The sequence below is a fragment of the Myxocyprinus asiaticus genome, chromosome 10 (assembly GCF_019703515.2).
Source record: "Myxocyprinus asiaticus isolate MX2 ecotype Aquarium Trade chromosome 10, UBuf_Myxa_2, whole genome shotgun sequence".
NCBI lineage: Eukaryota > Metazoa > Chordata > Actinopteri > Cypriniformes > Catostomidae > Myxocyprinus > Myxocyprinus asiaticus.
This window is the reverse complement of record NC_059353.1, coordinates 45,228,928-45,373,106: the sequence shown is the minus strand read 5'-3', so window position 1 is coordinate 45,373,106 and position 144,179 is coordinate 45,228,928. Positions and strand designations below refer to the sequence as shown.

General features: G+C 39.3%; 2 protein-coding genes across 3 annotated transcripts; one reads left to right on the top strand and one right to left on the bottom strand.

Moving 5' to 3' along the window:
• Positions 1–68,062: 68,062 nt before the first annotated feature.
• LOC127447383 (insulin-like growth factor-binding protein 5) lies at positions 68,063–93,070 on the top strand. Of its 2 annotated transcripts, none has more exons than XM_051709229.1 (5): positions 68,063–68,766; positions 81,609–81,733; positions 81,829–81,948; positions 83,915–84,045; positions 90,887–93,070. In XM_051709229.1, exons 1-5 carry the CDS (start codon positions 68,439–68,441, stop codon positions 90,897–90,899), a joined length of 717 nt encoding a protein of 238 aa, XP_051565189.1. In that variant the 5' UTR covers positions 68,063–68,438; the 3' UTR covers positions 90,900–93,070. The 2 variants fall into 2 exon arrangements, with proteins under 2 accessions (XP_051565189.1, XP_051565188.1); XM_051709228.1 differs by having other exon boundaries at positions 68,067–68,766; positions 81,522–81,733.
• Positions 93,071–98,485: 5,415 nt separating this feature from the next.
• On the bottom strand, positions 98,486–143,844 carry LOC127447382 (insulin-like growth factor-binding protein 2-B). Its single transcript, XM_051709227.1, has 4 exons — positions 143,131–143,844; positions 115,135–115,292; positions 106,623–106,763; positions 98,486–103,753 (listed from the first exon to the last, which is right to left on the bottom strand). The coding sequence occupies exons 1-4, from the start codon at positions 143,477–143,479 to the stop codon at positions 103,595–103,597; spliced, it is 807 nt and encodes a 268-aa protein (XP_051565187.1). The 5' UTR covers positions 143,480–143,844; the 3' UTR covers positions 98,486–103,594.
• Between the last annotated feature and the right edge of the window lie 335 nt (positions 143,845–144,179).

Sequence of the window (144,179 nt, the reverse complement as noted above, 5' to 3'; positions counted from 1 at the left end):
GCTGCAGGTTGGGCTACACCCAATACCTTTGCGAGGTTTTATAACCTACGCATAAACCCAGTTTCGACCCGAGTGTTACGTGGTAACAGCAGGTAGACCGGGTGGCCGGTTGGGTGTACCGCTTGCATTGCGCCTTTCCCCTTTTTTCAAAGGTGATAATGTGTGCTTTTTTGTCCACAACAGTTCCCCGTACCGGTGAACTCCGGACGCCTCTTTAACTCTTTAGCACTGTTCAGTGACATACAGTAACGCCACCAGGCCCAGTACTCGTGGTATTCCCTTTTTCAGGTGAGCCCGTGTGCTCAGGCTCAGTGCTCCATGCATGGTGATTCCCCCTTGGTAATCCCATATGATGAGTTTCCACTGTTCAGTTTCCCCTCGTCAGAGATTTCTCTATCTCCGCCACTGTGCTGCGTAACCTCTCTGTAGATAGGGTCCTCCTGTGGTATCATTCCATATGTGTACTTCCCCGTTGGTAAGCCCATGTGAGGTATGCTCCACATGTTAACCTCCCTCCGGCAGGATGTGGTCTCCATAGTGCTCTCCTTCCTGGAGAGGGAAGAGCACTCCCCAGCGCTATTCTAGAAAGTGCTTGGCGGGTGATTGCTTAACAGCAAATTAAGAAAGGCACCTCCGGTAGCCTACTTGGGTAAGTGCCTCCTCCCCCCTTAACGGGACTAGGGAGACACCTTACCTAACTCGCTGGGAGGTCACAATGTGGTTGAGCGCCCACTGCTAGGCATGCAGTAGCTTGCCTGTGTCCACTCTTCCATGCTTCGTGACATGGTTCAGCACCTGCGGCATTTCCTATAGGAACCCCTAGTGTCACTACATCAACACAATGTCGAGTGAGTGACAGTCAGGGAACGTCTTGGTTACTGATGTAACCTCTGTTCCCTGATGGAGGGAACAAGACGTTGTGTCCCTCCTGTCACAGCGCTGTACCGGCCGCTGACATGGCTGAGACTGTCTATCGGCTCCTCAGCATAAATCTGAATGAGTGATGCACGGCATCTCCTTTTATACCCATATGTCTGGGGCGGAGAGTGGCATGCAAATTCCACTCGCCAATTTTCATTGGCCTTTTCTATTTTAAGCAAAGGTGATTGGGGCTCTCAAGATCGAACCCCTAGTGTCACTACATCGACACAACATCTCATTCCCTCCATCAGGGAACAGAGGTTACATCAGTAACCAAGATGTTTGTCATTGTTGAATGTTAAATAAGTCCTAGTAGGAATGCATATATCCTCATAGAAACTGATATATAATGTAACAGTATCTGTGAGCTTGTCCAGGTCTGTGGCTGCAGCCTCAAAAACACTCCAATCAGTGCAGTCAAAGCAGGCTTGTAGTTCCAGCTTTGCTTCATTGGTCCATCTCTTTACAGTCCTTACTACAGGCTTGGCTGATTTAAATTTCTGTCTGTAGGTTGGAAGAAGATGAACTAGACAGTGATCAGAGAGTCCCAAATCTGCTCTAGGGACAGAGCGATATGCATCCTTTATTGTTGTGTAGCAGTGATCCAGTATGTTCCTGTCTCTGGTTGGGCATGTAATGTGCTGTTTGTATTCGGGCAGTTCACGTGTGAACTTTGCTTTGTCTGGATGTTGTTGTTCCGTGTCTGTGATCTGATCAACTAGCTGTTGCAGCGCGGCACTCACGCACGCGTTTGGCGCGATATACACACTCATCAGAATAAACGAGGAAAACTCCCGCGGCAAGTAGAAAGGTTTACAGTTAATAAAGAGTGCTTCCAAATTAGGACAGCACATCTTCTTTAATGTTGTTACATCTGTACACCAACTTTCATTTATGTAAAAGCATGTTCCACTGCCTCTCGTTTTCCCCGTCAAATCCGCGATGCGATCCACTCTGAACAGCTGAAAGCACGGCGGATGTAATGCGCTGTCCGGAATGGCTTCACTCAGCCAGGTTTCTGAGAAGCACAAGGCAGCAGAGTTTGTACAGGTGAGGAGATGTAGTTCGTCCGTTTTGTTAGGAAGAGAGCGGAGATTCGCTAGATGAATGCTCGGCAGGGTTGTTCGAAAGCCACGCCGACAGAGCTTGACCAGCGTGCCTGCTCATCTCCCTCGCCTGCGTCTCTTGAACAGCAAAGCTGCACCTCTGACTAAAATGTCCAGCAAAGCATCTGAATATTCAAAAACTGGGAAAAGATTGTCTGGTATATGCTGCTGAATGTTCAGCAGTTCGTCCCTGGTAAAACTGACTGGAAAAATATTACTAAACACAGGACAAACAAACAAAAACAACAAAAGAATATCATCAACAAGGTGTTTTCGGGGAGTATAGGGGATTGTTGCAGTGTTTTGTATTATTCCAGATTGTTCTGCACCAAGAGGGGACTGTTGCATTGTTTCATATTATTCCAGGTTGCTCTGCATCAGGTAAAGTTTCAATGCGTAAATTGTAAGTCAATTCTTTTTTCCCCTTCTGCTCTAGTGTACTAAGTGGCTGCCGTGCCTTGTTAAAACTGTGTATGTTTACTGTTTCAGTACTGTTACGAATATTGCCTATATGCTTACATCAAATATAGCCTATTGAAACAGTACTTGCTAGGAGAAGAAATTAGTAAGCAATTTCGGGTTTGGGTTTAAAATCTGACAGTATCATCCTGGCCAGGTAGGGTTGGGCCACACGGTCTTGGGTACGGGTCGGGTTCGGGTTTCATTTTGAGGCCTGTGCAGACCTCTAAACTCTATACCCTCTGGAGACTGTTGTGCATGAAAATCCCAGGAGATCAGCAGTTACAGAAATACTCAAACCAGCCCGCCTGGCACCAACAATCATGCCACTAATTTTATACATTACACTGCTGCCACATGATTGGCTAATTAGATAATCGCATGAATAAGTAGATGTACAGGTGTACCTAGTAAATGGCTGGTGAGTGTGTATATATATATATATACAGTAGATATACAACACACTGGCAGCCAAAAGTTTGGAATAATGTACAGATTTTGCTCTTATGGAAAGAAATTTGTAACATTGCTTAGCAATGACAGGCAGATGAAGACGATGATGAAGTGAGAACCCAAGTGCAATTTATTTACAACGTGAAATATATTCCAGAATGTGAAATCCAAACGTGAAACCAAAAACATAAACATGAACTTGACTTGACTTACAATACCAAACAATACCTGACAAAAGACAATGGCAAACATGAGGCTTAAATACAAGGACATGGACAAACACATGACAATGACAAACAATAACAAGACTAAACTAATAACAAGATAACAAGACTACTAAAACATGAACCAATGAAAAGACAAGACTAATAAACAAGATATTCAAACAATGAACCAATGAAAACCAGACAAATTAAAAGGGTCCCTGGCTGCCTTCGGCAACCATGACGTGGCACCCTGGCTTGGCGACCATGACGTGGCACCCAGGCTCGGCGACCATGACGTGGCACCCTGGCTCGGTGACCATGACGTGGCACCCCGGCTCGGCAACCATGACGTGGCACCCTGGCTCAGCGACCATGACGTGGGACCCTTGGCAATTTCAAGCACTGTATAGTCTTCATTCCTCAAAACAATGATTGACTGACGAGTTTCTAGAGAAAATGTTTCTTTTTTGCCATTTTTGACCTAATATTGACCTTAAGACATGCCAGTCTATTGCATACTGTGGCAACTCAAAAACAAACACAAAGACAATGTTAAGCTTCATTTAACGAACCAAATAGCTTTCAACTGTATTTGATATAATGGCAAGTGATTTTCTAGTACCAAATTAGCAAATTAGCATGATTACTCAAAGATAAGATGTTGGAGTGATGGCTGCTGGAAACGGGGCTTGTCTAGGTTTGATCAAAAATGACTTTTTTCAGATAGTCAAGTCATTTTTATTTGTATAGCGCTTTTCACAACACACATTGTTTCAAAACAGCTTTACAGGAAATCATACATTAACAAAATAAAATAAAATAAAAAATGAAACTGTAATATCTATAATGTCTTACAGTGATCATTGTGTAGTTTGATTAAATATGACTGTAAAATGTGTATAGAAATTAAATAATTAAATAATAATTGTTTTTAGAACCCCTGTGAACAAGCTGAAGGTGACTGTGGCAAGGAAAACAAAACTCCATATGATGTTGGTTAATGGAGAAAAATAACCTTGGGAGAAACCAGGCTCACTGTGGGGGCCAGGTCCCCTCTGGCTAAACAACATGAATATAATGCCAATATTAGTTATTTGTGTGCAGTGCAAGTCATGGTTTTAAATTAGTAAATTCAGTATGCGTTAAGGTCCAGTTTTTACAAATAGTGATGGTGCTGGTTTTTACATCATTAATGTCCTGACTATAATTTGTGATCAGTTGAATGCCACTTTGGTGAATTAAAGTACCAATTTCCTTCGAAACAACAAAATCTGTAAATTCTAGAGACTGTTGTGCATGAAAATCCCAGGAGATCAGCAGTTACAGAAATATTCAAACCAGCCCATCTGGCATCAACAATCATGCCATGGTCCAAATCACTGAGATAATTTTTTTTTCACCACTCTGATTTCCTAATTTGAATATTAACTGAAGCTCCTGACCCATATCTGCATGATTTTATGCACTGCACTGCTGACACACGATTGGCTGATTACATAATCGCATGGATGATTGTTGGTGCCAGATGGGCTGGTTTGAGTATTTTTGTAACAGCTGATCTCCTGGTATTTTAACACACAACAGTCTCTAGTATGTACTCAGAATGGAGCCAAAAACAAAAAACATCCAGTGAGCGGCAGTTCTGCAGATGGAAATGCCTTGTTGATGAGAGAGGTCAACAGAGAATGGCCAGACTGGTTTGAACTGACAAAGTCTATGGTAACTCAGATAACCACTCTGTACAATTGTAGTGAGAAGAATAGCATCTCAGAATGCTATTTTGAGATGTGAGTTGGTGCTATTTTGGCAGCACGAGTGGGGACCTACACAATATTAGGCAGGTGGTTTTCATGTTGTGGTGTATATATGAATATATATATATATATATACCTGTATATATATAAACTTTTAGTTCTGTCTTTCTTCTGCTCTACCTTCTGTACTACTCCAGCTATGAATAGAACTTAGCAGTGCAATATTGCAGATATTATTGGCTTTTGTATGACGAATTGCTTATAAGTCGCTTTGGACAAAAGCAACTTACATGACTAATGTAAATGTAAATATTTCATAATACTTTTTGTTTTACATAAAATGTTTAAAAAAAAATACAACTTTTAGGAGTAGGCTACACTAGCTTATAAATGGCTTTAAATCTAGTAAACATGGACTAATAGCCACAAAATGGAAATTTTGTTTTTATGGGGTCTTGAAGGCATCTGAGGGCTGCATAAATACTGTTCCCTTATTAGGAGGATTCACCCGATGAGAAGCATAAGACATGCCACTGTTACAAACAATGTTAGATGTTTATTGAAAAGATCACCCAGAATCATCAACCACCAGTTCCTTTCCTCACGCCAAAACATGAATGGTCAGATACAGCACTGAGGTGGCCAAACAAACTTCCCCCTTTGCTCATAGTCATGATGGCCGAGATCTTTAAGAGCTGTCAGAAACTGAATCTGCTTTTTATCTCTTTCCAATACTCAGAGCCAAGCTTTGCCTTATCTCTATGGGCAACACGTACTTGATATTGTATTGGCCTCTGTGTTTATTTCCATGGACACTTTCTGTATTCATAAGGAAGAAGCTATGCAAATCATGGCATGGAAAACCTCTGTTATAGAGAGTCTGCACAAATAATTACCTTTTATTTAGGCACAGTTCATTTCATTCAAGTTCTGCTCACAAATTTACCTAAGCTACTTTGAAACAATGCATTTTAAAGGAACAGTTCACCAAAAAAGAACAGAAAAGTCAGAAAATTCTGTCATACACACCCTCATGTTGTTCCAAACATGTATGACTTTCTCATGCGGAACACAAATGGAGATGTGTTAATGAATACTTTGTTCCATCTTTTCAGTACAATGGCAGTTAATTGTGACTCACTTTAAAGTTTAAAAAAGGATGCAGAAGAGTAATTAAAATTGTAGTCAATGTGACTTGCGCATCATATTCCAAGTCTTTTGAAAGCATGCTATAGGTTTAGTTAAGTAACAACTTAAAATGTGTCATTTTTTGGGTGGTCCCCCCTTTTTGTGCATCTAGTTAAAATGTATAACTCGTTTTGCGACATAATTGTACCCTAAGGGCCTGTTGTGTACCTTTTAAGGTATATTTATATGTTTTGTTCCTCCAGGAACAAAAAAACATTCCTTTTTGTCTCCTTAACTAGGCGCCACACTAGCAGACTTGGAATAACTCGATTTGAATGGGGGGAGTCACACTTAGCGACTGTCCTCAATCGGTGGGCCTGTCACACTAAACAGCTGCCTTAAACTGCCCCAGTCAGCAGCCATAAACGCACTCATGAGAGGGCGGAGTTCACGTGGTCTTGTGTGACATATACGCGTTGGCATGTTATGGATGTAATCTCACGTTTTTCTCTTTTGGTTGAGACATCCAGGATGAGCACACAAATGCCACATTGTGAGTAAATAAGCAGATACAAATACAGATCTAAACCAAAACCAACGAAGCTTCTGTACAGCGTTCCTCCTACTCAGTTGTAAACCGCGCTGTTCTTCCGGGTGTGTCGCACATACTGCTGCTGACCAGAAGTGACTTAATATTTAAGTACTTAAATATTTATCTTTTTCGCAGCAAAGCGATAGTTTCGCTTTAGAAGACATTGTTTAACCAGTGGAGTCATATGGATGATGTTTATGCTGACTGTCAGTTCTTTTTGTAGCTTCAAAGGTTGGATCACCATCCACTTGCATTTTAAGGACCTACTGAGCTAAGATATTTTTCTATTTTTCTTCAAATGTGTTCAGAAGAAGAAATAAATTCATACACTGCTGGGATGGCATGAGGGTGAGTAATTGATGAGAGAATTTTCATTTGTAGGTGAACTAACCCTTTAAGCAGTTCCTTTTTGTCTGAGAGTGCTCAAGAGAAGTTCACTCACAGTGGCACCCGTGTTCACGATAGAACTTGCATTGGTTTTATCAATTAAACAATGCAAGGTCTTGCATGAAAATGCGAGCCACTGGAACAGCTGGAGGTTGAGTAAATTATTATTTTTGGGTGAACGATTCCTTTAAGCTCAGATAGGTGAAAGTATTTTAACATGGAAGTAGATTACAGCAGTACAGCAGCTTTTATCTAAATATTTTGATACCCAAAAGAAGGCCAATTATGTAGTGCAAAGACTGCTGTGAACTATTTATTTACATAACCTTCCAAACAAACTGACACAGTGACTACAATGAATCGGGCTTCACAACACAACATATAACACAGCATAGTAAAGTGCATTTGATTATTACCTCAATTCACTTGGTTGTAAAACTGCATGTGAAATAGAGCACAACAGTCTGGTTCCAGAAGTAAAAATCACATAATTTTTTTCCATAGACAAATTGATTTTAAATGATAAATTACAAACCTTTAAAGACAGACCTACCCTGAGCTCCGAGGTTGTTCATCTGTGGTATATGCTTCTGCTGAAGCCATCAGTCTGCATTATTTCAACATCATCGTTTAAAAATCGTGTTTGATAGTGGAATTCATGGTAAACAATTACAGTGCATCCAGAAAGTATTCACAGCGCTTCACTTTTTCTACATTTTGTTATGTTACAGCCTTATTCCAAAATTGATTAAATTCATTATTTTCCTCAAAATTCTACAAACAATACCCCATAATTACAATGTGAAAGAAGTTTGTTTGAAATCTTTGCAAATTTATTAAAAATAAAAAACTGGAAAAAAAATCACATGTACATAAGTATTCAAAGCCTTTGCCATGACACTCAAAATTGAGCTCAGGTGCATCCTGTTTCCACTGATCATCCTTGAGATGTTTCTACAACTTGATTGGAGTCCACCTGTGGTAAATGGAAGAAGTTTGGAACCACCAGGACTCCTAGAGCTGGCCGCCCGGCCAAACTGAGCGATCGGGGGAAAAGGGCCTTAGTCAGGGAGGTGACCAAGAACCCGATGGTCACTCTGACAGAGCTCCAGCATTTCTAGAGGAGAACCTTCCAGAAGAACAACCATCTCTGCAGCACTCCACCAATCAGGCCTGTATGGTAGAGTGGCCAGACGGAAGCCACTCCTCAGTAAAAGGCACATGACAGCCCACCTGAAGTTTGCCAAAAGGCACCTGAAGGACTCTCAGACCATGAGAAACAAAGACTGAACTCTTTGGCCTTAATGGCAAGCGTCATGTCTGGAGGAAACCAGGCACCGCTCATCACCTGGCCAAAACCATCCCTACAGTGAAGCATGGTGGTGGCAGCATCATGCTGTGGGGATGTTTTTCAGCGGCAGGAACTGGGAGACTAGTCAGGATTGAGGGAAAGATGAATGCAGCAATGTATAGAGACATCCTTGATGAAAACCTGCTCCAGAGCGCTCTGGACCTCAGACTGGGGCGAAGGTTCATCTTCCAACAGGATAACGACCCTAAGCACACAGCCAAGATAACAAAGGAGTGGCTACAGTACAACTCTGTGAATGTCCTTGAGTGGCCCAGCCAGAGCCCAGACTTGAACCCGATTGAACATCTCTGGAGAGATCTGAAAATGGCTGTGCACCGACGCTCCCCATCCAACCTGATGGAGCTTGAGAGGTTCTGCAAAGAAGAATGGGAGAAACTGCCCAAAAGTAAGTGTGCCAAGCTTGTAGCATCATACTCAAAAAGACTTGAGGCTGTAATTGGTGCCAAAGGTGCTTCAACAAAGTATTGAGCAAAGGCTGTAAAATACTTATGTACATGTGATTTTTTTTTTTTACTTTGGTTTTTTATTTTTAATAAATTTGCAAAGACTTCAAACAAACTTCTTTCATGTTGTCATTATGGGGTATTGTTTGTAGAATTTTGAGGAAAATAATGAATTTAATCCATTTTGGAATAAGGCTCTAACATAACAAAATGTGGAAAAAAGTGAAGCGCTGTGAATACTTTCCGGATGCACTGTACATTAGCCATGATCCAGCAGAGAAAGCTTCACCAGTCAGAGAACTGCGGTCAACCAAGCCCACGAAATGTGCATCGGAGCAAACTCCCATGATGCACTTTGAATGACATATCAAAGTCTCTTCACCATTAAACTACTTATCTATTTGTACATATTGGAATATTTTGCAATAAAATATATATATAATAAAATATATTGTTTCTATACTTAAAATCAACTACCTGAAATCAATAGTTTTATATATTCCCGTCATTTTTTTATTCAATGACATAATTCGCAATGCTTCATGAGATTGCAGTACGTGCTCTCATGAAAGATGGTAAGTATACAGACTTGTACTATCGTCTTTTTGTCCCATTTACAAATACGTTTTTGCCTCAAAAAAAGTTTGTGATGATGAGCTGTTTGGTTTGTTTCATGGCTTACAACTCTTTTATGAAAAGTCTATGGGAAAAATGAATGGGAAAAATACTTCCGGAACCCATATGGCTGAAGTGGGTGGGCTCTGTTCCGCTCTAGCAGTAATGTAGTGTTTAGGCAAACTACACCACTACTCTAAAAAAGTAGCTTGTCACTGGAAAAGCTACATTATACATATACAGTGTGTATATATATATATATATATATATATATATATATATATATATATATATATATATATATATATATATATATTAGAGCCCGACCAATATGGGATTTTTGAGACCGATACCAATTTTAGAGGGGGAAAATTCACCGATTACCGTTATGGTGGCCGATATAGTTAATTTTTGTGCTGGAATGAAAACAGACCTTTTCTATGTGGATTGTTCACCGATTTTGCACCGATATGACTATGCAAATGTACTCAGAATGCTGTTTTCTTAAATATTTTTATCAAAGAATATTTGGCATTATTATTATATATTGTCAACAAATTCTAGAAATGAACACCGAGAAAATAAAGAATAAATAAAAATACAATAAATAGCTTAATAAACATCAGTACTATATGTTTAGTATCAGTCAATTGCTGACCATTTAAATAAAGAATAAATAAAAATACAATAAATAGCTAAATAAATATCAGTGCTGTATGTTTAGTATCAGTCAAATGCTGACCATTAAAATAAAGAATAAATAAAAATAAAATAAATAGCTAAATAAACATCAGTACTGTTCAGTATCAGTCAAATGCTGACCATTAAAATAAAGAATAAATAAAAATAAAATAAATAGCTAAATAAACATCAGTACTGTTCAGTATCAGTCAAATGCTGACCATTAAAATAAAGAATAAATAAAAATAAAATAAATAGCTAAATAAACATCAGTACTGTTCAGTATCAGTCAAATGCTGACCATTAAAATAAAGAATAAATAAAAATAAAATAAATAGCTAAATAAACATCAGTACTGTTCAGTATCAGTCAAATGCTGACCATTAAAATAAAGAATAAATAAAAATAAAATAAATAGCTAAATAAATATCAGTACTGTTTAGTATCAGTCAAATGCTGACCATTAAAATAAAGAATAAATACAAATTAAATAAATAGCTAAATAAACATCAGTAGTACTGTTTAGTATCAGTCAAATGCTGACTATTTTAATACTGCCAGTCAATTAGGGGCAGGTTGTAACACAAGAAGCATTTACACCTGCCGAGTCAAGCGATGTTATACCGTATTCTGTTCAGGGGAAACTTTCAGCGGTGGAAAACCAGACTTTTAAATATTACATTTTATAAATGCAATGACTGGAATTGTTCGGTTGAAGGGGGTACCAAACTGTGAATCCTGAACTAAACAGTTTGGTGAATACATGTTTACACACTCAGCTGACAAGGCATGAATGTAGCTACGTGGTTAGCTAGTTAGCTATAAGCTCGTTGTCACGGAGAGCAAAAGATGGACATTGATTATTTACTTTCCAGCATTGCGTCTTACCAACTAACAACAGAGTGTGAAATCAACACTCAACAGACACAATACACAACCACACCGTTAACTACTGAGCTGCAAAAAGATGTTCTGATGTTTACCTCTCAATCTGCTATATTACTGACTGCACTGACAAACTATAGCTGGCTAACATAACAAACAGATGTGATAAATATGAGTGACATGGTTGTCAGGTACAGGGTTAACGTTTTATTAGTTATATTGAAAAGGGACAATTATGAGGTAATAGTTTATTAACTTTCCAGTATGTATTTCGCAACTTACCAAGAAGACACCGCTTAACTCCGCCCTGTCTGCAGAGCCACCATCAGCTCAGCTCTGTAAACAATGGAGTCGGAGCGCGGCTCTGCTGGACAAACTATGTTATGACACCAACTCTAAATCACCCCGAGCATTGTTTTCTGCATTATATATTCTGAAAAAAAGTTTTCATAACTGCCATATCGGTAAACATATATGCTGATACCAATATATCGGTGAAAGGCTAACACCGGCTGATAATATCTATAATATCGGGCTCTAATATATATATATATATATATATATATATATATATATATATATATATATATATATATATATACACACACACACACTACCGGTCAAAAGTTTTGAAACACTTGACTGAAATGTTTCTCATGATCTTAAAAATCTTTTGATCCGAAGGCGTATGTTTAAATGTTTGAAATTAGTTTTGTAGACAAAAATATAATTGTGCCACCATATTAATTTATTTCATTATAAAACTAAAATGTAATTAAAAAATACGTTTTTGAAATTGATGACTTGGACCAAATAATAAAGAAAAGGAGCCAATAATTGCCCAACATAGATGAGAATTCCTTCAATACTGTTTAAAAAGCATCCCAGGGTGATACCTCAAGAAGTTGGTTGAGAAAATGCCAAGAGTACATTTCTGCAAAATCTAGGCAAAGGATGACTACTTTGAAGATGCTAAAATATAACACAGATTTGATTTATTTTGGATTTTTTTAGTCACAACATAATTCCCATAGTTCCATTTATGTTATTCCATAGTTTTGATGACTTTACTATTATTTTAAAATGTGAAAAAAAAAAAAAAAAAAACAATTATAATAAAGAATGAGTAAGTGTTTCAAAACATGTGGACTATTTGCTGGTTTTTGAGGGATTTGGTGCAATTTTTTTAAGCTTGTTTTTATTTTTATTTTTTTCAGCAGTATACTGTTCAGAGTTGGAGTCTTGATCTTGTGGTCTTGTCTCAAGACATCTTGAGACCATATAAAGGCTTGTCTTGGTCTGGATCTGGGTCTCAGATTATGGTCTTTGTCAAGACCACAGTTAGCATGGCATCTTCACCATTACTGAGAATTTGCAAGTACTTCTACCTCTGTCATCATGCATGCTTCGACAAGCACTGTCTCACTCATCATATGGATGTAAGTGCAAGAACCACAGTCTAAAAACACAAAGCAATCATTAGTGATTTATGGTTGTAACTGCCGTGTAGAGGCCATGACTTTACTTATGGTAGCCGAGGGACCCAATAAGCTTGTTACGTTATGGGAGCTGTAAGCGGGAGTGACCAGTATTAGAAATAATTTAAGAGCATTTCTCTTGATATTGTAATCGCTATTAATAATATTGATTATTATAAATGTATTACATGCCATATTATTTATGTAGCTACACATCCCAAACAAGCTGAAAACTGTGTTCCTGAATTAGTTCATTGCTGTTCTATGCTTCAGTAAATAAAGACAGTGACTAAACGGTCAACTTCACATTGTTCCTCTTAGCAGCATGAAAAACAACTGTGATTCAAATTGTGATTATATTATTGTAACAAATCTCTTGCACTCTTAGAAGGATGAAGCGGAGGATGGGAACTTCAAACTCAAATGGTAGATTTATTTATACACTCAAACAAACAACTTGCAGTTCTTTAAACACACAAACAGCTCTAAAGCTCGGCTCTCTCTCCTCATCTCTAGCATGGTCCCTCTTTTTATCACTCTCCCCAGTGCTTACTGCAATCAGAAACAGTGTTAGATATTATAGCACTCAGGTGTGTACAGTGGCGTGCCATGCATTAAAAGTCTAGGCCTTCAGTGTGATTCGTGCAATTATGAAAACACAGTTTCACAATGAATAAGACACCCTATGCCTTTGGGCATCATACATTATGTTGCAGCTAACTAGTAATACCAACTGACATTTTAAAAACATGTCCATGCACGAAAGCCGGATCTTGAAACAACACTTAGCCTAATTTTAACTGCAGCTTTAATATCATGTAATGTGGAAACTAACTCATTTATCGATATTACTTAATATAGTGAATGTTTATCACTTACTTTGTATATCTCCTTTTGAGAATTTCTGCACAAGCCTACAAGTTGTAATTCTGATTTAAAGATGCATTCCATTGCAGGTTTCCTAGTAGGAAGCTGTAAAATCCAACTTTCCGAGTTGAATGGAACGCAGCACTACTTTTCAAAACTTGATCTGACACTGAATGCTCAAGCAGCCTAATTTACATTTAGAAAACTTCTGATGTTGCTATAACAATGTAAAAAGTACTTACCAATTTGCTTGAAGTGAAAATCAGTCCTCCTTTCCTGTTTAAAAAAATTAAGCAATCACACGGTCATGCAAAACATATCGTGTTTTTAAATCCATAAGGATCTCTTTCTCAATGGCACTACCAGCAGTGATGACAGCCAACTCCTCAGCAAGATCTTGCACACATTGCTTTCAAATTACATCACTTAAAGCGTGATTTCATCACTCAAAGCCAGCTAGAAGGCCTCGACCGGGACATATCCTAAAGATCACACCCACCAAGAACAAATAAATCAATCTGATTGGCTAATGAATCTGACAATCTGACTTTAGTTGCCCATTCATTTGCACTGTTGAGGGATTCTGAAGAAAATCTGAAGGCCTGACAGGGTGGAGCTCAAACTCACATGCTGCTTTGGGCATGCGATTTGTGAAACAGTTGTCACACTTTGCTTGTAAGCATCAAGGAATACATTCTGACTGGATAAACTTAGTTTTTCACTATTTGTTTGTAGATTAATTAAGAGTGGAAAACGATTGAGAATGGCTGGATGAAAAATATTTATTTATTTTATATTTTAGGCTAATTATTCGGCCGCCACCAGCCAGCCCCAGGAACTGTCTCACCTCCTTTTTGGTCTTGGATCTCGGGCAGGTTGTAATTACTGTGGTCTTATCAATTTGAGGACGAACCTGCCTGTGACCCAAGTGGAACTTCTTGGGGTTTGCCATGAGTCCTGCTCATCGCAGCGACCTCAGAACATCCCTCAGATGCTGCATGTGCCGCTGCCAATCGTTACTGTATATAATCGGCATAAGCAGATTGTGGTTTGAGGACTCGGTCCATAAGGCGTTGAAACATAGCCGGGTCCCTGAACAAACTGAACAGAAGTGTCACGAATTGGTGTAAGCCAAACGGTGTGGAGAAAACTGTTTTTTTAATGGGACATCGGCATTAAGGGGATCTGCCAGTAACCCTTTGTCAAATCCAGTGTCGAGTTAAAACATGCTGTGCCCAACCGATCAAGCAACTCATCAATACAAGGCATTGGATATGCATCAAATTAAGACACCGCATTAACTTTTCTATAATCTACACAGAATCGTACTGACCCGTCGCTCTTAGGGACTAGAATGACCGGGCTAGACCAATCACTGAGGGATTCTTCTATTACTCCCATATCAAGCATTGCGTCTAATTGTTCCCAAACCACTTTTTTCTTGTGTTTGGAAAGCCGGTAGGGACGAGTGGGTACCACTACCCCAGGTGTCATCTCGATATGGTGTTCTAAGAGATTTGTGCGCCCAGGCAGAGGCGAGAACATTTCTGCAAATTCTTTTGCAACTCGGCAGCCTAAGTGAATTGAGATGGCGAGAGGCGGTCTCCACAAGGGTCCGGGGTGACATGATTGGCTTTTAACTTCACCTCCGGCCCGAGCTCCTCCTTCTCCAGAACAATCATTGCCAGTGTCACAGGGACCACATCCGTCCATAATTTTAGGAGGTTGAGATGGTATATTTGATGTGCATCACCTCTATCTGTTCGCCTTACCTCATAATCGAGATCTCCTACACGTCGTGTGACCTCAAAGGGCCCTTGGCACTTGGTGAGCAACTTAGAGCTCGATGTTGGGAGTAATACAAGCTTATGTTGTAGTAATACAACCACTTTGTCTCCCGGTGCAAATTCACATAGCCGAGTGCCCCTGTCATACAGTCGGCTTTGAAATTCTTGAGCTTGGAACAAATTTTCCTGTGTTAGCTGACTCAAGCTGTGGAGGTTTGCTCTAAGATCAAGAACGTACTGAATTTCATTTTTACTGTTTGAAGGTCCCTCCTTGATGCCCATACAGCAGCTCGAATGGGGAAAACCCTGTGGAGGCTTGCAGAACCTCTCGAACTGCAAATAACGGGATTGAGCCACTTGTCCCAATTTCTAGTGCTCTCGTGAATGAATTTACGAATCATATTGTAATGGGTAAAGGATGAGCAAGGAGGAGGCGGGAACCGGCAGAACAGTCAACGTAAACTTTAATAACATAAATGAACTCAAATCAACTTAAACACAAAAACATAGACACACACACACAGCGGCTGCATGTGGCTCTCTGTCTCCCAGACTGGCACCTCTGGCTCGTCTTTATCCCCCTCTCGGCTGATTAGCCCGATTCTGCCCTCCTCGTCACACATATTTTTCAGGGTTTTATTAAATCGTTCCACCAACCCATCTGTCTGTGGGTGGTAAACACTGGTGCGAATCGATTTAATACCCAGCAATTCGAATAGTTTATGTAATGTCCATGACATGAACGTAGTGCCCTGATCAGTGAGGATTTCTTTAAGAATCCCAACTCGGGAAATTATTCTGAAAAGTGCCTCCGCAACACTATGTGCTGATATGTTGCACAGAGGCACTGCTTCCGGATATCGCGTTGCATAGTCCACCAGAATCAATACAAAGCGATGTCCGCATGCCGTCCGCTCCAATGGCCCGACGAGGTCCATGCCAATTCTTTTGAAGGGGACATCGATTAACGGAAGGGGACGTAATGGCGATCTTGGGGTCACCAAGATTAATTTGGTATTTAATGTTAACATGTGAAGCAGCCATCTGTGTTTTGAGAGTTCATTAATGATGCAAAAAATCTTGAAGGAATTTTTCATAATTTTAAACCAATCTTAATGCAATCATACTGTAAGTATCCACTAAGAATACATTAAGATCCTAATTGATAAACTGAAATTGTATTATTTCATTAAAAATTTATTAGCATTCCTTTAGGAGTTTCTTTCTTCTTTTTAAAAATTCTGCCTGTAATAAAGTCCCATATATGACACTTTTTAAATCTTACTTTTATTACGGTCGAAGAATAAATGGCTTTGTGACACCTGGGGCATTTGGGTTATGAAAGCATCTTGTAAAACTGGACTGTTTTCTCTATATAGCTGTCTGGAAAATGTCAGAGCCTGCAGTGGTCAAATTTGCATTTGAAAACTTTAAAGAAGATGCTTTAAATATAAATTCATCATCTTGGTTCATTAAAATTTTGCATGGTTCTTGAACCATCAGGTCTTGGTCTGGGTCTTGGGGATAGGGCTTGGTCTGGATCTGAGTCTTGGATGGTCTAGTCTTGACTACACCTCTGATACTGTCACACTACTGCAAAAATGTAAGTTAGTAATCTTGCTACTTTTAGTCAGTTATTCCCCAACACTACTCCTCACAATGCACAATCAATGCATTCAGCTCTGTTAATGAATTCCAACAGCCTCTTAAAATCTACAATACACAAACCAATCAGCAGTCTTTAGAAGCAGATGTCGCACAGGTTACCAGCTGCACGGGCCCTACCGTTTATTATAAGACTGAGCAAGTGTCTTGCAAGGTGTGGGGTCAGGAGTGGCAAATGGCATTAGGGGCCCCCGTCATGACCTTTTAAATAACTGAAAGGTTATGTGACTTAGGGGTTAATGGTCACATGTTGAGGTCAGGCGTAAGGCTTCACCACCACTGTCTGATGTCCAGAGTGCTGACATGTGGGTACACTGACAGCAATTTAATACAAAAAGACAAATGGCTGGTACATGGACCAAGTTAATAAGGAGAACTTGGGCAAGAGCCTGGAATGGCAAAGCACACTGGTAATATTAGAGAGGCTTTATGAAAGCCAGATCTTTGAGTAATGTTTGTGATAGACAAATTCCCTTCTCTGGTCCAAATGTATTTGTCAATTCAAAGTGCCCTGGGAGAGCTCAGGCAACTGCAACTAGGTTTTCTCTAAACAAAGTAGGAGAGACTGTTCAGAAAGAATATAGGTCAGCAGAAATATGTTGCTGGTTAGCTTTAGGGGTGTGCATAGTGAATTAGTTACAAAGCTCTAACAAATCCCTAACCCTTAATATTCAACTTGTCCTATACCGTTTGTGCTACCGACATGAATGATACCTCAAATCATGCAGCTTGTTGAGGTGAGGTGTGCTGTTACTTTTCTAAGCAATCAAACGATTTCAAACGAAAGATTTTTTTTTACCTGGTGGACAAAAAAAAAAAAAAAAACAGGCGGAAAAATAAAATACTGTAGACCAATATATAAGGATTGACTCGAGCCATATGTAAGAACCAAAATATTATTGTGTTTTATGGCTTTGTTCATAAAGCACACAGTTCATATGGTTTTCAAATCCGATATTTAGGACTGACTGTCATTTTGTAATGAGATCTGATTTGCTTAGGCAGTGTAGTCAGTTTCTAGTGTCTCTACATCACAAACAAATCACAAATCAAATCACTTTTATTGTCACACAGCCATATACACAAGTGCAATAGTGTGTGAAATTCTTGGGTGCAGTTCCAAGCAACATAGCAGTCGTGACAGTGATGAGACATATACCAATCTACAATAAACATCAAATATACACAACACAATTTAAAATCTAATATACACATAATTACACACAATACAATATACAAATAATAACATACAATGTACATTATACAATACACACAATATAGAATACACATTATACAAAAAAAAAAATAGTATAGAAAGTATATATAAAATGTACAGTAGGTTGTATTGTGCTGTATTGACATTCAGGCTGTCGGTTGATAGTCAGTTGCCAGTGTGTTGTTAAGAGAATATAATTTATGACAGTCCAGTGTGAGATAATAAGATTAATAAAGTGCAGTGCTGATGTATATTGATCGTGAGAGATCAAGAGTTCAAAAGTCTGATTGCTTGGGGGAAGAAGCTGTCATGAAGTCGGCTGGTGCGGGTCCTGATGCTGCGATACCGCCTGCCTGATGGTAGCAGTGAGAGCAGCCCATGGCTCAGGTGGCTGGAGTCTCTGATGATCCTCCAAGCTTTTTTCACACACCGCCTTGTGTATATGTCCTGGAGGGAGGGAAGCTCACCTCCGATGATGTGTCTGGCAGTTCGCACCACCCTTTGCAGTGCTTTGCGGTTGAGGGCGGTGCTATTGCCGTACCAGGCGGAGATGCAGCCAGTCAGGATGCTCTCTACAGTGCTGGTGTAGAACCGTGTGAGGATGTGGCGGTTCATTCCAAACTTCCTCAGCTGTCTCAGGAAGAAGAGGCGCTGATGAGCCTTCTTCACAATGGCCTCAGTGTGGACGGACCATGTGAGTTCCTCAGTGATGTGGACACCCAGGAACTTGAAGCTGCTGACTCTCTCCACTGGTGCTCCATTGATGGTGATGGGACTGTGTTCTCTTTCTCTTCTCCTGAAGTCCACCACAAGCTCCTTTGTCTTACTGACATTGAGGGAGAGATTGTGCTCCTGACACCATCGTGTCAGAGTGTTGACTATCGGTTGCTATAGTAATGATTCATGTATTTATGTCTAAAACCACTCACCCATTCACTCATTTACATTTCACCCCATACTGAATGTCACATAGTTCGCTACATGACCAAAGAGTGATTGAAATGAGCAGAAAATCTGACTAGAAATTCAAACTAACTGTTCATTCTAAAAGATATCTGATTTTAAAGGAAAAGGTCATCCAAAAATGATAATTCTCTTATCATTTACTCACTGTTTCAAACTTGTATTACTTTCTTTCTTCTGCAAAACACAAACACAAATTTTTTGAAGGAGCTATGATGTGTTTATTTCCATACTAGGGGTGGGCAATATGACCAAAATCCCATTTCATGATATGAGTAATTTTATATCAGGATAACGATATATGCAGTATATGCAGTGTGTGTGTGTGTGTGTGTGTGTGTGTGTGTGTGTGTATCATGATATAGTTATTTATTTATTTATTTTCTTCTAAAAATTAATACAAATTGGTTTAGGCCTATATATTAAATAACCATATTGTAATGCCTATTTTTGAAAAACCAGTGAATTAAATACTTTATAAATGAAAGCTACTTCCTCTTAAATAATTTTCTCTTTACTTGGAACTTTAAAAGCATAGTCAAAGTAAAAAATAAAATAAAAATAAAACTCAATTTGGTTTTAAATCAAGTTTACCATAATCATCTCTAGAGAATATATGCATATCTGAAGGCAAACATTGCCAGTTTGTTTCCAAATATCTGACATCATTCGAACAGAATTTTATAAAGGATGATGATATGTAGTGGGGCTGCACAATTAATCAAAAAACTAATCGCGATTACGATTACGGCTGACGCGATTATGTAATCGTGAAAATCGACGATTACAGTTCAATTTAAGTCTGCTCGTGTTGCTTCAGTGGTTTCTATTTACCATGTGTTTTTACAGCAGTTGAGTGTTCTAACCAATCACTAACATGTCCGTTGAGCAATGAAACGGCAATGGCCAATCAGGGCCACTTAAATTAATCCTCCATCCTATCAGTAATGACAACTGATCCTAATGCGCAAGTTTTAAACTGTCTGAATGCCCAGATGCTTACTTTATGTTCCACCTCTGTTCGTGGTGGCACACGAAAATTAATACTGAAGAAACATCACCTGACACTCGAAAAGAAGCTGTAGAACAAGAGCAAAAAGCACTTTGGAATTATTTTGGATTCATTGCATATTGCACCGCTCACTTTGAACGTAGATGTTAAATACACTGCAAATGAGTAACACGACAAAACTAAAATGCTCCCGTTCTAATGAAGGCATAAACGCGGTGTAAATAATTGATTTATTATGCTGATTAGACAGCTTTGTTTTTAATGAGAGCATTCACGATAGTGCAGAACTTTATGTGGAGCGTCACTGAGCTCGCGTCGAAATGCAGGTCTCAAACAGTGTAAACCTGCAGTGAGTGACAGCAGTCATTGTAATGGGAGAGTTTGTCGCGTTGCTCGATTTCTGTGTACAGTTTATTAAAAATGTAATAACAGTTTTGTTTTGTCATGTTAGTAAGTAGGCCAATGTGAATTTGATTTGTACAAAATAGCAATAAAGTAATTCAGCTTAAATGTTCTAAGTTTGTTTTGGACATAGCCAACATAAAGAATATGGCATGAATAGCATATTTCAGGAATCACCCTCATTGTTATCGCGTCTGCTGTAATAAGACCCATTTGCCATGCAGCTGGTATTAGTAGATTTAACATTTTCACAAATTGCACAAACTCCGATCGCAAATGACTGTTTTTAATTTACAAAGTGCAACCACTGAGGCCAAAAATGATCTGACAATGATCGTACATAAACAAAATCACCATTGAAGATCTAATGGGATGAATGGTCCCCTGTCTCGCCACCAAAGGGCTTACTGAATGCAGTAAGTAACTTGGTCAATTTAAATCGGCTGTTAATAAGTTTGAAAATGGAATATGTCATATTATTTACTGTATGTGGACTAATAATTTAAGAAGTAATTTAGCAATAATTTAATTTATTTTATACCATAGATATCCATTTAAAAAAAGCTTTATTTGGCCTAACATTAACAAATATTATCACAATATTTAATGCTTAAAAGATGCTTAAAAGAAACTGGAGCGCAGCTCATATCCACCATTGTAATCTGCTACTTTGCTTACTTTGTGACATCACGGTAATTTAATATTTTAATCGACATTAGTAATCACAATTACAGTATCAAGGGCAATAATCGACAATTATGATTTTTGCTATAATCATGCAGCCCTAATATGTAGTTTAAAAAACCTGCATGACACATAATTGCTGGCGCATGACACATTATTTTAGCTGTTTTCCTTTAGCTGTGTTGGTTAGAATGTCGGGCTGTCTAACCATTTGAGATGTCTGACTTCCTCCGTAGCACTTTAAGGTAAAAAAGATTAGAATTCAAATAAGTCACGTAAGTTTTGTGGTTTGTGCCGCGTTACAAGAGAAACCGGATTGAGTAGCGCAAGTGATCCCGCTCTGCGCTGTCTTGACTCTGGAGCACAAATGTAAAGCCCTGACTACTGATGGATACACACACGCCACACACATGGATATTTACATATTGTGATACAAAATAACAATATACATAGCGATATGCATGATACGCAAACCTTGCAAATAGCTGTTTGCCGATTGTTCTAAAGCCAAACCAATTTCATGCAATGAAGGACGCACTTTTTTCTCATTCATAGGGATTTGAGGAACCAGCAGCTGCTCCGCCTTCTCCATTCTCAGACAGAATGTGTACTGTGTATGGGTAACATGAACAGAATGATGTGCACATTCCTTGCCACGCAGTGGCGATTTTGCGTGACCACGATAGACATTATAATTCAAATGTCTACTGGTTTATCGTGTCTACCGGTATATCGCCCACCCCTAATCCATACAATGCATGTGGTCTAATACTAGGCAGCATAAAGGTAATCCATATGGCTCAAGTGGTTTAATCCATGTCTTCTGAAGCGATATGATTGGTTTTGGGTGAGAAACAGACCAAAATATAACTCCTTTTTCAATATAAATCTTGACATCTGTCTCCTTGGTGTGATCACAATTTGAAGCTTGATTTCCTTGTGACCTGTTCAGCCCACAGGAGACTGCAGATTTATTTTTAAAAATCTGAAAAAATCAAAGAAATCAGATTCTTGCTGCCTGCCTGAAAAACGTCATGAGGGAGCAGTCCTGTCAAGGAGTCCTCGCCGCTGCCATCTGCCAGGGGAGCAGCCGTGGCCATCTGCCAGGGGATGGAGGGGTCGCTGTCAGCCGGCGAGAGCCGGAGGAACCGCTGCCTTCCGCCGAAGAAGGGGAGGAGTGGTTCTGTCCGCCAATGGCTGGAGGACTCGCTGCCATCCGCTGGGGGGAGGAACGAGCTGTCATCTGCCAGAGGGCTGAGGAGCGGTTGAGGACCGGGTGACAGCGTGTCCAGGAACTGGCGAGCAAGTTTTTCTCTCTCTCTCTCTATGAAATGACAATTGTTTTCACTCTGTAATGTAAAATTTGCACATAAAGGGTGGGGATGTGCAAAACTACCAATTTAAACCACCAGTCGACCAGTCAGTATGTTGTCTGAGCTAGGTGACTAGTTAGTGCAAAGGAACCCATGTATAAGGCTGCATTATTTCCATTTGTATTCAACAAATAAATACACACAGGAGCAGATCTACCGGGGTGGCATGGGGTGGCAAATGCCACCCTAAGAAAAAGCACTGCCACCCCATCTGCCACCCCAGCATAAGTATCCAAATGTATTAAATATAAATGTAAGTATATTATCGTTGATTTTGACATTGTGTAAGGGTTTATACATGTCAAACTGCCTAAACTCTCACTAAATGCACAAATGACTACAGACCCATTGATTGATTACAGCAGCAACCAATCACAGCATCGACCAATTGCCTACCTACTATTGCAGCATGTGTACATTGTTTGGGCTCTCACGGGTTGATGAGTTTATTTCATCAACAACAATGACCACATGGACAAATATGTGGAAAAAAAGAGGTAAAAGATGAATTTTTCATTTGTTTCCAAGTATTCACTGAATGATTATTAGATACAATGAGACGAGTGAGATGTGTCCTCACAACTTTTTGAAACAGCTTTCGTCAGGTACAGTATGTGTATAATCCACATGAAACATCTTCAGTTCTTGAGTTGGAGTTTCTATTTCATCTGTGCATGTTTTGATTGATGATCTGGCACTGGAACGTGTTATTTTGAATGTTATGATAAGTGTTTGTTGCGGCTGTTATCAGTGTCGTTTAATGTCAGCAGTTTTGCCGCAGCTTGCGCTCTTTTCTGTGTCCCCCTTTGTAAAGGCCTTCTCGAATGTATTGTTTGTGTATGTAGTGTGTGTGTGTATGTTGTCTTTTTCTCTTTCTCTCCCTCTCTCTTAATCACACTCAAGTGTGTGGTAACCAGGTGAGCTGATTGTTGAAGGTGCACACCGGTGCGCAGTGTGTTTCCTCCCTAAATGGCTGGGTTGTTTGTTGGGAGATGGTTGTTTGTGAACTGTGTCATCTCGTTCATGGGTGCTCAGGCACATTCCGTGTTCCCACTGCTGGAGCGGAGAGTTTGTGGTTGTCGCACTCTGAACTTCGGAGTTCACTGTGTTTTCATATACAGAACTGTCAATAAATGCGTCTGTGTTTCACCTACTCTTGTCTCTACACATCTTTTATTGCATTTTATTTTTAAAGTGTAACATCCATCCACTGACATACAGACGCAGTCTTGTTTTATTAAAAAGTTATATTTGGCCAAATTAGAACACTGCACCTCTAAAAACTACAGGCAAAAAGTTACCACTAGATGTCACGAATTGCGTCAGGAATGAGGACCCAAAAGGCAGGAATGAGGCAAAAAAGAAAGACTTATTTAAGAGAAAATAACTAAAGAGAAAAAGTCATGTCGTCATGTTTATTTGTATAGCGCTTGTCACAACACACATTGTTTCAAAGCAGCTTTACAGGAAATCATGCATTAACAAAAACAATCTGTAATATCTACAATGTCTTACAGTGATCATTGTGTAGTTTAATTAAATATTATTGTAAAATGTGTACAGAAATTAAATAATTGTATTTAGAACCCCTGTGAGCAAGCTGAAGGCAAGGAACCAAAAACTCCATAAGATGTTGGTTAATGGAGAAAAATAACCTTGGGAGAAACCAGGCTCACTGTGGGGGCCAGTTCCCCTCTGGCTAAACAAATATAATGCCAATATTAGCTATTTGTGTGCAGTGCAAGTCATGGTTATACATTTGTAAATTAAGCATTAAGGTCCAGTTTAAAAAAAAATAATAATAATTTATGAACTTTAATGACTAATGTCTTTGAAGTCCATCCTGGATTAACTGCAGAAGTTTACATAGATGGATTGTCCTTTGTTAGTTGGCTGATGAAGGCTTTTGTTAGCAATTAAATAATAGTCTATGTATTCCATTTCAAGAGTGTAATCCATCAATAGACAAAAGTGATGCAGGCAGAGATCAATGAGGTGCGTCTCAGTTCAACCGGCAGGTCATTTCGGTGAGGTTCGGTGGAGTCCATCCTAAGTCCAAGGTTCAAGCAGTGGCATATGAAGTATTCAATGTCTTACAGTTGGAGTTGGCATCAGTTCGTCCTCTGAAGTAAAAAAAACTGAAGTAATGTCTGGCTAGCACCGGCTGTAGTTTGTCGTCATCTCTCAGAGACACATAGCAGTGGAGTCTGACACCAAGCAGGAACGGAGCTGGATCTGACCGGCTCTGGTAACCTCGGAATATGAATCCCAAGGTTGAGACATGGAAACAAATAGAATAATATTAACGTAGATGCCATTCAATTTTATGCAGGGCTATAGATCATGATGGATGTTTCTGGTTCCGGCAGACCTAACTAAAGCAGCCTAATTGTGAGTTGAAGGATATGGATAAGGTATGCTTGGCTAAATAGAGGAGTCTTTAATGTAGATTTAAACTGAGTGAGTGTGTCTGCATCCTGAGCAGTGTTAGGGAGACTATTCCATAGTTTAGGAGCCAAATATGAAAAGGATCTACCTCCTCTTGCGGATTTTGATATTCTTGGAATTTTTAACAAACCAGAATTTTGTGATCATAATGAATGAACTTAAAACTGAAAAACAAATTACAGAGCAAAAAACAATCTGACAATCTCACGAGGAAAAGGAGCACAATAAATACAGGTAGGGCACATGAGGACCAGGTGAAGGCAATTAACATAACAAGGACTAAACAAGGGAGAGTGATGAGGGTAACAAGGAGGCGGAGTCAGGGAAGCACATGGCAGACAAACACAAAGCCATGTGCTAACACACGAGACTAAAACAGACACGAGTGCACATGGTGTTTGGTCCTTCATCACTATGTGCACTCACACAACACACAAGACTGACAGAAGAGTGCATAGCTAGAGACTGAACCCGAAGCCATGCACTCACAATGGACAAGACATGGAGCATGAGCATCCAGATCCCGAACCAGACGAGTAATCGAACTAGGCTGAGTCAGGACCCAGACACCATGCTCCGAACATGAAAACACAAACACAGAACATGAGTTTTAGGATCCTGTCACCACTAAAAACATGACTGACAAAGTGACAGGATCCTGACACTAGATCAATCAGTCATGTTCTTAATCAAAGTGCTGATCTATGTATTCATCTACTGATTAACAAAATCCCAAGACTGATAGTTGCAGATGTAGAAATTAAATTACCATATTACGTTAAATATTTATTTGGTTGCTTGAATCAGTCATTAAGTATGACTGTTGAACAAAACAGTAATTTAAAAGAATCTTTTACTGTGCATAACATAATTAATATTCATGAGTTTTGCAGCACTGCCCCCACAGTAACATTTTCTGTACAGTGTATTTTTATTTAGACCAAATTTTGTGTTAATCTTCGCTTTCAAATTGATTATTCCAGCTGTTACAGAAGTGATAGGCCCACAGGACTTTATTAGCAGAACAACATGGGATATGCATGGATGTTCCATCCATGGGTACACTTAACAAAGGTGCTGATGCTTAGTCCAGATTGCTGGTTCTATGAAGCACAGGAACATTTAGAATTTGTTGATGTGTTTAATAGACAATGTCTTGGTGCTCTGGAGATAGTAATTTTGTTACTTATTTTTTATTGTGCAAAAACATTAATTTTGGCAAATCAGTAGCCATAGGCTATTACTACTATCATATTGATAATTTTGCAACATACATATGGAGGCTAAAGAGTAAACTTGTTCAAGTTCCATTTCTGGGGCCGTACTGAATTATGGCACACATGAAAATTCACCTGTAGTCCCACTGTCATTGAATGTTATTTGCATATGCATCCTGAGATAGTCTGAGATCCTATGCAGCGTTCTCATATACAACACTATTCTTACATACTGCTCCCAGATAACTGACAGAGAAAAAGTGAGAACTCACAATTTGCGCATGCAAATTAACTTCTGAACAGAAAAAGCAAATCAGACACGTGCATCGGCAGCATGTCTTTCGTCTGTTCTTCAAAATATAATCAGGGTGTGTTTCCTCAAGCACGTGTCTTTGTGTCTAGTGTCATTTCTTCATCCAACAGTTTGTTGAGCCTTTTTACAGCTAAACTATTTATTAAAGTAGTGTCAAACAGAATCTGTAAAATGACTCCTGACAAATACTCTCCAGAACACCTCTCAAATAAACTTTTGGATTATGCATAATATCAGGAACATTGATCACAGTAGAGGATTTTGACCTCCGACAGTGAACAAATGGCACTTTAATGGCTGTAGCAGCGGTGCATTAAAGAATTAAAGAGACAAAACTTCTCAGAGAAAAATTGTTATGTGGAACTCTGCACAATTATAGCTTTCTATTTTCTATTTCTATTTCTATTTCTATTTATCTATTAATCATAGTAGCATTAATATAAACATGTATATTTATTTTAATTTGTTTTATTAAATAAAAAAATCAGGGATTGTTTGGCTCAAGAATCGCGATTTGTAACAGAATCGATTTTGTTTCCCCAGCCCTACTAAATACCACCTAGAACACCTCAGCAACTACATAGAAACGCCCTCTCAACCACCCACAACACCTTAGTATCGTAACAGTGATTTTTGCCAACAACATGTTTATTGGATAATTCTGATAGCACATGAAGGCAGCATAAGTTTAGCATTTTAAATGTAACTGACACAGATGATGTCATTGTAATATTTGACTACTGAACTGTGATCAGACTTTTTACTTCTACATTTACTGTATTTATCTATCTACAAGAATATTAGTGTTATCTCTCTCTCTCTCTCTCTCTCTCTCTCTCTCTCTCTCTCTCTCTCTTCCTCCATTTCTCCCTCAGTATTTGGGTTGACAACTTCAAACTTTATCACTATTTTGCTGCCATGCAAGCACTGGTATTTCATTCAGAGAATAATGTAGATCTACTTAAGCAATTCCTCTACTTAAAGTCGGTGTGAATTAAAGGCTACTTGAATGCACTGCAGTGAGAAAATAAGTGAAAGAGACAGAAGGGAATAGGAAGATAAATTGCTCTTGATTTTGGCTCTGCCATGCGTTATGCTGATATCATTGTTGCATGCATACAATTATATGCAATGGACACATTTATTCTCAAGTTAGCTTTTTAAGAATGTAGTAATACTTGGACGGAAAACTTGCCACTGTAGTGATTTCACTGTGGACAAGATCCATTATCTTACTATATCTGATGCAAGATGATGTGTAACCACTAATTGGAATCTCCATGGCAACTCATCACAAGCTTAGTTCATGTCAGATCTGCAACATAAATCTTTCATAACAGCTCAGCTCTGAGAGGGACCAGATATGCAGTAAACAATCCAAGACAACCCGACCATACTGCACCAGTCCTGATTCAGTAGCATCAACACAAGAGCTGTGGCCACATGCACCATGTTTATTTGGTGGGATGTTTTGATTGCACCTAGTTGCAAATTGATCCATCATAGGCGATAGTGTTTGGGAATTGTAAAGTTTCTTGTACACTGTAAGATTTACAAGGCCTTGGCAATGCTTGCACAGTAGAGATGGATCTTTGTGTATTTTTGGTCAATGTCTGCCAGCTTTAAAGACATAGTTCACCCAAAAATGAACATTCTGTCTTTATTTATTCCCCCTCATGTTGTTCTAAACCTGTATGACTGTCTTTCCTCAGTGATTCAAAATTGTATCCTCAGTCTCCATTCACTTTTATTACATCTTATTTCCTTTTAATGGAAGTGAATGGTTACTCAGGCTAACATTCTGCTAACAATCTCTCTTTTTTCATTGTATGGAAAAAAGATTCAATGAAAGTTAATGGTGACTGAGGCCATCAGTCTCTAACAATCTGCCAAACATCTTTTGTCTTCAATGAAAGAAAGTCTTACTGGTTTGGAAAACCTAGTCTCACAGAACGAACGTTATTATAACAACATTTTTGCAAACTGACTTTTACGTGCCAAATTCTATGTTTAGTTGCAGTTTCCTGGTGAAATTAACACATGAAGTGCTACAACAACTGTGCCTTTTATTCACTTTCACACAAATCACGAGTACAACGGCTGATTATGACTTTATAAACACTCATTTTTCACACTATAACTCAGACATTGCTATCGTTATGATATCAAAACACGTTTACTATAATGCATCATTTGAAAAACGACACATATTATCTCTTGTATTACAGACTCACCTAAATTTACTCCAATGTGCTTAGCTACCATGGTAGTACACCTCAGAGGGTGTTCATTGTACTCGGAAGACTGCGGATTGAGATCAGCCAAACACGCAAGCTAACATATAAGACGAGGGTGTCATACAAGTGACATGAGATGATGTGGTTGCTTCAGAAAATGTGCCTTTGATTTCTCATTTAGTTTTTGGACACTATCGTAGGTACAGATGTTGGTTAAGGGTAAGAATGTCTGTTTTGTTCACCTCTCATTTGCATTTAGAACATTATTGGTTAGGTTTATATGCTACGATATGTTTTACTCATTAAAACCTCCATCTAACATTCACCTTAAAAATCTTGTCTGATTATGACACCATTTCACTCGCTTTAGGCGCCCCCCACTGGACATTTCACTGGGAAACTGCAGCAAAACTTGTAATAAAGCACATAATTTCATTTTGCAAAAATGTTGCCACAGTCATGTAATGTTTATGAGACCAGGCTGGGTTTGGAACAACATGAGGGTGAGTAAATTATGAATTAAAATTTTTGGGTGAGCTATCCCTTTAATAGAGGCATCTGTATTAAAGAGAGTATATAAGAGAGATCAGTGCTATTGATTTTGATAGTACTTGTGTTGAATCTAAAAAAAAAAAAAAAAAAAAAATGTTTATCGCCCATTCCTGAATAATACAGAGTTCTGCAAATATATGCGTGCAAACTAGTTACATCTTTATCCCAAGTGAGAGATTCATTTGAAACCATTCATCTTAAATTGACGTCCTACCCTTTTTTGTACATTCCAGAATTCTCATACATAATTTATGTCCCAAGGCAGTGTAACTAATATGAATATAATGTCGGGATGACTTAAGTAATTTAAGTGTTATTGCATGTAGCTAATCGTCAATTACTTGTTATATCATGTTTTTCTTCCATGGTAGAACTGACAGACAAATGTTGCTTCCCCAGTCACGAGAATGCAGATTGTTTCTCAGATTTTCCAGCAGAGCATGCCAATCCGATCTCATTTCTTGTGAGGTGATCTTTATTTCAAAGTCAGATTTTAGTAGGACAGCATAATGTGAAAGTCCAGTAAACTGTGATGGTGGATTATCCTTCATATGCAATAAATCATGCAGGATATGCTGCTGATAAGTGCTGTCTTGATTTCAGTAGCAGACCAAAAGCTTTCATAAACCTCAAACAATTTAATATTAAAGTGATAGTACACCCAAAAAATAAATAAAAAATGTCACCATTTACTCACCCTTATGTATTTCCAAACCCCATATGTCTTTCTTTCTTGCATGAAAAGCAGAATTTTAGGAACTGAGACACAGTCACCATTAACCCTTATGCCTTGTTCATTACTGAGTCACATTACAGTTGTTCCTGGTCAAAAGTGACCAGAAACATTAAGAGTGTAATTTTTTTTATTGCTATGACAGAAATGTAACAACTCTAGCTTCAATCATGTAAAAGGACTAGAGTCGTGCATTTTTAGTGAGTTTTGGGGTATTTAGACATTTTTTTTTTTTATGAATATTTTCTCAAATGCTGAACCAATCCTCATAAATCATATACCATTTGAAAGCCTAACGTCTCAAGAATCAAACTGTTGTGTCAATTTTTAGAAATATACAAATTTATGAAAACCAGATGAAATTCCAAGTATAAACACTAGGTGGCTGCAGAGAGCTACTTATTCATCCCCGGTTGAAGAGAAGATGTTCCCTATCTGTCACTCACTCGACGTTGGTGTCGATGTAGTGACACTAGGGGTCACTCTTGGGAGCCCGAGACACCTCTGGTCTTTGATAAAAGGCCAATGAAAATTGGCGAGTGGTATTTGCATGCCACTCCCCCGAACATACGGGTATAAAAGCAGCTGGTATGCAACCACTCATTCAGATTTTCTCTTCGGAGCCGAACGGTCATGCTCGCTGAGCTGAATACTACTGTTCATTCACCTGCTGGATCTGACGGCGCATTTCAACGGCTTCTCCCTCCTCTGCACTGGTGCACTGCAGAGAACGCCCCTGGGCGCTTCGGCAGAAAAACTAGAGAGTATATTTTCTGAAAGAGCATTTTTCCCCTCTAAAAGAGTATATATTTCTCTAAAAGAGACTGTGTGTGCGCTCTCTAAAAGAGCGCACACACAGAACGTCTTTTTTAAAGACGTGTCTTTTTAAAGATGCTTTTCCGATTGTGTGTTATTCCTGGTTGTGCTCGTTATCTCTCGCCTTCTAACGGTCACGATCACTGTCTTTCGTGTCTGGGCACTGCTCACGCGGAGACAGCGTTCGTGGATGGTCACGTTCTCATTGCGAGAATATGTCCATGGCAACGTTGCGGTCGCGGCTTGCCTTCGTAAGAAAGCGAGCCACCCCAGAGGCTCCCGCCTCGGTCCTTTTACCCACGGGTTTGAGGCCAGCGCGGCTAGCACTGGGGGCGATTTGGGGACCCCAATAGGACCGCCTCCGCCGGGTATCCCCCCACGGACCTCCCATTCCCCAGCACGCTCGTCTGCCCCGATCGGGCTTCCGGGTGAGTCTGCCGGTTCGTCTCACGACGAGTTCGACCTCTTATTCGGAGCCCGCAAAAGTGATGAGCTCTCGAGCGCAGCATCGGTGAGCGGGCTCGTCCAGTCGGAAGCCTCAGCTGGGCTCCTCCCTTCGGGGTCGATCGCCCAGTCACAGGCTGACGCGGAGATGACGACATGCTCTCCCGGACAGCCGCGAGCGTCGGTTAGAGTGGATTTCACCGCTCTTCCCTGAACCCTCGCGGCTTGGTGATTGGTTCCTCGGCTCGCGGCGCCGCTCAAAGCCACGCCCCGCCCCGTTCCTTTCTTCCCGGAAGTGCATGAAGAGCTGACAAGGTTGCGGGAGGCACCTTTTACTGCCCGGTCCCGATCTTTTCAGCTTCCCCGCTCTCACTACCCTCGATGGTGGGGCGGCCAAGGGTTATTCGGCAATCCCCCGGTGGATAAAGGCGCTCGCGGTGCACCTATGCCCGCAGAGCGCCGCCACCTGGCACGGGTGCCCAAAGCCCCCGTCCAAGGCCTGTAGGTTTACGTTGTCTCTGACGGTCAAAGCCTACGGCGCTGCTGGACAAGCCGCCTCCGCCCTGCAAGCCATGGCTCTCCTGCAAGTTCGCCAAGGCGCTAAAGGAACTGCACGAGGGTAGTTCCGCCCCGGGATTGATGCAGGAACTGCGTTCGGCGACTGACCTCGCTCTCCGCGCGGTCTCTCGGGCGGACGATGGCCACACTAGTGGTCCAGGAGCGCCACCTTTGGCTCAACCTGGTCGAGATGGGTGAGGCCGACAGGACTAAATTCCTTGCTGCCCCCATTTCCCAGGCAGGCCTATTCGGCGACACCGTCGAGGACTTTGCCCAGCAGTTCTCGATGGTAGAGCAGTAGATGGATGCTAGCCGGCTTATCCTGCCCCGGCGTGGCTCAAGATCCCGCACCCCATCTACTCATTGCCGAGGGTGTCCCCCTGCGGTGACTGCACCAGCTCCGCCGCAGCCCGCCCCTCCGGCCTGGCCCCAGCGTGGAGCCCACCGCAGGAAGCCGACGCCACCCGTCTCGCAGCCGGCACCGAAGAACCCACGGAGGTCATCGAAGCGCCCCTGAGACGGGCGACCCAGGGACAACGAAACCCGCTGCTCTGGAGCTGGTAAGCAGATCTTCATCTTTTTGTTACCTTTTGCATTTAATTGCGCTGCATGCCCAAGTGGCTGCAGTACTCAAGAGCTCCGCAAGAGTGGTTTCCTTGTTCCCTGGGTCACATATCCGGTGTGTACGGCTGGCATCACGACCACCGTCCACCACTCCATTTGGCAGGTTGGCGCTCCAGCGGCGGTCTCCCGCCCTGAGCGCCCAGCTGTGGCACAAATCCGCCCCCGATGTGACAGTCTCCACGGGTCATGAGGACAGGCCTCTTCCTCCCCCGTCCCAGGCTGTTCCGGGGGTGGTCACAAGGAGCCAGGTAAGTGCTTCGATGTCCCTAGACTCAGCACGGCCATGACGTGCTGTGGCACCTCGCGCTCCGCCCCGCCGCGAGGCCCCACCTGCCGGTACGTCCGACGACGTTGTCCCTTTGGTCCCCCTTGCACGGAACTCGGCTTGCGCTTTCCAGTCTGTCACGAGAGCTGGTCCGGACCGTCCGACTCGGCTGCGCGATTCACTTCGCCGGGCATCCGCCCAGGTCCAGCAGGGTGTCCACTTCACCTTGGTGAAAGTCGGAAACGCTGCTACCTTGCGTGGAGATCGCTACCCTCCTACGGAAGGACACGATAGAACCTGTCCCTCCAGCCGAGATGAAGAAGGGGTTTTACAGCCCCTACTTCATTGTACCGAAAAGAGGCGGTGGGTTGCGGCCAATCTTGGACCTGCGAGTACTGAACCGGGCCTTACACAGACTCCCGTTCAAGATGCTTTCCTTCCTGCAAGAGAGGTTGGAAGGGAGGCTGTCCCCTTCCACCTTGAAGGTGTACATTGCTGCCATAGCAGCACACCATGACGCAGTCGACGGTAAGTCCTTAGGGAAGCATGATCTGATCATCAGGTTCCTAAGAGGCGCCAGGAGGCTGAATCCCTCCAGGCCGCGCCTTGTTCCCTCATCGGACCTCTGTAGTTTTTCAGGGTCTACAGAGAGCCCCCTTTGAGTTTTGCAGTCAGCCGGGCTTAAGGCACTCTCCTTGAAGACTGCCCTCCTGACTGCGCTCACTTCCATCAAGAGGGTAGGTGACCTGCAAGCGTTCTCTGTCAGCGAAACGTGCCTGGAGTTCGGTCCGGGCTATTCTAACGTGATCCTGAGACCCCCGACCGGGCTATGTGCCCAAGGTTCCCACCACTCCTTTTAGGGACCAGGTGGTGAACCTGCAAGCGCTGCCCCAGGAGGAGGCAGTCCCAGCCCTGTCGTTGCTGTGTCTGGTGCGCGCTTTACGCATCTATTTGGATCGCACGCAGAGCTTTAGAATCTCTGAGCAGCTCTTTGTCTGCTTTGGTGCACAGTGGAAAGGAAGCGCTGTCTCCAAGCAGAGGATCGCCCACTGGCTCATTAACGCCATAACTATGGCATGTCTCGCCCAAAACATGTCGCCCCTGGTAGGGCTACGAGCCCATTCTACCCGTGGTGTAGCGGCTTCTTGGGCCCTGGCCAGAGGTGCCTCTCTAACAGACATTTGCAGAGCAGCGGGCTGGGCAACACCCAACACCTTTGCAAGGTTCTACAACCTCCGGGTGGAACCGGTTTCGTCCCAGGTAGTGGCACGCAACACAAGCAGATAAGCCCGGGATAGCCGGCCGGGTGTATCGCTTGCACATAGCGCCTTCCACCTCCTTTTGAGCTGAAGACGTGCGCTGTTAATTCCCAGTAGTGTTCACAGAAGTTGTTCCCTGGTTGACTTCCTCCGAGCCCTGTGGCAGTCGAGTTTTCGGAGAGACTCGCTGCCGGCCCAGTACACGCGCTAACTAAGAGCCCGGTTCTGGGGTAGGTGCTCCGCATGTGGCGGTTCCCTGTAAGGCTAACCCCATGCGATCTATATCTTCCGCTAGTTCGTTTCCCTACTGGCAAACTGCGTCTTCCTTGGGCAGAGCCCCTCAGTCTCCATGTTGTAGTAACTCCTCCCCCATTGGGCAGGATCTACCTTGAAGGCTCTCCACATGGTTGGAAAGACCATGTGATGTATTCTTCCACTTAAATATCCCCCCTCTCTTGGGGCGAGGTGTGGTCTCCGCGGTGTCCTCCCCTTGGGAGGGACACCCCCTGACTAGACCTGGCGGCCCAGTCAGATAATCCCCCTTCTTTTTTAGGGAGTGCAAAAAGAGAAGGGGAAAGAGGCCACGACTGCGTTAAGCCTGTCTCTATCTCTGGGTAGTCGACTTGTCCCCAAAAAGGGCCGTTCGACACTCATAACTGTGTTGGGGGAGGTTACATGTCGACCTGGTGCGCTGGCTATGAGGCACACAGCAAGTCTGCCCACCACACACCGCCAGTTCACTTAACACAGTTCAGCCTTGTGGCGTTTTGTATAGGGACCCCTAGTGTCACTACATCGACACCAACGTCGAGTGAGTGACAGATAGGGAACGTCATGGTTACTGGTGTAACCTCTGTTCCCTGATGGAGGGAATGAGACGTTGGTCCCTCCTGCCACAACGCTGAACTACCCGCTGAAATGGCCGGACCTTATATCGGCTCCTCAGCGTAAAACCTGAATGAGTGGTTGCATCCTTTTATACCCGTATGTTCGGGGGAGTGGCATGCAAATACCACTTGCCAATTTTCATTGGCCTTTTATCAAAGACCAGAGGTGTCTCGGGCTCCCAAGGGTGACCCCTAGTGTCACTACATCGACACCAACGTCTCGTTCCCTCCATCAGGGAACGTAGGTTACACCAGTAACCATGACGATTTCTAGATTTTGTCAAGTTCTGCATCTAGATATATATATATATATATATACGCATGCGTGCGAGCAGCCTGCTTCCAAAAATGACCTGAAATAAACAGTAACCTTATTTATCCCTGGTTGTAGCAAGATGAGTGTGTGTGTGGGTTTTGGGTGTTTACGAGGACATTTTTTTAAGTTACAAACTGGTAATTGCAAGGGTATTTTCCTATAAATGTGGTTTATGAGGATATTTCTAGTGTCCCTTAATTCAAATCACTTAAACATACTAAACTGTTTTCTTTTGAAAATGTAAAAATGCAGAAAGTTTTTTGTGAGGGTTCGGTTTAGGGATAGGGTATAGAATCTGTAGTTCGTACAGTATAAAAATAATTATGTCTATGGAGAGATCTCATAAGGATAGCCGCACCATGTGTGTGTATGTGTGTTCAGCATTGTAGATGTGTTATGGTCTCACCAATTAATTTTGGTGTGTGTGTGTTCTGCATTGTGGCTGACTGTTTTATTTTATTTGACAAATTTCAAAATAATTGTTTTGTTTTATAGTCTGACCAGTTAGGCTTTGTGTGTGTGTGTGTGTGTGTGTGTGTGTGTGTGTGTGTGTGTGTGTGTGTGTGTGTGTGAGAATGGGTGTTTTTTTTTTTTTTTTCAGCATCGTGGCTGTTTTTTAGATTTTATATAATTATGCATAAAAATAAATTTAAAAAATCAGATTTTTAGTGTTTCCCATTAATTTCCTATGGCAGTCACATTTAACCTGGAACAGTACAAGTGTGTTTTTTCTACCACTTATATCAAATAATCAAATCAACACAGTTTTTGTGTGTGTGTGTTCAGATATGAAATGGATGAAAAGTCACCAAGTCTCGTACCCGTCAGATAAAGGAAACCAGTTTTATTGAAGAAACAAAATCGATTTCGGTCAAAAATGACCGAACAGTGCATAAGGGTTAACTTTCATTGTATGGAAAAAAGATGCAATGAAAGTGAATACTGACTATCTCATTTTGTGTTCCACAGAAGAGTCATTTGGAACAACGAGAGGGTGTGTAAATGACAACTGTCATATTTAGGATAACTATCCCTTTAATGTACCAGATGTTTTGGCACCTATAAATTATAGGTATGTAACATAACAGACTATAAGCTTTCAAAACACTGAAACGGGCAATTATACAGTATTATATTATTTTACAAACTGATAAGATGTATACATTAAATGCACTAAGTTGCTTTGCATAAAAGCATCCGCCAAATGCATAAATGTACAATAAATGTAAATATCAAGTTCAATTAGTAAAGTTGCTTAGTGAAACAGTGGAGAGCACTGTTTGTGAGATTGTTTATTACAGAATCATTTGAACTAGGCATGAAAATAGGAGGCATTTTTTGCACAGATTATAGTGGAAGATTTTCTGAATGTATTGAAAACAGAAACTATACTCTTAGTGGTAACTGAGAGTTTAAACTAAACTAATCAAATTATCCCAAATCTATTTAGTAAAGGAACATGCAAGGGGCTGTGGTTGTTAAAAATAGATGCAAATAGACAAGAATGGAAACTAATAAATGGTGAGCCAGTTTATGCAAACGGTTGTACGGAAAACACACGCATGGAAATGTGTGTACGGAAAAGACTGATTACATTTCTACCCATCCAAAAGTAATTAAAACTAATTTCACAAACATAATTAAAACATCAAATCAGAATATACAGTTCTATCAGGAAGACTCACAGACTTGAGTAAAATTTAAGATGACATTTATTTGAAATGTAATGTCTCTCTTTGGCGTAAGCCCCGACTGGCGGTCCGAAGAAGTTGTACTCTGAACCGCCATATCCTGCCGGAGATAGGAGGCAGGGGGCGAGGAGCCTACCCCAAAAGAGAGAAAATAAAATACTACCCCCAAAAGAGAAGATCCAGTCAGGTACAAACCAGGTCTCCTGTTTGGCGTTCATTCTGGAGAAGAGAAAAAAGGAAATGTGAACACCTAGAATTGCCACACATGAAATACACAATATCCCTGGCATGGTTGTGCAATACCTTTGCAAAAGGATAAGCTGTGCTTGCATTGACTTATGGCTTTTATGATAGAGAGGGCTTTTTTTTTTAGTTTGATTTTGAGCCATTCGTCGAGGAGCCCATGGTTGTGCAGAATCTTTGCCAAAGATGAAAAATGTGATATGAGGCCCTACGGTAGGCCAGCGTTGTTGTGCAGTATCTTTGTTGAAAAAGATAAAAAAAACATTCGATAATGAACCATCCGACGAGGGTGGCATTGTTTGGAATATCTTTGATGAAAGATGAACGTAGCATAGAGCCATATGATAAATGACAACACTGCATGCAATACCCTTCTTTGAAAGATTCCATAAGGCTTTTAGCCCAGTTGGTACTCTGCCATGTCAAATGTCTCAGTAGGGGCTGAGGAGCCTGGAGGACCTGCTTTTGATCACGATGGCGGTGGGGTCGCAAAAAACAACGATATGTTTGCATTCCCAGGGGGGACCCCACAATATGTTGCCGATGGGGTGGATTTCGAAGATGCGGATGAAGTGGAGCTGGCGCAAGTGAAAAGTTAGTCTGGCCATTTCCCTGCGAATCATGTTCCTTTACAGTAGTCTCAAGACCTTCAGAGGGCGTGGGTCTGTGAAAAGGGACATGCCGTCTGAGGTTTCTGGGTTTTGTTATGGAAAACGGAAAATCAGTTCTGGTGATTAGCAACGGGGACCAAATATGAGGTCAGATCGGCAGCGGTCTCAATAGATACGTTGGCAGTGTGTTAAACGAAATGGCTAGCGTGAGGGGTGAGAGATGGAGCGGCCTTGATGAATGATGCACATGGCGAAATGAGGTGACCCAAAGGGACAGGAGATTGAATATAGAAACTGAAACTGCACGGGAGGGAAGAAATGTGAACTAATGATCTAATTAATAAGAGGTGGGGAAGCCTGCATCTGGGGTAAATAGAGCACGATGCCACAAATTGAGAAACGTAGAAGGGCTATGTTTTTCCACTGGAGAGGGTATGCCCAGTTTGTGAGAATTTTTTTTTAAACATCCAGGTGGGGCTGAGAGTGGCACGGGAATAGAGGAGCAGAGAATAGGAGCGAGTGCGTATGGGCAGGAGCTTAAAATATTAGAATGATCCGGCATGAGCCTTCAGACAGTGATTTAAATGTGTAGACTATTACTACAGTCATTTGTGAGCCAGACAGTGAAGTTCAATTTGCTACATGATGCCGAAATAAGCAATAGGGTGAATGGGTATGACTTTTGGAAGCGTCTTGATGTTTGCTTTGGAGAGGAGGGCGCCGTGCCCAGCCTTGAATGGGGTTGAAGTATGTAGATGCGAAAGATGTGATGATTGAAGCTCAAGCTCCTGATAAAGCCCGTAAAACCAGCAGCACGACGCATGGTACATGACATGCAAAGCTTCAGTCGACTGAATATTTGGTATCTGCTTCGCAAGAATGCTAATCCGGCATGGTTTTATCAAAGAGTGAACGAATCTTACTTATCTGCTGCTAAATGTAAGCTGCCCTGACCGCAAACATATTTACAGTGAACGGAGCGAAAAGCAAAAACTTTGGTAACTTTATAAATCAATAAAATGCATTTAGGCGAACATGTTTGTAGAAATAACGTAGAAAGCATTAAGAGGGAGCTTATGACTTACCAGCAGGAACAGAAAAATTAACAGTAGCAAGAAAGAAAATGAGCTTTTGAAATTTCGAACGCTGTGAAAAATAATGCGGCATAGGTTTTATCCAATGATCAAAACCAAACCTTACCTGCTACTAAATGTAACAGCCCCAACCACGAGTGCATTAAAAGTGAATGGAAAAAAACTGAAATGTAATGTAGTTAGGCTGACATAGTTGTTAGACTGGTGATGAGCTTTGAAATTTGGAACATTGATAAAGCCCCAATGCTTGAAAGTCCTGATTGATTGAAACATGGTCTGAACAGTGATAAAAGAATAAATGATTTACGGAGAGACATAATACAAATTTCTGCACTGTAATGATGCCTGAATGAGTAATAAAACATAAATATACTGTGAAATAGGGATCTCGCCCCTGTATGACTTGATCATTTAAGGCAGCAAAATGCATTACACTGGTAATGAAATTATCTCATGAAATAAGGAATGTAATGGCAGAACCTACCGCTAGGTGTAGGAGGCACGCAACAACAGTGTTGCTTCCTTATCTGAATGGAGTGATGAGACCCTGTACAATGAGCATGGTGCATCATGACATGCATGAAAAATAGATCTTGATTCCCCGATAGGGCTACAGTCAGGCATGCAACATGGTGAATGAATATGCATTGTGAACCTTAACCAAGTTACCTTCATGGCGATCACGCTGTGAACACGTGCCATTAACTATGAGAGCCGAATGCTCTATTGAAATCAAATATTGGCTCTTGATTTTGATATTGATGAAGATGAGGGTTATGATGAACAGACAACAAAGCCTAGACCCATAAACCACCCTCTGAATGCATTTGACGGATATGATTGAGAACTTAGCCTATTTCTGATGGGAATCAGCTGCTGGCTTGAGGCGATGATTTTGACGGACTTGGCGAGCAGCTCACTCCTTCCGCACCCAGTCGTGCATTCCGATTGTGGTAGATGCAGTGGCTCGACTGAGGGAGGTCTCCTACGTGACTGAGATATGGATGAAGATCTGGGTTTACTGATCGTTTACACCCGTAGGTTTGATGCAGGGCAGAAAGTTGAGAAAAAGCAGCGGCATTGTTGGGGAGGAAAGGCAGGCTTCCTGAGATGTTATGTGAACTGGTTCACCTGTGGCCTGGAGAGATCGGAGTTGACAGAGATGCCGTTAACAATGTCTGTTATCATTCCAAGAGGGCCACGATCCCACTGACAGTCTGGAAATTGCAGACGTGTGTTACGACAAGGAGCTGCTGATCCTGGATAAAAGGTAAGGAGCAGTGACTAATATATGTCCAGAGCTGGATGTTAGCTCGTCGGGGAGTGAATCTGGCTCGACATCAGATGTAGTGAGCTATAGAATGATGTTGCCATTTTGAAAAAAAAAACAAAATTGAATATATTATTAATTGAAAATATAAAGAGTAGCAGTTTGCACAGCTAAGTCGATGAGAAGATGCATTTCTCTTAAAATTTTTAACACATGTTTTGTAAGTTCTGTTCTCTGGTTTGTGGGCAGCTATGTTGTGTTTTCTGCTGTTAATATCGCTGGTGGTCCAGTTGAAGCAAAACAAAGTGGTTTCTCGCTTGAACACCCCCTATCGCGAGCGTGGGCTGCGTGAACTGCTGCTCTCGTGCACTTTCATGAATACACACAGGACATCAGCAGTCGATGAGCATTTTCACTAAATAATACATTACATTTCGGCTTATTTCTCACCAAACCCTATTGTGTAACTTCCGAACAAGACATGAGTCACATAAATAATTTCTGAATTATACTTTAACTGCCGTTGTACTGAGCATAAATTTTTTTTTTTTTTTTCTCAATTTCTCCCTTTGTGTTAAGAAAAAGAAAGAAAGTCATATGGGGTTATAACAACACAGGGGTGAGTAAACAATGCTTGAATTTTCATTTTTGGTGAACTATCTCTTTAACTTGTTGGTTCAGTTCAATTATTGTCAACTTCAGGTAAGTTCAATCAATAAGGAACTCTGTTCACCCCCATTTTACTTATGCATTTCAACATATGGTATTTCTGAGTGCACAGGATATTCAGTGAGAAACAATGTAAGCAGTACTCGATTTTATTTCAAATCAAATCAAATCACTTTTATTGTCACACAACCATATGCACAAGTGCAACAGTGGGTGAAAGTCTTGGGTGCAGTTCGGAGCAACATACTGTAGCAGTCATGACAGTGATGAGACATATACCAATCTAAAATAAAAATCAGACTCACACAACACAATTTTCAAAACTAATATACACATAATTACACAACACAATAATAATATACAATGTACAGTATACAATACACACAATATAGAATACACATACAATAAAAATTTTATATAAAGTATATATAAAATATACAGTAGGTTGTATTGTACTGTATTGACATTCAGGCTGTTGGTTGATAGTCAGTTGCCAGTGTGTTGTTAAGAGAGAATATAATTTATGACAGTCCGGTGTGAGATAATAAGATTAATAAAGTGCAGTGCTGATGTATATTGATCGTGAGAGATCAAGAGTTCAAAAGTCTGATTGCTTGGGGGAAGAAGCTATCATGAATTCGGCTGGTGCGGGTCCTGATGCTGCGATACCGCCTGCCTGATGGTAGCAGTGAGAGCAGCCCATGGCTCGGGTGGCTGTAGTCTCTGATGATCCTCCGAGCTTTTTTCACACACCGCCTGGTATATGTATGTCCTGGAGGGAGGGAAGCTAACCTCCGATGATGTGTCTGGCAGTTCGCACCACCCTTTGCAGGGCTTTGCGGTTTTGGGCGGTGCTATTGCCGTACCAGGCAGTGATGCAGCCAGTCAGGATGCTCTCTACAGTCCTGGTGTAGAACCGTGTGAGGATGTGGTGGTTCATTCCAAACTTCCTCAGCCGTCTCAGGAAGAAGAGGCACTGATGAGCCTTCTTCACATTAGCCTCAGTGTGGACGGACCGTGTGAGTTCCTCTGTGATGTGGACACTCAGGAACTTGAAGCTGCTGACTCTCTCCACCGGTGCTCCATTGATGGTGATGGGGCTGTGTTCTCTATCTCTTCTCCTGAAGGTGAATTGAATTATTTAATTATATATATTTATTTTAACTATGAAAAGTTGGCGTTAAATACCAGAATGGAACCAGGTTGCTTGAGGGGAGGGTTTGAAAAATAAGAGAGATTTGTGACGTCAACCAAACATAAATGTTGTTTAAGAGGTGGAGCAAGTTAGTACATTTTTATAAAAGATCATTTAAGACAAACAATGCAATGACTCACACATTAATAAAGTAAACAGGATCAATTTGATTTCAGGTTGACTTTAAGGTCTCTAAAAACTACATGTGATGTGTGTGTTATTAGTTCAAAATCTGGATGGTCGGGTTGATATATCGCTCAGGTTGCAAAACTAACAAACAACTTTGACAGAAGGGCTGAGACATCTTGTCTGTGAGCCTCTTTTGGAGCCAAAATCTCTCATTCACCAAGCTGAAATTGCACATAAATTACCTTGAAGTGCTTCATGTTCTTCTTGACTGTTTCTCCAGTTCCACCCTGGCTGGCAACTCTCACAGCATACTAAAATCGGAAAATAAAAATGAAAATGAGAGAAACAGTATCCTCTTCCAAATAAAATCCCTTGCCAAGTAAACTTTCTCCAAGGCTGAGCTAGAACCATTGTGAAAATATAGAGTTCGACACAAGTATCCTTAATGTTTATGTGTAGCATTTGTGCTGTCATCGTAAGGTTTGTCTTTAGAATTACATTGAAGTGTCGCGATAAGACAAGCCAGGAGAAGAAACAGGTTACTGCCAGGTTTATAGCTGACAATGTTTGGTCAAGAATTTGCCTTCCTTTGCAGAGAATGGAGCCTCTCGTTTGCAGGTTTGAAAATGAGGGCCTTCATAAATATCCTTCTCACCACAGTAAAATTTGCAACATAATTATATACTCCATGAAGCCTTAATGTAGGGTGGCCAGACATCCCGTTTCTCCCGGGACAATCCCGTATTTAAGCACTTTTATAGTGTCCCTACTTATTCTGAAAAAATCGTGTTTTGTCCCGTATTTCTCCTCTCCTAAAATTTCTCTATCGCATGTGCAGCTTTCTAAGTCATGTCAGTATTCTAATCAAAGGTAGCCAAGGAAACAGCTTGTAAAACCAATAAAATCACACTGTGTTATTTGAAGTACATGATTGGATTAAACTATCCAATCACAATACCCTTAATAGACAGTTGCTTATCATTCTGTTGTGAACGGCAATAGCTTTGCACATTCATGACCTGAGAAAAGTCTTGCAGGCCAGGCTGGAGGAATCATTCATACATTCTGACATTAAAAAACAGTTGGATGCCCTGGTTGAAGCTGGTGACATGCGAGCGGATGATTTATTTTGTGCAGTAAGAAACTTTTATTCAGCATTGGTGGATTACCTCCAAAATTGGAGCCACTCATTGGAGAACACAGAAAAACTTGAGAGGGCCCTACTGAGAGACATCCCAGAGTGGAAAGACATTCAGAACAGCCTCAAACACTTCTACCCCAGAATCCCTGCTCTCAGTTTGATTGACGAAATCACACTCTTTGATGAGTGGGCTTGCGTGAAAAACATTGTCACTCGTTGCATCACTGAGTGGAACATGAACAAGACGGCCATGTCTGAGAGATGGACAGATGTTTTTCGTGAACTGGAGAGCAAGACGGAGTCAGAGTCTTAGCCAAGTTCGTGGAGTTTGTTTTATGCCTGCCTGGGACATCTGCATCTGTGGAGCATGTGTTCTCATTAATGAACGCAGCATGGACATCGGATAAATTTCAAATCAGTGTAACAGTCATGAAGGCAATTCTTTTCGTACGTCTTAATTTTGGACTGGACTGCTCTGCATTTTAAGATAAACTCTTGAAAGACAAGCACACTCTGAGAAAAATTGCTGCCAGCGAAATGTATGGGCCTGCGGATGCACCTTCTACTTTGCATTGATCTGCGCCTAGTTAAGGATACGTCAATTTCATTTTTGCAGGGAGGGGGCAGTCCCCTATTCCACAAGCAGGAATCTGGTCACCCTACCTTCATGTCCTCTCTGGAACTATTTGAAAGTCTCTGCAAAACAGTAGTGCAATAAGATCAGAGACCAAATCACAATTCTTACCCACCAACTGGTTGTAAACTAGAAACCTACAACCAGTCAGTTCTGGGTCCACTCCTGAAATCCCAAATGGTCTACATGTTAATTTTGAATTAGGACAACCAATCGCTGTTGTACTGTAACTTGCATGTGTGCAGTGTTGGTTAGTAATGAACTACATGTAATTTGGATTAAATAATCAGGTTACAAAAATCAAGTTTTTGTAATAAGAGTGCATTACATTTTAAAACAAACATAATCAAATTACAGTTACATTTTAATAAGTTACATGATCACAATCTTGGCAAAATCTTGACATCTGTCGCACACTGATAAGCGAGAGAAACTTGTTCACAGTGGGACGCATGTTCATACGAGAACTTGTGTTTAGTCCTGTAAACAATGCAAGTTCTCATGAACACTTGTGCTACTGTAAACCAGCTTTTCTCTTATCAATTATCAATCATATCAAACTCACATTAAAAGGAAAGTAAGGTTTGGAATGACATTAGTGTGTGTAAATTATGACAGAATTTCCATTTTTGGGTAAAATATTTCATTAAAATATAAATGCAACAAACACACAGTTAACTTTTTTTACTTTTTTGCCCTCTGTTTACTTTATGGTTAACAAGTTTAATGGTTGTCAACTTTATTTGATAAGTTCAAGCGATAAGGCAATGTAATTTGGATTACATAATCAGATGAAAAATATCAAATTCTTGTAATTAGTGTGCATTACAGGTACAGGTACAGTCACATTTACCTTTGCGTGGCAAAATTCTGCAGGCCAAGAAGGCCTCCTTTTAATGCTGCACTTTATACTCTGAGACCGATATTAAAAAGAAACTTACCACTAAAATTATATCCTTGTCCATTGTGAATATTCAGTGTACCTCTGTACAAAGTACCGCCCACACAGGTGGTCACTGCCAAACCAAGGAACTTCCTATTGGTCAATGTCAATGTCAAAGTTCACCAAATCTGTGAGGGGAAATTCTTCACCACCGGAAGTCCATCGTGGTCACATTTACTTTCACACAGTGAAATTTTGCAGGCGAAATACTGTCATTTCAGTGGGAATCCGCACGATCATGAACTTTTCGCAGATTCCCATTGAAATTACTGTTTTTCACCCGCGGAATTTCACTGTGTGAAGGAAAATTTGACAACGCCTTAAAGCAAAGCCTAAAAGGTGTGATTTCCCTGCCTTCATGTGATTTCTGAAGAAAGCCGGTTATATCCACCGCTTAAGATTATAATTTACTTGTTAACTAGTTTACTAAAATTAAAACAAAGGAATGTTAATTGGTGCATAGTGCACTTAAAATTGCACCAATTAACATGCACCGTCAGGTCATGTGCATGTACTTGTAAATTAACACTTTATGTAATGCTCTTGTAAAACTGTATGACTTTCTTTCTACTGTGGAACACAAAAGGAGATGTTATGCACATTGTTAGCCCCAGTCACCATTCACTTTCATTATTTGTAAAAAAAAAAAATAATAATAATAATAATAATGCAATGAAAGTGAATGATGACTGAGGCTAACATTATGCATAACACCTCCTTTTGTGTTCCATGGCAGACAGAAAGTCATACAGGTTTGGAACAACATGAGAGTCAGTAATAGATGACTAAAACATTTTCATTTTGGTGTGAACTACTGTAGGGCTGGTCAATATGGCCAAAAATATTATCACGATATTGTTTTTTTCATATTATACAATATTAATTTAAACAATTTACAATTTACATTTCATACCATTAAAGGTGCAGTATGTAAGATTCAGAAACCCTTGTTATTAATGACACCTGTGGCTGTTAAGTGAACTGCAGCCTGTTGCTCGTGATCGCGCGCACACACTCTATAGGGACGCGAGCGAGCATGACTCCATAGGGAAGCGAGACTGAACATGATTCACCGGCATCATGATGACAGATGAGGTAGCATAATAAAAATTACACAGTTTTGATTGTTTTACTTCAAACTTTGAGACTGTATATTATATTTGACTCTCCAGTGCTGCAATAGGTCTAAAACAAAGTGCGGATATAGGTCTGACTATGCGAGACTGTAGTTTGAAGTTATCACTTTTCTTTGCATGGTACATTGACTGCATTTATACGATAGCCTATGTCGGCGTTAGCTAGCTAGCCAGCTTTATCAATAGCTGTTAGTTAAATTTGGTGGATGATGACTGTAGCTGTTTATAAAATAGACTGTACATTATAAATATGTTGACACAATTCAGTATTGATGTGATTCCATCACAACTGTCATTTTGATATATCGATGTGCTATTATTTTATAATAATAGAATGTATATATTTTCTGTATAACCAAGTTACATTACACTAATGAATGGAGCTTTTTGCATTATGCTGAACATTGTCTAGCATTCATTTAATGTGTTATTGTAGTTTACCTTGCTGAATAATTACAGATTAACATTAGGTCAGTTACTGTGAATCACCATACCTGATTTTTAGTATAAAGAGAAGATCGTTGAAATTATTTGAAAGTTACGAAGCAAGGTAGCTTGCAATTCGTCAGTGTTAGCAGGCAAGATCAAGTTAGCTAAAATGACACAGATCAATCCTTATGGCACTATATTTCACATGCTTTGCAGTTATGTAAGCTTACCTGTCCAATAAGAAGAACGCCAATTCAGGGTCGGTTTTGATCCCCAAAACCAAATGAAGGTCCCTCCAGTTATCAAAAGTCCTGCTGATGTTCACTCTAGTTTACGCTCGACCACGATCACGTTCCCACTTAGCCAGACGGGATTCAGAAATTATTATTTTTTTAATTTATTGTTTGGCTTACTCAGAGTTTGTGTAGGAGTCGGTGTTGTGCTGGATTCCATCTCTAAGATAACGTTACCTAGTATTGCAGACTGTCTGTTGACGCTGTTGAATAGCGGAAGAGAAGCACTGAGGCAAGGCTCTCGGGAGTGCGCATAAACGTCACATCCTTTGGATTTTCCTGGCAAAAGCGACCCGCTCCCTTTGCATGAAAATCAGTCTACAAGCTTTAATAGGCAACCTAGGAAGTCCGGGAAGGGCTCATTTTTTAAGTTGCGTAACAAGTTGTTCACACATTGGCAAAAAAAAAAAAGGTGAATATTACATGAAAAATGTTACATATTGCACCTTTAATGGAGGAGAAAATGCATTCTGCATGTTTGTTCGAACTCAAGAATGAATGTAAACATAACTTGTTTGTTTACAAGTAAACCGCAGAGGTAAGCTACTTCTAAAGTATACACAGTATAAGATTTAATCCTACATAAGGTTTGTTTTACCTCTTTCGATGAAATTCATCTTCAGCTGACGTTTGACTCCATTGAAAGTCTTTCTTGTGATGCTTAACACTCCAGTTCAGTAGGTGGCAGTAATGCACCATAAACTGGATTGCCAACTACCAATAAACATCACAGGAAGAAGAAACACTTTCTTGCCTGTGACAGTGATATGGATCATGATAAAACATTTAACTAAACAATACATAAATAAACAGCAATGGTGTTGATGTCGGAGTTGCTGTTGTGTTCAGTCGATAGTGTTGCAGCACCAGTGCTGTTTTGTTCGGTACACAATGTTATTATATTAGCCAGATAGCTAGCTAGCGGCCACTGAGCCTCATTACTGGTTTCCATGACAGCAGAGCTATGTAGACGCTAGCCTGCTAATACTTCCTAACAGGCTGATTTCATGACTGTGATTCAGTTAGATAGTTTTGTGTACAACTTTGCCAGACTGCTTGCGTTTTTAGCCAGACGTACCTGATTCGATCTGCTAGATGTAGAACATCTAGGCTAAATATAGAAAATTAATCAAAAAGTTTGCAATCGATATTGAAAATATTTTTTCAGATAAATATCAATATAATTTTATCACCCAACCCTAGGGCAAACTATCCCTTTATAATATGTTCCTCTTTGCCCCTTTTTGTGTAATTGTCAAAAAGATTATTCTTCTGAAAAACTTTAAACTAGCCACAAAATTGCTGCAAATTTGCCACTCGTTATTTTCTCATGAAAATGAGCTCGTGATTCACCGCAAATGTTTGCCAGAAGATTGCAGCTCTTCACCGGTAGTGGTGAACCTCCGGCAAACCTTTGGCAACAATGGATAATTTGCTGCAAGTTTCCCGCAAAGCTCATTTGCATGTGAAAATGATCTGTAGCCAGTTTGCGGCAAGTTTGCAGCAAATTTGCAGTGAACTCTAAATTTTTGTAAGGGCAGACACCAAATAATTTAGAGCTAGATCAAAGCAATCTAATAGATTAAGCTACTGATTACAATTTTAGTCATGCCATTTCTAATCATTACCAGATTACACTTCAGAAGTAATCTACCTAACACCGCTTGTGTGATACAAGTCCCAGTATTTCTAGGGTTCATGAAAGAGAAAGCAGAGCATATCACTGGAGAGGCTTCATTGTGGTCAAAGCACAACCACCTTTTTGAATGGGCGAACACAAGCTCAAACAATATATCCATTGTAGTGTGTACACAGTGCATATTTCTGGTGGGGTACTGTCAGAGAAGACAGATTGCTGGAAGACGTAAAAGCAATTGCGCTTAAATAGTGACGACATTATGATGGACAGCCGAGCATGTCTAACATTGGTTTGTGCGGGCCACAAGCCTAACAAGGAAAGAACTGAGGAGGACTGCAGGCCACAGTCATCTGGTTTGTTCTTTGTGAATAAAAAAGGAAGAATCAAGTTGGATAGAATTTGTGATAAAGTGTTTTCTGGTCTTTTATAAGAGATAGGACAGTCTTCGTTCAGGAATGTTTTTAGTCAGCCATGTTCTTTTTTTAAGGTCAGGAAATGTGGGTTAGCTGAGAACAAATTTTACATGATTTGTCTGGCAGAATTCTTTGTACCAGCAAAGAATGTGCTCATGACCAGGCCCACACAGAATCTGAGCACTTTGTTGCATTTTCTGTGCTGATTTTGAGGGAGAATTTGTGGAATTCTGGTAAAATAAATATGCTGAAGAGGTTAGGATAGGTTCTGTTCTTGGAGATCAACGAGAAGAGCACGGCGCTAGTATCATGGGTTTGATTCCCTGGGAAAACATGTACTGATAAAATGTATACTTTGAATGCAAAGTCCCTTAGATAAAAGTGTATGCCATATTTATAAATGTAATGTAAACTAAGCGTACTACATTCATATTTGTATTTGAAAGCATAATTTGCCAAAATATTTTTCTGCGCTACTAGCATCACCAAACAGGTTTTCTGAACAATCCCCCTGCCTGCCATTGGTCGGATAAACAGATAGCCCCACCCCAAACACACATAATCACACAGGAAATGGGCATGGATAATTTTTAAGTTCATGTACCCCAAAACCAACCCCATTCATCTGAATTACTGGCAAGCGACATCCCCCATCAGACATTTTTGCATCAATACATGCGTGAACGCATTTCCCTCTAGTGCTACTGAGACACGGGTTCTAGTCCAATGGAAACAAGGAAGTTTCCCACCCCCCAAAGCACAAGTGAAGCAAAGGGTTGAATTGTATCATCATGTCACTAACACTAGCGAAATGTGATGTAACTGAAAAGACATGCACTTTCAGCGCATTTGGTTTAGGGTGTATGGTTAATAAAATATGCATTCCTGTTGACTATATTACATCATTTAAAACTAAAAATACATCTCGCTTTTGGCACCACTCTGTAAATATTTCACCCGGAAACTGGAGCACACACCCGCTCAAACATTCACCAACACTTCTAGCTTCGGCCACTGGGGGCAGTGATTTAAATTTCAGTAAGCACAGACCAATTTCAGCAGCAAAACTTTCAATTTACTGTCGCCTGAATTCACATGCCAATGTTGCTGCGTTTTGACATTTAATGGGTGCAGATTCCATCAAGAATGTGAATGGACCCTCTTAAATAGTGCAAATTCAGGCCAGATTTCCCTATAGACTTTAGCAATGTAAATGAAAGATGAACAATATATTACTGATTTTGCATTCAATTAAAGACCTCTTTCTTATGGCACCTTGAGTTCTTCTGTTTATTCTGATATTGTAAAATGTGGGTGAAGAAAGAGAGAGAGAGAGAGAGAGAGAGAGAGTGAGAGAGGGGGGGGGGGGTGACTGAACATGAGGGAAAGTTTTAGAAAGGAATTAGCTGTGTGAGTTTAAGGCATCAAACAGCCTCATTGTCTCCCTGATGCCTGTTTTCATTCAACAGGCAAGCCAGTTAATCCCAGGAATTAGGCCTAGATGAAGTACGAAAAGATGGACCACTGGGACAAGCACCCCTGGTCAATCTTGAAACATCTGGACACAAACACAAGTCTACAAACAAATTTTGCTGTAGAAACAAAAATATTCACTAATATTGGCAAAGATTTTGCTGGCAATATGAATTTAAGCAACAATGTGAACACCACAATGATTATAATGTGCTTTGATTTGCTCATTAAGTTTCTAAAGACCTTTAATCAGATGAATTTCAAACCTGGTCTAATAAAATCATGTTGCTATATCAACATTTGTGCAAAATTATTTTTACGTGGCTCGTTGTACATCTCAAACCAGCCGTCTGGCACCAACAATCATGCCACAGTCGAAATCACTGAGATCACATTTTCCCCCATTCTGATGGTTGATGTGAACATTAACTGAAGCTCTGGACCAGTATTTGCATGATTTTATGCATTGCACTGCTGCCACAAGATTGGCTGATTAGATAATCGCATGAATAAGTGTACAGGTGTTCCTAATAAAGTGCTCAGTGAGTATATATATATATATATATATATATATATATATATATATATATATATATATATATATATATATATATATATATATCACACACATACACATACACATACACACACACACACGCATACATAACCGGTCAAAAGTTTTGAAACACTCATTCTTTATTATAATTTTTTTTTTCTCACATTTTAGAATAATAGATTATGGGAACTATGGGAATTATGTTGTGACTTAAGAAAATCCAAAATAAATCAAAACTGTGTTATATTTTAGCATCTTCACAGTAGTCACCCTTTGCCTAGAATTTGCAGAAATGTACTCGACATTTTCTCAACCAACTTCTTGAGGTATCACCCTGGGATGCTTTTTAAACAGTATTGAAGGAGTTCCCATCTATGTTGGGCACTTATTGGCTGATTTTCTTTATTATTTGGTCCAAGTCATCAATTTCAAAAACTTTTTTTTTTTAATTAAATTTTAGTATTATAATGAAATAAATTTATATGGTGGCACAATTATATTTTTGTCTACAAAACTAATTTCAAACATTTAAGCATACGCCTTCAGATCAAAAGATTTTTAAGATCATGAGAAACATTTCAGTCAAGTGTTTCAAAACTTTTGACTGGTAGTGTATACAGCTCTGGAAACAATTAAGAGACCACTGCAAAATTATCAGTTTCTCTGGATTTATATTTGTTGGTATGTGTTTGAGTAAAATGAAAATTTTTGTTTTATTCTATAAACTACTGAAAACATTTCTCCCAAATTCCAAATAAAAATACTGTGATTTGGAGCATTTATTTGCAGAAAATGACAACTGGTCAAAACAACAAAAAAGATGCAGTGTTTTCAGACCTTGAATAATGCAAAGAAAACAAGTTCATATTCATTTTTAAACAATGCAATACTAATGTTTTAACTCGGGAAGAGTTCTGAAATCAATATTTGGTGGAATAACCCTGATTTTCAAATCACAGCTTTCATGCGCCTTGGCATGCTCTCTACCAGTCTTTCACATTGCTGTTGGGTGACTTTATGCTACTCCTGGTACAAAAATTCAAGCAGCTCGGCATTGTTTGATGGATTGTGGCCAGTTCATTACAGATCCTCCTGGTTGTCTAATGGTTAGATGGAGACCTGGAGAGGCCTACAAGCCAGTGTCTTGCACCTAATGTTAAATTTGGTGGAGGATCGGTGATGATCTGGGGGTGCTTCAGCAAGGCTGGAATCGGGCAGATTCGTCTTGGTGAAGGACACATGAATCAAGCCATGTACAAGGTTATCCTGGAGGAAAACTTGCTTTCTTCTGCTCTGACCAGCAGGACAATGCTCCATGCCACACAGACAGGTCAATCAAGGTGTGGATGGAGGACCACCGGATCAAGACCCTGTCATGGCCAGCCCAATCTCCAGACCTGAACCCCATTGAAACCCTCTGGAATGTGATCAAGAGGAAGATGGATGGCCATCAAACAAAGTCGAGCAGCTTGAATTGTTGCACCAGGAGTGGCATAAAGTCACCCAACAGCAATGTGAAAGACCGGTAGAGAGCATGCCAAGACATATGAAAGCTGTGATTGAAAATCAGGGTTATTCCACCAAATATTCATTTCTGAACTCTTTCTAAGTTAAAATATTAGTATTGTGTTGTTTAAAAATAAATATGAACTTGTTTTCTTTGCATTATCCGAGGTCTGAAAACACTGCATCTTTTTTATTATTTTGACCAGTTGTCATTTTCTGCAAATAAATGCTCTAAATGATAATATTTTTATTTGGAATTTGTGAGAAATGTTGTCAGTACTTTATAGAATAAAACAAAAATGTTTTTTTACTCAAACACATCCTTGTATATAGTAAATCCAGAGAAAGTGATAATTTTGCAGTGGTCTCTTAATTTTTTCCAGAGCTGTATATATATAATATTGTCAGAGAATTTCTGAACTTCTATTTAAATGGCAGAGAAACGATACTGGAGTAAGATGACTGCTATTTCTCAAGGTCTGAGGTTTTCCCTGTTGTAAATTCCAGATTACTGGAATCAAATGGATTCATAAGTCTATCATCATAAAACTCATGTACCTCTTTTTTGTCTAGCCTCATTCTGTCTGAACCAAGAGTATTTCTGTTTAGTATTATACAGTTTGTTGGCTTTTTAAACACACACACACACACATACACACTTTTATACAATCTCACACCCACATATTACTTGTTAACTTTTGATGTTGTGCATTCAAATAATTTGTTTGTGTAAACAGTAGGACAACCACAAAGCCTTGTAGGAGTTGAATGAGAGACAAATTAAACATTACAAGAGGAAATACATATTATTTTACCAAATTAAGGCGTTTTGCATTGTGACACAGACATGGAATTTCTACAGTTATGTTCACGGACCACATCCCACTTATAATATTTGTACATAAACATTTAGATTTACATTTCTGTTCCAGGAACATCATAACTTTTTCCATCTTTTTTCATCCTGTGGGTGGTATTTTCAAGCCTGGTAAATAAATACACAAGGACCAACCAGCGCAATTAAAATGTGAAAAGTGCAGTATGAATTAAATGCATACCTTTGCTATTACAGACTAAACATTGTCAATAAAGGAATTATTTATTAAAGGTGAAAGAAACTATGTCACAAACCCTCAGAAAAAGCTTAGCCATGCACGTCATAAAGTCAGTAAACAAAAAAAGGCATCCATTTCCTACATTTCCACTGTGGCTATATAATCTATAGTCTCTATAAGAGCTTTTTTTTTTTTTTTTTTTTTTTTTTTTACCTCTAGACACAGAAGACTAAGGCTAGAAACGTATGCAAATGCTTGGCCAATACATTGCGCTCTTGCTTCGCTATGATGGTAACAAACCTCAGTACACACTATGGGGCGACAGAGTTACCTTCAAATGTTACTGCCATTTTAAAATGATGTGTTGTTATTCAGGTAGCTAGCTATAAATGCATCGACTTGGCTCAGCAGGAGACAGTAGTTGACCTGAAAGAGAAAATGTAGAGGAAGTTTACATTAATGCCTGCTATAGAATGCAACATGCTATGAATTGCAGTGTGATACATTTCAGAATGGAACAATGCTCGAAATGGAGCTTGCTGAATAGAAACGCACGCACTACACACTTTATGTGAAAAGTACGTTTTGGGCCTAAACGCGAATAATCTCACAACCAGAAGGTTCCAAATAATCAAAACTTATGTGTTGAAGATGAATTACAGAGCCTTTTACTATTAATCAAATCAATCTTGGTCCATTACACCATTATTAATATAATCAATAAACCCCCAAAAATTGAATCTCAACATGGTAACTATGCTGATTAGTAGTGGTAACACTTTTATTTAATATGTAATCAGGGGCAGACTGGCCATAGGGAGAAAGGGGACACCCCCAACCCTCCACTCAACAACTTTTGGGCCAGTTTCTATGTAAAATCCAGGGCCGATTTCTCTTCTCAGTCCACCCCTGTATTTAATTTTGGACAGTTTATTTCCTTGTTAGCGAGCGGATAACATTTCCAGTTTCCAGTAACTTCAGCACTGCGCATCCATTAGGTTTGTTTTATATCCAAGGTAAAGACACTGTGAGCAAGCCGGGGCAATATGATATCTCATACGACTGGAAAACAGTCCAGGTACAGGCCCAGAATAGAAAATCAGAGATGACACAGAAGGGTGGGGGTAGAGAAATTTAGGAGCTAATATAAAAACAGGCATAATTCAATGAACAGTTAAACGTCTTTGCAGGCTTTTTGGATACCTTAAGTGACCAATGCCAAGAAGACAGGCACAATCAATTAAAATTTACTTTACAGGAACAGAAATGTTTTAATATCATACAGTGGGGTCCAAAAGTCTGAGACCTCAGTGAAAAATCCCATTTAAACCTGAAAATAAACCTTACAAATTTTAAGCAAACAAAAGTTATTATGCAAAGTAAAGAATAAATTTTTAACATTATGGAGTACTACTAGGTCATGAAGCAAACTTGTGACTTTGACCTTGTTAAGTCCTTTGTTCTAGTAGCGGCTCATGAATACAGAGAAAGGTGGGGCAGATTTTGCAATTTATAAGTTATAGTGCGCTATAGGTTATGTATAACCACTGTTTTTTTACATTATTGAACTAATTCAACTCATTATACATAACATAATGAATAATATAAATATCTACATGCCATTTACACGGTACTAAAAAATGAAATGCTTAATAATAATAATAAATATAGCTGCAAGCAGCAATAACGGGGCCAAGCACCAAAATGGCAAGCATTGCACAGCATTAACCACAACCCAAATATAACATATAGCGCAAAAACAATCAACATTACACTAGCTTTGAACCTATGACTTTCTGTTCAACAGGTCACTGCACAGTCCACTGGACCACAGAGCCACAACATTGACAGTCACCAAAGGGACATGCCAAGCATAGAGCAATCACAGTCAATCATCATAGTCACCATACTCAACTTCATATTCATGTAAATTTACAACAAAATGAAAGTCAAAATTTGATTGGAGAAAAACACAGCAACAATTTAGTAAGCACAATGCAAGGATGTCCGTAACAACAGAAATTTTAACTGCATGATTTGTTGAGGTGGGGATTCGCACCCATAGAAACTATAAACCAGTGCGTTAACACACTGAGCCTCTTAGTTGACATGTCAGACTGAAGGCAAAGAGACATAGCAAGGTTAGAATCAGCATACAAGTGTGGATTATCTTTTGAACTGTAGGTGGCGCTGTATAAAAACTGCTCAGGTATCCACAGGACATGATGATTATGATGCATAAAAATGTCCTTTTAAATCTGACAATGCTTTTAAAAGATATATCATTTTTTTAATAAAATTCAATATAGCAGAGGGACATTATGGCTGACATGAGAAAAATCTGTATCGTTGAAATCCACGTGACTTAAGGAATCCGCAGTCACCAACCCCATGATTTTAGGAAATATGCTTCAAAAGTTACGGGCAAAAATATATTTTTTTACATATTTTGCCCCATAGGTGGCGCTGTATCCAACTTTGCATGTACCCTCAGATCATGGTCCTGATGAAGCATACCAAGTTTCGTTTCGATAGGACAACCCGTTTCCGAGATACAGCTTCACATCCAGTTTCATATCAACCTTGTTAAACTTTGTGCTGCCATAACAAGTTTTAAAGAAAATTGTAATTATAATTTTTGTTTGGCTTCGTCTGGAGATTATTTTGAGCCATTGTTTAGACAAATCTGACAATGTTTAAAGGACATGAATCTTTTAAACTGTAAACATCATTATCCAAGCTGGCAGCTACTGTAATGGGCGGAGTTATAATGTATGGGGGTTCATTTGAATCATTAAGAGGAAAAAGGTTCAAAAGGTACACGCAAAAGAAAATTGCATTTTTGGACTGGTGGTGGTGCTATGGTGTTTGTCCTAGAGGTCTCAAATTTGCTATGGGGACTATTCATGACCACCTCTATCAGTGTGACAAATGTCATAATTTTCCTATGAACGGTTCTATGGGCTACAAATCCCATTGAGAGGAAGAAGCAGAATAATAATACTAATGGATACAATAGGGGCTGGGCACCTTTGGTGCTTGGCCCCTAATAATACTAACAGATACAATAGGGGCTATGCACCTTTGGTGCTTGGCCCCTGAATATAGTTACAAGCAGCAATTACAGGGCCAATTCATAAGCACAATGCAAAGGACTCCAGCACAACAGTCACAAAGTTTATACAAGCTAAAGTGGGTATCAAACTAGGGTTCACCCAGTCTTTTGAATTGAAGCCCAGAGCACTAACCATGGCGCCACCCAATCGTCAAGTCTGACTGACATCAAAGAGACATTCTAGGTTGAGAGTATACAACTATTTCTGAGAAAATAGTTACAGCTAGTTATTTTTTTTTTTTTTTAATTGAAGCAGGAATTACGCAATAAAGCACAGTCTACATTGTAGTAAGCACAATATGAAGACTCAGAGATCAACAGAAGTACAAATTTTAAAACAGCTCTTTCATGGACTCAAACTCACAACCTTTTGACCTACATTCCAATGCTATAACCACTGGGCCATTCAGTTGACACAGCTCAAAAGTGACAAAGAGATATTCCAAGCTGATCAAAGCAGGTTATATATATATATATATATATATATATATATATATAGACACACACAACCATTCAAAAGTTTAGGGTCACTCACTCATTCTTTTCTTTTTTTTTTTTTTTTCACATTTTAGAATAATAGTAAAGTCATCAAAACTATGGAATAACATAAATGGAACTATAGGAATGATGTTGTGACTAAAAAAAAATCAAAAATAAATCAAAACTATGTTATATTTTAGCATCTTCAAAGTGGCCACACTTTGCCTAAATTTTGCAGAAATGTACTCTTGACATTTTCTCAACCAGCTTCTTGAAGTATCACCCTGGAATGCTTTTTAAATAGTATTGAAGGAGTTCCCATCTATATGCTGGGCACTTAGTGGCTGCTTTTCTTAATTATTCGGTCCAAGTCATCCATTTCAAAAACTTTTTATTTTTATTTTTATACAATTTTAGTTTTGTAATTAAATAAATTAATATGTTGGCACAATTATATTTTTGTATACAAAACAATTTCAAACATTTAAGCATACACGTTCAGATCAAGAGGTTTTTAAGATCATGAGAAACATTTCAGGCAAGTGACCCCAAACTTTTGAAGGGTAGTGTGTATATATATATATATATATATATATATATATATATATATATATATATATATATATATTAAAAATTCTCTCTGCTATTTCCAGAAGACATAGAATAAGTTAGCCTAATTCATTACATTACAAATTTTGTTTAAATTGACTAAGCATTTTGTCCACTATGTGGCGCTGTCTCCAAACTTCTTAGGTACCCTCAGGGCATGATGTCCAAGACCCCAATTTTCATTCAAATCAGACAAAATGTTTAAAATATACATTCGTTTTTTATAAAATTCAAAATCCGTGGCCCATGCATTTTAAGCATTTAGGCCTTCAGTGCGATTCATGCCATTAAGAAAACACAGTTTCACAATTAATAAAACACTGTATGCCTTTCGTACATTACGTGGCAGTCAACTAATAATACTAACTGACATTTTAAAAACAGAACCAAGGAGGTCTTATACCAAGAAAAATCTCTCTAATAATATTTGCGATTTAAATTTTGCTTGCAATAAATTTTGTTTCGTCAGGGTACACGGATACTTTTCAAAACTTGATCCGACACTGAATGCTCAAGCAGCCTAATTTACACTTAGCAAACTCCTGATGTTGCTATAATAATGTAAAAAGCACTTACCAATTTGCTTGAAGTGAAAATCAGTCCTCCCTTCCTGTTTACTTAATCAATCACACGATCATGCAGAACATCTCAGGTTTTTAAATCCATAAGGATCTCTTTCTCATCGGCAATAACAGCAGTGATGACAGCTGTCTCGTCAGCATCTCGTGCTCTTTGCTTTCAAATTATGATTGCGTCACTAAAGGTCAGCTAGAAGGCCTGGACTAGGACATATCCTGATGAATCTGACAATCTGACTTTAGATGCCTATTCACTGCATAATTGAGGGATTCTGTGGAAATTCTGAAGGCCTGACGGGGTGGAGATCAGACTCATGCGCTGCTTCGGCTAAGGAGCATGGCTTCGGGCATGCGATTTGTGAAACAGTTGTCACACTTTGCTTGTAAGCATCGAGGAATAAATTCTGATTGGATAAACGTTTTGTTTTTACTATTCATTTGTGGATGAATTAGGAGTAGAAAGCGATTGGAAATACATAGGCAAAAAGGTGAATGAGAATGAAAAGATGAAATATTATTTATTTATTAGGCATGTTACGCCAGCAGAGAAGGCTTTGTTGGCCCTGAGAAATCGCCACTGCCTACGCTACTGTCCTCTTGCAAAATACGAAAAAGTAAATATGGGAAATATAAAGTTTTATTCAGTGCACACAGTGTCAAGGCTTTTTGACATACAATTTTCTATCACCTACCCTTGTCTTTGATTTCCAAACTATTCTTATGTTTTTCTTGTCAAGACCAAGAATTTGCAATAGAAACAACACACTGTTACACACCCATCGGCAATCTGTCACACTGCTGGCATGCACTAATACTAAAGTGAGCTTTGGTATGGCACTACGTTTATGGGCAGATTGATTTCTGCCCCAATACGTCTCAATGAGGGCTCATTGCAGTACCATATTTGACCACAGATTTCCGTTGGAAAAATGAGAGGTGCTGTGGAGTTTGGGATGGCAGCAGATTCTCTGCCCCACATGCTAGTTCTACAGTATATCAAACACAATGTAACAGAGGTTTCAGCAACATTACAACTTAAAAATAGAATAAAAACTTATATTATGCCTGCTTTTAAATACACATGTCAGCATTTTGAACACATTTACAGGTTAACAAATTACATTATTAGCAGTTTATAGAATAGATCTATGTTTTCAAGGGGATGAACATTTAGGTGGGGCTCTGTCCTACCTGCCCATATAGAGGAGCTGCTTTGTACAAAAGGTAAAATTTCCTTGCTTCCAATGAAGCACACAAGATGTTCTTTGAAACATTCTCAAATCATGTTGGATAACATGGATAATCTGGTTTTGCACAAACTTGTGGAGTCCAAGCCAGCTCGAGAGCATGCTGTCATTACAGCAAAAGACTAAAGCCCCAATGAGAGCAGAGCGACTTCCGGCGACACAAGCAACAGTGACTGTTGGTGATAGATGACGCCGTGGTGAACGACAAGACAAAGTTGAGAAAAGTTTTACTTTATGCAAATGACGAATGACATTCGGGAGTGACTACCAATGAGAGTGAAGACAGTAGAGCTCACTTCATCCGTCTCCAGGCAGTGAGTGTAGGAAAGACTGGAGGCGAATGCAGGCAAGACGGAGAAGTTAACTTAAAAGTTTCTGTGACAAATTTCACTGTTCTATATAATTTGTCTGTAACCACATACATGAATATAGCCTGATAAAAATGATACGTGGAAAAACATGTCAGCACTCCGATTGAGTTTGATTCATAAATTAATAGATTGTTCATTTTGTTCATGATATGATGCATTGAGCACTGTTGCAGGTTATATAAAAACACTCTCCCCTGCAAAATGTTCATTTTTAGAAGCAATAGAACTGATCCCTTGTCAAATTAGAATGATATCCTTGTTTTACTGAAATTATAATCTGTAATCAGAATTTTCAAAGCTACTACGGCCAGATGTGCAGTCCACCAATAACATTAAAGCGACAGTAGTAAGAACGCCCACCAGCGAGACAGACCGCAGAGTCTAGCGTCACCACGCGACAACAGGGCTTAAGAACACATAAGCAATATAAGCAGAATGTCACCATTCACTATCATTGTATGGAAAAAAACATGCAATTAAAGTGAATTGTGACTGGGGCTAATATTCTGGCCAATATCTCCTTTTGTACTCCACAGAAGTAATTCATGCAAGCAGGGTTGTGAGGGTTACTTATGAAATGTATTCCACTACAGATTACAGAATACATGCTGTAAAATGTAATTTGTAATGGATTCCGTTAGATTACTCAAGGTCAGTAACATATTCTATATACTTTGGATTACTTCTTCAGCACTGGTAGATTTTTTCACTTGTAAGACAAAATACACATGTTAAAAATACATTCTCTGAAAAACCTAAATATCTTATGCAGTGTTGTTTCTAAAACAAGATTAATCTAATTGATCTTGTTTTAAGGATTTTTAGATATTTTTACAGGAAAACAATACAAAAATTATTATCAAGAATATGATTTTTGCCCTAATATCAAAGGTCTTACTAGAAAAAAGAAATTATGATCCAACGTGAATTTTCTTGATAAAAAAATATGATAGTGCCTGGTAACATGTGCATGTAAAATGGCTAGAAATAGCATTTTAGCTTAGCGTAAAGCTGACAGTTTACAAGGTTTATTTCTATTTCTTCTGCTCCAAACTTACTTCAAACTTACTTCTCTGTCTGCTCATATGAATGTAATACATCATACTAAGAAAGTGTTTCACCGCTGTTCAAATGCACTTTGGATCGCATCTTTTATATGTATAAATGTTTTCCATCTGAAAGGACTAAATATTAAATGAAACAAATGACAATAAAATGCAAAGTAATCTCTTCAGGAATCAAAATACTTTTTGAATGTAACTGTATTCTAATTACCAATGATTTAAATTATAACTGTAGTGGAATATAGTTACTTATATTTTGTATTTTAAATACGTAATCCCGTTACATGTATTCCGTTACTCCCCAACCCTGCATGTGGGTTTGGGTGGAACAACATGGGGGTAAATGATGACACAATTAAAATGTTTTTTTTTTTTTTTTTAATTCACTCAAATTGTTAAGCTGATAATATATTTTGTAATGAAAAAAATATCTATATTAAAGGAATAGTTCACCCAAAATTGAAAATTATCTCACCATTTACTCAACATCATGCTATCCCAGATGTGTATGACTTTCTTTCTTCTGCAGAACACAAATTAAGATTTTAAGAGGAATATTTCAGCTCTGTAGGTCCATACTGTCACGGATCCATCTGACCCTCCTGCCACATACACTCAACCCTCTCTCTCCCCTGAATACTGATCGCCCACACCTGCCTCCAATTACTGCGTCAAACAGCTCCTCTATTCAAACCTCATTCTCCTGTCTGGTCTGGTCTCAACTTTGTATACAGACTCATATAACTGTATCTCCATACGTCTTCTCCGCGATTCTTCTCCACCTCTACTCCAGCGATCCCCGTAATCCTTCTCCCCAACGTAAGCACCTTAGTTGTGTATTCACCACCTTAAGGATAATCACCTCCAGAGTCAGCACCAGCCATCATCGTGCTATTGATCTTCACATCTGCCCCGAACTGTTAAATTACAACTCACCTGCTTGTCTTTGTTTGTGTTTGTTTTGGTCTCAATAAACACCTGCTATTGGGTTCAACACCTTCATCGAGTCTGGGTATTCGTAACAGAAGACCAGACCTAAAAAAGCCATGAACCCAGCAGGTCTGGATCCCTTCCAGGAGCTGGTTGACACTCTCCGGCGAGCACTCACTCTATCGGCTAACAATATCTTCTCTGGTCTATTCCGCCAGTCCCGTGGTCAATCCAGCACCCTACTCTGGATTGGCGGAGGACTGCGGCGGCTTTCTGCTCCAGTGTTCGCTCGCGCTTGAGATGCAGCCACATCAATTCCCCACAGAGCGGGTGAAGGTTGCCTACATCATCTCCTTTCTGGCCGGACGAGCGCTACAATGGGCCCATTCACTTTGGGATCAGAATAGCCCGGTAACACAATCACTGGATAGTTTCACCTAGCACTTTAAGGAGGTATTTGGACGCCCTGAGGGTGACACTTAAGCTGCAGAACTGCTTCATAATCTTCGTCAGGGTCAGAGTTCCATCAATGACTATGCCCTTAAGTTCCGCACTCTGGCAGCATCTAGTGGTTGGAATGAACCCACTCTGCTTACCACCTATCGCCTAGAACTCGAGCCGAAGCTGCGGCTGCATTTCTCATCCTACGACAACACCATGGGGCTGGAGCCCTTCATCCAACTCTCAATCCGAGTAGCCAACCGCATGAAGAACTGCCTTGATGAGTTGCCCACCTTGCAGTCTCCACCTTTCCCTCCACAAAGGTCCCTTTATCACTCTCCAGAACCAAACAGCGAGTCCATGCAGATGGATGCTTTTCGACTGACCTCGGCAGAGCGCCAACGTTGGCTGAACCAGGGTCTGTGCCTGTACTGTGGCGGTAAGGGACACGTAATCTCTGCATGTCCCATTCTTCCTCCCCGTCCACTGGTGAGTCACATTAACACTACAAGGGTCTGTACCTCTCCTTTGTTGACCAGTGTAACGCTTACTGGTCATGGTTTTTCTCTTTCAGTACCCGTACTCCTTGACTCTGTCTCAGCCGGCAACTTCATCTCGGACATGCTTTGCCACAAACTCCAAAGGTGACCTTGTGATCCCAAGCTCCAAATTCACTCCATAATCGACAAGCCCTTAGGAAAAGGTATCATACGTCACTGCATGGGTCCAGTCAAACTCCAAGTGGGATGGTTGCACAGCGAGGACATTACCCTACTGGTTCTGGAGAGTTCCACCGCAGACATCGTATTGGGAGGTCCGTGGCTCATACAACATTCCCCCGTCATCTCCTGGTCTACCGGTGGTGTCCTGAAGGTGGGGCCCCAGTTCTTTCCTTCCTGTTTCCCAAACCGTCTCACTCCCAGACCCAAAGTTTCTGTCAGGAGATCTCTCCCTCTCAATCTCATCACAACCACCATCGAGAGCCCTGTCAGTTCTACCACTGTGGAGATCCCTTCCTGCTATTCCCGCTTCCAGGACGTCTTCTACCCCTTGCGTGCCTCACAGCTACCTCCTCATCGACCATGGGACTGCGCAATTGACGTCATCCCCGGTGAGCCAGTTCCCCTTGGCAAAATCTACTCTCTTTCCATTCCCGAGCAGAAGGCCATGGAGGATTATATCAAGGAGGCCCTCAGTCAAGGATACATCCGGCCTTCCACTTCCCCTGCTGCTTCGAGTTTCTTCTTCGTGGCTAAGAAAGACGGAAGCTTACAGCCCTGTATCGACTACCGCTCCCTCAACAGGATCACAGTCAAGTTCCGGTATCCGCTTCCCCTCATCCCAGCTGCCTTGGAACTGTTGAGAGGAGCCACTATTTTCACCAAGCTGGACCTTCGCAGTGCATACAATTCGAATTCAGAGGGGAGACGAATGGAAAACAGCCTTCGTGACTCCCACCAGCCACTATGAATACCGAGTGATGCCGTATGGCCTGGTCAACACTCCCTCCGTGTTCCAAGGCTTCATGAATGAGGTGTTCCGAGAGTATCTCCATCGATTCATCCTCGTCTACATTGACGACATTCTGGTATACTCACGGAATGAGACTGACCATCGTCAGCACGTCGCGCTTGTGTTGAAAAAGCTGAGGGAATACCACCTGTACCTCAAGGCTGAGAAGTGTTCCTTCCATCAGATGTCCCTCCAGGTCCTAGGTTACAACATCAGCCCAGAAGGCATTCGGATGGATAAGCGGATGGTAACAGCTGTGCGATCCTGGCCCACTCCTACCACCATCAAGGAACTCCAGTGCTTCCTAGGTTTTGCCAACTTCTACCTGCATTTCATAAAGAACTACAATACCCTCGCATCTCCGATGACCTCCCTTCTCAGATCTAAGCCTAAATCTCTTTCCTGGACCCCCGAAGCCTCTCACGCCTTCCAACTCCTAAAGGATGCCTTCACCTCAGCTCCACTCCTTGTACACCCAGATCCAAGCAAACCATTTATAGTTGAGGTAGACGCCTCCACCAACGGCATAGGAGCTGTCCTGTCTCAGCAGCAGGGGAAGCCATCTCTACTTCACCCATGTGCCTTCTTCTCCAAGAAACTCTCCCTGGCGGAGCAAAACTATGACATCGGAAACCAGGAGCTTTTGGCTATCAAATTGGCCCTGGAAATGTGGCGGCATTGCTAGAGGGGGCTCAACATCCCTTGCTGGTGTTGACGGACCACAAGAACCTCTAGTACCTTCGAGAGGCTCGTTGCCTCAATCCTCTCCAGGCACAATGGGCCCTCTTCTTCACGCGCTTCAATTTTACCATCTCCTATCGTCCAGGCGACAAGAATTCCAAGGCGGATGCCCTTTCCCATCTCTACGCTCCCAAGGAAGGCCCAGAGGAACCTAACACCATTCTTCCACCTCACGTCGTTGTTAGCCCCACCCAATGGTCCCTGGACGATAGCATCAGCGAAGCCGCCACCACGGAACCAGCTCCGTTGGGATTCCCCACAAATAAAACCTACGTACCCTCCTCCCAATGATTGACACTCATCGACTCCGTACACACCTCCTTGGGCACTGGCTACCCCGGGACCAATAGGACCCTCTTGCTTATCCAGGACTGGTTCTGGTGGCCTTGCATGGATCAAGATGTCAGAAGGTTTGTCCAGGGATGTCCAGAATGTGCTATATCCCGAACACCACGACAACTACCAGCCGGCAAACTCTTTCCGCTGCCCATCCTGTGCAAACCCTGGTCACTTATCACAGATCTGCCTCCCTCAGAATGCTTTACCTGCAATTTGGTAACTGTGGACCGTTTCTCCAAAGCCTGCAAACTGATTCCTCTCAAGGGTCTTCCCACCGCTCTGGAGACTGCAGAAGCCCTCTTTAACCACGTGTTCTGAAATGATGTGATGGATCCAGCGAACCATCAGACGTCCCAACTGTTGATCATTGGTTCAGAGAAAGCAAGACGGTCTGGGACTTAGCTCATCACCACCTGCAACGGGCAGTGAACCGCCAGAAGATCCATGCCGATGCCCAGAGATATTCACCTCCTATTTACCAGCCTGGGCAGAAGGTGTGGCTCTCCACGAGGGACATCAGGCTGCACCTCCCATGCAAAAAGCTCCCTGTTACATTGGTCCCTTCACTGCCAACAGACAAATCAACTCTGTCACTTACCTACTCCAACTCCCCCCCAATATCGCATTCACCCTACCTTCCACGTCTCCCTTCTAAAACCTTACCACCCGTCTTTCTCTCCTCACTTCTCAGAACCTGATCCAGCTGACAACCCCCACCCCCCACAGGGGTCGTCTCAAGTACCTCATAGATTGGGAAGGTTACAGCCCCAAGGAAAGATCTTGGATTCCTCGAGACGACATCCTGGACCCGACCCTACTCTCCAACTTCCACGACACATATCCTAACCATCCAGCTCTGCATGGATGGGGTCGGCCACGGCGTCGGGAAGCACGTTCCTCTGGAGCGGTCTGTGGGGGGGGGGGGGTAATGTCACGGATCCATCTGACCCTCCTGCCACATACACTCAACCTTCTCTCTCCCCTGAATACTGATCACCCACACCTGCCTCCAATCACCGCGTCAGTCAGCTCCTCTATTTAAACCTCATTCTCCATTCATTCAGTGTCTGGTCTCAAATTTGTTTACAGACTCACCTACCTGTGTCTCCATATGTCTTCTCCGCGATTCTTCTCCACCTCTACTCCAGCGATCCCTGTAATCCTTCTCCTCAAGGTAAGTGCCTTAGTTGTGTATTCACCACCTTAAGGATAATCACCTCCAGAGTCAACACCAGCCATCATCCTGCTATTGATCTTCACGTCAACCCCGAACTGTTAAATTACAACTCATCTGCTTGACTTTGTTTGTGTCTGTGTTTTGTGTCTCGATAAACACCTGCTATTGGGTTCAACACCATCATCGAGTCTGGGTATTCATAATACATACAATGCAAGTAAATGGTGACCAGACATTTCAAGCTCCAAAAATCACATAAAGGCAGCATAAAAGTAATCCATATGACTCCAGTGGTTAAATAAATGTCTTCAGATCATAATTTATGTCCTATTTTACTATAAATATCCACTTTCACATTCTGAAGTGAAAGTAGAGATTTATAGTAAAAAATTATTGCAATATTGATCTGTTTCTCACCCAAAGCAAATGCATCACTTCAGAAGACTATATTAAACCAATGGAGTCATATGGATTAATTTTTATGCTGCCTTTATGTAATTTTGGAGCTTCAAAGTTCTGTCCACCATTCACTTGCATTGAAAGGACCTACATAGTTGAGATATTCTGCTAAAAATCTTTGTTCGTATTCATAGGAAAGAAAGTCATACACATCGGGATGGCATGAGGGTGAGTAAATGATGAGAAAATTTTCATTTTTGGGTGAACAATCCCTTCAAATATAAAAAACAAACAAATAAAAGCATTTTCGCTAGTGGTCCCAGACCGTTATACCCCATTGTATATTTTGTAATAAAGGCCTTAAAGAATTCTGAAAAATAATAATAAAGAGACTGTAAGCATGTCTGTCCACAGTGCACTGAGACAATAGGTTTAAACCTAGTTTCCTAGTATCTTATCTAAACAAGATGTACATTATTGACGCCTGATGTCTGTCATTTAGACTCCTGACTGTGAGACATATACAACAGCACTGTGTAAATCTCCGCTAATGAAACTTTCAGCATTTGTGGGTCAGCATTCATTCCACAGCAAGTGTTTTATCATTGCTCATAGCTCCTTCTAGTGGCCAGAAAACCTCTTTATGGTGAACTGAATTCAGCACACACACACTTGTACAGCTGGGTAAGGCAAGAAACAGCACTTATGAAAAACACACAGAACACTACCTATGAAAAGATTATCTTGTTCAGTTCTTTAAACGTGGTAAGGCACAGCTGACAAAGCCATTGTCAAGGAAATCACAGCAACTCATGTTTTGTCGTAGTGATGAACTTTACAAATGGGACATGTGCAAATGTCATTTTGGAGCACTCTATAGGGTAAATCATGAACATGTAAACATGAAGAGGTCCTCTTGTATGTATACATTAAATTAACAGCAATGTTAAGTAATTATATTAGTTAAATCTCATCCTTTTACAAATATAAATCCAGTTTAGACCTTGACGTCACTTGCATATACATAATGGTTTAAAGTTTGGTCGAGCAAGTGGGTAGACTGCCTCCTTAAATACAACTAAACCACTGTTTTTAAACCTCATCTATCTGTCTATCTATCTATCTAGTTTCACTGGCGCAGTGCAATAAAGAGCTCACACTTCTCAATGCAGTAGCCAAAGTCCCCATGTGTGCACATTGCTCATCCATATCTAACTTCTCGACTCATTCATGCTGTACACTGCGCAATAATGTGGTGTGATGTCTATCACCAACGCGATTCTAATCTTGTTCTTTTGTTTGCACACTTCACAACGTATAGCGAATGTCACTATCATGCAGGCTATCATTGTCATGTGACGTGCGTTGCCTTAAATCTTTTGGAGATCCACTAAAAAAATAAAATAAATAAATAAATAAATAAAAAATGCTTCGCACATGAATCTGACGCAGCTATACAGTATCAGACCGAACATAACTACACAAAGTGCACAGAAGATGTCAGTGGAGGAGGATATGTTCGATTTGTGTATGGAAATAAATATGCGTCCCCAACTGTTTTCGTAAGGATTATTATTATATATATATATATATATATATATATATATATATATATATATATATATATATATATATTTATTTATTTTTTCATTCGTTGTGATCTTGGCATCACCGTAGCTCCATCGACGTGAAAGACTGATCCCTATTGCCGAGGGGGGTGGGGGGAGGAAAGCGCTGGCTCTGCGCCATGATCTGGCAAGTGCGCCTCCCTTCACCGCTGTTTGGCTTATTCATAGTTAGGGGTTTGGGTTTGGCTGTTTTTAAAAAGGCAAGCACTGCTCTGAAGTTGATCAGTCTGCTTAGAAAACTTCTCCAGAGGGGAAAGTGTTGTTTAGAATCGGAAAGTCCAGAATTTCAGTGCAAACGAATTGCGCACAGACTGGACACTTGGAGACATTTGGCAAACGGACTAATCTGAAACATTAACTACCCTTAAAATTCAACGGATTTTTAATTCTATTTTTTTTTAATAATATTTTAATTTATTCTCTTTTTCAAAGATTTAGACCTGTGCTTTATTTTTGCATGCGGACTTTTCGAAGTTCCCATCATTTGCATTAAAACCCGATGACCTGAGACTGTTTTTACTTGCTGTTTTTCATCAGAGCTCACTAGTTTGAACGCGAGAAAGAGAAATATGATGGTTTTTATGATGGTTACATTTTTTGCGGCTCTGACCCTCAGCTTTGGCTCTTATGTGCCGTGCGAGCCATGCGATCAGAAGGCGCTGTCCATGTGTCCTCCGGTCCCGTTGGGCTGTCAGCTGGTGAAGGAGCCCGGCTGCGGCTGCTGCTTGACTTGCGCTCTGGCTGAGGGTCAGGCGTGCGGTGTCTACACCGGTACATGCGTGCTTGGGCTGCGCTGCCTGCCGCGGAACGGCGAAGAGAAGCCGCTGCACGCCCTGCTGCACGGAAAGGGAGTGTGTACGAACGAGAAAGGATACAAACCACCACATCAACCTATTGGTAAGTTGGCTGGAAAGAGGAATTGATGCCGATTTCGGAGGCGAAGCTGTTTTAGTAACAACGAAGGTTTGTTTATATACACACGCGCTGTATTAAGACATCGTTGTAGATCGATATATCGCCGTTGGCCGTTTTGATATTGTCGGCATCGGCCGATAACCGCGTTCGCTTGGCTGAAAGTCTGGTTTAGAGTGCATGTTCAATATTTTTTAGTGAATTTTGTGTAAAATAATTTGTGTATGTGCAATAATTATTAAGTAATGTATATTAGTTAGCCTTATATATCGGTCTGAGTGAATTTGGAGTAAATAGCGAATATAACAAATTTGACAAATTTCATGCATGTTGTGTAGCCTACAGTATGTGCAATAATTAAGTTGTAATATAGCCTATGTGAAATTATATGGCCTAATAAATCGGCATGGTTATCGATCATTGGCCATTGTGCTCTCTAGATATCGGCACGGAAATGTGAACCATTGAAAAACCTATATCGGTTGACCATTATCATATTGAAACCATCCCACTGAGATCTAAATTCTATGGAGAGCATACAACTTTGCAGGTTTCGCTTAGTCATAGTAAATATTTCTGTGCTTGGTTGTGAATCGTATTCCCACATGTGCGCTGAGCGCAGTTATATTTGTGTGCGAATGTTTCTCAAGCTGATGTCGCTCTGTCGCTGCGACCAATTCTGCATTGCTGCACTGCTGTGTTCCATCATTTTGCGCTGCTGCAGATTATTTGAAAAGGTGAAGATTCCGACATTTATTGTTATCCGAGGTCAATTGTTATCAACAGATTTCCCTTTTGTGTCCAAGATACATAAGTGCAGCTTTGCTTTTATGTTAGTCTATAACTTGCTTTTGTGTATGATTAGATTGTTTGATTTGGCAATGGCTTTTGTTTGACGTTCTATTGACATTAGTGACTCGTCATTTTCATGATCACACGTCTACATCATTCTAAAGTGTGAATGGCACAGGTGTACCCACGACCGTATGATACACTCGGGCGAACAGATTTGAGGTTGGTCTGAATTTAGGTCTGTGTCTATGGGTGGTGTTGAAGGGTCAGATTACTGCTCAAAGATTAAACCCAAGGGGAGGAGGGTAGCTGTGGTGTGTATAGCCTACCTATGTGGTAAAATCAACGAGTGCTCTATGAATAAACACTTTTTTTTTTCTTCTTCTTTCTTTTTTTTTTTATTTTATTTATTTTTTTGCATTTAACTGCAGTTATGAAGAGTAATTGTGCACAACAACTATATCAATTAGTCACATTTATGCATATTGCAGACGTTTTTATCCAAAGCAGCTGCATTCAATTAATACATTTCATCATTTTGAGTGTTCCCTGGGATCTCATCCCACAACCTTGGAATTGTCAGTGCAATGCTCTTCCAGTTGAGCTACTGAAACAAAAATATACTGCATTAGGTTTCAGAACCCTCTTTCAATAGCTTTATGGGGTGATTCTCCCCACCCCCATCTTCCATCAGGCAACATCAATGCATGAAACAGCAAGCGAGTGGAATTTTCTGTACTGTATTCTACATGCATTATATTCTTAAAACGCTGGCAGACAGAAGAGGTAGAAATGCAGCCTGTGTGCTTTCACCATGACTGTGTACACAAATACAACCCCCTCATGCACAGGTGCACATCAAAAACCTGTTTGTCCCAGAATCTGAAGTGCTTCGATGAGTGTTATTGCTGGTTTAGCTTTGCTCTGATTTGCTGGTGATACAGCATTCATTCAGTCTTTGGAGTCGTTATATCAAGAGCTGTTCAGCAAGCATTGGGATGAATTTAGAGGAGCGCTTTAGCCTCCCGTCATATTTAGTTTCAGTCTGGTTTTACTAGCTGGTAAGGACAGACAGAGAGACATAGAAGGGGATAGAGGTTAAGCGCTTTTGACCGCATTAGAATTCTGAGCTGTTGACCCCTGTGTCATTCTGAATCATTTGAATGCACTATTATGCCCTAGTTTCACAGTCATGTAAACGTAAAATTAAAATATACGGGGTAAAATGGAAAATGAAAGGGACAGTAAATTATTTCTTATACTGAAAAGTAGTAAACACAAGCTTGGTCAAATTTCACAGCAATTTGAATGTAGTGTCATATCTTTATGGTCTTTAAAGTGATAGTTCACCCATAAAATGAAAAATGTAATGCTGGTTGTAACTCCAGATTGTCATTCAGCTTCACTTAAATTAGGATTGACAGGTACTGCAAATTCGCCAACTACTGCAAGGGAGACATTCTGTTCGGACATGCCGAACGTGTGCGATGTGGAACGTGGATACTTGGAGCTGTTGCCAACAGATATGACTACATGAGTACAGGCTTCCTGCCCTTCAAGGTGGAATTTAATGCTGCGTTCGCAAAGATTGTTGTCTACCTGCATGAACGATTGTTAAAGGTGATGATGTGTGCCTTTTTTCATTGTTAACTCCTTACTTTCTCCTATCCCAATTTATTCCAACTATAAGTAAGCCATTCATTGGTTGATTCCCCCAAAAATGGTGTTAGTTTGGGGAGGTACCTCCTGTTTGTCCAACTAATGGACGATTGGGGGGGGGTGTTCAGGAAAACCTGTTGAAAACAGTTGTTATTTTCACAATTTAGTTTGATGCAGCTAGTAGCACAGAAATCACTCATTTCACCTTTAAAAATGGTCCAGATGTAAAAAGTTTGACTCTTAAACAAATAAACAAACATACCGTGTTCATACGAGAACTTCATCAGAATCTTGGCTGATGCATTTGGTTTGTTTTACTACTTCAGAATTGCTGATTTATGCGTTTTATTTAATCACTAGAGACTAAACAGTGATTAAAAGGCAATGGAAGGCAGTTTCTCTATTGCTTGTCTGTCATCTCAAATTTATTTTGTGCCACAGGCCAAACTCACAGAAATATATGCTTGCACCATCTGACTGACACTCAAAGATATATGAATAGTTCTCTCGCAAGTTTTATGAATATGTTCTGTATTTTGAAAATAATGCTCAGCTTTTACTGTACAATAAAATTTGATGCCATTTCCAAACCTTTATAATCTATATATTGGTGACAAATTTTTTTATTTTCTTTACCATAATCCAAGTCAACAGGGCTCATTTATGAAGTGCTCAGTCATTCTTTGCAGAGGTATGCAAGCAGGGAACCTATTTTGCATGCTTGAATGATTTCTTCCAGTAAAGTTTAACAGCAATCTGTGCAGTGTGTATTTGTCGCTGGCACCTGGAAGGCTAGTGAGTAACAGCTGGGAAGAAAATCAGCGTGCACAGTAGTCTCGTCTCTGTCAGAAACGTGATTCCTGGGCTGCGACATCCTCATGCTGTGCCATGCTTAAGTAGGAACATGTGTTTGGCTGACCAAAACAGTAAGGACTCAGAAACCCGGCGTTCTCGCACAAAAACAATCCAGTTAATCTGTACGTTTACAGCTCACATTTAGAAAATTAAACATACAAGAAGCAGGGCTGCGCCATGTGGTTTAGCTGAAGATGGTGACCTGTTAAAAAAGCAGATAGTTCAGTCTCTAAATTCTGATTGGAAGCCGAAACACAACTAAACAAAATTCTGCTTTGCCTTAAACAGCTTAATAATAAGTTCCTCCTCATCTTGACTTGTTTGGAACACTGTATTTTCGCATTACTCTGTGGTCTGCATCGATTTCATGGGTAAATAATGTAACACAGTCCTGTCTACTGATAGCTACACAAATACATCTTTTGTGGTATAGCAATCTTTACCACAATATACATACAGTCACAACGCCAAGATCTACTTCATACCACCTGTGTTTTAAGCTTGAAGAATCCACAGTATCTTCTATATATCCAACAATGTCACTTCTTGAAGATACTATTTAATCTATAGGTTTACAGCTCACATTTACAAAGTTAAACATACAGAAAGAAGCATAAAGCAGGGCTGCACCATGTGGTTTAGCTGGAGAAGGCGACCTGTTGAAAACTCCTGTCATGTGCTTTGGGGTGGTGGAGGGGAAACCGCAGTGTCATGTTTCTTTAGGGAAGGAGAACAAAAGGTGCCTAATTTCTTGCCTGCAGCACAGTTTCAGATGTGGTTCCAAATTGCTGCCTCAGATTTGGTGCTTTGCAAGCTTCTTGAGGGGACACAACAGCGCAAGCCAAAATGGTTACCTTTATACAGTAGACATAAGCTTGTCACACCCAGACAGGGGCGTAGATTCCAGGGGGGATGGGGGGAGGTAGGCAAGCAAGTACAACCCCCCCCCCAATATTTATACCATGATCAATGGAAACTTGTAAATTCTTCATACTGTAACCCGCCAGTGTTCAAGCCAAATCTACGCCCTTGCACCCAGCTGTTGTCTCGAGGTGGTTGTTGTCCTGGCAGTGTGGTTACAGATTATGTGAACTCCGATTTGAAGCGAAACTGAAGATTAGGCTCGTTTAGGATAGCTTTTTTTTTCTAATTCTACATGTGATATAGCTTTTTCTCTGGACAAAACACACATTTCAGGGGTGTAACAAGGCTACTTCCTACTTAGGCCACATCCAAACTAATCCATTTTTGTTTAAAAAAAAAAAAAAAAAAAAAAAAATTGTATATATATATATATATATATATATATATATATATATATATATATATATATATATATATATATATATATATATATATATTTCTTCTTCTTTTTTTTTCTATTAATTTTCAAAGTATATGGTAACGGAGTTTTTTGAATAAGCTACATTTCCAGTGGCATTCTATTGTGAAAGAGAAACATAGCTAAATGTATGCCTTTTCAAACTGAAAACTTTTTAGAGTGGACATGGCCTAGGGGTTGGCAATATCGTCAAGGTATGAGTAATTTTATATCACGGTAACAGTATCCATCACAATATAGTTATTTTCCATGGGCATTCAATGAAAATATTATTTATATTTTAAATAAACAATGTGGTCATACCTAAGAAATGTTTCACATTGTTTATTTAAAATATAAATACCATTCCGAGTAAATTCTGAGACTGCTGTGCGTGAAAATCCCAGGAGATCAGCAGTTACAGAAATACTCAAACCAGCCTGTCTGGCACCAACAATCATCCATGCAATTATCTAATCAACCAATTGTGTGGCAGCAGTGCAGTGCATAAAATCATGCAGATACGGGTCAGGAACTTCAGTTAATGTTCACATCAACCATCAGAATGGGGGAAAAATGTGATCTCAGTGATTTGGACTGTGGCATGATTGTTGGTGCTAGATGGGCTGGTTTGAGTATTTCTGTAACTGCTGATCTCCTGGGATTTTCATGCACAACAGTCTCTAGAATTTACTCAGAATGGTGCCAAAAACAAAAAACATCCAGTGAGCTGTAGTTCTGTGGACGGAAATGCCATGTTGATGAGAGAGGTCAACAGAGAATGGCCAGACTGGTTCGACTGACAAAGTCTACGGTAACTCAGATAACCACTCTGTACAATTGTGGTGAGAAGAATAGCATCTCAGAATGCTATTCTGAGATATGGGTTGGTGCTGTTTTGGTGGCACGAGGGGGACCTACACAATATTAGGCAGGCAGTTTTAATGTTGTGGCTGATCATTGTATATACTATATATATATATATATATATATATATATATATATATATATATATATATATATATATATATATATATGTTGGGCACACAATGTATGTGCTGACAGGGCATGTTTCCATATAGTCTAATTTTTATTTTCATTCCCTCGCTTCAATTTAGAACACTTGATTCATCTAATCAAAATAACCAAATTTGTATTGAAGTGATGATAAAAATATGAATGAATACTGTCAGTCAGTTATTGTTTTTTTTATTTCACTTCTAGAGGCCGCTGTTATACTGTAGAACCAAGTTGTTCTAACTGTGGAATCCTCCAGTGCCAGCCACAGAAAAACACAGAGGAATAATAATAAAAAACGTAAAAAACTACCGCCATAGATTTGTGCCGATAACTGATAGTTTCAAAAATAAAATATAAAAATCGGTAAAACCGATATACCGGTCTACCTCTACTTAATGTGCACTCTTGCGTTACTGTGGCGGTAACAAACCTAAGTACTAAAGAGGGTGACAGAGTTACCTTCAAAAGTCTGTTCATACTTATGTCTGTTATAGTGGCCCTTGCGGCAATGCTGAAAATGCAACACGTACTTGCGTTTTGTCGTCTGACACATTTTGGAATGCAACAACACACGAAATAAAGCTTGCGCAGCTAGAACATACATACTTGCATTGAATATGTTTCTGCCTTCACATAAAAATAAAACACGTAAATGTTTTTTACATTTGATTAGCCATGAATGCATAGTATATGGTGTCATACAGGTCAGCCCATTCTCCCTACCACGGGTGTTTAAAACATCTTCAGTAGACCTATATCCCGCAATGTCACTTCTCTAAGTTGCCTTAAGCAAAAAAAAAAAAAAAAAGGATATATAATGAGATTCATTATGAACTAGTAGTGGCACTTATAGTTTTGGAAGTAGTTTAGAAGAGGAAAGATTGTACTTGTATCCCATTGTGTAAATATTACAGACAGTATCGCTCCTTTGCCATAGTCTGAGCTAATTGAAATCACAGACTGAGACTGATCCTTTGATGTCCTGAAGAAGCACCTACAGAGTTCATGTTTCAGAGTGTTGATGACACGACCAGGCGATGAGGAGGTGCACATGATCTTTCAGCCTGAAGGGCATCGACAAGTGTCATCACTTTGCTTTCTCCTGATTTATAGGGGACTTTTGGAATAGTAAGCTATGTGACCGCTTTCTTGGTTGTAGCTGTTTCCACATTACTACATTGAGGATTGTTCTCTAGCTCTTAATGTAACTTTGTAGTTCTGTTTTATCTAACACTGAAGGTGAAGTATGTAATTTCTGAGCCACTTACTGCACCAAATGGAATTGCAATCTGTCGTTTTACTGGGACAGACATAACAACATTGGCTTGATCAATGGCATGAGTTTAGAAGAGAACTATCTGTTTGCATGAACTATGGAAAACAGGGGAGAAATTTTGAAAAGTGATTAAAGCAGTCATTATTTTTGCTAATCCATTTGGTGCCGGAGAAATTACATGGACACATTCTTTATTTTATCCTGGTCTTTTTCTGGCAATATACCTAGTTTGACTAACATGCTGCTCTGATGCAGTGGCCCAAACATTTTGAACACATTGTGGACACGGTCCAAGCTTTAAATATTTAGCAGTGCAATCTAGCCAGAGATGCCATGGTTGGTCTGTGACATGAACAAAGAAATTGAGGTCAAGACAAAGACCTGCCCAGTAGAACTGTCTACTTATTAAAGGAATATTGCGAGTTCAATACAAGCTAAGCTCAATCGACAGCATTTGTGTCATAATGTTGATTACCACAAAAAAATTTAACTCGTCAGACGACGAGTTTTAGCATATTTTAGCACAATGGTCCCTTACCCATCGTAGGCAAAATTTCCATTTTGGATATGATGCCATCGGACCAGCTTAAATGTCTGTAGAGGGGGTACAAGGGAAAGGAGGAGGCGAGAACCGGCTCACCTCATCAGGCTGATTGGGGTCCGGGCGTCCGTCATTCCGCCCGGCCCCGCCCTCCTCCGCACTACACTCCTCCCTGCTACACTCCTCCCTGCGTTGCCTCAGGCCGGGAAGCCCCCGGCATGACGTACACCCCCCCTCCTCTCCGGGGTGGGGGGCGTGCCTTACGCCCCGCCTGCCGGCAGGTCATCCCTGCCTTCCTTGACCTGAGAGGAGACAGGAGGGGAAAACAAAACAAAAACAAACAAAAAAAAAAAGGCGAGGGAAAGGCCAACACGGAGCGACAGCACGAGAGAGAGAGGAGAGAGAGAAAAAGCTCACTCACCGGTTCACTGATGCGCCGTTGCGTGGTCCCCGATCACTCCTCTACCCTCTCAGGCGGACAACAGCCACTCCTCCCCGGGCGGACAGGAGTCAAACCTCCGACCTCCAGTGGACAGAACACCCCTCCGCTTTTCTGGCGGCACGTGGGGACACTCCTCCGCCCCTGGCAGCGACTCCATCGCTCCAGGCGGTCGGGGAGTCCCGTCCCTCCTCGCCTCGTGGACGGCGGCCATTCCCCGCGTCTGGGCGGTCGGGCTACTCCATCCCCTGGCGGATGGCAGCGGCGCTCCCCTGAGTGGAAAGCAGTGTCGAGGACTCTATGACCAGCATCCCTCCTCCCTCCCGGGTTTCAGCACCAATGTAAAGGGGGTACAAGGGAAAGGAGGAGGCGAGAACCGACTTAACAATGTAAATAATATTTAATTCAATAAAAAGACACACAGACACATACAGGGCAGCTGCCCATAATACTCTCTCTCTCGAGCTGCCATCTTCGGTCGCCTTTATCCCTCGCTCGCCTCATCAGGCTGATTGGGGTCCGGGCGTCCGTCATTCCGCCTGGCCCCTCCCTCCTCCGTGCTACAATGTCAAATTGTGTCCTGTATTTATTCATATTTTACAGTACGGGTGGCAACCCTAGCCTCAATGTAACCCAGATTTGTGCTTTTTTAAAGAAAAGGATGGACAAGTCAAAATAAAAAAAATTTGTGGTAATGCCACAAATGCTGTCGATTGAGCTTAACTTGCATTGAACCCGGAATATTCCTTTAAAGAGCGGCTAACAAAGGAGGAGAGCTAGTCTGAATTTCCAACAATAGTAACACCGAAATCTTAAGAACCTAACGGTGCATGCTAATACCTTGATAAAGAAATAGAAGCTAATAGAAGATGTTTGTAAGATGATTTTACCAATTTTGAAAATATGCAGTTTTGCACATCCCTAAAGAAGGCAACGCAACTTAAAGCGGGATTGGCTTTCATCAGCCCCCAAGCTGTAAGGAACCATGGATGTTCATGAAGTATAATTTCCCAGTGCACATGTAAATTATTAAACAGAGCCCTATCAGATGCATCTCCTTTGGCCAAGCTCGGCTCCCTTTATCTTAATGAATAGTTTTGCAAGACCAAGAGGAGAGACACCAATACCTCTCTAGCTTTCTTTCCAAAGCTCATTTGAATAGACAGGGCTCCACGTGATATGCCTGGTTTGGCCAGGCTCCAGGATCTTGGCTGCGTGTCAGATGTTAAACACAGACCCGCTAAACATTTACAAGCTGGGGACCACAAGCATGGAAAAAGTGATTTTGGTCCTCACTCTGAAAAGTCTTCCACAGAGAAAGACGACTTCAGTACATTGATTGCCTGCAAACGGCTTAAGGGTAAACTCTGGGCATTGTTGCTTTCATAAACAAGTGTATTTAGGCCTTGTGTACAATGAACAACAATGACGACAACCGTAAAGAATTGTTTTGTTTATGCCAACCCATTAAGATAGTATAGAGGCATCTTGGCTCCTCCCACTTGAGCTTACTGACTTTAATCACTACCCCACAATTCAAAACCATGCTCTAGGCAAACATCCCTATTACATTTCACTGAGCTTCCCTACAAAGACAAAACAATGGTAACACTGAAACCGCGAAAAATGGCTTCACAGTTTTTTAACTGTCTCAAGACACGTCTTTAAAATTGACATGCCGTCTAAAAAATGCGGCTATCCTGTGCAAGAACAGTGAGACGAGGCGCAACGGTCAAATATGTCATTCTAGTGCATATTTACATAGAAAACAGTTTTAGAAATCTGCAGACGGCCCAAAAATGCATTTGTTGTTAGATACCAAATTTGGACCTAACTCAGTTTTGACAAAATATATAGTTACTGTGTTTTGGCTTTGCAGAGCAGTTAAGGCTATTAAGTTACCTCAAATTCTGTTGCTTCATGGCCTATTTAATTGATGGCCTAAGTTGAGTGTAGAACATCAAGATTTTTAGTGGTACTTGCTAAGGCAAACATTACTATTACTACTGCTCATTTTTTTATTTTAACAAAACCCTAACAAACTTTAGTGTGCAACTCATCCCACACCATTTCTGCTACATACATGATTGATATCTCAAATTGTGTGGCTTGCTGGAGAAAGGTGTAAATCTTGCTGTAGTCCAAGGTTTCCTAATCTTGGTCCTGGAGTACCCCCAAAACTGCACATTTTTCGACACACCCAATTTGGGTCATAGAGCCTCTACTAATGAGATGATGAGTTGAATTAGCTGTGTTGGATAAGGGACACATTCAAAATGTGCAGTGTTGGGGGTACTCCAAGATCAAGATGGAAAACACTGCAACATTTCAATAAGCACTCATTTATATTTCGGGTTGCTTCAGGAGCCCAAACCTGCAGGGAACAGAAATCTGTACAGTAATTTCAGTCTGCCAAGTCATGAGTTGCAGGATTAATTTCAAAGAGACAGCCCATGCTCTCTGATTGTAACTTCAGAAGCCAGGAAACCAATTCCTGTAATGAGCGGGCACCCGCCCCGTTCTTCTCCAGGTCAGACAGACTCTTTCAGCACCAGGCAGCTCAGAAAATCCTGCCCCAGTCCACAGCAATGTGAAGCACTGGAACTCAGGGGAGCTATGAGGGCAGTTATCTCAATAATTTCTGCTGGCCGCTGCAGCTGTCTGATAATGCCCCCATGGCTGTATCTGCAAGAAAACATGGCGCCCATCCTGACTCAATGTTCAGGCCCGACTCTGTATGTTCATTACCATTCTAATTGTGTAATAAAGTCACTCGAGGCTGTATGTACGGCTGGGCGATATGGCAAAAAAATTACATCTTTATTTTTATCAAACTTGTGGATGATTCACGATTCGATTTTTTCAACTTTTAAATGTACTCCAACATGATTAAAATTGTATGTTCTTTATTAGAATGGCAACCTGGTTTGAGAAATCAAAGTTATTTTCATTATAGGAAACAAAGAGGTGCAAGAAAAATGTACAAATGTACCACAGGGGTAAGTTATCAACAAAGTGTAAATGAAAAATAAATTAAAATCTAATATACCCAGATGTTCGGAAATAATAGAATTAGCCAGTGTAGGTATTAATTTTATCTAAACCAAGTCTATCTAGAAAGTTATCAAGAAATTAATATCTATACATTATCAAGTTTATCTAGAAAGTACTCATTGTATATCAAACAATTTGTGTGTATATTCATAAACCGCTGCAGATAGACACATGCCCTCTAGCGGTTCACGCTGAGCAGCGCAGCAATATGAAATAATTTATCATTACAATTCAACTAGCAAAGTTTGTCAAAATGATCGCTTGCCAAATGTTGGCAATAGATGCAGTACACTTGAAACACATCACAGAACAAAGCAATAATTTGCGATCTATCTGAATCATCATGGCAAAAGGAGCATCAGATGTTTAATTCCCATATAGCCTCTCCATGATTTGTAATTAAGCGTCCATAACTGTCATGTAACTAGCACTTATTTATGGGTAAAAAGAAAAGAAAGGAGGCTGTTCATCAACACACGCACGTGTTTAGGCCAGTTATAGTCTAAAGCCAGTGTATACCTGCATGATGGACGAAGCTGAGCTACAGTCACACTGTGCTGTCATACTGGGAATATTACCACTGTCTTTTACATCAGTCTCCATGTTGTTAACCTGTCACGTTCATTTAAAGCATGCCACACATCTGCAGCTGACCAGATTGGGAGCGGCATGAAGACAAGCACTATGAATTCTTTTTCTCTTCTTTATTCAGCCTTTGGTGGATTTACAACATATCTAACTTTAGCGCTTACAATATTTTTTGCAAAATCTTGACTTCTCGATTAAAATTTTTTTTTTTTAAATTGTGTCAAAACACAAATTCCAATTAATTGGAAAAATCCGAAAAAACGCCCAGCCCTAGCTGTATGTTATATTGATTTTATTGCAGGTAAAAGGCTTTCTTAGGCATGACACAAAGTGAGCCCTCCAAAGCTTTAAAAATGGCGACAGTGTCTGGAAGTAAAAACTCTTTTCATTTTTCCATAGGGGAACAGTTTTTTAACAATAACTTATAAACCTTTAAGGACAGACCTACCATGAGCTATGTTGTTAATCAATAGTATATTCTTCTGTTGAAAACATCAGTCGCGTTAATATCAACTTCATGGTTATTTAAAAAAAATTGCATTTAATACTGGAATTTGTGGTGAATAACTACATTACCCATGATTTGCTGAGAAAGATCCACCAATCAAGAGAATCGTGGCAAACAAAGTGCACCAACAGAGCTCTGCAGTGACCGCCCATTCGCATTTAAAAGTGTTTGTGTTGAAGCCAACTGTGGGATATCAAGATCATTAGTTGTTTGCTAAGGCAGGATTTTGCAATGCTTATACTTAGGGTTAGTGATTTCAACAAACCCTAAACCCAAAGTATTAAACTTAAGCGCAAAACTCATAATGCGCCGTTTGCACTACAGGCATGAATGACACTTCAAATTGTATGGCTTGTTCTGTGCTTTTACTTTTCTAAGCAATCAGACTTCAACTTCTGCCTTGCGGACAATAAAATATGCAAAAAAAAAACATAGACTTACACTGAAGGAGGGACCCGAGCCATATCTAGAGACTAGTATATCATGGAGACTAGGGGGCGGGCTCTTTTGATTAGGGCCAGTAAGCAACCACCCTTAACACCTTAGCAACCACTTAGAATGCCATAGCAACTTCATAGCAACTTGTTAAAAACCACTCTTGGCATGGGCAATCACCTCTCACATTCTTTTCAGAAAACATAAAAATCTAGTTAATGCATAATGTTTGATTCTCTTTGTATTATCTAGATCGTGATTCTATAGAGCATGATGATACAGTGAAAGCAGACACAACCGAAGACCAGCCTCCTAAAATTCCTCTTTACCCCAAACCAGACGTGATCAACAGCCGGAAGCATGCTGCCGTGCGCAAAGACAAGAAGAAACAGCAGGAGAAGCTGCGGTCAGTGGGGTCGATGGACTACTCCCCCATTCCCATCGACAAGCACGAGCCGGAATTCGTAAGTAGTGTGACGCAGCAGCTGCAGGAAAATGATAGCTAGTCGTTAACAACTTAGATGATGATGCAACGTGCCATGTGTTTGTTTGACAACAGGGTCCTTGCAGAAGGAAGCTGGATGGAACCATTCAGAATATGAAAGACACCTCTCGCATCATGGCGCTGTCCCTGTACCTTCCTAACTGTGACAGGAAGGGCTTCTATAAGCGCAAACAGGTATGTTTATTTTTTTTGCCCTATTTTGTGTGGTTAAGGCAAGAGGTGGGCATCATGCAACCGCCTTAAATGGTTTTCCTTTTTCAGGGTAAGGTCATACAGCTTAAGCAATAACCAATCGGCACACATAGATTTTTGCCCATTACCACAATTTTTCTCTGAATCTCATGTAAGCACGATGTTTTTTCATTGTCAAATTTTTTGAATAAGCTGTTTTTTTGGTAGTTTCAGTGTTTTGGTGTGCATTTAAATGCACTTATTGTGTATAGAGATTTTAGCCCTGCTTACAGAATATCTAAATTAATCATTACTGTGATTTAAAATTAAACATATATATAAGATTTTGGTCATACCGTTACCACCACTAGTGCAAGGAATAATAACTATAATGGCATATATTTTGTTACTGTGATTTAAAATTATATATAAACATGAGGTTATGCATATTTTTAGATAAACCAGTGAATTAAATGTACAAGTGAATACAAATGACAAGTGGGTTGTTCCTACAATTTGGTGACATTTCGGCTTTGAAACTTTTGAAAAATATTTATATATATATATATATATATATATATATATATATATATATATATATATATATATATCATCATTAAAGGGACATATTAATTATTTAATAAGTCATACCGCCCAAGCTGAACGACTTACAAAAATCAGATGTCCATGCCATTAAATGGGAAGGGTCAGAGTGGAAAATAAGGGACAATAAATCAAGGAACACACAAAAAACCTCCACTTTGATTGTTAAAATTAATTAAACAAATGATATAAATATCATAACTTGTACTGGGGACTTAAATGGCACTGAATTGTAGGAATGACTCAGGTGCTTCATCTAATTTGATTATTTTCTTTATTATTTAAAACTTAATGGACCAAAACAAATAGAAATTATTATTCAGAATAAATGAATAAGTCATCTGGAATCAATACAATGCAAAAACAGCTTTCCACTATGTAACACTTAATTTAAATTTAGAGTTAAAAAAATACAATTAAAAAATATAGTTAAATAATGTAAATAGAAATGCTTTATACTGTATATTCTATATTAATGTGGCAAAGTTGCAAGATTATTTGGCAACCGTAAACAACCTACAACCGTAAAAAAAAAACAGGCATGAGTCACGATAGGTCAAAACTAAATTGTTCCCATTACTGGAAACGCTGTCTGCAATAAAGGATGCAGCCACGTTCACACTAATACGTTTTCGTTTGAAAGTGCATCTTTTTCTCTACGTTGTGGCCTCCCACACTGAGACACCATTTTTGACAGTGAAAACGCTCTCCTAAGTGGATAAATTTGAAAACTTTGTCTTTGTGTGGTAGTGTGGACAGGGAAATAGGAGATATCTGAAAATGATGACGTATTTGTTGTCATGTGATGCAGTCATGTGATCCATTCAACCCAAAACAATCAAGATGGAGGCCTATGTTGTAGCATCATTGTTGTGCCTGCTATTTACTTCGATAGCATTGTTAAAGATAAATGTTACTTTGTACAACCTTCACATTGCATTCCTTTAAAGGTGACGGGAAGTTTACTCAGAATTGCTGTCCGGCGACGGAACACGAGAACAATTGCGTTTCAGATCGTACATGGAACGGCGATTTTTCGCATATGCAGTAAGGTGATTTAAGGGTTTCAGTTCACTTCAGTGTGGATGAATAACTTTTGGAAAACGCTTGAAAACGACTTTGTGGACCGAGAGCCTTTCGAAAATGAAAACTCTGTTTTCAAATGTATCCGGATTAATGTGGACGTAGCCTAAAAGTTATAGTTTTCTGCTTGGTGTCAGTTTTTTAATTAATTTTTTTATTTTGAATATATTGTGGAATAATGTTATAGTGGAATCCTTTTAGTCGTCATACCGCCCAGTGAGTTGGTTGTTGAGCAGTGCTTGTAATGGATATATGACCCTTTTGTCCCTTATTCACCCTGCAGTGCAAGCCCTCCCGTGGCCGGAAACGAGGCATCTGCTGGTGCGTGGACAAGTACGGTGTGCAGCTGCCCGGCACCGACTACAGCGGCGGTAACATACAGTGCAAGGATTTGGAAAACACCAACAACAACGAGTGAGAATCGACCCACCCTGATCACCAGACCTAGGGCCCACCTCCCTTTCCTGTCCCACCAGTCCACCCGCCAGTCACTTTGAGATTTTGTTGCGAAGCAAAAAACAACTATTAAATATACAAACAATCAGAAAAAAATAAATAACAATAATTCGTACAGGAATCGTTTTGACTGAGCGATCATCTCTAACTCACTGGACTCAGCCAATGAGAGGAGCCCACTGCTAGCGCTGAGTCCCAGAAAAATTGTTAAAAAAATTTAAAAATATATACATACAATTATATATTTTTATAGAAGCTGGGGTTTGAGCACCATACTGTTTTGTTTAATGTTAACATAAAAAAAGAAAAAAAAAAAGAATATATGGCATGTTGAATATTAACAGGGCTATTTTGGTCTTTTACAACTTTTGCTGTCAAGGTATCAAAGGAGATAGCAACTTCTACTCTTGAAATGTTTTTTTTTTTTTTTTTTTACGAAAAAAAGGAAAACTCACATGGTAGAGATCCGCTGATACAGTTATCTCTATCTGGTTGTTTTTGGTCCCTTCAAAGCACTTATTCATTAAGGAACCTGCTTGGAAATGTGTAACTTCACCAAGTTCAGTGTATACGTGTGTGAGCATGTGCGTGTGAGTGTGTGTTTGAGCGTGAACGTGTAAAATGCAGCGAAAGCTTCCAAAAAAAGAAAGTTTTCGTGGCATTTCCCTTCCAGAACATAGTAAAAACCAGGATACCATTAGACAAATCTATTTCAGTGGCTCCATGACTGTGTAGCTTACCTAACATGCCGACCGTGCCTATGTAAACAGATGCTGCCATGCAGAGTTACATGGGTGAGCCGACCGGTTTCAACCAAGGTTCCGTCACAGGTTGCTTTTGATGTAAGAGATGAGTGGAAATCTCTTGAAACAGAATCAATTGGTGCCCATGTCTAGCTAGAAGAAAAGGCCACTATGGAATTTTCAGTATCAGATTTTGTGGCATCTGGTGCAAGTTAAAATTGAGACAGATGCTAAAACCCTTAAACGCTCCCAGCATTTGCGTTTGAACTTTGACAAACGTTCAACTTGCAGAGTGGTATTTTTTTTCTTTTTTTTTTCTGAAATGTTACTTTTATGTTTGCTGTTTTCATTGACTTCATTGATATAATGACAGTCCATTCATGAGCCATGTTCCTTGACCATGTGATTTCACTGAAATAAGTGTAACCTTGGTATGTTACCTTTAACATTTCTAGATTATTGAATGTGGGTTTTTTTTTTTCTCTCTCTCTCATATTTTATGTTTCTTGACATCCTTAACAAACAACCACAAAGATCTGGTGCTTAGGAGAGGACTTGTGTATTTTAGCATAATATCAATTTGCATTGTTCCACAACTTGCTCGTTTGAATGCAGGTCTGACCACTTTCGAAACTCCGCCCACTCTTGACTGTTCACCAATCAGAAATCGTTCTTTTGGTTATCCAGTCCAGCACAATGACTGGATGTTTCATTTGTTCTGTTTGTGTAATTCTGTACTTCATCAATGTTGTGAGGCATGGAAGAATCAAGCTACATTTACTATAGTGTCGATTAGTGCGAGTTTCTGTGTGCGAGTCTCAGTGCCTTTCTACATGCAAATACATTTGAATGGTGACGTGAATGTTACACAATAGCCAAGGGGACTGAAACAGGCAAACCATTTTATATTGACGAAGGACCTCAGTTGTGTTCAAATAGTAGATATCAGATATGGAAATCCATTACACCACTTTGTATGTCAAGCAGCTATCAAAAAGCACTCCCTGAGATAGGGGAGGACTTTAGTCTCGAATAGCTCCAGCTAGTGCTAGATCATTTACTGTTATTTCTCTTTACGAATAAGCTGACGATTGATTTGACAGAGACTGCAAAAGTGTGTAATCGCTGACGAGAGTATTTTCAATCACTTTGTTTGCAAATCAAGCTATAGATCCAACATGGATACTTAAAAAGGACTCACCGGTCCGCTCTTGTGTCACAAGGGGTCAATTCGGATCTTATTTCAGGGCCCGAATGATCATAGCAGGGAGGGGGCCGTAAAATACAGGGTTCGTACAGAGTCTAGAAAGTTTGGAAAATGCTTAATTTTCACAGATTTCAAGGTTTGAAAGAGGCTTGAATTTTCAATATGTTCCTTGAAAATGCTTGATTTTTCTTTAGGTTGACTGTTATAAAATATCCTAAATTATTTTGAATTTGAAATAGATATTATACAGTTGTTATGTTTGTGGTGTCTTGTGAGCGCACGTGCGCTGCTCCGCATCCGCATCTCGCATTTTGTGAGCGCACGCACACAGAATTAGCCAACTGCACCTCTACTGTGGTAGATTGGTGCCCAAGAAATTATACCTGCATCTACTGCTTCCATCAACATGCAGGGTTGTCATTTCAATGACAGTTGGCTGGAAGAGGAGACATAAAATATGGATATGCTGAGGAGAGATCGACAACAAGGAATTCATTAATGCATGAAATATAATAGTTTAGGGTTGTACAGCTAATCAAAAAAATATCGAAATCACGATATGACCCACTATGAATTATTAACCCCCCAAAATGCTGCAATTTTAGGTAAATATTGTTGATATGTTGGTACATTTACCTATTTTAATATAATTAACACATAGATTTATATTTATGATGAATATTATTCTTCCATGAACTCATGTAGTGGAAAACTTGCAGAAACCATTATTGCAGTGTTACATGTTCTAAGGCCTTGTTGAATATGTGCCCCAGCCTGGCTGGACAATTATACCTTACATATTTTAGCTGATACAACAGATGAAATCACTCATAATATTCAATATATTCTTCAAATCAGTCTGATAATTGCAGTCACGTCTTATACTGGTGTGGGGGAAAAACTGAATTTATTTCTGCTGCAGATGTGTATGTTTAGAGGTGAGATTCCACATGCATCTCATATCTTGTCACAGAACTGATTGTATTTTTCAAAGCAGTCATTTTTTAGCCTTTATTCAAATGGCTGGTGAAATAATTTTTGCTTATATTTGAAGTGTAAACACACCCACGTAAACTTAAAGTATAATAATAAAAAATAGCCAATTTCAGTAACACTTTACAATGAGGTTCCATTTGTTAACATTAGTTAACATGAACTAACAATGAACAGTAATTTCATTTAATTTACTAATGTTGGTTAATGTTAGTTACAACAGGTAGTAATACATTTTTAAAATCAAAAGTTGTATTAATTACAGTAACATTAGTTAATGCACTATGAACTAAAATGAACTAACAATGGAACAATTGTATTTGTATTAACTAACATTAACTAAGATTAATACATTTTGTAAAAAATATATTGTTCATTGTTATTTCATGAAACCTAATGAATTAAATAATGTTAACGAATTGAACTTTAATGTAAAGTGTTATCAATATTTCTTTTCATTTTTCACATAGAAATAAGTACAGTAACCAGGATTTGTTTTCCCCCACAATAAACCATACTCTATAGATAACTGGTGTTGCTGACTGTCTCTGTGTGTTAATCCAAGACTTTAGCTGTAATCATATTAAAAGGATAGTTCACCCAAAAATGAAAATTCAGTCACTGTGTACTCACCCCTTGTGTAACCCTGTATGTCTTTCTTCTTAACACAAAGGGAGAAAAAAAAAATTGTTGTGCTCAGTGATGTCATACAATGGCAGTTTATGGTGACTACCTCTTCAAGCTTCAAAAGGATACAAGTATAATTCAGAAGTCTGTTTGATTTCCGAGTACTCCGTTCAAAAAAATAAGGCTGGGCATAAAAATGCATCATTTCTTCTAATACAAACTCTTTAGACATGTTTGTAAGTTCTGTTCTCTGTTTTGTGTGCAGCTGTGTTGTGTTCTGTTCTGTTGTCGCTATCGCCGCGGAGGACCTGTTTTTAGATAAAAAAAATAAAAATAAAAAAAAATAGTTTTTGCTTGAACGCCCCAGTGTTGCAAGGGGGCTGCGTGAACTGTTGCTCTCGTGCCCTATCATGAACGTGCACAGAAGATCAATGGTCAGTGAACATTTTCACTAAATAATACATTATATTTCGGTTTGTTTCTCACCAAACCTTATCGTATGTTTTCATAACAATCATAAGTCTCATGGAATAATTTATTAGACTTCTGAATTATACTTTTGGATTCTTTTAAAGCTTGAAGAGGTGATCACCATAAACTGCCATTTTATGACATCACTGAGCAAAATTTTTTTTTCACAATTTCTCCTTTTGTGTTAAGAAAAAAAAAGAAAGTCATATAGGGTTATAAACAACACAGGGGTGAGTAAAAAATGACAAAATTTTCATTTTTGGGTGAACTATCCCTTTAAAGATTCCAGTCTTAGCTGTGGGTGTAAAGGAATGCTTGAAATTAAAAATGTTATCAATTTTTTTTATCATTGCATTTTTGTCAAGTAACATTTAGAGTTGTGTAATATTTAAAGCTTTGAGGTGCTTGAAAAAGATGATTTAGGTACCTTAAAAGTGCTGGAAAAGTGCTTGATTTTCAATCTTAAAAATCTGTACGAACCCTGAAAATAGTCGATTTTTAGAAGCTTGAGAGCCGTAGTCCCACAGACCAGAGTTTTATCGTGTAAATACCCACAACCAGGCCCAAATGGAATCTGTGAATTGTTTTTTTTTTTTACATTTTCTGCGCTAATTTTGGAGGAATATCTGCGGAATGTAACATGTTAAACGGAGGTGGGAGTACTGCACTTTTATTGGTTACTTGAAAGCCAAATCAAATTGGCCAGCGAGAACTGCGCAAAATTTGTGAATGTCTGCCGTTCCAATTCTGCGGAAATCTGCGGAGCACAAATTCCATCTGGGCCTGTCTGTAACTGTTTTCTCGCAGCGGGTCCGCAGAATGTAACCATAGCATGTAAAAAAAAAAAAAAGAATTGTGAATGATGATTGGCTCTCTGACGAAAGATGGTGAGATAAAGAGAGGGCGTGCGGGTTAACCAGACTTTTGCAGGTGTAGAGTACGTCGAGGAGGCGTAGTTGCCTCTGTTATTGCACAATTAGCTTTGTAGGTGTTGCTCACCACAGGGCAAAATCAGTACATTGCAAAAATTATTTTCTTAAACAGTTTTTTTTTTTTTTTCTGTCTTTTTTCCTGAAAAAAATAAATAAAATCTAAACATCCTTAAAGCAAGATACATTTACTTCAGAAGCAAAACTGCGTACGATAAGATTTTTTGAGGGAAAATATCTTAATAAAGTTTATTTTTACTACCCCATTTTTTTTTTTATACCAATAAATCTAACAAAATATAGATTTACGATTAAAACAAAATTCTAAATATATTCTCTGAAAAGTCTAATGCAATTTTGCTTATGAAGTAACTTTTTGTTTTGAGGACATTTAGATGTTTTTACTGTGAGACAAGACACAAATACTAAGGAAATAATTTTTTGCATTGTCATGAGCATTATCCAGGTCCTGATCCATGCTGAATGCCCCCTCCCCCATTAAAAAGCAGCTTGCACTTGATTATTTACCCTGCCACACATTTAGTGCCGACTCTTTAAAAACAAAGTGAATCTCAGTTCAGGTATAGGAGGAGGAGCAGGCCTCGGACAGAAACCCTGCCTGAGTACCTTTGACAGGGGCTTTGCGGCCCAAGCCTGAAACCCACAGCATCATTCAGTGGGTAAACTAGTTATACAACTCAACCAATCACAGTCTAGTCTCCATCTACACTTAATAGACTTTGCGTCTCAGTGATATCCGGGAAGGAGAGAGAGTGAGGGCCTAGAGAGGGTGATCTTGCGCTGGGCCTCACATCCCTAACAGGGGACACAATACAAAACACTACACATCACAGTAGTACATTTAGACGGACAACAGGAATTTTCGGAATCTGCTAAGCAGGCACGCAACAGCGTGCATTGACCAACAGCTTTCCTTTTGGACTCAAAATATGTAAACCAACTAAATTTGATTCAGTTGTCTCTTTGCTAAACTCCACCCCTCCTTTGTTACTGCTGCTCGCCAAGACAAAGCTTTGCAAACGTCCCATAGGAATGAATGGGAGATTGACGAAAATGTGCGCATAAATTGGATAGTATTCTTACATGGGCTGAAATGACATAGCAGAGCATTTATATCTGCCTGAATTAATGTGTAAATTAATTTAACATTGTTATTAACACCTATTTACCTAGGGGCAAAATGTTCATTTGGGAATGAGGGCTGAGACAGTTTAATCCACGTCTCAAGATTTATTTATTAAAAAACTATCCAAACATACAGGACTTCCATAGACATACATTTGAAAAGAGCAAAAGCTTCTCCGATAATATGGCAAATGACAACAGTTGCTAAGGTAGGATTGGTCAGTAATGTTTTTGTTTTTTCTAAGGTGGGGCTTAACAAAGGGTCAATTGTGTCCCCAAATTGTCTTCACAAAAAAGTGCTTTTCAGAAACTCTCTTGGGGGGGTTTTCTCAAGTTGGCATACCAAATGTTCCAAAATGTCACATTATGGCAGAAAACATTTTTTGCCTTGTTTTCCCAGGTCGTAGAATCCATCTGGGTATCAATGTGAAATAAGAAAAAATAGTTAAATGTGATTTTGATCCATTCTGATTTTTAATTAGATGACTGTAATATACTTTGGATTACTAGGATGCAAACATGTTGCTTTTGTGCTGCTTACATCAGATTCCGAATCTCCTACTTGGGTAGACAGTGTTCATAACTCTGCATTATGCTACAGTAGTAATGACAGGTTTTCTTGTTTCTCTGAATGCATAACAGTTGTTTTCTTTATTTCTTTGTTTTTATGTGGATGAGAAAAGGCTTGATGATTGACCACCTAAATGTGGCTTCAACCAGCATGTGAAAAAGACCCATTTGTGGCTGGAGGACTCTAAAAATGTTCAGCATTTGGAACTCTTATTAAAAACAATAAAACAGAGAAAAAAACTCAAATTATTAAGAAAGTGAATATCACTGTGTAATATTTATTCAACTTGTAATTTATGTACTCTTTTAACCTTTGTCTCTTTTTTTTTTCTTTTTTTTTTTTTTGTTATGACAAAGCATTTATTTAAATAAAGTTATGTATTCATTTAAGCTTGTGTAATACATTTATTCATACATGACAGTTATTTGTTCTTGTTTATAAGAAACATTTTAATAAATTGGTATCACTAGCCACGGCAGTAACCACAGGACGATTTCCTACTATGTCACATTATTATCACATTCTGCATGCAAAACGAAGAGGGTAGACACTGATATTTAAATAGCCCAGTAGAAAATCAAATGTTGATACTGTATGTCAGTATTAACACTTACAGTTAAAGGAATAGTTCACCTAAAAATTACAATTCTCTCATCATTTACTCACCCTTATGCTGCCTCAAAATCATCTGACTTTCGTTCTTCTGTGGAACACAAAGATATTTTCAAAGCATGTGTGTTTATATTAACTGTAAACAATCCAAGTCAGTGGGGTCCAACACATTCAAGCTCCAAAAAGGACAGAAAGGCAGCATAAAGGTAATCCATACAACTCGTGTAGTTAATCCATGTTAGCATGAGGAAGTATAATCGAGCTTCAAAACATGATCGCACCAATTAGACTTATAGAAGATTTATAGTGAAAATTAGTTAAATTTTGGTCTGTTTCTCACCCAAAAATGATCTATTATCTCTTCAGAAGACATGGTTTAAACCACTCGAGCCATCTGGATTACTTTTATGCTATGTTTATGTCCTTTTTAGAGCTAGAAAATGTTAGACGCCATTGACTTGCATTGTATAGATAAAATACGCAAGCATTGCTTATACACCAATCAGCCACAACATTAAAACCACCTGCCTAATATTGTGTAGGTCCCCCTCGTGCCGCCAAAACAGCTCTGACCTGTCGAGGCATGGACTCCACAAGACCTCTGAAGGTGTCCTGTGGTATCTGGCACCAAGATGTTAGCAGCAGATCCTTTAAGTCCTGTAAGTTGCAATGTGGGGACTCCATGGATCGGACTTGTTGGTCCAGCACATCCCATAGATGCTCAATCGGATTGAGATCTGGGGAATTTGGAGGCCAAGTCAACACCTTGAACTCTTTGTCATGTTCCTCAAACCATTCCTGAACAAGTTTTGCAGTGTGGCAGGGCGCATGATCCAGCTGAAAGAGACCACTGCCATCAGGGAATACCGTTGCCATGAAGGGGTGTACGTGGTCTGCAACGATCTTTAGGTGGTACATGTCAAAGTAACATCCACATGAATCCTGGGACCCAAGGTTTCCCAGCAGAACATCGCCCAGAGCATCAAAATGCCTCCGCCGGCCTGCCTTGTTCCCATAGTGCATCCTGCTGCCATCTCTTCCCCAGGTAAATGATGCACACGCACCTGGTCGTCCACATGATCTAAGAGAAAACGTGATTCATCAGACCAGGCCACCTTCTTCCATTGCTCCATGGTCCAGTTCTGACATGCACGTGCCCATTGTAGGCGCTTTCATGGTGGACAGGGGACAGCATGAGCACTCTGACCGGTCTGCGGCTACGCAGCCCCATACGCAGCAAGCTGCAATGCCCTGTGTGTTCTGATACCTTTTTATCATGGCCAGCATTAAGTTTTTCAGCAGTCTGTGCTACAGTAGCTCTTCTGTGGGATCGGACCAGACGGGCTAGCCTTCGCTCCCCATGCGCATCAATGAGCCTTGGGCACCCATGACCCTGTCGCCGGTTCAGCGGTTGTCCTTCCTTGGACCACCTTTGGTAGGTACTAACCGCTGCATACCAGGAACACCCCACAAGACCTGCCGTTTTGGAGATGATCTGACCCAGTTGTCTAGCCATCACAATTTGGCCCTTGTCAAAGTTGCTCAGATCCTTACGCTTACCCATTTTTCCTGCTTCCAACACATGAAATTCAAGAACTGGTTGTTCACTTGCTGCCTAATATATCCCACCCCTTGACAGGTGCCATTGTAATGAGATAATCTATGTTATTTACTTCACCTGTCAGTGGTTTTAATGTTGTGGATGATCAATGTAAATCCATCAGGTTGGCATGCATTAAAGTAATGTTCCAGGTTCAATATAAGTTAAGCTCTATCAACAACATTTGTGGCATTAAGCTGATTACCACAGAAAATAATGTATTTTCTGGCAACGCATAACCAGAAGTTCATCCACCAATAAAAATAGTCCCACCTCAAAATTGATGATTTTTACTTAACAGCTCAAATAGTAAACAGTGTTTACCACATGCAAGTGCTTTAACAACAAAATCAAGCTTTACATTTTTGCTTTTAAGACCTCCAGAAGACTGGCCCTGTTTCCTTCCATTGTAAGTGCATTATTGAAAAAGCATTTTTTGTTTTGTTTTAACAGAATAACAGAGGGACGTGTCTAAAATATTTTCTGTTGTCATCAACATTATGCCTCTAATTCTGTCGACAGACCTTAACTTGCATTGAACCTGGAACATTCCTTTTTCGATTGTACTACACACATCAAGTAAATGTGCCAGAAACCTGTGACACATGCACACACATTGGTCATCTGCTTGCTAATTCAATTGTCTTTATTGATAAATCAGGATAAACAGAGAAGCCCAGGGGAACTGAACATTACAGGATACAGGTTTATTTTGGGTGAAGACTTACTGCATTTAAACTCTACCCAGAGGCAAGGCACCTGGTTTTCAACAGAAGTCAAAGAGATTGCTCAGGAACAAGTAAGTCATTTACCAAGAGCCCCAACTTCAAGGGAGATCTCTGACTGGCACAAGGGACCAACTCTCCATGCAAATAAGCAAGGAAATCAATGGTACAGATAGATTATATGGAGCCATGTCATGGAAATCTCCACTTTTATCACTTAAAGCTCCAGGGCAAGTTAGTGCAACATTGCATGACCAAGCTGCTGAGACTCAACTTATGCACCAAGCCGAAGAGTCAAAAGGTGTTAAAATAAGCGCATAACTGCAACACAAAAGCACAAACTTAATTATCATGAAATCTAATCTACATGAGGAGGGAAAAACACATTTCCTATCAAATGGTAATTCATTTATACGGAACAGATCCCAAACCCCAAAGTGCTGACTTTGAACTTTTCTTTTATTCACCATCATGTTGTTTCAAACCCATATAATTTTCAATACAATGGCAGTGGATAGTGCTTCATTTGAAAGCTTAGCCCTTCTGTTTTTGAGAAAATTCCAAACAACCATTTTGTTTGGGTCCAAAAAAAAAAAAAAAAAAAAAAGACCCAGTAGAGTACAGCAACTTCCTTTTGATAATAAATATAAACATTGACATAGGCTTGTTTTGCACATGCAAGCTTTTTAAAATAGTTTTTCATCTGGAAAGAGTGACACCTCGTGCGACCAAGCATCCACATGCGTGGACGTTGTATAATGGTCTCGCTATACGCAATGCATAGTTTAAATTAATTTAAACCGACTAAACTACTGTTCACAAGACTCTAGACTGTCATTTAAGGGTTAAACTTCTGGCACATCGAGACACAACAACATGATGCTGCTTTCCATTAAGTGCTTCTACAGATGCAGAGCCAACAAAAGTGCCTCTGGTAAGAAACCAAGTTTTTTTTTTTTTTTTTTCCATTGAAACCTGTTTGGATGTAAAGAGTAGCATATCTAATTTAGTTTGATATGCCATTTTAAAAAAATTCATTAATTTTTCATGTGTCAGTGTGCTGATAAACATGATGTCCACATACGTGGATTTTGGGACATTATTCCCTCAAAAGTTGAAAAAGCATGTTAGTTACTTAGTAGGCTAACTTTCAACATTAACACATCTGTGGGTCGTTTCGCGTCATTTTAATACAAATTTTGTTATATTGTATTTTATTTTCACTCTACAATATGGTTCTATTTATTAAGTAAATACATATCCCATATTTACTGTGCATTATCACACTGAGAATCAGTGGGTTCAAACAAAAGCTGAAAAATGTTGCTTTCAGAGGCTTTATTTGAAGTTAGTCTGAAGATAAGGTGCATTTCGAACTGGCCTGAGACCAGTGCAGACAGACAGCACACTGGAGGTTAAATCATTCACTAAATAGGGAGCAAGGGAGCATCCTATAGCTCTCTATGCAGCATTCACTCCCAAAATCTGACCAAAAGTTCAGTTTCAGGCTGCAGATGATGTTTGGACCACTCAACATGTTTGGCAGACATGGAACAATGGTAATCAGCACATAGATTCAGAATTTATCATGTATAATTATATTTTAACATGGTTGGTAGTGATTGGATGATGCTGGCCATTACTTGAATCAGAATTAATTATGCTAATTTCTGATTAAATGTCTGTATCATCTCAAAAACATGAATAATTAACACTCCTGGAAACAAAAAATTTGATGAAAAAATCTGAATTTCTATAGCTTGGCATTATTTAAAATTGCACAACTTAGTCCTGTTGTCCACATATGTGGACATCAATTATATATATATATATATATATATATATATATATATATATATATATATATATATATATATATATATATATATATTGCTTTTTTATTAGGTGCTACTAGTTAAAAATCAAAAAGGGAAATGGAAAATGCTCTGGTCTCTATGATTTTCCTTTATTTTGAGTAAAAAAGATGATAAGAATATTTACAAATTGCTTCTATTTGAAACAAAAACAAAAACAAAAACATTTTCAAATTTTCAAAAACATTTTTATTACAGAATATAGTCTATATGTCTGCCTGTTGTATGAAAAATGAGCAAAAATCCCACAGACTTTCATTGAAAAGCTTCCCATACATATCTAGCGATCAGGGGATGGTTGCACCACCCGTGCTTAAGTTACAACTTAGCCTATAGTTGTGGCATAATTGGGCAGTAAGTTACAGTTTCCGCACTACTAAGTATTTGAGTGTTGCACCATTAAACTTAGGTGAAACATAACCCTACGTGTAAACTAAATATTTACGGAAGCCTCCGATCAGAAGTAGCAGTTGGAATAAAATCGCATACTGATTAAATTACATCAATGAGCTCATGTTTTTTCCAGTCTGTTGTTAATATATATTTATTGCCCCTTATTATTGTCAGATACAGTACCTGAATATTATTTACATATTTATTTATAGGCCTACTATTTAATATATTTAATTATTTTTAACGCATCATATTTCAATTTAAATGTCATTTATTGCTGTTAACAGTTATGTAAGTTAAAAAGCTTTGAACATCAACCATGACAAGATAAAACTGAAATGCACGGCTTTTCAACAGTTCTGTTTACAAATTTGAAGGCTGCTTATTGGATTAATAAAGGTAAATGCCATATTATGCGACTACACATTGCTTTACAGAGAGCTTAAAACCTACTAGCTAAGTCTTGCATTAAGAACAGGTGGTGCAATAAATGATGCACTTACTTAGATACAAACTAACTAGTAGTTACTAAGCCCTTAGTTTAAATTTGACACCCAAACTTAAGCTAGACCTTAAGCTGGTGCAACCCTACCCAGGAGCTCATAGAGACTTGGGGATGGTCTCTTTTGACCTGGGCCAGTGAGCAACCGTCTTGCAACCATTTACTAGTGCCCTAATATCCACCTAGCAACACCCTAGCGACGTCATAGTAATCACCCAAAACATCCTGACATTGCATAAATACAAGTATCAAAATGTAAAAAGAATCAAATAAATAAAAATATTTTACTCATTTATTCATTGTTGTGAAGAATGCAAAGGCGTTTTAACCAAATACAAGATTAAGATTAGTTTTTCACTGTTTATAACTCTTAAATGAGTAAAAAATGACCCAAGCATAACAAGAGGGTTAAAAATGGACCTCAAATGATCATAAAAGCAGTCTAAAATCTTGACGTCCATTGTTTCTATTGTACCAATCGTATGTCTTCAGAATATTTGGAATATGCCATATCGGTTGTACGGACTACATTTATGATAATATTGGGTCCTTTTTTAAGCTTTAAAGTGAGCTTTAAATTGTATGTTGCTCACTAAAAGCCAATAACACAAGAGTGTTGATAAATACATTTATAGTTTTGTTTTCAGCAATGCACAAATATCTCAAGAGGGCAGTGTGAAGGTTTGGGTGCCGAAAAAAATAGAAACAGGCTTAAGTTTTAAATAGATGCATATTCAGAGAACTAGAGGGTTATTAGGGTAATGCATCACGTGTCCCTTGCTATAAAGCTGGGCATAGAGTTGGGAGTTTGATGAGACTTTAGTAGTTGTTCATAGCCTCAAGGTAATCACTAAGGCGGACAGACAGGTGAAGTTCTTCCTGGGATAACCAAGATTTACGAAATCCAGATGTGACGGATCAGGACGGTCCTACTTCGTCTGTGGCTGGGCTGTGTGCATTTGTATGGGGAGGCGAAGCAGACCCAGAGAGGAACACATGTTGGGGATTTGATTTGTGGGGCAGTGAACATGACAATTACTATTGCCTTCAAAGAAACTGACAACTGCGTTTTAGACTTCAAAGCACTCACGTCCCTTTTATCGCGTAATTAGTTGAACAACTATAGATGGCTGCGTCTTATCACAACATGTGGCTCTCCACACCACTCTTTTGCCTGAGAACACAATGATTAGAGTTTAGAGTTTCATCCCCTGCTGGTCTCTGCATGAGGCGTGACATTGTTCTCTGCTATGCGAGTATAATATTCTTGAGATTCGCTCACATTCTGATTTCATTTTAGGAAAGATTGCCAACACAGATGTAATTAAAGCAGATAAACACCACCAGGGGAAGCTAAAGGTGGATCTCTTACATATAATCTCATAGACAGAACAGAACAGGAACTATGTGCTTTGCCAAGGTACATTTTCTCAATAAGAAAAGGCCCAAAATTTATTCAGACAAAATAATAATTAAAAAATAAATAAAAATGGTGGAGAGACAATGATCTTGATTCTACTGCCAGCCATCCCCTATTTGTTGGAATGCCCAGGCATTCTTTTAAAGTTTGCATGGGGATAATCTGGCCCGATGGCGCCAAGGGTGGCAAATTATGTATTTATGGTCTTATCCGAGACTTTCCTACACCTTTAACCAATGATTTCCATGACTTTCCAAGTTGCTCATGTTTACTGGATAAGAATTATTAAGACCCAATTTATAGAGATTGCACTCAGAACGAGCATTTCTATCCAAAGAAATAAGGTACAGCTGAGTTTAACTAGAAAAACATATATTCACTATAAAAACATTTACAAGATTTTTCCAGGTTTTCCATGACCGTGGAACTCTGAAAAGAGGACAACCAGTTAATAACTACTTATAAAAAGTCTCCGGATGATCTTGAGATTAATGGAAAACATTAATGAGACAACATATAACCAAACATATAAAAAAACACAAATCATAAAATTCCCAAAAAATGAGTCATAGGTCTGAAAGGCAATACATTTAATCATGCTGGATTTTATTACAAGGATTTAAAACCAATGTCTATTTTCACATGCATTTTTGGCTTTTTCCATTGCAGTTGTACAGAAAATTCAGTCCATGACCCATTCGCATGACAGAGGACACAAGGAGCATGCTGTGTTTAGAATGGTTTGAGTAATGTACGTTATTTAATACCGCCGCACCTCCTGACACACTGGACACGCAATGAAATACAGGGGGAAAACAGGCATGTGAGACGTTGGCATGGCACATGGTGTTTGGATTTGCTCAAGAAATTCCCCCTGTCATTTGTGTGAGACTCTCCAAACGCAGAGACCGACTCTGACAGTTTTACACGGCACCAGATGGTGAGCAATCCTTCCCACTGTCCCTCTGGCTTCAGGCATGGCACAGCATTTGAAACACTCACACATATACACACAAACACACACACGCATACGCGAACACTTCCATCGCATTGGAACCGCTCTGGCAAATCAATATGCCCGAAAACCACAGGGATTGGTTTCGCACTGTTTTCAAACTAGGCCAAACTTGAGCTACTGTAAAATTTACTGTACCACCGGAGGGTGGGCAGCGATATATTTTGGAAACAAAACGTAAAACTTGTAGGCTGTGTCTCAGAAAATCTATCCATGAGGCACCAAAATCACACACACGATGCTGTGTGATTGTGGAGAGCCAGTCTGTAGCAGTAGTTAGCATGATGCTAACTAAATAACGAAAATACTTGAAAGCTACTTTTAAAGGCGAGCGAGATGTGGTAATACTTTGAGTTAGTGAAGGTTAATATGTTAATAATATATCTTAGAGTAACCCATAAAAGCAAACACTGGGATGGAGGGATGGAGCTGAACACTGTCTAACACATTAGGATCAATGCTAAAGCTTAATCAACTTCTATTTCTGTACTGAGCTGTTCAATTCAATGCGCACAGGGGGAGAGAGAGAGAGAGAGAGAGAGTGAGAGAGAGAGAGAGATGGAGAAGGGAGAAAAAGAGATAGGAATATTATGTTAAAGGCTGAATAAAAGTATGACCAAGGGATGTTATGGCTACCATTCATAATGACACCTTCCATGAATAGGGTACAAAATAGAGTTCATTTTGTTTTTGTTTTGTTTTTTTACAACAAAGGGTCAGTGACAGGAGATGCTTAACCTTTAGAAAATGTCCACCTCATGAGGTTAAAGTAAATATTATATGAGCCACTTTAATTTCCATTAATTTTAAATGAGGTTTGCAATTTTTGCAACCCTGTTACCAAATATATATATTTGTATGTCCATTCATTCTTTCGTTGCGGTGTTGGGATTTTGAGGAAAGCATGTATGATTTCATGAGGACATACATCAATCACTATATCAGTGTGTTACTGAACGATAATAAACTGCAAAAAAGTCATCAAGACAAAGAAAGCGCAAACAAAACTGGCTCACCGTTTCTCCCAGATGCAGCTGAGATTTAATCTAAGAACAAATGCAACATTTTGAGCAAAATGATTGGAGTACCTGTGTTAGTTCAGCGTTAGATGTGTGTGCTTGTCATCTTGTCACCCTGCATGTTCAAATCAGACAGACACACTGAGGAAGAGCCGTGAAGTTCTCATCCTTGGCTACGTAATCGCTTTTTCAAGTTTTCGGATCGGACAGTTATTTCCTTTTAAATTCGCACATAACTTTTAACATTTGTTCGCCGGGTGATTGACTGGTGAGATGTGGTGCTTCGCTGCCATCCAGGATGCATCAGGATAGCATTTTAAACCTCAAATGCGATGTGGTTTTTGACTACCTCTGTATGTGTTTTTGTAATCCAATAACAAAACATTTTGCACACCGTTTACAACTATATGTAGCGCTGACCATTTGCGATCGGATCATCTGAAACGCATCTTATTAGCAGCTGTAAAAAGGGTCTAAAGTGACTGCAGCCAGAGCTAGGGAATGTTATAGAATGACTTCCGACAGAAGTCCCACCCACATTCGTTTCCCCACTAAGACGCCCAGGAAAAAGGTGGATATACAGTATATATATATATATATATATAGACATCAGAATTGGTTACAGTGCTGCAAGTAACAGGGTTGTACATTTAGCCTAAATTATGCCATCACTCAAAAGAGGTTTGCTAGTTTGGGACCAAATGTTTGGGAGTTAATGATAAATGTTTATTTCCCATCATTTATTTCCTACTTCTCCTACCATCATGTTGGAGAAAGGAACCAAATGATGTTACTTCCTGGGTGTCCGAAATTTATGGAATGTTCCATTTTTATTAAGAGTGAAGAATCATGCAGTTACAGGGTTGTGTAAAAAATGTGCGACACAATACATTTTTGGTTATTAAAATTAGTTAAAAATATTTGAACAAATTATGTCAAAATTATGACATGGTTGTAGGATTTTAATTGTTAGATATTGCCTTTATTGCTTAAAAAACCTACACCAATGTGTACCCTATTACAGGAAAGAGCCTTATTCCTGCTGAACAACCCTTTGCATATATTTGCTATCAAAGTTAAACAAGCTCACTAAACCTATGTACTACTTGGCATTCCTTCACAGGGCTCTTCATCCTACCCCATTCAACCCTTCCGTCGGGTAAAATCCCCCTCACGAACCCCCAACACCCCCGGGAAATCTGAAGCAGCAAGGTGAGGCAAAGCCCACTGGCACTGCAGGCAAACTTGTGTTTATTTATAGGCTCTTAACCCACTTTATATCACATTTGTCAATGTCAGCCCTATGTCCTAATCTAGCCCTCTGTCAGCACGTCATTAGTAAACGCTGATCCCCACTCTACACAAACACACACACACACATACACACACACACACACACGCACCATCTTTATTCTATCACATGGTTTGGAGGCAAAGAGAGAGCAGAGGTGAACTGCTAACAACAGAGAAGAACATTTTATTGCTCAAATGTTGTTCTTTCATAGCTCAGAAGAAATAATGGAGTTTGGTTGTTTTGTTTGAAGGATAATTTAGCCCCCAAAAATGACAATTCTACCATCATTTAATCACCCTCATGTTGTTCCAAACCAGACTTTATTTCTTCCATTGAGCATAAAAGGAGAGGTTAAGCATAATGATAGGGATTAACAGTCTCAGTCACCATTCACTTTCATTGCATCTTTTTTTTTTTTTTTTTACATACAATGAAAGTGAAGGGTGAGTGAGGCTGTCAGTCCCTAACATGTTGCTAACATCTCCTTTTGTGCTCCACAAAGGAAAGAAAGTCATACAGGTTTGAAACATCATGTTGACATAATTTAAATTTTTGAGTAAACTATTACTTTAAAGTATCAACTTGGTCTCAGATGTTTCTCCTAAATGCCTTTGGAAAAATAAATTCAAATGAGACAATTGTTGACATGCAGTGAGAGTATCGAGCTATGAAAATAATGTGTTAGCATGGCTCAGATCATTCATGGTTTTGGAAGAATTTGATGAGAAATATTTGAGTTCATATTGAACTCCCTGTCTCGTTTAATTTTAGACTTTGGTTTCTTGGCAAATCTGAGCACAGTCTAAAACACATCTGAGATCCTTCTGAAGCTCTAGAGGAGACACATTAATTGGGTCTTTTTCACATAAGACAAATCTGAAAAGCAGGAGAATTAAGCAAGCATCTCACTTTGTTCTCCTTTTAATCTCATTAGCTGGGTTTCCATCCACGTGTTTTTCTGCACATTTTGGGATATCGCATAAAACTGCTGGATGGAAACACCAAGATGTGAATAAAGTCTCCAAAGTGCGCATAAATACGTATACACTTGCTTGAAGTGGATACATTTTTAATTCAATAAGAAGAAATGTGCATAAACTATGATGAAAACACGTTTACTGAATAAACTCCTATTGAATTTATTAGGAATATGAGATGCGCGTCAAAAAAGTCATGTGACTGAATAACTCATTCATAACTGGACTACCCAGTGGACCAATCATTGCATCTGAAATGTTCTTCTGGTCATCCTGAAATAACGGTGTCCTAAAAATCCAAAGCCTGCAAAGATTTTGCAGAGCATTTAAGTTGAATACAAACTTGAACTTTGCAAAATAGCAGGTTTATTGAAACTTTTGACAAATATATTATAGATTCACACGACAAAGCCATGAGGAAGAAGGAAAGTACACACATAGTGCTCCCAGAACTGTGTGACGCGCTGTCGTTCCCAGATATGAGACAAATTCTTCTAGAGTGTTTTGTCTGTGTGCTCTAAACCGTATTTTATTAATAAGAGTCACAGTGGCTACAGTTTCTCCAGTAGTGACTATTTTGTTCTTTTGAACACATGGGATGGAAACGCGGCTTTATTCGCACAATGTTTTTGCGATATTATGGTTTTTCGCATATATAAAATTCACAACTTGGATGGAAACATAGCTAATGACGTCTAGGAGAAATAAAGAAATAACTGAGATATTAAAGAGATTTGTGATTTTGTTTTTTTTTTCCGATGGGTAACGTCCTCCCTCCTTTGCACAAATACTCTCATATTTCTTGCCACTGAGAAACAGCTCCGCTCTCTCTGTCAACACGTCAGTATTAATTTTTTTGGGCCAAAGAAAATCATTCCAGAATGTGGAAATCAAGTGTAAATCAATGTCAAGTTGCTTCTGTTTGTGCGTCTATAGTTGGTGTTGTTTTGTTTCTGGCGACAAGAGACAGAGTACCATTTTTATGGGGTCTACAAAAACAAAAGGGAGACTAAATGGATAATGGACACGACTTCACACCGAACAGCTGACCATGCTGTATAAGAGACACCCTGAAATATCATTACTACCAGATTCAATCACAAGAATAAAAGGCACGGAGCCTAAATATAGGCAGAAAAAAAAAACAAAAAAAAACAATTGCTCAGTTAAATTTAGTGCAAAGTTATCTGGATTTAAGAGCTGGGAGCTTAAACAACCTGTCCTTGACTTGTCTTTGCTGGCATGTGACTCTTTCCACACTGCTATTGACAATACAGATGATACTATTTGGAAAACACACACACATACAGAATAACACACATGCACACTGCTCTTCCACTCGCTCTCTTCGTTTGCGACCTGGGCGTCTCCTCTGATGCGAGGGTGCGTCTATTTCTGCTGGGTGGTGGGCGGCTCCAGCTCTGGACCACTGAAGTACTGGCTGCAGTTGGGGTCCCCCCTCACTTTAGGGGACGAGGCTATCTGTTTACCAGTGTACGGGTTGACACACCAACACTCGCCCCTCTGTCCGTGGGTGGACATGTGGCACTGGAACACAAGAGAAGGATTTCCTTTTTGATGCTATGTGTGAACAAAGTCGTAAGATTAAGAGTTTGAGCATTTACAAGGTCTGGACGTGCTAACATAAGAACAAAGTTCTGACGGAGATGACGCAATTAAAAAATGTGTAAACATTACGTAAACATGACTTTTTAGGTTGCAGATAGCGTCTCTGCCCCCAGATGCTAGCAATAGCAGGTCAGGATGTCTTTGGCAACTGTATAAATGTAAACATTTGTCAGAAAAAATAAAACAACAACATTACAGGCTGTGTATGTTCAGATACAAGTCATACCTCGCCATGTTTTTTTCAAATGAAAAAAAATCCGTAATTTTAACGGTAAAAGAATGTAAAAATGCTACAGTATAAAACTTTAATTGGTTAACGGGTAGTTACCTTAAAAGGAATATTCCAGGTTCAATAAAAGTTAAGCTAAATCTACAGCATCTGAGGTATAATATTGATTGCCACAAAAAATTATAAAAAAAAAAAAAATCAAATATCTGTGTTACAGTGAGGCACTTACAATGGAAGTGAATGGAAGCCAATCTGCAAACGTTAAAATACACACTGTTTCAAAAGTATAACCACACGTGTTAACATGATTTTTGTGTGATAAAATCACTTGCTAGCCTTTTCTGTGTGAAGTTATAGCTAATTTTACAACTTCATTGCCATGACGATGAAATGTCAACAAACCCTAAAATGACTGTAAAAATGACAGATTAAACAACTTTACATTAATGTAAGTGCTTTTATAAAATTATAAACTTCACATTTTTGCCTTTAAACCCTCTAAAAACTGGCCCCATTAAGAAAAGGATGGACATAAATACATTTTTGTGGTAATCAACATTATGCCACAAATGCTGTTGATTGAGCTTAACTTGTATTGAACACGGAATATTCCTTTAACACGGTAAAAAAAAAACAATAATATGTTTAACAAGACAATACATGTAATTTTACAGTGAAATATTGTTTTTTTGATGTAAAAAGTATGATTTCACCGTATAATTTACGGTAAAAATAGTTACATTTCTTCTTATTTTTAATATCGGTTATGTACATTGGGGTGTTCTATGTTATATTTTATTTAATTTAGTTGTAAAGTTTATTGCATTATTTTAGTGTCACATGTGTAACCCTAAAGGTGTTTTGTATTTGGGTGTGTGGCACTGTGCACCGTCTCTACATGTGTATTAATTATGGCTACTGGAAGGACCACTCTAAACAACTTTAAGTCATCATGTGACCTTTTGTAGTTACTACATTGATACATTTTAAAGTAAAAAAGCAGACTTTTATAGTTCCAGAAGGTTAGTATATTAAGTATATATAATATAAACGGAAGTGAATCGTAAAAAATACAGGCATCAAAATTACATCCCGTAAAGCCTAAAACCTGATCACTGTATATTTTACTGTAAATTTCTGGCAACCACAGCTGCAGGTATTTTACCGTAAATGTAAAATATTTATTTATTTATTTATTTATTTATTTATTATTATTTTTACAGTTGACATTTCCAGCGCAGCTGTTTAAAGGTAATTTCCGGCCAATTACATCACAGAGTTTAACAGCATTTTGGTGCTGATGTGTGAATGGTAACAAAACTGATCAAATATGGAATGTAAGAACAGCAGTTGTGGTACATTTACGAAAAGGCAACCCGGCAATTTTACTGCAATTTAACAGGTTTCATGTGTAAAAGTGGCTATAGAGGCACATGTAGTACAATACAATGTTTTTAATAGTGTAACTACATGTTGTTCTGCAAAATTCTCACAAGATTCACATTTGTTGCTTCTGAGGAACAGGTAGGTTTAGGGGTAGAGTTAGGGTTTAGATTAGGGTTAGGGTTTAGGGTAAGGTTTGGGATAGGGTTACATTTAGGGTTAGGGGTAAGGTTAACAGTGTAACTACAGATATTAAAATCTAAGTACATAATGTACATAATAAGTACACTGTGTTAGATGCTTAAGTACATAGTAGTTAAAGACACCTAATATAAAGTGGGTCCAATGCTGCTGACTGTGTTATATAAATTAGACTCTATAGTTCATTAGTTTTTAGTATTTTTTTGCCAGAAAAATATGGCTCTGATTTAATAAAAAATTATCATCAGATAGTTACACATTTAAAAAGATATTGCCTTTTTAAGTAGCTTCAATGTACTTAGCTACTTTTTGTTCAAAGCTTACAACTACTTTTTCAAAAGAGTGAAGCTCTTGGCCAAGGATAGGGGTAGGATGAGGCACTGCCTCAAAACAGCCCTCCCGCCTCATTGGGCCCAGCATGTCTCACTGACCCCTACTGAGCACTCCCAAAATGCAGTCATAATTGAACTGGACAATGTGCTGACGCTGAGACCCAAAATAGGCAAAAAACAGATTTTCAATTTTGTCCCCCAATGAGAAAGAACAAAAACTGACAGTTAGAGTAATTATAAGAGGAACACGATGATTACAACACAATTAAGTGTGCTGAGGTACAGTGTTTTAAGCCATGGGAACAGGGGTTTCAAAACAACATACTGTTTTGCTTCTCCAGGACAAATTTGTCCCGGTTTAGCTTCAGATGCCTTGTCTCAGATGCCCAGATCTCAGGACACAGAAATGTTATTGCATTATTGTGAAACCTGGGGAAATCTTTATTTGTCAGAGGTTGCTCTTTTACTGCCAAGAAGACTTAATGGAGTTCTCAGTTTTGTTTAAGTGTGATGTTGGTAATTTTTCTGATGACAGAGGGATTGTTAAAATCACACATTTTAGCTTAAAACGAGTGTGTTCAATAGCATTTTGTTTTTTGCTTTGGAGACCCTAGAGGTAAGTGTTGGCTGTTTAGACGTTCACCTGCTTCAGGTTGTACTGTCCCGTCTTGTCACAGTTAGGAAACTTCAGGTCATAAAGATTCTCCAGTGGTCCCTTGTTGTCATGGAAACTCATTCTGGAGATCTCCTCTAAGACGCGATCCAGTTCCTGCTGACACTGGCTCTGGAAGACCACACACACAGACACACACACACACACACACACGAACAAGAGTGAGTTTTAATGGATGTGCATACCTGGTCAGTAAAAATTAATATTCCTTCCATTGTATTACAGGATATCCTTTTTCAAGAGCACTTTGAATCCCTTAATTTCTGATATTGTTAACCTGGTACTTATACTGGGTAAATATTATATCCATAAATGTAAATGAAAAAAAAAATGGTAGTTGACATGAAAATACTTTGTTGTAAGTTGATACATCCTCCTGTATAATCTGTTTTACTCCATTTACAACTATTTTAAACAGCATTTTGCTTATTTATTCATATTTATTATGAATGCAGTTTAATGACCTCACATTAACTAAGAGACTACATGAATTATTTGTGCTTTTAAAAATGCATTTGTTACACAGTGGGACTACATGAACCAAAGGCTAAAAAATTATTAACAATAGTAAAAAAACGCAAAAATACAAAAAAATATGACAAGCTAAAAGACTAGACAAATACACTTAATCAATCATATAAAGTTTACATTACATTGATTTTAAAATCCTACTTTATGATTTTAAAGCCTTGAATGGACTGGCACCAAATTCTCTCTCTGACCTTCTGAGTGCACATACATCTGTTAGACGTCTAAGGTCATCTGATCAGAGATCATTGATGGTTCCTAGGTCTAGACTGAAGTCGGCTTTTGCCATTGCCGGCCCTAAACTGTGGAATAGTTTACCAATATCCCTTAGAGAAATGTCGACAGAATCAGAATTTAGATCAAAGTTAAAAACTTTTCTTTTTGTGCAGGCTTACGATTGTCCTTAGAGTCCATAGGTGTAAACTTATATATGTGCTTTGATGTACCTCTTTGTCTTGCATTGCGGTTTGTACAGCATAGATGTATTGATGTATTTTGGTGATGTATTTGTGATATTTGTTTTATTATGGTTGTACAGCACACAGTGGTCAACTACTGTTTTATTGTGCTCCATTAATAAATTGATTGACTGATTGACATTAAATATTAATGTTGATTAAAAAACTACATGGACATTAGGCATGTAACGATACACAAATTTCACAATACGATACGATGCAGAAGAAATACAATACGATCATTAAAAAAAAAAAATTAAACGCCGCCCACAAATTTTTTCCACTTAAACTTATTCAAGGATTCGACATAAATGTATTTTAAATCTTAAGGTGACACAACAGTGTCTGACATTGGCAACATAATGCAGAGCTCTATAATAAAGTAACTTAAACAGCAGCACTGTATTTATAAGCAGATTGTTATGAGAAAAATTCACAATTTTCATGTTTTTCTTCTTCAAAGTCATTTTAATTTGACAATTAAAAAAATAAAACATTTGGCACTTTTCACAATGCACATCGTTTCAAAGCAGCTTTGTAGAAAATCATGCCTTAAAGTCTTTAAGCCCCCAGTGGGCAAGCTTAAGGTGACGGTTAAAAGTTAGTGTAGAAAAAAAACCTTGACAGAAACCTGACCTCTGGCTTTACGTTATATGTCCATAATACAATATTATTAAGCGGTCTGAGCAAAAACCAATCGGCCCACGTAATTTGTTGCCCTCTTCCCCTGGCTTCACTTTGCATGATAAATTTAGCAGTCTCTGGCTTATCCAGTGCGCGCAAGTGTTGTGCTCATAGCCATTTATATTTCGACGTCAAAAACAGAGAATAATATGTTGCATGTAATCGTGGTTTTTCTTACGTTGTCGTTTTTTCTGAATAAGCTAGTGTTAGATAGTTATGAGCGTCTTGCTGTGCATGTAACCACCCGGTTTGCTCTGTGATGTCGGCATAAATAAAATGACATGTTTGATGTACTGTAGAATCAGGACATGACACCATTGTTTGGCAAATTCGACAAGCTATAACGCTTCAATCTACTTGCCGTTTGCCATCGGTCTTCAAGCTCTCAAATTGTCTATGTAGCCTAGTTGCTCTGTTTTCCAGTGAGCGCTCAGTGCTGCCTCTCTAGGGAGGAGACCGTTTCGCAGTTCTCAATGTGGCATTGCTTAGTTTTAATCACACTTATGCATTTATTTATGTATCGTACAAAACATATGATATCGAATCGAGTGCATCGTATCGTACGATACAATACGATATGATTTTTTTACACTCCTAATGGACATACAGTAGTATATCAATTACCCAGATTCTCTTTAATTTTTTGTGATTCTGTTAAAACATTTCCCAGTTTTATGTCTGTTCATAAACATAGTAGAAGGAATGAAGCTTTATGGTCGTCTATGACAGAACATCTATTATTTTAGTGGAGACTCCCATCACATCCAAATTTTTTTTAGTCTTTGTTTTAGTTTTCTTTCTATTTATCACATTGTCTTTTTTTTTGTTTTGTTTTTTTTTTTTGTGGTTGTGTCATGCAATGTTGGAATGTTCCCTGCTTTTTATTGTAAATGTGCATCACCAAAAAAAAAAAAGAAAAAAAGAACAAGAATGAGATAAACGCCAGGCTGGCGGCTTCATGAAAACATTTGCACGGCTGATATTAATCTCGCACTAGAGCTAATTTTCTAGCTCGGTTCTACCTTCCTACCTCCACAAGGACAAACATCAGCATCAAAGCCCATTCCTGTCTCCCTTTTCTTCTCTTTTTCACTATATCTCTCTCATGATGGCTGCTCCCCGCTTGGCCCAGGATGAGAGGGCACTGGGGGAGTAGGGCCTGCCAGGGATCTTATCCGTAACGTGGATGAAAAATCCTCCATCACAAAGCAATGAAAAGCCCCCTGCTGTCATCGGGAATGCTGTCACCCTGACATTCTCCTTCAATGTCTACTTTTCATGGGATATGTGACATTATGCTTCTGATTTATGACTGCCACAAGAGTGTCTTTTATTTAGTTTGGCTTTTTATTAACCTACTATTATCATTGGTTTGAATCTTTACTGCATTGTCTTTTTATTTATTACCTTGTCATTTTTTTAGTAGGCCTACATTCAAACATCCATTTGTTTTATCAGTGTATCATTTAGCTGTTTTATATGCAGTTACTATTAGGGCTGGGTGATATATTGCATGGTTCACAATATTTTTTGTGATAATTATGTTGGCAAAATATTATTAAAGTACATTTTGAAAAGGGATTTTAATAAACCTTTTATTATTCGGTTTCCTAAAGACTGTGTCATTAGACTAACTGCACAATGTATTTATTTTCTCGCTATTCGCAAGTATGAAAAAACTGACGATTGGCGAATTAGATTCAATCAGTCAATCAGTTCAAACTGTACATTTCAATAAATCAATTCACAACTCTGATTTGATTATTAGTCAAATGTTCGTGGAACATCCATTTTTAATGTATTCAAAAGTGCTAATAAAATATATGTAAGTAAATATTGCTGTTTTTTACAATGTATTGTTATATTGGTGCATATATATATGAAAGTGATTAAATATTCTTCCATGTGTTCATTTTGTGGAAAACATGCCTTGATTAATTTCTGTATTTACATTTTTGCATTAAACACTTTGAATCTACTTGGCCCTTTAAGGCCATTACAGAGCAAACACAATATCTAAAAATATTAAATATTATAAATAGGCTGAAAATATTGAGACACAACACCCAGCCCTTACTTTCAGGCTCGGCAAACCAGACCCTTGTGTGATTCACGGTACTTCTATTGTTGTCTCTGCTGTTGTTTGGTACATAATGGCCACAGAATAAGTGAAATGAGTAGGAAAATCTGAGCGGATATAGGTTTGTTTTCCAGATCAATGCGCATATAGCGTGTTTTAATGGCAAGGATATGCTAATATGAGAACATAAAGCTATTAACCTCGAATCTGCATGAAATATTGTTTTGACAAATTGCTGGGAAAAATAAGCAAAAGTGCTCTACATCTCTGCTAGTAAGAAAACTACCAGACCCACTCTTAAAAAGTAAGAAAATCGGGGCCTGGGTAGCTCAGTGCTAAAAGACGCTAGCTACCATCCCTGGAGTTCGCTAGTTCGAATCCCAGGGCGTGCTGAGTGACTCCAGCCAGGTCTCCTAAGCAACCAAATTGGCCCGGTTGCTAGGCAGGTTAGAGTCACATGGGGTAACCTCCTCGTGGTTGCTATAATGTGGTTCGTTCTCGGTGGGGCGCGTGGTGAGTTGAGCATGGATGCCGCAGTGGATGGCGTGAAGCCATGTCTCCGTGGCAACGCGCTCAACAAGCCACATGATAAGATGCGTGGGTTGGCGGTCTCAGACGCGGAGGCAGCTGGGATTCGTCCTCCGCCACCCGGATTGAGGCAAATCACCACGCGACCATGAGGACTTAAAAGCGCATTGGGAATTGGGCATTCCAAATTGGGTGAAAAACTAAAAAAAAAAAAAGAAAATCAACTTTCCAAATATAGTTAATTAGCAAGACAATTTGCCTATTGGCTCAGAACGGCAGATGATGCCTGATAGAGAATGCTGATTGGGGTGAGGTCTTGTTGCAGTGGTCATTTGGCCATGGATTTGAGGGTCCAGGTAAAGCATGGTATATGTCCAAGAAAAGTTAATTATCTCACAGTGGGTTTGTGCAATGGCCAAATTCGACAAGTGCTTTCTCATTCCTTGTTTCAACAGTAGACAGCAGCTGTTTTTCTTCCTTGACAATCCAAATGCGACTGTCTGCTCATTGTTAATTATGTAACTAAGGAAGTTATCACTTGTTTTTAACGGAAACCTTTTTTTAAAAAAAAAAAAATCTTAAAATGAACAACACCCAAAAAAAAGCTGCCAGAAGTTTTGTAAGACACCAATCATGAAAATAATATACCAAAGTGATAAATTATACACTGACAGACCACAGAATTATAGCAATAACAAATATAGCGGTTGTACAAAGAACATACTCTAAATATAAACCCCAGAATACTGTGTTAGGTTTATCTGATATGGAAAAGAGTGTATATATACTGTACACCACAGAACTAGGGGTACACATGCCTCACCAAAAATGAAAAATTTGTAATCATTTCTATACAATGAAAGTGAATGGTGACTGAGGCTAATATTATACCTAACATCTTTAATGTTTCAGTTAGGACAGAAAGCCATATGGGTTTGGAACAACACAAGTATGAGTAAATGATGACATAATTCTCATTTTGGGGTGAACTATCAAGTTCCAGGGGGTACTAGTGAAGATTTTGCTTTGTTGTGAGTGTATGTGCTATGTGTATGTGGCGTGTAAGTCTGATAACCAGAAGAGGGCACTACGGTACTGAACACCATGACAACCAAGGTAAATACAGGTCTTTTAAAGGTCTGTCTTTCTTTGTGACACTCTAAAGGCTCGTGTCAGTGTTCCCCAAAGCATTGCACTCTACAGAGGGAGGTATCAGTTACAGTGTTTCCCCAGTTAAGCGTTATAATACAGTGCTCAAAGTTCAAACTTCAAAGTTAAACTTGGGCAATGTTTGCCACTGACCTTTCAAGCCAGCACAGCCAATGTTTACCGGACAATTTGTATAACATCCCACTCCAACTCTCCACCTGACTTTGTGATTTCGCCTGACTAATTATCTTCTTTAAAAATATATACAGTTGAAGTCAGAAGTTTACATACACTTAGTTTGAAGTCATTAAAACTAATTTCTTTACCACTCCACAGATATAATATTAGCAAACTATAGTTTTGGCAAGTTGTTTAGGACTCTACTTTGTGCATGGAACAAGTAATTCTTCCAACAATTGTTTACAGACAGATTGTTTCACTTTTAATGTACTATATCACAATTCCAGTGGGTCAAAAGCTTGGAAAATTCCAGAAAATGATATCAAGCCTTTAGAGAATTAGCCAATTAGCTTGTGTACTGAATTGGAGGTGTACCTGTGGATGTATTTTAAGGCCTCCCTTCAAACTCAGTGCCTCTTTGCTTGACATCATGGGAAAATCAAAAGAAATCAGCCAAGACCTCAGAAAAAAAATATGGACCTCCACAAGTCTGGTTCATCCATGGGAGCAATTTCCAAATGCCTGAAGGTACCACATTTATCTGTACAAACAATAGTATGCAAGAATAAATATCATGGGACCACGCAGCCATCATACCACTCAGGAAGGAGACACATTCTGTCTCCTAAAGATGAATGTAGTTTGGTGCGAAAAGTGCAAATCAATCCCAGAACAACAGCAAAGGACCTTGTGAAGATGCTGGAGGAAACAGGTAGACAAGTATCTATATCCACAGTAAAACGAGTCCTATATCAACATAACCTGAAAGGCTGCTCAGCAAGGAAGAAGCCAATGCTCCAAAAACCGCCATAAAAAAGCCAGACTACAGTTTGCAAGTGCACATGGGGACAAAGATCTTACTTTCTGGAGAAAATTCCTCAGGTCTGATGAAACAAAAATGTAACTTTTTGGCCATAATGACCATCGTTATGTTTGGAGGAAAAAGGGTGAGGCTTGCAAGCCGAAGAACACCATCCCAAACATGAAGCATGGGGGTGGCAGCATCATGTCATGGGGGTGCTTTGGTGCAGGAGGGACTGGTGCACTTCACAAAATAGATGGCATCATGAGGAAGGAAAATTATGTGGATATATTGAAGCAACATCTCAAGACATCAGACAGGAAGTTAAAGCTCGGTCGCAAATGGGTCAAATGGACAATGACCCAAAGCATACCTACAAAGTTGTGGCAAAATGGCTTAAGGACAACAAAGTCCAGGTACTGGAGTGGCCATCACAAAGCCCTGACCTCAATGCGATAGAAAATTTGTGGGCAGAACTGAAAAAGCATGTGCCAGCAAGGAGGCCTACAAACCTGACTCAGTTACACCAGTTCTGTCTGGAGGAATGGGCCAAAATTCCAGCAACTTATTGTGAGAAACTTGTGGAAGGCTACCCAAAATGTTTGACCCAAGTTAAACAATTTAAAGGCAATGCTACAAAATACTAACAAATTGTATGTAAACTTCTGACCCACTGGGAATGTAATGAAAGAAAGAAAAGCTGAAATAAATAATTCTCTCTACTATTATTCTGACATTTCACATTCTTAAAATAAAGTAGTGATCCTAACTGACCTAAGACAGGGAATGTTTTATACAATTAAATGTCAGGAATTGTGAAACACTGAGTTTAAATGTATTTGGCTAAGGTGTATGTAAACTTCTGACTTCAACTGTATACTAGGAATAAATAAACTAGGAATAAATGTTTAAAATGGTCAATATTTTTGAAGAGATCTCATTTGTTTGCAGTCATCCGATTTATGATTTGCCTGTAACTTGTAATTGTTAATGTCTTCTTTTGTTTCACTTTATTGAAAAAGAGGGCCAACTTTGCAAAAGAGGTCAAACTGGTTGTTGTCCAGTTTGTGACTGGACCCTGTCATTGGTGCCTCAGTTCCTGAATTATAGGGACAGTTCACTCAAAAATGAAAATTATGTCATCATTTAACCCTTAAATGCATATTGTCATTTGGGTGTACTACTGAAATAATGTAAGCTGTGCATCTATTTAGACTCAACAAGTGCCTGAGAAAATACACATAAGATACACATAAGCTACACATACATTACACATGTGTAGATTATGTGTTATGTGTAGCTCAATATATGTTTGACAGCCAAATGCATCTCATGAAATTTCAGTGTGAATATAATGAATCCTGTTGTAGATTTGTCCTGATTTGTTGAATTATCTCTTTAATTTATGAAAAATAAAACATCAAAAATATATTTTATTTTATTGTTTTCTAATCGTCTTGATTTTTTTTTTTTTAAATGTTACACTATTTGGGCATTTTGTCTCTAAAGACCCGAATATGTAAGAGTGTTTGGTGAAATTCCCATGCATTTAAAGGTTAATCACCCTCATGTTCTTCCAAACCCATATGACTAGGCCCATCACGATAATTAAATGATTGTCTGATTTATTGTGCACATCATATTCCAATCACATTTTACAGTCCAAATAAAGGAATTTTAAGTGATTTTTTAAATATGTTTGTGTGTCTCATTGTCCGAAGTTTTTGCATTATGTAACACTCCAATTGAACTTTGTCGCACTCAGTAAATAAATATATATATACTATATGCAAATGAGCAGCAATCACAAAGCAGCAAATTCCCATTTATATTTGGATACTGCTTCCGAGTACTAACGTCTTTTAGCAACTAATAACACAGACTTGGTGACCGCTGTCAATGTGAACACATCTTATTCTGCAACACTTTTATCTGGAGGTCAAATTAGCACATGACACTTGCATTGAGCACTGAGCAGCCCTGACTCAAGTCACGAGAAAAGACATCAAGCTAAATTTGACTGCTGTTACAACAAGAGAACAGAAACGGAATTCTTCTCAAAGGGACACTCACCTGTCTGGGATGAGGCGTTTTGGGGTCTTCCTGGGGGCTGAACATCTTGGTCCTCTGCTTGTTTAGATGCTGCTTCACAGCTATTTCCTTTATGTGCTGGTAGCTGTTTTCTTTGCCTGGCTTCTTCTGAGGAGGAGAACGTGTGCCATTGACCTCTCCTGAGGAATGGATATACAAGATTGGGCAAAATTAAGGATTTTAGAATCCATGAGTTGGAATTTGGATGCAGGATGTTGAACTGGTATGAAAAGAAGTAGAATACACGAATTACAGTTAAAAAAAAATTAAACACATTCATTTGATTTTATTCCAGTTTTGATAAGATTTGATTAGATTCTGATTCATCAAATACCGAATTTTGCTGATGCCGATAAGGTGTTGGAAGAAAGTGAATAGTGATTAATCGTCCAATAGTTTGTAAAATCAATATATTAAATGGGTTTAAAATGTTCTTAGTCTTTCCTTCCTGTAATGAGCCTAGACATAGAGGCTATAAGAGTCCAAATTTAATGAAATCCCACATGTAGTTTATTTTGCAACCAAAATATCAATAATAACCAGAAAAAAGAAAAAAAAAGATTTCATGTATATTTTTTAACTAGGGAATTTTAACTAGAAACAAGCCCAAAAAACAACAGGGACTCTTATTTTGAAATGCCTGTGCCCCTATCTGCTAACAGAAACATGTCTTTCCGTGCTCAAATTTAAGACCTCTTTAAATGATAATTAAGACTTTCTTTTTAAACCATTTTGAAGGGATGGCACCAATCCGATACCTGGATCAGTATCGGCTCCGATACTGACGTTTTTAGACATAACGGGTATTGGTCCGACGAGCCCGATACAAATCCGATACTGCGTGTTAGCCATGTTCGTTACTGTCAAGCTCCAAAAATGACATAAAAGAACCATAAAAACACAATTAAAGTAGTTCATATGACTCGTGCATTTTATTCAAAGCCACTTGAAGACGTGCGATAGCTCTGTGAATCACAAAAGGGCGTGTTTAATAAGTAAATATATAAAATGCCCGTGCAGCACCTGTGCGTTAGTGAATGGCGCTGCTCTGTTGACACACACACTTATGGCTATTTTTAGCCTTCATGCGGTGCACAATATTTGAGCAATACTCACGAACAATATCTCAGATGCTCAATAGTTCGGTTCATTTATAATATGCATTTAGAACGGCACTGGAGGTGCATTTTTACCAAAATTTGAATAAAGGGAAAAAAAAAACTGCCATCTTTTCTACTGAACACTTAGGCTGGAATTACTGTTCATTTTTCTGCTACAATATCCAGTAGATGAGTTAACAATAAAGTTTTTCTTAATAAGCTATACATTTATATTGAAATAATGTGTAGTTAGAGGTTTGTGCTTCTTTACATATTAAAGAGTACCCCAATTTAGTTCCACACAATAATGTAAAGATATTCTAAACTGATTATGCAAGAAACAACAACATTGGTATCAGATCGGTATTGGCCAATACAGAGATTTCAGATATCGGCATCAGATTGGAAGAGAAAAAAAGTGGTCTCGGTGCATCCCTACCATTTTGATAGCGGTGGGAACCCTGTACTTGCTTAAATTCAAATTACAATTCTGCATCCTGTTTGCCACCTCAATTCAAATTAAATTCAGGAAATGGCTTGTAAAAAGCATTTTCAATTCAATTCTGAATGGCTTGCACAAGAATTCTGAATAGTTGCACAAGAATTAGACAGTTCAAATGGAAATTCACAGGAATTTGGATTATCGCTCTCAGTTCAAAGACCACAACCAATCTGATTTTTTTTAAAATGACAACAAACCCAGGATCAGTGTTCTGGCAGTGCCTCAAAGCTAGGCAGAGAGAAAGTTGAAAGCAGTGATTAATGACAGCTCTTGATTCAGATCAAGAGTCTTCTGTCTGTGAAGAGATATGTGCCTTCTAAGTCAAAACATGCCTGGCAAATCAAAGGTGAACTACAAACAAAGAGACTTTTAACAATCTTATTTAAGTAAATTTAAAAAAGCATGGCAGAATCCACAATGGTTCATGTCAAGAGCAGTCATGAATATCAAGTTACTGTAAACAAAATTTATTCCAAAATGTCTGTTGTTGAAAAGGAGTTTGTATTCATGGCATTATCTGGTTGCATGTCATGTTAAAGGTAATAAATTAGAGGTAGACCGATATATTGTTTTTTTTGTTGTTGTTTTTTTCAATTACGTTTTTTTATTGATTCATATACATATAACAAAGAAAAAACACAGCATATATACATTGAATCAACATTTAACATTTAACCCCCACTATTACCCCTCCCCCTCCCCAATCACCAACCCCACCCTGACCCCCAATGAACACCCCTGTGGTCACAAATAAGAATACACACACACACACACACACACACACACACACACACACACACACACACACAAAAAAGAAAACAAAAAAGAAAATATAAAAATCATATATAATTAAAACTAAACTACTCTCTCCACAGCCCCTCCCCAAGAGTCCCCCAAAAACACTAAGTATTTGCCCCATTTCCTATCAAACAAATTCTGAACCCCCAGCCTTCAACTTGGCCCCTCCTCAAAAGCAGCCACCCTCCCTATCTCCGCACACCACTCCGGAAATGAGGGCACTCCATCTGACTTCCATCCCCTTAAAATAATTTGCCTGCCAATCATAATGCTGGTCATAATGTGTTTATCCCCCAAATTTATAATGCCCCATCACCCAAAATACAGAGTCTGAGGCAAAATGAAAAATGAGTGCCCAAAACGTCACACATAAAACTCTGAAACTTCAACCAAAATTCTTGGATCTTGACACACCCCCAAAAAACATGGGTTGTGTCTCCATCTTCTGATTGGCATCACCAGCAGGTGGGTGTGTCTTTAAGTCTAGGAATGCACCGATACCACTTTTTCTCTTCCAATCCCATATCTGAAATCTCAGTATCGGCCGATACCGATCCGATACCAGTGTTGTTGTTTTCATAATCAGTTTAGAATATCTATACCTCACTGAGTGATGCTAATTATATGTAAAGAAACACAAACCTTTAACTACACATTATTTCAATATAAATGTACAAACTCTTAAGAAAATTTGTATTGTTAACTAGTCTGCTGGATAATGCTGCAGCAAAATTAACAGTAATTCCAGTCTAAGTGTTCAGGAGAAAAGAAGGCAGCTTTGTTTTTTTGCAAAAAAAAAAAAAAAATTCAACTTATATCTGGACTTTAAAGGATTCAGATCTCTTTTTTTGTTCAATTTAGTTGTAAGATATTAGATACTTAGATAAGATACTTTTTCATTCAGTTATTTTTTTGGAACCCATTAAACTTAAATATTGTTATAATTTGATAACAAATAATAATAATAATAATAATAATAATAATACATTATTATTATTGACTTTTAGAATTTTAAATACAACAGTAATATATTTAAATCGTGCACCTTTAACTTTAAAACCCTCTGGGTTTTATTTTACATTCTGAACCCTCCAGGAAGTCCTGTATGTGTCTTTTTGTAAGCAAGTTCACAGTAGTTTAATTCACTTCTTATTCAAATTCTGGTAAAATGCACCTCCGGCGCCATTCTAAATGCATATTATAAGTGAACTGAACTATTGAGCATCTACAACTGAGATGTTGTTCATGAGTAGCGCTCAAATGTTGCGCAATGCATAAAGGCTATGAAGGCTGTACGTGCATATTATATATTTACTTATTAAACACAGCCTTTTGTGAATCACAGAGCTATCGCACATCTTCAAGTGGCTTGAATAAAATGCACGAGTCATATGAACTACATCAGTGGTGTTTTTATGGTTCTTTTATGTCATTTTTGGAGCTTGACAGGAACGAACATGACTAACACGCAGTATCAGATTTGGATCGGGCTCGTCGGACCGATACCCGATCCATCTAAAAACGTCAGTATCGGAGCCGATACCGATCCAGGTATCGGATCGGTGCATCCCTATTTAAGACCAAGCCTATACAATCTAGAGGGGGTCCAATAGAATCTATGTAAAATCTTGAATTGCATAAGGTGCACCCTTGCATCTCTAGATGCAGATTTGACATTTTTTAGAATACTAGCCCACACTTCCTCCTCCAATACCAAGTTTAAATCTTTCTCCCATAATCTCTTGATAGAAGTTAAAGCTCTGACACCCAGAATCTGAATTAGCAGGGAGTAATACACTGATGCCTCATGACCTTTTCCAAAAGCAGTAATCACCTCTCCCAGAGTATCTGCCACTTTAGGGGTGTGTGTGCTACTCCCAAAAACAATACAGAGCAGTTGTAAATACCTATAGAACTGAGATATGGGAATCCCAAAATGTTGAACCAAATTTTCAAAAGATCTCAACACTCCACTCTCATATAGGTCACCGAGTGTAGTAACCCCCCTCACAATTCACTCTGACCAACAGAAAGGGGACTTATTAATACATAATTTAGGGTTCAGCCATATGCTTGAGGCAAAATTTAATTAAATGTCCAAATTTCCAGCCAGGTCTCCTATGCAACCAAATTGGCCTGGGGTAGAGTCACACGGGGAAACCTCCTCATGATCGCTATAATGTGGTTCACTCTCAGTGGGGCGCACGGCGAGTTGTGCATAGATGCCGTGGTGGATGGCGTGGGCCTCCACATGCGCTATGTCTCCGTGGTAACACGCTCAACGAGCCACGTGATAAGATGCACGGGTTGACGGTCTCAGACGTGGAGGCAGCTGAGATTCATCCTCCGCCACCTGGATTGAGGCGAGTCATTACGCCACCACGAGGACTTTGAGCAAATTGGGAATTGAACATTCCAAATTGGGGGAAAAAGGGGAGAAAATCCAAAATAAATAAATAAATAAATGTCCAAATTAAACACTCTGGACACTTGTCCATACCGAGTGCAAATGCGGGATAATGGGGTGTAACTTAACTTCTCCGATTAGTTTAATAGAAAGGCTTTGCAATGGCAAAATAGGGGCAAGAACTTCTTGTTCATTACAAAACCAGGGAGGGCTCTCTCCGGTGGAAGCAACCAATGAGCCAAATGTCTGAGACCGAATACATAATAATAAAAAAAATCCTGGGTAGACCTAACCCACCTTTTTCAATCGGCCTATGTAACTTATTAAAATGTAATCTAGGATGCTTACCATTCCAAATGAAGGACTTCGCTATGCTATCAAATTGCGTGAAATAAGAGAGGGGGACATCTACAGGGAGAGATCATAGCATGTAGTTACATTTTGGAATACAATTCATTTTAATAACATTAACCTTCCAAATCATAGATAAATGTAATGAAGCCCATCTACCCACATCGCTTGAAAACCTTTTTATTAAGGGGCCAAAATTACCTCTAACTAAAGCAGACAAATTTGCTGGGAATAAAATGCCCAAATACTTAATGCCCTGTTTGGGCCACTGGAAGGCACCCGGCTGGAAAGCCGTTACTGGGCAGTATGCTGTCAGAGCCAAAGCTTTGGATTTAGACCAATTTACTCTGTATCCTGAGAACTTAGAAAAATTATTAATAATTCTATGGACGCAAGGCATAGATCTAATGGGGTCGGAGACAAATAATTAACCCCGTGCATGACAACGCCAACTGGTGTCTATCCCTCTAAACACAAGCAGTCCATGTACGCCTATGAGAGCCACCGCGACAACTTTGCCATTGGATTGCTCATGTCTGGTGCTTCTATACAAATTTTGAGACAGAATTAGAACAACAAATTGTTACAGAACAGAAAATAATCCATAAAACAATCTCCAGCCAATAGGAGGCATAAGCACAAAGAGCGTGTACATTCATCCACATAACAGTCCCGAAGGAGTGTTATTCCACAAAACCAACTCCAGCCGCTAGGCGGAACCAGCACAAAAAGAAACAAAAAAGGTGCTCAGCTTCCTCGGACAGTCAAGTGAATGTTCAGTGAATCAGACCCACTTGACTGCAACATGAGAACCACAAATAACTTAGTCATTGACTTTATGAAGTACATTGCTTGCTGTGTGCATGTAAATATTTTGCGGCCATCCTTAGTATCTATTCTCAATTTGGCCAGGAACATCAGTGCAAAAGTGACCTCCCGTTGATGTAAGAGTTTCTTGCATTCCTTGAATCTATCACGTTTCTTTCTCAGCTAATTCGCAAAGTCTGGGAACAAGAAAATGCTGTGGTTCTTCCAAGAAAGCCTTCCTTTACTCCTCGCCTCATGTAACACGAGATCTTTATCGGATGATCTTAGAAATTTGGCCAGAATTGTTCTGGGCCTGTCTCCCTCCGCGGATCTCTGAGCCGGAACTCTGTGAGCTCACTCGATTTCCAGCTTTTGGCCTGTTATGTCGAGCAGACTCGGGAAGAGCCCGTCAAGGAATTTCACCATATCTCGGCCTTCTTCATCCTCAGGAATTCCAACAATTCGGATGTTGTTTCACCGGTTACGATTCTCCAAGTCTTCTAACTTTGCCCAGACACGCTCCAAGTCTGCCTTGGTCACTTGCGGGTTAGCAGTTAATTCCCTCTCTGATGACTCCAGATAATCGATCTGTTCCTCAACATCCACCAATCTTGTAACCATCTCAGTGAATTTCATCTCCATGGCAGTGATCGATCGACATATTACAGCAAGATCCTCCAAGTCAGCAACGACCTTCATCAGCATTGCCGACACATTCATCAACTGACGCAGAATTTCCTTCACTTCACCATCCAAATTGACTCCCGGGCTTGCGCTTGCTGCTTAGGGGCTTCAGATTGAGAACGTAAGTATCTTTTAATATCTCTAGAGTCCAAGGATTTTGAATTCTTTGACATATTGTCTAAGACAGTTAAGTATCAGGGTGGTTTATTACACAAAAAGTATTAAAACTAGCAAAGTGCGCCGAGCTCGCCATTCACACATCCGAACCATGCATGGCACCACGTGACTCCGATATATTGGTTTTACCGATTAATCAGTGCCGATGCTGATAGCTGCCGATAGTTTTTTTTTTTTATTCCTCTGTGTTCCTCTGAAAATTATGCTTTTTAAATTGAAGTGAGGGCAATGCAAAGAAAAATGTGACTATACAGAAACTTCCCTCGTCTACATGGACAACAGAAAATGGGTTAATGCGAGAAAGCAGCATTCTTGTTTACATGTACTGTATAAGCGGCATACTCTTTACTCCTGTATACATGCAGCACAAACATAGAGGTCAGAGTCCAAAATGAATACAATCCCAGATGTAGTTTATTTATTTTTGCTGATTACGTTTCTGTGGAGAAAGCTGCTTACTGACTGAGCCACATGTATACAGGAGTAAAGAGTATGCTGCTTATACAGTGCATATACAGCAGTTATCTGCCTTTTCCACCACCCAAGTTATCGGTATCATCAAAATTCACTACCAGTCGACCTCTATAATAAATGTTATTTTTCAGGCTGTCAAGCTCAAAAAAGGAGCTTCATCATAAAACATATTCCATGCAGGGCTAGGTATTAATACAGATTTTGATTCACAAATTCTCTATTAAATTTCAATTTGGAATCTATTCAACATCGATTCGTATTGGTATATTTCAGTTATAATGTCCATTTTGCTTACATATGACTCAAGATGGACTCAAGATGGCACCGAGTATGGCTGCTGCGTTGCGAGCTCCGACACAACATTGTAGTGTTTTGTTTGTTTTGTTTACAATTCTTATGTTTTTTGTATTGGATGTTGTCTGCCTTATTGTCTATGACAGACAAACACTTTTGGACATTGGTTCAGCAATTACACACCGTAAACCAGACTTCAAATTCCTCAATGCCGACCCACTGTTTACACACCAGCGGAGTCCTTTGTCTGGGCTGCCCGGCCGCAGAAACGCAAAAGGAAAAGGGGAAACAGAGCCGGCGTTCTCATCAGAGTAAGACGTCGCGCAAATCGACCCCCGCTACCCAGTATTCGACTGGCAAATGTTCAGTCTCTGGATAACAAGCTCTGCGAGCTGAAAGCGCGGATCTCTTTCCAACGAGAGACGAGGGACTGCTGAATTATCTGCCTAACAAAAACTTGGATGTCTGCTGAGATTCTAGATTCACAGATTGAACCTGCAGGGTTCTCTGTGCGCCGAGCGGACAGAGCGAAAGACCTCTCAGGTAAAAGCAGAGGTGGTGGTGTATGTTTTATGATCAACAAATCCTGGTGTGATCAGAGGAACGTACATTCTATCAAGTCTTTCTGCTCTCCTGATCTGGAATTTCTCATGCTTCTGTGTCGACCGTTCTGGCTACCGAGGGAATTCACAGCGGTCATTATCACTGCTGTATACATCCCGCCACAAGCTGACACAGACCGGGCACTCAAGGAACTGTATGGGATTATAAGCAAGCAGGAAACCGCGCACCCTGAGGCCGCGTTCATTGTGACTGGGGACTTTAATAAAGCCAGTTTAAAATCAGTCAAACCAAAATACCACCAACACATTAGTTTTAACACACGAGGGGACCAGGTTTTGGACCACTGCTACTCTCCCTTCCGGGATGGCTACAAATCCCTCCCCCGCCCACCATTTGGCAAATCGGAACACTCTTCCATTCTGCTTCTGCCCGCTTACAGGCAGAAACTGAAACAGGAAGCACCCACCCTCAGAACGATCCAGTGCTGGTCGGACCAATCAGACTCTACGCTACAAGACTGTTTTGATCACGCGGACTGGGAGATGTTCCGGTCCGTCTCTGATGACGACATCGAGCTTTACGCTGATAGCGTAACGTGTTTCATCAGAAAGTGCGTATAGGACGTTGTTCCGACCAGAAAAATACGGATCTATCCGAACCAGAAACCTTGGATTAATAGCGATGTTCGCGCGGCACTTGATGCGCGGACCTCCGCTTTTAATTCCGGGAATGCGGAGGAGCATAAACAAGCCAGTTATGCCCTCTGAAAAGCTATCAGAACAGCAAAACTTCAGTACAGGAACAAGACTGAAGGACAGTTTAACACCACCAACTCTAGAAGCATGTGGCAGGGAATTAACATCATCACGGACTTTAAAGGGAATAAAAACACCGCTGCCTCTCTCCCGGATGAGCTAAATACTTTTTATGCTCGTTTTGAGGGGAAATAACACCGCCCTCGCGGAGAGAGCTCTCGCGGCCGAAGCTACAGAGGTTAGTTCATTCTCCGTCTCTGTAGCGGATGTAACCCGATCCTTCCGACAGGTGAATATCCACAAAGCCGCGGGTCCAGACGGCATTCCGGGCTACGTCATCAGAGTGTGCGCGAACCAACTGGCTGGTGTTTTAATGGACATTTTCAACCTTTCCCTCTCTTTGTCTGTAGTCCCCACATGCTTTAAAACATCCACCAGTGTGCCTGTTCCAAAGAAATTCAAAATAACTTGCTTAAATGACTGGCGTCCTGTTGCTCTGACCCCCATCATCAGCAAATGCTTTGAGACACTAATCAGAGATTACATCTGCTCTGTGCTGCCTCCCTCACTAGATCCATTGCAGTTTGCTTACCGCAACAACTGCTCCACTGATGATGCCATTGCATCTACAATACACACTGCTCTCTCCCACCTGGAAAAAAGGAACACTTATGTGAGAATGTTGTTTGTAGACTACAGCTCAGCATTCAACACCATAGTGCCCTCCAAGCTTGATGAGAAACTCCGGGCTCTGGGCTTAAACGGCTCGCTGTGCAGCTGGATCCTGGACTTCCTGTCAAGCAGACACCAGGTGGTTAGAATAGGCAGCAACATCTCCTCATCACTGACCCTCAACACTGGAGCCCCACAGGGCTGTGTTCTCAGCCCACTCCTGTATTCCCTGTACACACATGACTGTGTGGCAACACACAGCTCCAGTGTCATCATTAAGTTTGCTGATGATACGACGGTGGTAGGTCTGATCACTGACAATGATGAAACAGCCTACAGAGAGGAGGTGCACACTCTGACACACTGGTGTCAGGAGCACAACCTCTCCCTCAATGTCAGTAAGACAAAGGAGCTTGTGGTGGGCTTCAGGAGAAGAGATAGAGAACACAGTCCCATCACCATCAATGGAGCACCGGTGGAGAGAGTCAGCAGCTTCAAGTTCCTGGGTGTCCACATCACTGAGCTTACGACATCCCTCTCATGAGCGCGCGTCACAGAGATGTACGGAGGCGAACATTTGTAGTTAAAATGTATATAAGTATTGTTTTGTTTCTAAAAATAATCAATCATTTGGGTTCAGAAGAACTTTATTTGTTGACTGGAGTCGTGTGGATTATTTTGATGCAACCTAACTATGCATTTTGGACCGTCAAAAAATGGAGTACATTCACTTGCATTGTTTAAAGGAGGAGGCCTGAAATTAAATCCTAAAAATCTTAAATTCTGTTTTGATGAAGAAAGAAACTCAGATACATCTTGGATGGCCTGAGGGTGAGTAAATTATCAGCAGATTTTCATTTTTGGGTGAACTATTCCTTTAAGAAAACCTGCAGTTCCTTATAGAGTTTCTGTAAATAAGCACATATTATCGAGAGAGGACTTGAATGGCTTATTTACCTCATCCTTGCTATTCATGATAAGAATTAAATGTTAATGTTTTGTTGTTTTTGATTAACAACTTACTGTAAAGAACAGAAAGGATTTTAAGAGACATAATTCAATGACAAATGGACTGTGTGGATTTAGTCTTTGGACACACATTACACAGAATGAGTCAAACCAAACTTTAACTCTCAAGATGGTGTGAAAGGATGCTGAATTTATATGTCAATATACATTTACCAGCCAGTGGTAATCATAGACATTTTAGGCCAATAGCGTGAAATTGGGTCTCATATGAGAGTGATTTACTCGCCTTGTAGAAAGTTGTGCATAAAGTAAAAGATCGATTTTGGGATTTAAGAATAAATATCGAGATTGCTCATCTATCAAATGAAGATTGCGATCCATCGGAAAATCTACATTTTTACCCAGTCCTAAATCTGTCTTCAGAAGCCATAGGATAGCTGAGGAACAGAAATAAAAGTAAATCATTGTTCACTCATTATCTTTCCCTCCGCTGAAGCACTGAAATGTCATTTTGCATATATTGAATGCCTTCACAAGACTTGCCAGTAGTCATATGGACTACTTTATGGTCTTTTAAAGTGTTTTCATCCACTTTGGACCACCTCATCAATTTGGAAAAGTTGGGTGAAGATCTCCTTTTCAATTTCAAAGCAAAAATAACAGCATACGGGTTTGAAACGACATGAGGGTGAGTGAATGATAAGACTTTTCATTTTGGTACTGAACCATTCCTTTAAGTAAAATCATTCAGCCCCCTTGAATTGCAGGAAGTATCAAAGCACGAACCTCTACGCATCTGTTCTGGAATGTTCCAGCAGATATGTAATTTGTCTTCCAGGGGCACATTAGTTACATGTCCCTTTTGGTAATGTAACTTTCACAGAACGGGTCACTTGGAATCTAGATGCCCCTTTGAAACCCTTGATCGTGTTAAGGTCAGTGATCTCGCCACTGTCTGTTCTGTGTCTGGCCCACCAGTAATAAAAAGCACTGCTCTGAGAGCCACATTCCCAGACCAGGTTCTCAACTGAATGATGTCAGAGTTGGGTGAGCAGGGTAGCCCAGAGATCTGAAACACGGGGGTTATGATTGCTCTGAGCATTGTCCAGCCTTGAATAATGGGGTTTAACGTTTCAAGCCCAATTGTGAAGAGCAGACCTAAGAATAGTGTCTGAAATGGCGGCCAACTTTGCCAGAGTTTGCCTTATTGAAAAAATTACTGGCGGGTGTGCTTCACAGCAGACACCTGCCATTACGTATCCTTGCAAGCATCCCTGTTCCACACTCTCATCTCTGGCCCTACAACAGCAACACTTCCCACTCACAGTTCCTCTCGCTTTCCAAAGGCTTAGTGTGTGGGCTGTGTGGTTGGGGAGTGGAGAGGAACTCTTTCAGGGCTTGAATTGGTTTCTGTGTTGCTTCTCTCGGGGAAGCATGCCATGCTGTTAAAAAGTCAAGTGCCACTTTTAAAGCCACATACTAACTACTGAGCTACCTATGTTAGGCATCAAAAAATTCCAAACGGTAGGAAAGGTATCTAAGATATATCTAATTATAATGCATGTATCCTTCACGGTAATTACTTGAAGCTGAAGTGAATAGATTTTTTCAATGTTAAAATATGCTCTCCTATTCCAGCTTAATATGTAGAGACAACTATAAGTCATTCATTCATAGGTTGACCTTCACAAAAACTATAAATACCTGACACAACAACACTGGCTCAACCAATGGGGTGGGGGATATTTGGGAAAGCAGTTTGAAAACAATCTTTATTTTTCCTATTGTATTTGTTGGTGCTAGTGGTACAGAAATGACTTCAGCTTTAATGCATTGTGACAAGCTCAGTGAAATAATCCATCCAAGATGGCGGACGACACGAGATAAATGTTGATTACAAACATACTATATAATAGCTTAATCGAATTAAAAAATTGACTATTTTACCCATTATTTGCGAGTACTATGTATTATGCTTTTTAGAATATTACATCATTAGCTTTAACATGTCAAAAGCTAACTCTGTCAAAATCAATTGTTAGTCAAGTCTCCAGTGCAGTTTGCATGAGACACGCCATTTGTCACACAGTGTTGCTGCCTATGTAAAGTGTTCCAAACTGGTCACTTATGTGGTTCCAATTTTGTTAGGATGCATTCTTATGTGCTATTCAGACCGAATGAGTTCTTGCGCTAAAAAAGTCTAAATGCAGCAGAATGAATATAACAAAAAGCTTTTAAAAGATTCAGGTCTTTTTAAGATGCAGTGTCAAGTTAAAAACACCAAAACACTTTTGTTGTGGAACGCAAACCCTAGAAGCTAGCTGCTTTTGTATGCAGCTCTGTTCTGTTCACATGGTATTAGTGTATTACACATTCTTGAAGCACACGTGATGCTTTTCATCAATTTTTTCAGAGTGGTTTCTTTGCACAATCCACAATTCCATTTCGTAACAGATTACAGATGTGCTCCGAGTTCAGTTCTGTTTCCTTATGTATGCAGATCACATTATATTAATGCAGGGCTGTCAATTTAACATATTAATACTGTGTGGTTAATTAAAATTAGTTGTCGCTACACATCGACCTAAAAACGCTGGGTTTATGATGCAATGCAACCAAAGCCTAACGCATGAGTACATAGACACATCTATCTTGGACAGACTGACGAATTCAATTGCAAAATGGATTGTTGTGGACTAGGCCAATGATAGGCTCATGTTCAATGATATGGAAATAAACAATATATTGCCTTCTAAAGCCACATATTAATGCTTTACTTGTTTGCAAAAATAATTTAAAGCATTTTAATTATCTGAATTATTATTTTTATAATATACATTATATTTATAATTATTTAAATATAACTACTTATAATAATTTAACCATTATATATTTAATTATTGTTATTTGAGGGGATTTCTCAGCAAAAATGTATATATATGCGATTAATTGCAATTAATTGGCACATCATGTAATTAATTGATAAAATTTTTAGCAGTTGACAGCCCCAATTTAAAGCGCTCCAGATTCACTTTAATTTCACTTTTGGATAATTACAAATATGTATGTGCGGAGCATATTATATAGCTGTTGTGAACTCCACAACCAGAAACTCTTAAGGTCTTCCTGCAGTTTTCAGCCAAAACAAAAGCTTTACGGTTTAGAACTCACTGGACCACATAGCAAAGGCCTGTGCAAGTTAAGATTTTATTACAGAAATAGATTACTGTATTATAATAATAATAATAATAATAATAATAATCATAAAATAAGATATTACAATATTATAATATTCAAGTTGACTGGGTTCCAAAAAATAATTATGAAAAGTGGGCTGAGACCCTGGGTGAAGTTAAAAAGGTTCTTTTTAAGAGAACTCAACTGTGAACCCTTAAAGAGTCTTTTCATTGGCAGTATAGAGCATGGCAAAACATTACCTAATTTGGGTCAAAAGATTAAATTATTGTTTTTTTTAAATAATTTTTTTTATATATATAATCAGTTCAAATTGCATTCACAATATTTTTCAAAATAATCGCAATATGACTTTTTGTCCAATCCGTGCAGCCCTAATTTATGCATACTTTTCTAATGAGCTGAAACGATTTATCGAAATGCTAAGGTACAAATCCAGGATTATAACTGGCTACTGTGATCATATGTTTGGAAAATCCAGTTTACAAATATTTACAAAAATACACTCCAATGATATTTGTGACACGCACAGCTCGTCACGCAATATGAAGCTCTTGTAACAAGGAAGCTCTGGTCAGTTTTTGGACAAACTGAGGTCTGTCTGGTTTCCCTGTTGAAAAGTCCTACATTGCTGGTCACCAGCTGTGTTTTGGATGCTGCTGTCCCTACCAGGCTTCTAAACTAGCTTAAAAGCTAGACCTCCCCTTAATCAAGAAAGACCAACATTTTTTAAAGGTGTAAAACAAGGCTATCCTTTTCCACCATCTAGACCAACACCAAACCAGCTTGGACCAGCATGGAAATTCATTAAGCAGGGTTACTCAAATACACCTCTCTCAGGACCAGTACATGCTGGGAAACCAACACGAAGACACTGACATTGACTGAAACCTGTCCACAGTTTACCCTTCTGGTTAAACGTTTACAGAAAATGCTCTTTCAACCCTCACGACTATGAAGAGGGAGTTAAACAGCCATGTTTTTTTACCAAATATGCTGCAGTGAGCACCCTGGCACGTAGAATGTGTCAGTATAAAAAGTAATGCAAGAAAAATATCAGCAGCTGCAATGCCAGAGAAGCCGGCTTGTATATGGCACTCTTTCTCTGTTACATAACCATGTGGCCTTTTGTGAAGGTCATAGCTTCAAAGAACTATACCACGGAAGCAAAAAATAACACTGTAGAATGTAATTTATTTTCCTTTCTTTGGGGAACTACACGACTCACAGGAAAACTATGCCACTCTCCAACAAAACAGGACCAGGTGCGAGAGAGTTTATGAATGTTAACTGTTGGTTTTGGTGTGTGCCGAATGGCTTCCCTTGGAGGTTTTGGACATCCAATTTCACACAGAGTACCTTTGGTCTGGCACACAAGTATGATCACTGCAGAGTTACAACAGAGTTTAGAAACCAAAATAGGCCAAAGATGGCCCTCTAAATTACCTATGGTTTGAGTATGGATAAGATCTCAGGAAAAATCTTTGTTACTTTCCCATTTCCATATAATTATTTTATATATATGCCATGGTAAAGAACCCTCTATCATTTCAAATGCCTAACTTCCCTTTGCTAAAGATGCAATGACCTCTGGCTTCTCAGAGTGTAACCAGGGATCGTCTAGGCCTGAACACAAAGCTCCAAGCTGTGGGACCCTAGCTAGGACACAAGCAGTGTTACATGCTTTTCTAATGTTTCCAAGTATAAAAAAAGACAATGCTAAATTCTTCCACCTCATCTTCTATTATTTGATGATAAAGCATTTATGGTTTCAAACAATCTGAACTACCTGTCCAGAGCCTCTTCTTAATATAAAATGGATCATGCCAGCACTTTTCTCTCGCTTTCTCTTCTAGTCTATTTCAGTCTTTTATCTTGTCTGTACTTGCATATGCAAAGACTAAATAGCAATGTTATACAGTCATAAATCAGAGGACTACTGAGAGAGCTGTGATGATTCAGCTGAACCAACAGTATGGGCTGACAAATAAGATTTTGTCTTTGCATCCATTTAAGAATAACTGTGTGTGCTTCTGCTCATAATTTCATTTCTCCTAAAAGTTGAGAATCTCCTATTGCAAGTTACTGAAACAGTGGCTCATCATATACAGTCCCTAATGGATTTTAGATCTTAAGGCTGTCAAATTAAAGTTCGAAATTCAAATATTCATTGAATTTAAGATATAAATATACATTAAAATGCTACAATAAGCATTAGAATTTCGAATGTGTGCCAAGCAGTAATGATGACTTACAGGCCGTTCAGACCAACCGCATTCTTGGGATAAAACAGAGGCAGTGCAATGAATAAAATAGAGCGCAGTTGTCTTGTGAAGCATTTTAAAGGTTGAATTTCCTTTTAAAATACAGCGCTCCTGCATCGACACTAAAGAAACAGCAAGACGCAGCGCAACAGTCAAAGAAGTCTTTCTGGCACATGCTTGCATAGAAAAAGATGCATTCAGAATGAACAGCCGCTTAGGTGGAGGAGGTCTTGGATGCTGTGTCTTGACTATGTCTTGCTCTCTTATCAGCGTGCATTCGGAATGAATAGCCCCTTAGGTGGAGGTCTTTGGAGGTTGTGTCTTGCTCTTTTATTAGCATGTTTTCAGAGTGAATAGCCCCTTAGATGGAGGACTTTGGAGGTTGTGTCTTGACTATGTCTTGCTCACTTATCAGCATCTCACTGCATAAGCATTAGTTACATACATACAACTGTATTTAATGAAAAACACTGTGGTACCGCCAATATTACGAAGCTTGAGTCTGTGGTAGTACTATGGCACCAGTATAAACTACTGTGCCATTCTAATTTAGCATATAACCTCTACTGAAGTGTTTCTTTTCTCGTTTTACTTTTTCACTTAAGATTTGAAAATATGAACAAGCTAAATCTTTTGTCTCTATCCTTTTACGCACTTATGTTAAAAGTCATGTTCTTTACAATAAACAATAGCTATAACACGGTACTCCTTGGTATATATTGATCCGTAGCCCCTATTTTGAATGTAGGAGACAACGTCGATTTAAAAATCAGATGTCTTGTAGCTTTTTTCCCCTACATGAAATAATGTCTTTATAATTTGAATACAATTACTACACATATAATGTATATACCTGGTCTATACTCGGTATATACTTTGAATTTTGGTAATATTTCAGTGAAAAATTCAAATTTTGTTTCTCAGCTATGTTGACAGTATTAGATCTTATTGCATGCTTAGAATAAAGAGCCGTTTACACTTACAGCAATCTGCAATGACCAAAGGTCCAAAAGTCATTCATTTTCAAAGAGATGTTGCGATTTGAGATAAGATGTTCCACAGTGACCGCAAGTAACAGAGCACAACTTTATGCAGATGCAAAGAGATGCAATGCGGCAACTACCAGTGGAAGTGCTGACAGTGAAGCTCATGGAATCCACAATCGAGTAGCTATGCCTACTAAGAGGCCATTCAGATGAAACCAAAAACAGCTAGACACAGTGTAACGAATAAAATAGAAAATACGTATTTTAAAACAGTGTCTAAAAACGCATTGCTCCTGCGCAAGATGCTGAAAAAAAAAAAAGATACAGTCCAGTGTTGGTTTTCATAAAAAGACGCAAAACACATCTGGTGTAAACGGCCCCTTACAGTACAGCTACTTGGCAACCTCCAGCAATTTAGCCGCTGTCAGTTTGAATGCCCGTTAGGGCTTTAGTATTCCTCAATAGCACAAAATGTGATATTTTGTTAGTATCAGATAAATACCTGTGACCTAGTTTCAGAGTTAAGATTTGAGCCTTTGAGGAAACAGCTTGAAGTCAAAGTTTTCCTCAGGAAATGCCTCGTATTCATTTTGTGGAATAGTGTTGATCTCCACTTGGCACCATAGCAACTGCCTTCTAAGTGTCAAGAACAGCCTGAGCTCTTGCATTTGATATGTTGTTGAGCAACAAACTTATAAAACTCAGTGATAACACATTTGGCATTGTGCTAAGCGTGGGTTTTAGGAAGATGAATTGCTAAGAACAGCAGTTATTATTTTACACCAGAAAACAAATGGAAATCCTTTTTCAACACTGCAAAGAAAGACGACTTTATCCACAAGCTCTCGATATTATTTCCTTATGGTAAGGTACCTTAGTGGTATCTACAGCTTAGATTATCCCTACCAAATGTTAAGAATTTAACCTTCAGATTAGCAGCCCAAATCATAAACCATTAGGCTACAATCATCTTTGCCAGATCCTAGTCCAATTAAAAAAATAAATAAAAAAAAAACTCAAATATGATATACATTTTTTAAATGTGATATAGCTAAATCCAACATACTGTTATTGTATGAACTTAAGCTGTATTTTCATAACTTGCAAATGCAAATCTATCTATTTATCATACATAAACAAACCCTCTTTTTACTTTCAACCAAGGCTTTTTCAGGCAAACATTCAAAGTTTAACTAAACAAACGTTCCTTTTCTAGTTCAATTACGAATCAAAACAGGCTTAAAACTGAGCTGAAATTGGCATGACAGCTAAGATGACAGCACTTATCGTAATTCAGCAACTGTAACATTATAAATCTTGTCAGGCATAACAAAATGGGCATACTGACAGGAATGTAGCTGTGTTCTGAGAGGTATTAACACAGCCTCACTGCAGCTAGTCTTGTATTCTTTGCAGTAATGTCATACTGAATATACTTGTTGCAGTCAATATTGACATTTTCAACTGTGTATCAGTCAGGCTGGCAGGCAGCTAGCTTTATAGTACGTAGTAAAAGATGGCTGAAAGTGTCAGACTGTGTGTTTTGCTGACGCTCCATATTCTCTCCAGTCTGTTGGGGGTTGTTGTCTAGGATGGCCTGGGCAAGAAAGGACCAAGCGTTGTTTTGTTATTTTAATTGCTTGTCTGACACCTCAGATGCCCAAGAGCAAAGTCACGGCGCCGACAAGGAGCCTCTCTGGGGTCGCAGGTTTCAACATGCAAACGCCACCAAAGGCATCCCCACTCCAGGCACTGCAAAAGTGTTGAAGAGAGCGTGTCTCAGCATTTTGACCCCAGAGGGATCTAGGATCACGGTACACACAATAAAAGGAGAAAGATGAAAAGGCAGAGAAACAAATAGTGTGTTTTGGAAAATCAGGTATGAATCGCTAGCTTGGATAAATATGAGAGGAAATGGAAAGAGAAAAGAGATGAAAATCAGTAGATAAAAAAATAGGACGCATATGTAGAGAGGAAACACATTTTTTAGGGCAGTGGAGGCCGGGTTTTCTGGAGGAAAATGGTGCCTAAGCTAACAGGAGCATATTTATTCAGTACCTGGCTTTATCTAATTACCCTGCTGGGTTATTCCATGTCAAATAAACCAAATTTCCCCAGCTTAAAAGATATACAAAAATGATGAGGAGAGCCAACATATTAAATGCCACCGATCAATATTTACGGAGTTATCAATTATTTTGTAAAGGGGTGTCAAACGGCCCTTTCCCACTGCAGGAACTAAAGCCTGTTTTAGGTACTTTTTCAGAACTACTACTTTTCGTTGTTTTCGCACATGAGGAACTATAGATCCTCTTAAGGCTAATATATAATTACTAGGTGAACAGGCTTCACTTGGTTTGCCTACAAATGATGACAAAGTGCAGTGACGTTTTTGCTCTGCCAAGGTGTGCGTTTGGTGAGATTTCTCCCGTTCACGCACATCTCTGAAATTCTTGACCTTGGAGAACTCAGCTGGTTGAAGACCATTGATGATTGGTTAAAACGAATTGTGGGCGTGGTTTGGACATGGCGCTTTTTATTTACAATCGCACGTGACAGCTGAGGAGTTGTTACCTAGGTTACTATCATTAAAACGGATAACTTTGAAGCCCGCCTCTAAGAGAATGTGCAGGAGTATACTTTTTACATGATTTGCAACACAAACTCTACAAAGACAGCATCCACGACAAATGAGTAGGGAGCGATTGGATTTTTTAAAAGTGGAAGGGGTTCCGTGACAAGTTTAATAAAACAAAGAAGCGACACAGTGCTAGTAGTGGCGGTCCACGGAGAGAAAAACCTGCATTACTGGCTTTACTTGTGGCTGGAACAGTACGTTAAACACCGTGACAACACCCTAAACGAACAAATGTTAAAACGACGCTGTTTGTAGTATAAACGCCACCTTCATTCTTCTAGGGTGAATCAGTTTGTCCAGGAGAAAAACGTTCAACTTCTTCCATAGTATAAATCAGGCTTTAGCCGTTTAGAAGGACTTTTTAGCTCCTACTCTGAGGTAGGTATTTTGTTTGGGAGAAGAGAGACTGTGGGAGGTGCTGCAGCCTATGACTGGTCAATTAGTATGATGCAAAAGCAATGAGAAATGCGAAGAGTCGACAGCCACCATGAGTAAACAAACCTGTAGCTGCTAGCCTGCTACTCTGAGGATTGCGCTAATTTTCCAATTCCCTTAACAGAAATAACATAAAACCAACAAAGTTTCCAGAGAGTATCGCCTGTTTCACATATTATGTGTGTGCGAGGGGTGAGCAGAGCTGCTGTGTGACTTCAACGGAAGACACGGTTTGAGTTTATCGCATCTGTACTGTGTTACTATACAGAAAATAAAGTGGTTTCTGGATTACTACATTGAATTTTTCCTGAGATAATGGGCGTAAATAATAAGATGTTTATCGAGAGTGGGTAATTGCAATCTATTATAAACTTTACCATCATGAAATCTAATTTACATGAGGAAAGTGTTGTGTGCCTGTTACAACATGGTTAACTTGCATCAAGATGTCTTTTTTTAAGTCAATGGGCGAGTAGTTCAGAACAGTATTTTATGTTGAGTCATAAAAGCCTTTATTGTAAAAGATTGTGTTGATAAATTGGTTTACAAATAGGTTTTATTCAACATGTTTTCCGCTTAGTTCACCGTGTACTGCGTGGATAAAATAGGCTAGGCGTCTCAACTCTCCTTTCACTACGGCTTCAGGGACTCAGCACCGCATGGCTCACACGCCCAGTGTTAAGACTGTAACCTGAAGACACAGTTTGTGTAAAACAGCCCTAACTCCGATTCTGGCGACCTCCATCTGTGTTGTTGATTTTGTTGTTGTTGTTGCTATTAAACTGGGTGTGCAAACAACGTTAAAAGAAAAATGGTTTACACAAGATGACTTTAGCATCCCTGGTTCATTATATTTCAATTATGTGATTCCAAAAATGGGGGGGGAAACTTGTTGTTTTTCCAAAGTATAAATGCTTTTACCCTCAGAAGTACTGAAAGAAATCTTAATATCCTTTCAGATTCTTGTTCAGAAGAAAATTTCATTTGGACATCTCAAATTCAAGACTCTATATGGTTAAATCCATGAGATATGGGGCTCCATGCATAAATTGCATAAAATTTTACACATTTTCAATTATCGAAACCAAAAGAACATGGCTTGATTTAGTTACCCATAGTGTCTTCATAATCTCATTGACCATTTAAATTTAAATGTAACAACCCGTGTTTCCTGATTTCTTGTCATTATATCAGAAGCAACTTAAAGTACAGTAAATTAAGTGATACCTAAAGGTCCACTCAGTACAGTTTTGTTGATGTTGTCTTGGGACATACACTGACAACTAGTGGCGTGGATGCAGCATAATTCAAACGCAATAGCTTTCAGTTACTGACGTCATTGCAGAAATTCACTATTCACAGCAAGCCATAATTAATTAAATCCCTTAGTGAAAGTGTCCAATTGACCTTTTTTCATGTGACGTCACTGTATGACCGCGCCGGCATTTTTGTGACCAAAATTCCATTTACCTTCAATGTGGGATACGGCAAAAGCCAGTGAAAATTTTGCTTGTTTATAAATCTTGAAAAGGTGATACAGCCGTTTAATTACCTGAGTAAAAATTTTATTTTTCTTTCAATAAAGTTTTATCTTTTAAGTGACATGGCTTCATTTCGCCAAAGTCAAGCAGCGATGAAGGGGGAGACCAAAGATAAAAAAACTTGTGGGTCTTTTGCTCATCTATTCAGACATGTCAGTTATCTGTAAACGTGTCAACTATATTTATAACATCATCGATTGTTAATCGATGATGTTATAATCATCGGATACAATTAAACTGGAAATGCACATAGGACGATGCTATTCATAACACCCATACTGTATAAAGGTATATCATAATTGTAACACATTGTAATGAGCAAAAAGCACTATAATGTGAATATATAGTATATATTTAATGTGTATACACTAATGTTAGTCAATAAATAACACATCAAAAACATAATGAAGCACAGACTTTATTCAAACCACCAGACTACAATGTAAACATATTTGTCATCTACACTAATATGCCTCGGTTGCATTCTGTGTATTCTTCATGAGTTAAAAGCAGCTCTTACATTCATACAGACAGATCATCACAGACGTTTTGTAATATTGTGACCAAATCAGAGCTGAAAACACACACACGAGTAACTTCTGAATGAGAGATATTTACGGTGATGTAACAGTAGGCGTGTACTCGCCAGTCACACATCAGACACTCTGGCGTACGGAGGTAAATTGTGGATAAAAATATATTTAAATGTCAGCAAGAGTAAAAATTGCCAACATTTGTTTTTCCATTCACCGCCATAGTTTCCTCACGCTGATGGTCACAAATAAGCCGGCTGTGGGGAAAAAGTGATGTCACTGAAACAGGTCAATAACAGGGCGGTTACTGAGATTATTCGGCTGGCCGTGTGATCCTAACATGGCAGCCCCCATGAGGGGACCCTTTCCATGTAGAATAAAACCAATTTCATAAGGTTATTGATATGACTGGAGTCTTCATCTCATGTAAGTAGTCATGATTTTAGATGTATGTTTCACAATTACAATTCATTTCTGTTGAAGTAAAACCTTTTAAATGAGTAAAAAAGTGCACCTTTAATGATAAAAGTATCATAAAATTAGTCCATATGACTCGTGCACTATATTCCCTTCTGAAGCATTGCAATCTCAATTGACAAAAAGTTAAGCTGTTCACTGATATTCTTACCCCCACCACAGCTCGTAAAAATCTGAGACTGCATACATTCAAATGTACTGTGATCATTCATGTGACATGCAGGAACAAATGGAGTTTGCTGTACGTTTATGAATTAAACACAAGCATGAGAGAGATTGTTTTGAGCACTTAATCAGTCCACAAGCATAAGGCACTTGTGCTTTCTACAGTATATTAAAAATAAATAAATAAATACAAATCTCTCCATGTCTGTTTTTTTGCAAACTGCTCCTTTAAATACCATGCTAAAGTTCACAGTGAAGATAGAGATACATGAGAAGATATCAGAGTAATAATATTCATACACATCTGATGCTAAATAGTTTGCGGATACAATTAGACAATGTTTAAATCAAGCTCTTTCTGAAAACTTGGATATATAAAAAACTTGTAGGTCTATTCTAAACTTATTGCATGCAACTCATCCAAAGTTAAAGCCAATACTCAATACCCAGTTGGAACAGTGTGCAAGCAGGCAACTGTGCACTTCACAAAACATGTTCCTCTCATTAGGTCCACATGCATGCTAGATCATGTTTGAGGCCACAGTCTGACAGATAAACAAAGCTAAAGGTGGTGCAATGCACTCAAATTTGGGCCCACACACATACAGTATCACAGTGATCTTTCCAAATAATTAGGGACACTCAAAACTCAGTGCAATGATTCTGCATTATTGCACACAATCTAGTGTATATGCCTCAATGCAGCACATAGGCTTTCGGTTAGAATGCAGTGTCACAGTGCCAAATCACAACATTCTGTCAAAGCTAAATTGCTGAGTTAACATGCTGTAACAACACAAAGGCCTGCAGTGAGCACAAAGAGGTGGATCAGAGGTCCAGGATGTGACACCTTGTAGTGAGTTTTCATAATAACATTCAATCAGAGTTCACTGCATTAATTAGCCATAACAGAGATCCTCCTCTGCATTCATTAGATCAGCTCACTGTTTCACTCATTACTTAATGTAGAGAGAGATGCTACACAACAAGCAGGGAATGGAATACACGTAACGGGATTAAGTATTTAAAATACAAAATATACATAATAAGTAACTGTATTCCACTACAGTAACAATTTAAATAATTGGTAATTAGAATACAGTTACATTCAAAAAGTATTTTGAATCCTGAAGAGATTACTTTTGCATTTTATTGTCATTTGTTTCATTTAATATTTAGTCCTTTCAGATGGAAAACATTTATACATATAAATGATGCGATCCAAAATGTATTTGAACAGCGGTGAAACACTTTCTTATGATGTGTTACATTCATACGAGCAGACAGAGAAGTAAGTTTGAAGTAAGTTTGGAGCAGATGAAATAGAAATAAACCTTGTGTAAATTGTCAGCTTTACGCTAAGCTAAAATGCTATTTCTAGCCATTTTACATGCACACGTTACCAGGCACGATCATATTTTTTTATCAAGAATATTCACGTTGGATCATAATTTCTTTTTTTCTAGTAAGACCTTTGATATTAGGGCAAAAATCTTATTCTTGATAATAATTTTTGTATTGTTTTCCTGTAAAAAGATCTAAAAATCCTAAAAACAAGATCAATTAGATTGATCTTGTTTTAGAAGATATTTAGGTTTTTCAGAGAATGTATTTTTAACATGTGTATTTTGTCTTACTGTACTGGCAGAGTTTTTATAGTCAAAACAAGTGAAAATATCTACCAGTGCTGAAGAAGTAATCCAAAGTATTTAGAATACATTACTGACCTTGAGTAATCTAACGAAATACGTTACAAATGACATTTTACAGCATGTATTCTGTAATCTGTAGTGGAATACATTTCAAAAGTAACCCTCCCAACCCTGACAACAAGCATGCAGTACCGGGCCAACACAGATACTGGCGTTGGATAAAAATAATTAAAAATTTCCCAATAAAAGACATTCGGTAATCATACTCAAAGGACCAATTCACCCTAAGTTGTAAACTTGTTTTTCAGGTAACCTAAAAAAATAATCTAAATTAACTGTTTTCATTCAAGTCAAAAATATTATTTAAAATGACTGAATCAACCTGACTACATTAGGCTGCACCGATGGAAGTAAATTGACTGTCGTTCCAAACCCATATGACTTTCTTTCTTCCGTGGAATGCATAGGTTAAGACGTTAAGCAGAAATCAATGCATGGGAAAATTATGCAATGAAAGTGAATGGTGACTTAAGCCCAAAGAACGCTTCGGTCAGATGCGAACACAAGGCATCTGCGTACAGGTTGCATGACGCAAATTTCACCATCAGCAGTGTGCTCGAGCACTGAACACGTGAAGCCCGATTTTTCTAATCATGCGTACTCTGGACACGCAGTATGCGCATGTGCCTGGAATTATTTGCGCTAACTAGTGGGTCCACAAGGTTCCAACACTCACCGTTGAGCCGTTGCTGTCACGAAGAAGCGCTAGGAGATATAATCACCGCTAAACAACAGGAGACGAATTTGGAAACAACAACAGTGCATGTTCACGTCAAGAGCGTGTGTGGGAAGAGGTCAGGAGATATCTTCATTTGTATAACTCGAGTCTGAAGGAGTATCAAGACATATTTATGGGTCTAAACTCTTGAAGATAAATAGTCCAGTCCCTCATAGCAGTCGTAGCACACGTCAACCACCTGTGTTTGCGCGCACGGTTAAATGAAGTATTCTTCGAAAGGCTGGCGTTCAACTGTGCGCAGGCGCTAAGCGTTCGCGCCAAGATCAAAATATACTTTGGGCTTGAGGCTCCCTGTTATCAGTCCCTAACAGTCTGCCTAATGTCTCTTATTGACTGACTAAATGGAAGACCAATGGAAGAAACATTCACACACTTCACCTTTAAAAATGGTTGTGTTTTCTCTTTATCTGAAGCTGTTGCTATGTCCCGAACTATATAAAAGGGTTTAAGAAGAGCAGATTAATTGCCACTGTTGGGTTTGGGCAACTATTGTTTAGCTTTTATTGGTATCCCAAAATACACCATACAGACGGTGCTCAGACAGCATGGTGAGGAAGATTCACAAGGGTGCCTGGATGGGCATTAAAGTCCACTGTGCAAACGTCCAATTTGTGCCAGGCGACACTGCCCACCCCCTTAACAACATGATAAATGACAGCCAATTTGTTTCAAAGCAGAGGCCTTTGGCACAGTTTAATCATCAGTCATTTGAAAATTATTTTTTATTTAAAGAAATCTAGGTCACATATTTCACTGGCATAGAAATGGGTTAAAACTGCTCATCCTGGATTCTAGAGCAAAAGGGAAGGTCTCATAAGCCTCATGATGCATGACACATCATCAGGGCAAGGGGCAGCATTGTGTATATATTCCAATTAAAATCAACATGAAATGCTGTTCGCAACCAAAATCAGGGCTGGGCAAAATGAGAGAAATATGTTCACAGCATTTTTATAAACAAATATTGCGATATCCGGTTACATTGTCAACACCCCCGGCCGAAAGAGCGTGAATATTCTTTATTGATTTTGCTGTAAAGTTACATTTGTTTACTGAAACACGAGAAGTTATTTCTAAATTCAAATTGCACTTCAAACGAATAGAAAGAGCGATTCAAATAATAAAGTGGTCAAAAATGTGTGTATAACCACCCTTGCATTTGCCGTCATGCTAGAGGTTGAACATTACTAATACAAATTAAGATCTAAAGACAATTCTAAATGTAAACATAATAATAATAAGGATGATAACAATTACAATTGAAATATAAATATAAATCAGTTTTAGGTCTGTCAATGAGTGTCCCAATCGGCATTGTCATATTTGTCAGATATCGCGATATCCGATTACATCGTCCTATCGCCCAGCCCTAACCGTAATGTGACTTATTTCAGAGTGAAATGGGATATCCAACAAGAAAAAAGCCAAATTTTTGTCTAATGTGCACTAATGAATAGTGCGCAATGAAACCAGGAACATGCATCAAAAGAGTAAAAGGGTCAAAACTGATTTCTTGTTGACTTTAAAGAGAAATATGCTCTTTAGTAACAATTTAAATATGGTACTTTAAATTCTAAAACTATAAACATTAAAATTTTAACCGATAAATTGAAATACAAAACACAGAACTGTAAATGTCATTGTGAAAACTCTGGCAAGACTTATGTTCCAGGACATTTCAAACAATATAAAAAATATACTAGTGACAAAACTTTTCCTAGTTGGCCTATATTTATCCTATTGTTTGAAATTACTGAGAGTTTCACTTAATTCCAATTTCCATTACAAAATTCAAGTTATAATTATGATATTAATGTTTTTTAGTAATCAGAGCACATATCGGCACATATAAAGTGCAGAGTCAACGATGAGGAAAGAGGCTGATGCAAATCTGAAAGGCAAACGTCACAGTATCGACAGTTTAACAGGTGATAAGCTTGTTTGCTTACTGATGGGAGCAATGGTCTCATGGTCAACTGATCAATCACAATTCGGTTTCAACACCAGCCATTCTAATGCCCCCAGAAGCCTTGGTTTCATGATATTAAAGATCTCCAACTGCTTCTTAAACAGGTACAAAAGCAGCTGACCTCAAAAGTGTCATGCTGCTTACTAATCTAGTTTGACTGCTAATTGATCAAAATAATAAAACTATGGAAAAAGCACTATTTAAACCACATTTAAGTGAATATAGCAAAGTTTCCACACCTTTTGACCAATGAATTTTCCAGTCGATAGTGATTAATAAATAAGGATTCAAATCATTTTATAGAGATTGCACTCACAAAAAGCAATATCTAGACAGCAAAATATTTTAGAGCTCAGCACAACTAGAAAAAAAAAAAAAAAAATGATATTGGCAACAGAAATGTCCATGACCTATACAAGCCTGAAAATCACAATTTAAAAATTCCCATATATTTTCAGGTTTTTCATGACTGAGGGAACCCTGCTATAAACTAAATCAAGGATGAGTGACCATATGTACCAGAAGCACATCAGGCAGAAGTTGATAATCAAACAAAGGGCTGTATAAACAATCAAACAAGATGGTGGAGAAAAGAGTGCCAGAACAAAGACCCTGCTCTGATCCGGACTCAAATGTTTATTTCCCAAGTACAGGGACATTGAGATGAGAGAAGACATGATCAAAGCTGCATTGCAATATCATCCCTTTGATATGCATGCATTTTGGCAACAGTTGCGCATCTGTTTAAGTTTCGAGACACTGTAACTCACCACTGTGTCCTGGGTCCGGGATGGGCATGGTGGGCTCCAGGTCCACTTTGTTGTCGCATCGTCCGAGTCCCTGTATCAGCTGTTCTAGTGGTAACTCGGAATTAGCGCTCGGGTAACACCTCAAACCGCTCCCGCATCTCGGCGTGTAGACGCCGCATAGCTCGCCCTTCTGCCTGGCGCAAACCGGACAGCAACCGCAACCCGGTTCCCTGACTATCTCTGCGCAAGATGAGGTGGTGAGCTTGGGACACGCCGCCTGGCGATCCGCGGTGCAGCTCGGGCAGCGGAACACGATCTCCCCGAGCGAGCTGTGCAGAAGCAGCAAACTGCAGAGCAATGCAGAAAACATTCCGTTATCTTTAAAGACTGATATATGTCAGGATTCTACAAGCGACTTCAGGTAGAAAAGTACAAGTGCGTTTGGGGACAGGTGAGCTTTGCCGGAGATCTCTGCAGGGTCCTATTTGCGGTCATGTTCCTCCGAAATGACATCACGTCAAACGCCAGTCAAATCACAAGACTATCAATTGTTGGCTGTTTCATCTACTGGTTTCTCGAGAAATTAATCTTTTGTAGGAATATTTCTTAGAATGTGTATGCTTGAGTATTTGTTTTGGCTTGCACAGCTGTTTTGTTTCTTGAGTTGGTTCTTAAAAAAGATTACCATAGTAACCAGTTCCAGCCAAAATAACATTATTAGCCTTCTACGTGTAAAATAACACTGTAGTAACTTGGTTTTATGAAATATATGTCAGGTAAAAATTTTTAAAAATAAATAAATAAATAAATAAAATAAAAAAAAATTCAGAGATGACATAAATATTTTCTATGCTTTTTTTACACACTTTAAGATCACATATTATTTTATTATTATATATGATTTTACAAACAAAAAAGTTAACCAGTGTTAAGGGGGTCGCACACCAGACGCGTCTGGCGGACGACATGGCGCGTTCTAAAATTCGAAACAACTGTTTTCAATGAAGGTTCGCACACCGCCGACGCCACCCGTCGTCTATCGGCGGCGTCCAGCTACTACTCCGGAGGCT

Excerpts from the sequence above, each read along its gene's own strand:
- LOC127447383 (XM_051709228.1), top strand. The coding sequence starts at position 68,439 with ATGATGGTTTTTATGATGGTTACATTTTTTGCGGCTCTGACCCTCAGC. Across the intron at positions 68,767-81,521 it reads ACCACCACATCAACCTATTG|ATCGTGATTCTATAGAGCAT; the intron begins GTAAGTTGGCTG and ends TGTATTATCTAG. Across the intron at positions 81,949-83,914 it reads GCTTCTATAAGCGCAAACAG|TGCAAGCCCTCCCGTGGCCG; the intron begins GTATGTTTATTT and ends TTCACCCTGCAG.
- LOC127447382 (XM_051709227.1), bottom strand. The coding sequence starts at position 143,479 with ATGTTTTCTGCATTGCTCTGCAGTTTGCTGCTTCTGCACAGCTCGCTC. Across the intron at positions 115,293-143,130 it reads CCCGGACCCAGGACACAGTG|GAGAGGTCAATGGCACACGT; the intron begins GTGAGTTACAGT and ends TCCATTCCTCAG. Across the intron at positions 106,764-115,134 it reads AAACGCCTCATCCCAGACAG|AGCCAGTGTCAGCAGGAACT; the intron begins GTGAGTGTCCCT and ends GTGGTCTTCCAG.